Raw genomic sequence first — 144,179 nt, forward strand, 5'->3', positions numbered from 1 at the left:
GGGGGTAGCCAATTTCAAGTTAGATCTTCTCCGAGGGGGTTTGTCGAATCTGGCAGGGGTTTCAGTATTTGGTTAGCCCAATGGCACCTGTATAGCCCCACTGAGCTCGATTTTTCATTTTCGTCCCAAGGTCAAGGTCACAAGGTCACGCACTTAGAAAATTGCGAATTTTGACATAAAAATCATACGACTGCCCAAACTTTGAGAGCTTGGATGACAATATTTTTTATGCATAATCTTGAGGTCATTCCCCAGCTAATGTCTTGAAACCATTTTGCTCTATCTCGAACACCTTCCCCGTGGTGCCCCCTTCAAGTTTGTTTTTACGCTGATTTCATCAAAGTATGGATAATCCGAGGAGTGCGAAATGCCATATAGCCTATATGACATTATATTGTTCCTGGAATGTTCCAGAGGAAGTTTTGCACCAAAGGTCATAATCCTTGACCTTTGACCTTTAAAGTTCACAAAAGTCAAATTTTCAAAGTTGTGGGAATCGAACCGGGTTTTCGACCTTCTTCGACGAACTAACTCCAATAAGCTATAGCACGTATCCTGTTTCCTTATTTTAATGTCCACAACATTGTTTTGTGACCTTTAAAGGTGATGCAAAGGTCAAATTTTGAAAGTTGTTGAACGAACCGAGTTTTCGACATTTTTCAGCTAATAACCTGTCAATCGTACCACATCATGTTGATCATTTTTATAACTTGGTCAAAAATTATCACATTGTCTCATCCTTGACTTCTGAAACAATCTACATCGTCAAATACCGCTCGTCAACCATTGTCGTCTTCAGACTTGTACTCAATTAAAGTCGTTCACCGTTCTGTTTTAAAGTCGTTTTACCTCGAATTTAATACCAAACTAAATACCAGTGTTTAAACCATACCGTAAATACCGGTGTATGAACCATGTGAATGTGTCAATGACTTGCAAGGATTTAAAGATGTTGTCCCCACAATGAGGAAAGTTATTTTCAGCTTGGCCAATAAAGCGGGTTTTGATGAGGTGGAAGAAGTCGACGTCACCCAACCTCTACAATCACATGGAGAAGATCTGAACCAATGAAAATTTGAAGCAATGAGAGATGAGAAAAAAGCAACTGGAGATGATGACATTCAATTGTTTGTTTAAAATTATTTAAAACTTATACTCCATATATAAATAATGTCTTTTGTCTGAGGATAAAAAATATTTTCCTCCAACCTAATCCCCCCATTATTTACATTAATTGTTATGGGTAAATTAGATTCGCTTGAAGTCATTTCAGTTAAAGTCACACTTTTCAAGAAGTACGCCACGACAACGTTGAACGAGGACTGGCTGTACTTGGATACAATCCATATCTACCACATACAATGTACTTTATGATGCCCTGAACGCCGGCGTTTCCTCGGGTATCTGCACATGCACACTGAGCTTTCTAGGGCAGAATACATCATTTTAAAAGCCGCGTATTGGCCACCTCGTTTGTCTGACCTGTCTAAATTGCACTACTTTTTATGGGGCTATGTTCAAACTGTTGTTTACTCATCAAAACCACATTTTAATGGTTAAACATCTGGCTAGGATTACAGATGCAATTCATGAAATCACTCAGGACAACTGGAGAATGTTTTCAACGAGTTTAAAATCTGATCGAACAATGTATTGCAGAAGGTTGCAGTTATGTTGAAGCTGATAATCTGGAACTGTATTGCGTAGAATCTTTATAAATTATGCTTTAATATGCCATTTACAGTTCGCTTCTATCATATGCACATCCAAGGTTATTGAATTTTAATGTTGCACAAGTACTTTATGAACGTTGACATACTTTATGAACGTTTACATATTCTCCATGGTAATAATTAATTAGTATGTATATTGTTATGAATCTAATCTAGGGGGTAAATGGGGAATAGATTAGAAAAGTTATTTCATAGTACATGCCAGTGCAATTCCATTAAATGATTCCAGTGTGGTGTAATTCCAGTAAATGATAAAATATCTCGAGTACATGTTTAGAAAGAACGAGACCCATGCCGAAGTGTCTGTATCTGAGCCCCACCTTTCACCCCACCTACAATTCGTGAACCATCCCAATAATTTATCCGTCCCTTTATGGGTTTTCCTCCCAATAATGACCAATGAAAATGACCCACGGCATTATCGCGGTGTCAGTGCAAGGCTCCCAAATGGGCTACAAACATGCCCTTTTAAAGCAATTTGTCTGGCTGTCGTGAACAATGAGCTTCTCATGTGTGTACTATTTGTGAGCATCTTTACAGCTGTGGAGGAACTCTGGAAAGGGTCTGAAACAGCAAAGGGCTTACCTTGAGTCGCCTTTCATGGTTGCTTTATGCAGCTTCTTCAGCTGGAAGAGCATGGGAGGAGTCAATTTATTTATAAAATCCCAGCCACCTAGGTTTAATTGATTCGGTAAGAGCTAATTGGTTATTCCCTCCATTCACAGGTGAGAGATGTGGGTGAGTCTTCATTTTTTCATATATATGTATATATATATATATATATATATATATATATATATATATATATATATATATATATATATATATGCATGGTCCATGTAGGGGTAGTTAGCCCATCTTGATGTAATAAGTGGAGAGAGAGGTCAGCTTAAGGATCATCTTGTTTGAATGTGCACCATACAGGGGGTGGTGCATGGTAATAATTAATTAGGGTTTATGGTTGAGGAAATTGTGTATAAACCCCTCTGCAAACCTTACTGGGGCTGCTGGGAGACTTCGCAAGAGAGGAAGAGAGGGGCGGAGCTGTGAACACCTCCAGGGGCAGAGTGATAGATGGTGATGGGTGGGGGGGGGGAGATGTGGGCGTTGCCCGAAGAAAATAAGGAGGAGTCGATAAGGGTGTGGAGGGATGGTGCGAGTTCTGAGGAGAAAACACGGCTGAGATAAAATGGAGGAGAATGAGTGCTGAGGAAGAACAAGTTCTGAGGACGTCGTTCTGCCTCCCTGCCTCTGCCCATTTTGTCTGCCTGCTGCCTGCTCATCATCTTGCTCGTCGTCCCTTATAGCCCGCTCGTGGCTGCCCCAGGTCCGTGCTTCCACCTGCTACCACCAGAGTTGAGTCCCCTGATTTTGTCCCTTTCCCATCTGTGATTGAGTTCCGAGTGAGGTGCCTTTGATTTCTTTAGATGAATTTTTACTCACTCTATATAATTCGTTATTTATTTATTGTATCCCCTTCCTTCCCTCCCGACCCACTGTCGTCTCCTCCATCGTGATCGTCATGCCCTGGTCATCATATATGGTTTGAGGAAATGAACACGTTGATTTTAACAAAAGCTGAAAGGTTCTTGTGTTTCTCCTCAAGAACCATGCGTGCATAGTACACCATAACTCGGAACGTCTCCATTGGAGTTAAAACCATTCGGTACATTGCAGGATTTTAACCTCCTGCTGCGACAAGCTCGATGTTAGTTGACGCTACATTGGTTTATCACAAGTGGGATTTAGAACCCAAGGGCTTCTAAATTTATAGTTAATTGGTATCGGGAAGAGGCAGTGGAGCATGTTGTAAATTTAAAATATAATTTTAAAAAAAATTTCCTTTGCGCTCACGGGAAGAAGACCGCTGCACAAATGGAGGATGTGCAGGATTTTACCGCACGATGAAGCAGCAAGGAGGAAGGAAGTGAGCCGGGATTGAGGATTAGTGAGGAACGTAGAGTATGAGCTGTGGTGGACGGAATCGATTCCAAAGTACTCGATTCTAACCTTGGAATTGAAAGCTATCAAGCAGTGAACCGGAATCGATGTTAATTCTGAGTACTTCTTACTTCTGAGAAATAAGTATTTATTTTGGGGAAAAAAATTTTTCGTACCTGTTGGACATGTTCTGATTATGTGGCCTGGTAATGTATTTACTGTTAATTGAAAAGGAACACGCCCTTGAGGCGTCCCACTTGCAATATAGCAGCAAATGAAAATCACTTGCAAACTAAAGACGCCCAAAGGGCGTGTTCCCTTTTAAATTAATAGCAAGGCATTTCGAGTTGGCCTGGTAAAGTGTGCTGATTGCTTTGCTGACGGAGAGGTAGGCAATACATCGACTGATATTAGTACTTGAGTATTAAAGTTTTGACAACATGTCATTCAAAAGGTCTAGAAGTGCAGTTTGGAACTATTTCTGGAAGGTTAAAGAAGACAGTCTGAAAGTTGCATGCTCACTTTGTTCAACAGACATTGCTCATCATTCTAATATGTCCAATATGCTGAAACATTTGAAAACCAAACACCAGAGAGACTACCTAATAGTAACAGTTGAGAATGTGGATTCAAAGAAACCAAAATCTGCAACAGCAACAAGTTCGCTTTCGCAATCGATGATTGAAATCACTTTTTGTAAAAGGTCCGAATATGGCACTGATTCCACAAGGCAAAATCACATTGACAAGATGCTGATAGATATGATCATTAGAGATGTGCAGCCTGTATCTGTTGTTGAAGACTGGCTTCAAAGACTTTGTGAGGGCTTTGGACTGTAAATATGACCTCGCAAGTCGTCGCAAAATCATGTGAACCCTGCTTCCTAAAGTGTATCAAGAAACCTGGGCAAAGCTTGCCAGGATGATTGATGCTGCTACTTCCATTGCCCTCACAACGGCCATCTGGACATCTTGTCAAACTCAGGCATATATCACTATCACAGGCCATTTCCTTGACAGTGATTGGAATGTGCATGCTGCTGTTCTTGCCACATTGCATATGACCCAAGAGCACACAGCAGACAACATATCAAAATAATTATTAAAAGTAGCCGAGGATTGGAATATTTCCAGAAGAATGTGTCATCGTGACAGACAATGCTGCAAATATGGTAACTGTTGTTGCTCTCCTCAAATGGCGTCATCTCCTTTGTTATGCTCAAACTCTGGACTTATTGTCAAGGATGCAATGAAGGGAAGCAAAACTCTCAAAAATCTGCAGCTAAAAGTCAGAATTATGGGAAGCCACTTTCACTGCAGCATGAAAGCCATGGACAGATTTCATGAGATCCAAAGTCAAAACTCAATTCCTTCAACAAAGCTGATCCAGGACATTGAAACTCGATGGAATGCCACATATTACATGTTTAAACATATCATTGAACAACAAATCCCTGTTTCCACAACACCACTTGGTAAAATGCAGTTGGCCTTGAATGATGAAGATGTGGACATTTTGAAGGATGCCATTAAAGTTCTGGAGCCTTTTGAGGCTGTAACAGTGGGAATGTCAGCAGAAAAGCACACAATCCATCAGACATCATGCCCTTGACAAAGGCAATGCATAGAATGATGTCCCACAATCAGTCGAATAAGAATCCGTTCGCTGTGGACCTTCAGAAGAAAATGAGGAGACGTTTCACTTCACTGGAGGACAATCTTATAATTGCAGCAGCTACACTGCTTGACCGCAGATTCAAGAGGCATGGTGGATTCTCGGGTGCCGATGCTATTGATAAGACAAAGGACAGAAGAACCAATGAAATGGTACAGACAGAAAGAAACACATATCAATGAAGAACCTCACTTTGAAGAGATCCAACAACAACCACAGACAAGCAGTCGAGCCCCTGTGAGGATGAACCTTTCGGGCCGTTTCGATGACAACATCACACAAGCAAAAGCTTCACAATCGGCATGGGCAGATGCCATTGTTGAAATGGGGAGATACTTGGAGGAAGACAACATCCCTCGGGCTGGTGTTCCCCTGATCTGGTAGAGAGTGAATGAATCATCATTTCCCAAGTTTCACAAACTGGCCAGAAAATACCTTTGTGCTCCTGAAACTTCTGTTCCTGCTGAGTGTGTGTTTTCCAAAACAGGGCAAGTTGACATTCGCAAAAAGGAACAGGATAAAACTGAAAAATGTGGATATGATGTTGTTCTTCAAGAAGAATAATGATTTATAATGTTTTCAAACCACTTTTCTTGCAATTGAAATTCGTCATTTAGATACATTTGATTTCTTTTTCATTTTTTTATTTTTAGAATCATTGCATTCTGTAAAAATAGAGATGATGCCGAATGAGCCTTTACCCGGCTCTTTATTGATCTTTCCAATTAAAAACAAACATTGATGATTCAAAGAAAACACTGCCACACCTCCACCATCCCTTCTCAGAATCAGTCTGTATTTAATAGATCCCAACCCCCCCCCCAAACCCCCAAAAAAGAAAACGAAAAAAAAGTACTTGGAATCGTACTCGATTCCATCGATTCCAAGAAAAAAGTACTCGGAATCGAATCGATTCCAAAATTACAGGAATTGCCCTGTAATTCCTGTAATACAGGAAGTAATGAGTAAGAACCTCCCCCATTCCCGAGCCATCGAACCAGGAAGTGGGTGTGATGTCGAATTAGGACTTGTTTCATTTATTAATGGAACAAACGAGGAGTGAAATGATTAGTTGAGATGAAAAGCGATTTGGGGGTGAGGTTTGAAAATAAAATGGATGACCAAAGTGAACGAATGGAGGGTCAAATGGATAAAATGGGTGAACAAATGGATAAAAATATTGAACGAATGGAAAACAGAATGCATGATATCAAAAATGATTTGTGGATGAGGATTGAAAATAAAACGGAAGCACGGATTGGGGCACAGGAGGGGACATGTTTGATAAAAAAAATAATGGCATGGAAGAATGCATGGCAGGTCTGCACGACATTGCACTTGTGTGGATGTCGTTCTGCCCCAGAAAAAGACTGTCCACATGACGAGAAGGAAAGAGGGTTTAGAAGGGGGTAGTATAGGCTCCATGGTGTGCGAGGCGGCCTCCATCATGTGCGGTGTGGCAATTGTGGGTGCGTGGTTGGACCAGGCAGGAGTTCTTCTGACACGCCGGGACATGTCATGGTGTGACACGGTGCCAGCTCCAAGGCAGGTGCAGGTGGCCGAATCTGAGCAGATGAGCCAGGTGTCCTGTGCGGTGTGGGGTGACAGGCAAGCCTGTTTGTGACGGGAGCGAGGCCAGAGCGCTGGTGAGCAGGTCCGAGCTTGCGCCGGTGAACGAGGCCAGACTGCTGGTGTGTGGGTCCAGGCCTGCCCTGGAGAGCGATGCTACATCCATCGTGTGTGAGCATGGTGGTCGTTGTGTCGATTCCCGTGGTGTTCGTGGCAGACCTTGTCGGGGTCGACTCGGTGCCTGGGATTGTCGCTCCGCAGTGTTTGGCAACCACGGGGTAGCAGGTAAGGAATAAGTTGAACGGTAGGACATTGAGGAAGAGACAAGCCCCTGTGGGCCTGTGTCAGTTGGATCCCCATTTGGAATTTGTTGATGCACGCGCTTGTTCATGTCCTGTAGGAGATGCGAGTCATGAGCAGCTGGCGGCTCATGACAATGGAGAAAAGTTGGGAGAGCGGGAGGCTCAAGGCCAGCAGCGGAGGCAGGAGGGGGTATAAAAGCTCAATAACAGTGTTGCTGTGTGCAGCCATGTTTGGAAACATGAGGCTGGGAATTTAAACTTAAAATTTAAATGGGAAATCATTTTGGAGCAGCCTTTATGGGAGTTAGTGCCCAGGCTGCAGGATTTAGACTGGGGGAGGTTAAGAAGGTCAGCCTCGTGTGAAATCCCCCCCCCCTGGAAGATTGGGCTAAGCCAGGCAGCTTGGGAGCTGCAATGGCAGAATTTGGATGTGGGGTCCAACCATAGGTATTGTGGCATTACCCGGGCCCCACGGGGAGTCTGATGGAGTGTGGCATCCCTTGTCCATCTGGGCGCCGCCAGAGTGAGTGTTTCAAGATGGTGGGGTCGCCAAACCCAGGAGCGGGGTTTCGACCTCTGGGGGTCTGAGGTGGTTCCTTCTGGGCACCTGTCATGGTGTTCCATGAGAACCACTTGTGGGAGGTGTTGTGGGTTGCGCTTTGTTGGTGGCACCACTGAGGGCCGGTAAGGGCCCGATGAGGTGACCACCCAGGCATGCGGCCGAGCACCCTCTCCCTGAGGCTCCAGGACAGCCAGCATGTGAAGACCTGCCATGCATTGCTGGTCTATGGACGTGGGTCGATCCGCATGAACCGGCTATGAATACAGCCCACCCGACAATTACCGGATCATCTGTGGAAAGTTATGCAATGTTTGGAGAAGGCCCAGAGAGGACCACATCACCTTCCACAGATGGTCCACTATTATTTATGGCCTCTCGGTTTGGGAAGAGAGCCCTGGGTTTAATGGGAAGAATGGCTGCAGCATGCGCTGCTGGTATTGAATGGGATCCTCAATGGTGATTGGATTGTGTTTAAATTTGCCTTTCCCCATTGTCGGACTCGCTATGCTTTCCTAATGGGGGTATGCAGGTGAGTTGCAGAATTACTATGAGTGACGGGCAAGTGGCCATGAGAGCGAAGCATGTGGATCGGGTGGAAAGGGTTAAAATGTGAAGTGTATGGTGAATATATAATTGTGTTTTGTTTGAGGGTTTGTTAATGATTGGTGTGTATGCAGGCCATGACAGGTTCGGTGCACCATAGCATGTATTGCAGGCGGTGGAAAATTGTATCGCAGCGGTGGAGGGAGTGATATTTGGGGTTTTGTATGTGGGGAAGGTGTGTGTGTCCGCAGGTACGGATGAGGCTCTGGATAAGCGGTAACTGCGACCCCTCTCGAGATAACTCGCCCCTTGCAGCCAGAGGTGTCTGGAGTTTGGGGGGACCTGTTGAAGGAGGGTCTGTGTGGGTGACCATTGGGTAGGAGACTCTTGGCAACCCAGTGGGAGGCCAAGAGTGCCTGTGTATTGAGACCCTCCCTAGTGGGATGTGCTGCAAAGGAACTGTTTGGCTGCTGGGGGCCGAGAAGTTGAAAGGGAGTGGGGGGGGGGAAGAAGTCATGAGGTCGGCGACTGCTCCTGGACTGCAAGAACCAGAGCCTGAAGTGCCCCCCACCATCTTTTTTGTACAGAACCTCCCCACTGCCGAGTTCAGGGACACACACACACCTGTAGTGTTTAAAGCTGAAGCCAGGGCCTTGTGGAGAATTTTGTGGTTGTTGTTGTTGGATATGAATGTGGGAATATTCCACTTAATCCCATGCAACTTGACATCTGCTCTGGAGGGCAGGTAGCCCATGAGATTTGATAGGTAGTTTTCAAATGGGGTATTTGGGCTCAGCTGACAACTGGAGCAGGTGACATCCACTGGGGGACATGGTCAATTGGAGGAGATTGTATATTTGATAAGTTAAATTGTGATTAAGGAAGGCCTGCTTGTTTATTGTTTTTGGAGCAATTCTCTCCCCACCTCAGGACATCAGAGCAAGGAGACAAGAGGGAAGGAAGACCATTGCATATAAATATCGTACATTTTTAGAAGTTTGTTTGCAACTAAGGGGTTAGTATGGTAAGGAGGTAAGCTGGTACGGTAAGTAAGCGACAGCGTGCTTCCCACAGCCCCTCCTAATTAATTTTGTTGAGGTTAATTAGGTGTGAGTCTGTAAGTGGTAAGGACGAAGCTGTTGCTCCTGCATTGAACCTTGCAGGAGCTGTGGTTCCAGTGGGGGGGAGGGGGCTGGGTCACATTTGTGGGAAGGGGGTTAGATATTGTTACGGTTGTGGAAATTCACAGATCACCATTCAGGTTGCCCAAAGATCAGTTATGTCGATAAGTGTGTGTCCAGATTAGATTTCCCCACCAATGTCTAAAGGGAATTATTATATTAGTGTGCCGGGCTGTGCATCTTTGAGTTAGCCGTTATTCTGTTCTGTCTTTTATTTCAAACAAACAGCATCTCTTCAACGACACCACAGCGCCAACCACACTGCAACCACGCCACCTCCACCACCACAACAGCATCTCAACAACCACACCATCCCCACCACAGCGCCAACCACGACATCTCAACTACCACGCCATCTCCACAAACACCGCCATAGGAGCCACATTCTCCAGAAGGGACGACCCTCCTCTACAAACAAAGAGCCAAGCCGAACTCTCTTGGAATTTTCCCCCGCGCGCCGAGAAGGGAGGGGTGAACGCTCCGGGGCGATAAAGGGCCACGTTGGAACGCCGAGTTGGGAGTTGGCAGTTGGCGGTTGGCGAGGTGGTGAGAGAGTCTCTCTCCTTTGTCTCCTTGGCGTGCTGGAGACGTCATTGGAGTCGAGAGTGGAGTTGGCAGTTGGCGGTTGGCGAGTGGGTGAGAGTCTCTCTCCTTAGTCTCTCTCCTCAGTCTCTGTCCTTAGTCTCTCTCCTTGGTCTCTCTCCTTGGTCTCCTTGGTCATTGGAGGCGCTGTTGGAGGCGTTGTCGGAGGCGTCTTTGGAGTCGAGAGTTGAATTGGGGAGCTGGTGGAGTCCAGTGGAGTGCAGGCAGAGACATCGAGGGTCACCCAGCGAGTCACCAAGAGGGTGGCAGGTAGCCTGCTCGGTCTCTCGGGGCCCATGTGGTCATTCCGGCTCCGAGCAATCATAAAGGCTTACGAGCCCGGTGTTTCTCTTCTTTCTTTTCGGGGGTTTTTGCATGGAAGGCTGTGGCGCTTTGTCCTTTAAGTAGTGAACTGACGAAGTGCATGTGCATGGTAAAATAGATAACGGCTGTTGGTCTTTTTGCAAGTGTCTTGACCCCTACCCCCATTCATTGCATACGTGTACAAATAAATGTCCCCTTTGTTTGAATATTCACCTGCTCGTTGCGTCCCTTCCTCCATTGAACTGCCATAATTGCGTTCGGAATATTAGCTGGTTTTTAACACCGATAAGATAATCGGGTCCGACGGGGCTTGGCGATATAAAACCGCTTGGCAATCGCAAACGGAACGAGCTGCTTAAAAGCGGCTCGTTTTCGTGCAGGCTCCGTTGAGGTGTAAATCCCCGGCATTTCTGTCTGCGCGAATAATTAGGTACATCCACAATTCGGCGATCAACCCTGTCGCGCATGGACAGAAGAGTTGGCTGATTTATGGTGTGGTTAACAACACCCGTAGCTGGGTTTCGGCGTTGATCCGAAAAGCTGCGACTGGATTGCCACGTTCGGTGGGCGCGCGCGGCCGCAATTAGCTCAAGGCGGTCGTCCGCACGCCGGAGTGGCGAAAATCCACAACAATATTATCATAGAGCAGATAAGAAATTTAAAGTAGCATGGTCTGTGCACAAGTAGTTGGCCCATCTTGATGTAATAAGTAGGGACACATCAGCAAAAGGATCGTCTTGTTTGTGCATCATACTGCGTAGTAATAGAGCTGGGGGTGCTACATAGTAATAATTACTTCGGGATTATGATTAAGGAAAATGTGTGCATAGACCCCTTTGCAAACCTCTATCAAGGGTGTCGGGAGACTTGGCAAGAGAGGAATAGAGAGGAGGAGCTGTGAACGCCTCCAGAGGCAGAGTGATGGACGCCTTTGGCAGGCAGGGCGTTGCCCAGTAAGAAGAGGGAGGAGCTGACAAGATTGGGAGGGATCGTGCCAGTTCTGAGGAGAAAGACGGCTGAGGTAAAACTGAGAACGAGTTCTGAGGAGGTCGTCCTGCCTACCTGCATCTGCCTGTTTCGCCAACCTACTGCCTGCTCATCGTCTTGCCCGTCGTCCCCCTCATAGCTGCCCCATGCCCGTGCTTCCACCCGCTACCACCAGAGATGAGTCCCCCATTTTGTCCCTTTCCCATTTGTGATTGAGTCCGGAGTGAGCCGCCTTTGATTTCTTCAGATTCATTGTTACGTCACTGTATACAATTCGTGATTTACTTCTTAATTGTAATCTCTTCCATTCCTCTCGACCCGCTGTTGTCTCCTCTGTCTTGATGTATTGGTACCCGGTGTACCATGTATTGGTACACTAAAGCAGGATGTATTGGTACCCGGTCATCACTGCCAGCAGTTATAAAGTGGCAGTTCTAGTTATGTCTCTTATTAATTACGTAACACACCAGCACACAGACACCACACAAAATACACCACACAAAACTGCACAAACACCACACAAAACAAGTTTTGGTGAGGGTCTGCGATCTCTGATTGCTCTTTTTCTTGTTGTTTTTGTGTTTCTGGATCACAACCATGGCTGACTTTGTGTCTGGGTCGGACATGGCGACGTGTGGGTTGCCTGATTGGTGGGGGTTTTATTGAGTGCTGTGCAAGTTTGGGCGTGCTGTTGGGGAGCAAGCGTTGTTTTTTGCTCACCTTGTCACAGCTGTTTGCACCATCCAATTTTTTTGCCATTTGTATCAGAGGTGTGTATTGTGAGGGTATGTCCAGGGTCCTCCCGGTTAGACCACCCTCTCGACTCTTGATGTGCCATGCCTCAAAACTCATCTGCGTTGTTTGTTGACATCATGTCGAGAACACGGGTCCCATCCAAGTCAAATTTGTGGCCAGAATGCAGGCGATGGCATGCTTTGGCGACTGTGTCACCTTTTCAAGCCTAATTGCTCTATCATGTTCATCTAGCCTTAAAAAAAAAAAACATTCTTCCAGTTTCAGCAATGCAGAATTGGTCATAATCTCTGCATCCAATCCAATCTAACGGGACCATACTCTGTGCAGAGCATTGGTGCTGCCAAAGCAGTCTCCTGGGCTATTGGGCACAATCCTGGATGGACACCACTCTGACACAGGATACTCAAATGGCTCACTCATCCCAGCAAGCTGGTACTCATTTTGCCAACCTCAGAAGGATGACAGGCTGAGTCAACCCCACCTGGTATTAATTCAACAACCAAGCAGGATTTGAACTCAGGATCCTAGGATCCCAAGCCCACCACCATAAGCATTAAGCCAACACCAGGCATAATCTCTTCATGATGAATGGTCAACTACTGCTGATTTGTCACCACTTGATATCCTGTCCTTCAGCTTAGAAATGGTGCACAAATGGTGCTTGCAGCTAGATGCGTCAAGGTTTGTCTGCTTCACCAGTCTATGGACTGTGTACAATCTTGCCAATCCTTTCGGAAGATCCCAGACAAAACATGGCAGCACGCAGTATCCAGACGTGTATTGGTACTTTCATTCTGCCATTTTGAGTAATTTTCCTCCAACTAATCTTATTTCTTTAATTGCATCGACTTTGGAAGATGACACCATCCATGCCCGAGCTGCCAAGGTCCATGCCACACTGCGTTTGTGAGTGATTGAGTGGCACGAGTAAAAATCGATTAATCTGTTTGTGTGGATTAGTGTGAAGACTGATCGACGTTAAGGTCGCCATCAGATTTCTGGTAAACCTCCACATTCATAAAGGCCAATTTGATATATGATTCAATAGCATTTGTGAAGCTCGTGCAGGGAAATACTCGGCCAAGTTGGCCAGGAAGGTAGTCTACCATGTCCCTATGTACAATGGCGAAAGTGTTATTCATGTATCTGTTCCAGTACCGTGGGAGCCAATTCTCATGAGACTCAAATATATTTTGCTTAAGTTCCTCCATCATCAAGTTAGCCACAATAGCAGAGACCGGTGAACCCATAGCTGTGCCGTGTATTTGTTGATAGTATGTACAATCATCAATGAATGTCGTGCTATTTGGGGACATCCACCTCCAGCAGGCAATCACCATCCTCAGGTGTTAATTGGCTGTCCTGACAAGCCATTTTCCAGTCTTTAGAATGTTTCAACCGATCGAGCGTGACGCCTCACCATCAGATCGACTGGGACATTGGTGGAGAAGATTAATCATCTCAAAAACATCAGAAGATTAATCATCTCATCTTCATGGATACTAACCTTTCTTATCCTCTTAAAACATTCACCACTTTGATTGTTTTGTCAGTCTTGCGTACTAGTCTGCCAATGATATGTGCTAGGAAGCCAGACAGTCAGTATGATGAAGCATTAACAAAAGACACAATGGGTCTCAAGGGGACATTCTCTTTGTGGATCTTGGGACCAGGAGAGCCAATTGTAATCCTGGTTGCCCCGCCTGAATGCCCGTTTTTGCATGGCCAATTGTTTTGTTTAAGGATCATCATCCAGCAGTGATGTGATTTTATCAAGGCAGGTCTCTTTGTCCATTACTGCTATTGCCTGGCCCTTGCCTATCCGCTGGTGCAGATATCAAATCTTCACTACTTCTCAAAGCACTCAGTTCTAGCATACCGATTTATTAATTTTTTTAAATCGGCGTGCTAGAACTAGAGTCGATTATTTTATGACGTCATAAAAAAAATCACTCATTCTCCATGAGTAGTACTTGCCATGTGCCGAGTTTCAATTTTTTTCTTGGTGCGATTTCAGATACAGAGGTCCAAAGTTTTCCCGTTTTCCAACATGGCTGCCATACCACATGACCTATAATGTCAAAATTACCAATAAAACGTTCTACTTGAGTAGTCGCTCCGATGGTGAAAATTTCGTCTTGATCCGACAAGCGGTTGTGGAGAAAAACTCGAAAGTTCTATGCGGACAAAGAAACAAACAAATAAACAAACAGACGAACAAACGGACCCAAATGCAATACCCTCTCCTTCGGTGAGGATAATAATTCAGAAGTTAGTTGATACAATCTGGTCCAATCTATATGGCGCAATTCCAATCTCAAAAGTTTGAAGAGACAAGAAGACAAAGATAGAGACCGTCGATTTTAACGCCGCAGCAGCAAGGCAAGATTATGACTGCTATGTAAAACAAAACGATGTAATTCAAGCTTGTTAACATAGTGTGCACTCCATCATGCCCCCCTTCCATCCTCCCATCACCACTAAACTCATAACAGTATGTACAAGTTGTATGTTCTCGGTTTCCCATCACGCACAAATTTTAGCACGCAGCAAAGCACAACGATTTTGCCAGCCATGTGACAAGTCAGAGCCAAGAGGAAGATCCAATTTCATGTGGAACGCACGTGGTGGGTCCGCGGTGTTCGAATGTTGTGTAAACAGCTGTCCCCTCCACTGGCACTGCATCTGGAACACGCCACAAACGATGCCCAGAGCTCAAATAAAACTCGCTCACAGAGGGATCCACAGAGCGTTCACGTTTGATTCGTAATTACTGATCCATCAGGAAGGAACTCAGATGCCCAGTAAGGGCAGGAGTTGAGGGAGATTGCGTCTGGTGAAAATTGGGATGCTCATTTAGTGGAAACTTTGTGAACAGCAACAGCAACAAGAACTTTGCTGCAGAAGGAGGTCATTCTGCCCAACATGCTTGTATGACACCAACACCAGGACCAAACAAGTCCATGTCGTGCCACAGACTCAATCTCAATGGGGGGTATAGTGGGGCAGATAACAACAATTTTTGAGAGGAATCGTGCAAATGATGATACAAGCATCAAATTAGGCACATTTGTTCTCCAGGGGATTCTAATCAAATCTGCCTGATTGGACATTTGAAAATCCAAATTTTGAAAAATTTGAAAAAAAAAAAAAAAAACTTCAGAAAAGTCAAGATCACGAATCGATGTTGGATGCTGGCTGAGATTGGTGAATGTTTCAGAAACATCATCAAAGACGTTCCAAGTCTGCCATGTAGGTTTCTTCCCTTTACCGTGGAGGGCAGACACGACGTCACATCCAGTGAAAGCATGGAAGTATGGAATCCCTCGAGCTTTCTCAGGCCCTATTGCAGAATCTACCTGATGGACTGGAATCCATCATGCCTTGGCTCATTGGCCAAAGGCAATCCACATGTTCTCAAGACCAAGTTCCTGTCAGGATGGCAGTACAGATATTGCTATGACTAGTACGTCCGTGTCATTAGCCTTAATGATAATGGACTTGCTACCATCCGTCGTTGCATCCCTGGCGTGTACAAATATTCGAGTGTCAGCTTCTTCATGACAACATGGAGACACAGCATCCAGTGACTTCCTTGTGTTGCTAATGGCATCTTCTCCTTTTGTGACAATGACTGTGCTTGTCGTCTGTGCTTCACACATATTTTCCGCAAGGAAGTGAAACAGCTCAGTCTTGTTGCTGTCATCTTGAAGAAAGCTTCTCCAGTTACTTGGGGTCTTACTGGTTCCTGTCACTCTTCTTCTGATTCCTTGCCCCCTTTTCGACCTTGCCTCGGACTTCAGACTTGACTTCTTGTACACATCAAACACTACGTCCACCCTCTCGTACCTGGCACCATAGGATTCCACCTTTGGGATGATGTCTTCTTTAGCATAGTCATCAAATATCTTTGAAGTGCGTGGAGGTAGGGCATTGATAAGTGCTGAGCCATCAATGATGACAGCATCTCCCCTTGGTTCTCTGTCTGGGATGTTCACTTGCACTTCAAGAATTTCAGCCAGCTGTGAATTCAAAATTTTTTTGAAGTTTTTTTTTTTCCAAATTTTTCAAAATTTGGATTTTCAAATGGCCAATCAGGCAGATTTGATCAGAAAGCCCTGCAGAACAGAAATGCCAAATTTGATGCTTGTATCATAATTTGCACGATTTTTCTACTATCTACTACACTAGTTGGGAGAAGATGCCATACATGCAAACAAAATATAACTCAAACTAAAGTTTTTTTTAATTGTTACTACTATTACCAAATTTTTGTTTTGTGAGGGAGATTGGGTGGGGGAAGTGGAGGGGGTAAAATACAGACATCACAATCACAACACACGTATATGATCAGCCATGCGCATACAAGCTATGTATCCCTGTACATCAAGTACAAGTCCTGTCAATATCCCTGTACCGCTCTATCTCCAATGCTTTCCGGTACCTATCCAATTCAAATTTAAAACTATCTATTGTTTGACTGCCACTACCTTTCCAGGGAGACCATTCCATGCATTAACTACTCTCTGACTGAAAGACCCTTCCCTTAATGCCATCGTCACTCTCCTCTTCTTTATTTTGCAGGCAACGGCCCCTGGTCCGATCACTGTATTTTGCTGAAAAACGTTTTTGCACTTACTTTGTCTGCACCATTCACCATCCTAAACATCTCAAGTTTACCAACGTGGTTTGTTTTCACGCACATTTACAAAGGCTGTGAATTTATTTTGGAGTGTGATCGTACTCCGTATGTCGGGATGGCACGAGGAAAACAATGGCCACCAATTCAAATGTGTGCAAAACGATACGCCTAAAAACGACTACAGAGTGAGGTCATAAGCATTTAAAAGCCAGACCTTTTATTGTGGAACGTTTTCAGAACTAACAAGAATGAAAAAGACGCCAAAATACATCGTTAAAGGACCAGATCGAGAGATCGCAAAATCGCCATTTTGTTCATCCTCAAAATGTTGATAAATGTCATCGTGCCAAGCACAATAACGGCTGAAGCAATTACAACGATTCCCATGGAAGGAAACGACATTCTCTCTCGGGTATTGCACCCGTACCATTCACAAAAAAGTATTTCATGGGATTTAAAAATTAATACACCACAACACGCACCAAAGTGATGACATGATGTTGACATCACAACGCAAGGCCTGGTTTTCCACTCTCGTCAAACATGGCAGACTTAGCTTCGTGAAGATGGCACAATGTTTCATTCCAGATTGTAATCACCAATCGGAGAGTCACACCTGCAGCAGTTATCATTTTCCGAAGGAACCAAGTGTTAAGCAAAGACGGATTGAATAAATAAGGTGATTTGTCGCTTTTATTCTTCGCCCTTCCATAAACTTCCGTCTTCCTTCCCTTCCTTCCATAAACAGACGTAAACGGCGTTGACCCACATTCTTTCCAGCACCTCAGCATTTAGTCATTTAAATACTGAGGTGCTGAAAAACGATCAATCAATCCCTTTTTTTTTCCCAAAGGATCATTGATCAACTTCACAATCAAAGGCAATAACTTTTTTTATTTCTCATAATAAATGACAGACCCGGGTTTATCGCATCAAAACAGTATTGACCATGATGGAGGAATCCTTACTATAATTCACAGACTGGAGTTTGTGTGTTTGTGTCTGTTTGTTTGTTTGTTTGTCACACTACTCCCCCTACAGTTATGGGCCAATAACATCCAGAATTGCTACAGAGGATCAGCATGACACTAATTAATGTAATGGGGTGTTTTTATCTTTGCCGGTGGTCTTGGGGGGGGGGGGGTGGACGCATGCAAATTCTCCATGTAAATGAGTATTATGTAGCGCTGCCTCCAAGTTGGGGAGGGTATTAAAAGTCTATACCATTTACAGTATAATTCATATTCCTGTCCCCATGTTTTCCAGTGCAGTCAGCTGTTTTGAATTCTAAGCAATAGGTATGTTTTTGCTTCGTGCACGTAACCCGGGTTATTCTTTTTTAGCGTATACAGAGCTGTCCGTTGCCTATACACTCGCCAAATAAGGTTACGCTTTAGAAGAATGTGTTGTTGCATGCTTGGTACAAGATCGCCCTTAGGCGCAGGTACTTTGCTAGTGATATATAATGCGTTTATTGAAGTGCCCTCAGATCCATTATTGTTCCGGGCCCATTGTGGCTTAGTTTGCTCGTGCCCCGAGGGCAGTTTGTGTTTCTGTAAGAATCGGCTTTTGACATATGCTTCACGATTGCTGGGAAAAGGTCTGTGTGTTGCAGGAATATCCCATCTCATGTTGGCGATCGATATCAGAAAATTTCTTCAATGTCAAACTCAGGATTCCGATCCAATTCCCAGCTAAAAAAATCATAGCCTGCACAGCCTGCAGCTATTGACAGTGACACAAGCCGTGATTCTGGTTAGGGCCTCTTTATAGGTTAGGTATGGAAGCATGTGCTGGAGCAGCGCATCGCTTCATCCACTTTCCGTCGGTACTCCAGGGGCCTCCATTTGGCCACCCCCCAGGCAGATGCCTGGCCCATCCCAATCTCCTTGATATGCTGATCAACCTGCTGCAACCATGAGGCATGCGGTCATCCCATTGACCTTCTCCATTCTTGAGGTTCCCTCGCTGAGAGAATTTGGTGATAAGGATCAGCATCAGGAAATCGAGTCATGTCCATACAGCCACAACTGACACTCATGGACTATGCAGGTAATAAATCTCATTTGAGTTTCTCTCAGCAACCGCTTGTTGGACACAAAGTCTGACCAGTGATAGCCAAGGATTCTCTGAAGAGACCTGGTACCAAAAGAGTTCAGTCTTCGTCTCAGTTCCTTTGTCAGAGTCCAGATCCCACATCCATAGAAAAAGACTTGAAATACCTCCTGCAGAGGAAACAACAGTGTCACACCCCCATGCTCCAGTGAATCCATGACTCCACAGACCCGACCCAGACGTCCATTGACCTCTGGCTCACAAACTGCAGAGACATGAATATCACTGCCAAGACAAGTGAATCTTTCTGAGACCTCAAAATCTTCACCACAAACAGATACAGACAAGATGGCAGCATTCAAAATGTCATTGAAAGCCTGGATCTTTGTTTTTACCCAGGAAACCCGTAATCCCAGTGGCTCCAATTCCTCATTCAGCACCTCAAGGGCCCCCAAAAGGATACACAGCAACTCTGAAAAGATGACTGCATCATCTGTGAAATCAAGGTCAGAGATATTGACATTCCCAAATGATGCATCGCAGCTTCATCTCTCCAACATCTTCCCCAGAATCCAGTCCATGCAAGCATTGAAGAGTGTGTGAGCCAATGCACACCCATGACAAACTCCAGTAACAACTGGAAATAAGTCAGAAATGGAACCACCACACCTCACAGCACTCTCAATACCAGAGTAGAGTTCAGATATCAGATCGATCAACTTTGGTGGCACCCCCGAAGAGCAAGAATCCTCCAGAGGGTATCCTGATTCACTGAATCGAAAGCTTTGTGGAGATCAACAGAGGCTGCGAGCAGCCCCTGCCAAAACTTTTGTCTGTATTCGGTGACGACCTGGAGAGCAAGGATATGGTCAATCATTAACTACTTTGGTGTAAAGCCCGACTGCTCTGGGTGCTGGTGATTGAGCAGATGGTGGTGAACCCTATGAAGAATTATCTGAGCAAAGACCTTGTCCGGCACTGAGAGCAGCATCACCCCTCGATAGTTGTTGCAGTCCTGGCGATCACACTTCCCTTCCCAGAGAGGGACAAAGAGGCCCCTTTTCCAGTCAGTTGGGTGATGCCTGTGCTCCCAACGGAGCACAGAACTGCATGCAACAATACCAGTACAGCATTTCCACCAGCCTTAAGAAGTTCAGCATGGATGCCACAGATCCCAGCATGGATGCAACACACAGATAAGTTTGTTTATGGGACAGTAATGGGTTCACCCTCGTCAAAAGTAGTGGCTGATCTGGTAATGGAGGAGCTGGAAAGTAACTTGCTCAAACATGATGAGGACTGGTTACCGCGTTTTTGGTTCACGTAGATGGACGATACTTTTGCCATTACATGCCTGAATAAAGTCGATCACATCCTTGAAAAACTGGGTCAGGTGTATACAAGCATCAAATTCATGAAGGAAATGGACAATGAGGGTAAACTGGCCCTTTTGATGTTGAGGTGCACCGGCTAAGCAATGGTACTTTAGAAATTTCTGTGTACAGGAAACCAAGGCACACCAATAACCTGCTAGACTTCAACTCGTGTAATCCTTTGTGTCATAAGTGCAGTGTAGCACAGACATTAATATCCCGTGTGTGGACAATCTCGTCATTCAGTAAGGGTGCAACAAAGGAACTAATACAGGTACATTAAATTTTAAAGAACAACGGCTATGACAGGAGGTTGATACAGGTGGTTAGAAGGCATAATAGAGCCAACAACAAACCAGAGCTGATCGGTAGGTGTATGTTACCTTATTATCCAAATTTCTCGGAGAGAATTGCAAAAATAATTTGAAGTGCCGTATTGGAGAAGCCCAAAAACCACGACGTAGTATTCGGGGTGTTCCAACCAAACTGAAAGATGCAATACCGGATAGTGAGTGACAAGTCAGGTGTGGTGCACAGCGCCAGCTGCAAGAACTGCAAGGACAAATCTGAGAAATGGGGAGAAACCTCCATACACGGCCGGATGAGCACAAAAGGGCGATGTTATTGGGCAACACAGATGAGTCAGCAATTGCACGGCACCACATACAAACGGGGCATCAACTGGACCTTGGAAGAACCGGCATACTGGATGTCACGTGCAACAAACACCGACGATTAATGCTCGAAGCCTGGCATGTTAAAGAACAGAGAGGTGTGGTCTAACAAATGAAACTATAGATCTCCTTATGCAGTACAACCCATTGGTTAAAGCATCTATAAGGGGATGGTGCAAAAGTAAGGATACTGGTAGGTTCAAAAATAGCTTTGGTACGCATACACCACCGCAATAAATCACACCACCACTGCAATGCACTGTCACACACACTGCTAACACGCCATCACGCAACAACCCACACTCAACGCCTTTCACCGGTACATGCACAATACATGCAGAAAGTGCCTCAACCAAATCCACACGCAGAACCAAAAGATGATCTTTTAATAACCCAGAGGTACTGGGGCAGACACACTTAGCTGTACATACGCATAATTACAATCCATCCATCCATGGGGACCATACTCTGTGCAGAGCATTGGTGCTGCTTAAGCAGTATCCTTGGCTATTAGACACAATCCTGGACGGGTCGCCACTCCGACACAGGATACCAGCAAGCTGGCACTCATTTTGCTGACCTCGGAAGGATGACAGGCAGAGTCAACCCCACCTGGTATTAATTCAACAGCTGAGCGGGATTTGAACTCGGGACCCGAGGATTCCAAGCCCACCACCCTAACCATTAAGCCAACACCAGGCATGTAATTACAATCCCAGATATATAAATAAATTTTTTTTTAATGACCAGGACTCAGTGGGAATCCAACGATGAGTGACATTGCCACATTCTGATAACCAAAATAAATTGCGCATGCTCACACACAAGACCGGAAGTGGTTCGATATAAACGGCGGCGTGTGGTTCGCTGTGCCTCTTGGCTTGAGAAGGCTTGTGGACCACAAGCGAAACGTCGCATGAGGAGGACTCTCTTTCCTCTTTGTTAAAAAATTGGGGACTAGAGTTTACTTGGACTTTGGTCGATCTATTGGTTGGCTGTGCTGTGTTACTGAATGATCAATCATTAACTACTTTGGTGTATATATATATATATATATATATATATATATATATATATATATATATATATATATATATATATATATATATATATATATATATATATATATATACCACTGTGATTATGGAAGACCCCAAGGAGATATATCCAACACCTAAAGGAACCCTGGAGTTTAGATATATCAGTCATATTTTGTTGAGTTATATTGTTGTGGTGCGTGGTTCGGTAGCGAGGACAAATGCCAGATGGAGCAGTTGGGCCGTCTCCTACCGAACACCAGAATTGAAAGGTCGTCATGCCGGATCACTCCGGAGTCGATGGGCCACTTAAAGACTGTGATCGCCAATTCTCTGACGGCGTGGGGTAGGGTCAATAGCCAAATTTCAAGTCCAAATAGTCCAAAATGCAATTTCAAATACCTAAGTACCCACGTCGTCAAATTACCAGGGAAGTCACACCCTCAACAGACTCTGTCGAACCGGGTCACTCTTGCGACCTCGGTCCAGTGTAACCGAGCGGAATTACCAGAGTCCGTCGGACCCAATGACAACTTACAGCACCGATGGCCTCATTATTTCTCAAGCCCGCACCGTGCTGGGTCAATGGTAGAAATGACAGGCAACAAACTCGAACATTTAACAATTGGGGGTTTATTTATAAGGAAGGGGGACACGGAGCAGAGTTATCCGAATAAAAGAAATGCAGGCAATGTACAGTGAGCAAAAAGCACTTAACAATTCTACTTAACAGATTGGTACCCCACACACACACACACACATACACACACACACACACACACACACACACACACACACACACACACACACACACACACACACACACACACACACACACACACACACACACACACACACACACACACGGTGGCCGTGGCCTTTATTTGGCCCTTCAGCTCGGGAGGGAAGGCGAGCTGAGGGCAGGAGCCTATGCTTGCACCTGTCCGCCTTGTGTGGTCTGGTCGAGATGAGCTGGTTCGGGGGGGGGGACTCAAACCCACACCTCCGTCGCCGCACCAAGCAACAGGAACCAGGAACGATGCAACGGACGCCAGCCAGCACGAGAACGGACCAGACGAGACGAGCACCAGCGGGTAGACAAGAACGCCAGCAGGCAAGACGAGAATGTGAGCAGGCGATGAGGCTTCTTCTCCTTCCAGCAAAGGCAAGCCGAATGAGAGCAACACGCTTATTAATAATTCCACTGGTGGTACTCCGGGCAAGCTTCATGAAACGATAAATCTGCACCTGCTTCTTCTCTTCCTGATGACGGCTCGCCACCTTCTCTTGTCCTTCCCCTCCCTCGCGGGTCGAGGGAACCGTTCTGAGGAACCCGCCTCCGGATTGGACGAGGGGTTGACGGGCGATCGGTGGCCTCTCCTCATTGGCCGGGCCGAACACTCCATCTGGCTAAGGCGGAGTCGGCCCTGAGGTGATGAAACCTCCGCTCACGTCCGTGGTCCCGAACACGTGCGTAATGGCGTCGATGGTGCGGAGAGGTGAAAGCTGGGCGGGCGAAGCGCCCGTTCGGCCGCAGCGTGGGAGGAGGAGTGAAGCGAGGGTTTTGTTGGCGTTGTGCGGATTCAAGATGTAGAAAACCTGACTATAAAAGTAACTCGTAACGCATACATGTAATTGACCCATTAGACAGGACGGGACCCTGACTATAAACACATACTTATCGAAATAACTGAACTGGGGGGACTGCTGTCTGTTTGTGTGCAAATGGCTGCCAGATTCGAAACATTACCTCTTACTTCATATCAGTGGACAAGGAAATGCATTGTGTTTTTCTAGCAGGTCCAAATTCCCTTTGTAACTCTATAGATCCCCTCTCTTCTTTTATCCCTTTATATCCCTCTCTATATCTTTATCTCTATCTCACACACACACACACACACACACACACACACACACACACACACACACACACACACACACACACACTTTGTAACACACAACCCACTTTACAAAACCACAATTCAAATCAAAACCAAAGGAACATCACCGAGTTGCGCTGGTAACATGCAGCGCCTAACAGAGCACCCAAACCAAGAATCACATATGGGTGAGGCTGCCAGTGGACGGCATTGCTGGGCCGGGAGCTCAACCAATGAGCGCAGCCTGACAACATTATAATCTATTACAATATAACTTATTGTCAGACAGAGAAAAAGGTGAAACAGCTAGACATCTCGATGAAGAGCTACGTGATGTGACTGAAGTGTTATGCTGTTGCCTACCTGAAGCCAGGACCACAAGTCTTCCATCATGTTGTTGTTGTCGTTGTTGAAGAATAACCCCAGTCAGTACTGTACAAACTGGCCTGCAGCACGGAGACAGCCAACCGATCCTGCAGAAGCTGCTCAAAAATCCTCCACAACTGAAACGCCATGCTCCTGCCTGTGTTGGGTCAAGAACATGAAGCTTTAGACGTAGGCAGAGATGTAGAGAGAAAGAGCTACCCCTTCCCACACCCTCCCCGTGCTCTACACACCTTGGGCCTTGTGGCCTGTGGACACTCCTCAATGACTTATCCTTCAAGTTTGGCAGCCTCAACTGACATCCGTATAGTTTACCCACATCATATTTTACCACTACACCACTGGTCTCATCCCTTTATAAGGGGTGAGGTCCAAGAGTACCAATCTTCTGCCTTGCCTTGACCATGATACTCCTCAACTTCCCTCTGTCTTCAGCCAACTCTCTCCACTCTTCAACCACCCCTACCTTATTGATATCACTCCTCACACAATCCTTCCATCTTAACCACGGTACCTCCTCCCAGTACCTCCTCCTTATGTAAATATATGTGATAGTGTGACCCTTTTAGAAGGCATCTATTTATTTCGCTTACACAGGGTAGGGAGGGGTATGAAGGGAAGAAATTGGAAATGCCAACATTGAATAAAGGAACAGAATGGAAGAGGATATGAATGGAAGTCTCTTTACTGTGCGTATAGGTCGGGAGTATTAAATTGAGGAAAAGAAGAGGATATATGATGGTAGGAGAGGGAAAGGAGCTGGGTGGAGTTTGGGATAGAAGGGGAGAAGATTGAGAGGATATAGGAGTATGGGGATGGAGCCTGGTGTGTTGGCGCAGTGGTTAGGGCAGCGGCTTGGGATACAAAAGGTCCTGAGTTCAAGCCCCGTTGGGCCACTGAATTAATACACCAGGGGGTTGACTCAGCCTGTCATCCTTCCGAGGTCGGCGAAATGAGTACCAGTGTACTGGGCCGGTGTATACCCCGGTTAAATAGGTGTACCATATCCCTGTGTCGTAAGAGGCGACCAGGGTTGCGTCAGGAAGGGCATCCGGCGTAAAACATGTGCCAAATCACTATGCGGATCGGATAATCCGCTGTGGCGACCCCTAACGGGAGCAGCCGAAAGGAGAAGAAGAAGAAGAGGAGTATGGGGATGGAATAGAAGGGAAGGAGCAGAGAAAGGAGAGAGGATAAAGACATTCTTCCATGTTGGCAAACAAAATAAATAGGACTCCGAAAGTGAAGGACAACAGGTTAGCAGAATGGCTGAGTGGAGACATAAGGAACGGGAATATTGGACGGGACATTAAGGGAACTAGGAAAGAGACTCATACGAGATATATCGCTGAGGGGGTGGGGGTCGGGGAAGGATGTATCGGGATATATCGCTGAGGGGGTGGGGGTTTTGACATTTTTCCATCTCAATCCCACGCCAAATAAAATAGGCAATTACACCAATCCATACTACAAATCTACAACTTCCTCTAACATAGACATCTCATACAATTGTTACTATTGCTACCGACAACAAAAATGGCAAAAGATGACGTGATGGCAATCCATAAAAGGATTGCGGTGTTGTATTGCGGTGTCATTCCTACCTTGTCATTTCTTCCAACCTTCATTGGCTGTTTATTGGGGATGTTTTTTTTTCATTTTTATTTAAAAAAATCCTGACTTGTAATCATAAACACGTATATGACTGTTATCACTGATAAGTTCATGAATTTACCCTGAAGTATGAATGTCATTGGAATAACCCAAACTTTTGCACAGCACTGCATAAAGTCCTGTCTTCTACAGCTGCACCTCATATCTTAGTTGAGCTATCCCTGGAATCAATCGAGTTGATCGATGCTCAACCATCTCTTTCCTGATCGAAAGAACCTAGTTTGTGCTCTCCACTGGAATTCGACTTACGAGGTTTTTCCAGATCAGGGAAGATCTCTCTGGTAGGTACAGTATATTCGTCCTCAGATGTGGTGACCCAAACTAAACACAATATTTTAGATAAGGCCTCACAAAATTCCTGTATGTCAGTGAAATGTGACAAATGAAATGACAGCAAGCCTGAAAAGTAGCATCTCGTCCGGCACTGTGCGCAGGAGGCCAATTGCAGCAGGTTCCCATGGCAGAGTTGCAGAAAAGAACATGCCAGTTGAAGATTTTTCAAATCAATCAGAAGCCACAAGGTTATCCGAAATACACGATCCAAATCGTTGATGCGAATGTTTCCCCATCAGCATATGAACCCTTTTTTTCTTATCTACCTTGCTTCTAAACGACCTCTTCATTTATAACTTATCACCCCACAAATCGAACATAAACCCTATCGGCTTTACCTGTAGGTAATCGTTTACCTGACACTGTGCCTGTTTATTCCCCATATCTATTACGATCACAGATCCTTCTCTTCTCCTGTGCGTCATGCTCCAAGACTGCCCCTTGCATTATGCAATCACTATTTTCATTATTCTAACCCGTCCCGAGCACGCTACATTGATTTATGTTAAACTACAACTGCAAATCTTTTGTATAATCTGTGAAAGTACAGTGTATACTGTATAGGCTTTCCAGAATAGGATGCCACCCCCACCCCCTCCTCCCTTCCTTCCCCCATGCTGCTATCTTCCACTGAATCTTTGTGTCATCTGCAACTATAGAAAACCAACTCTTAACCCCATTATCCAAATCGTTTATGTAAATAATGAAGAGTAATGGTCCCAGTACTGATCCCTGAGGTATCCCACGATACTTACATCCTCCCACTCACAGCCAATCTTTGCTTCCTATCACTAAGCCAGTGCGTCCCATGCAGTTAGTTAACCAGCCAACCACTCCACAAGCCCTCACTTTCATTAACAGCCTCATATGTGGTACCTTATCAAATGAATTCTGATATACTGGATACACGACTTCCACTGCACTTCTTCATCCACCCAATCAGAAACTGCTTCGTAGAACTCCAATTAATTTGTTAATCATCATTGTCCCTTTAGTAAATCTATGCTTACTTCCATTAATTAGTTTGAACTTATGAAAATGTTTCCCATTCGACCCCTAATTAACATCTCCAACATCTTCCCTGCAACTGAAGTCAAACTAACAGGTCAAAAGTTCACCAATTTCTCTGTGGATCCTTTCTTAAATAACAATGTTGCATTTGCTCCTCTCCAATCCTCTGGAACCTGACTTGTGTCCAATGAAATATTAAATATATCCACTGACATCATGTTTATTTTTTCTGCCACCTCCATCTTGAATGCATATTATATGGTCATGGTTCTTTATATTCTCTTAGCTTCCTTGGCTGCTTCCTCCACTTCCAACTGGATCTCATCGAAAAGCTCTTCTTGGCCATATCCTTATCATATTCTCTTTTAGCTTGCCTAGTTATTTTCTGAACGCACCTCTCTTTACACAAGTTTGACTCCAATCCTGTTATTTTGTACCTGATAAATGCCTTCTGCTTCTCCTTAGCTCCACGCTCAAACACACGAGTCTCTTTCCCCACTGGCTTTACACCTCGTTGGAATATACCATCATATGTCTTATAATGCTCAGGATGTGGTCAAGAGGACTGAGCACTATGTGAAAATACCACGATAACAGGTCGTTATAACACTATGGCTATGGGACGACTTCATTGGGCATCACATAGCACTACGTACAGATGTTAAAGTCGAGTTTTACAAGTAAAAATAAATAAATCATACAATATAACTAGAAGGGCACTTGGTAGAGCGCATACCTCCACCACGCAATGCCTGATCCATGAGAACATATCGGGCCCAATACATTTTTGAAATATCATGCCAAACAGTACTATATCGTTTTTGGCCCTATCACTCAATGGTGAATAATCACTTTCAAGATTAAATAATTCTCGTATCCAGATCCAGATTTGGATCTTTACCAAAATTGAATCAATTCTTCCTAGTCACACACTGAGCTTGTCCACCAAATTTCATCCAAATGCGTTCAAAACTTTTTGAGATATCCTGTACGCAAACAAACAACGACAGAAAGGGGTGAAAACATAACCTCCTTCACCTTCGGTGGCGGAGGTAAGAACTGACAAAAAACATAAATTTACTGTAAACAACACTCAAAACAACACTCACAACACATCTAAGGAGATGCTCGCTGATTGGTCAAGAGTGCTTCAATCTCATTGAACCACGAGGAGGCTGTAGCAGCAGATGCGTTTCCTTGGTAGATACTATACACTACTTGTAGGCCATTTGATCGACATCTATTTTTGCACCACCTGCCTCATTGTTTTCTTTCTGCCAAGTATTGTCCTTGTGTCTTCACTTCAAAAATCGTCAAATCGTCTTCAACAAATCGTCTTCACTTCAAAAAAACCCCCAAAGAAACAACAAAAACAAACTCCAAAAAATAATAATCACAAACTCATTCTGCCTATACTTCCTTCTTTTGTTTATTCTTTATCCCTACCTTTTCTCAATATCTGCAAACTGAATCTTGATTGAATTAAATGTTTTATATATATATATATATATATATATATATATATATATATATATATATATATATATATATATATATATATATATATATATATATACATAGTCATATCAAGTCTTGTGAAAGAGCCAGAACACAGAATCCGATCAGGACACAGCATGACAAAAGGAACAGCAGAAGAAGAATAAGGGGGAAATGTGAACGGCAGAACGGTGGGAGAAAATAGGTGGAGACGGCCAAACAAAGGATGTGGGTAACAATGAACACAAGGGGTGGACAAGATGGATAGAGAAGCAAAATTTTCGGATTCGTGGTGGGTGGTTTAATGGGTGTAGAAAAGATCATGGTTTTAGATGGGGAATGACGAGATGGTGGTGAACAGCTGTCTTGAAGACCTGGAGTGAAGAATGGGATTGAAGAGAGTGTGGAAGTTGGTTCCACAGGCGGGAAAGAAGAGGAACAAATAGTGGAGGTGAGCAGTGGTTATGGATTTTGGCAGTCTCACAAGGAGGGGGCTGCAGGTGAACCGCGTGCATCCTGCAGTACCTCGGGGTGCATGGAGAGGGCAGAGGGTGCAAAACCAGAAAGGAGGGGAGGTAGAAGACAGACACCACCGACCTGTTGGTGATGGGGAAGTAATAGGCCCGTAGATTTTCCAGTGAGGATGAAAAGTGAAAAAGAGATTCCAATGATGTTAAAGGCCTTGGTTTCCACAGTGGTAAACTGAGCAAGACGTGAGGAAGGGGTGCCAGCCCAAAGGGAAGGGCAATATTCCATCAAGCTGGAAAAGCTGGAAGGGGGAGGAGTGGGGGTGGGTGGTGGGGGAACCATAGAGGGAGCAGGAAGAGGTGGAAGCTGAGAAGAGGTGGGACGAGGAGGGAGCAAATGGGAGGAGGGTACTGACATGGAGAGGTTTGACACCATGAAAGGACATGAAGGGGAAATTATTGTCGTGTGCACAGAACCTCTGCAAAATGGATGCCTCAGGATTCTCAGACTGGATAACCTGCGACAGACTTCATGGGTGGTGTGGGGATGAGAATGTTTCCGGTTGAAGGCATGGAGGAAAAATTCAGTTGCAAGTGAAAGAGGACGCTGGATGAACTAAGTGTTTTGGAGGTAGGAGGTTTTGGGAGATAAGCCTTGTGAAAGAGAAAAGGAAGAGATTTTAATGAAGAAAAATAATTAATGTGTTGTTCCTGATGGAGTAATAAGCAGGGTCAGGCATTTTAAAATACATTTTGGAAGAGTTTTTAAAAATTTTCTTTAATGTTATGAAGAACTTGTAACACGACGAAGGCCGAAATCTTTCCTACCGAGAAGTCTAGAACCATTTCAGCAGTCATTTTGACTGTTACATCTTTATTTTAAACTTACTTATATTTATGTAATAGATAATTAATACTTGAAGTCATGAAACAACAACTTCGTACTTTTCAAACACAGGAAGAAAGAGGAATTAAAAAAAAAAATCATCGAAAACAGTCAAAATGACTGTTTGGGCCATTGTTATGTGAAAGGAAGAAAAACGCTTTATTTCGTGAAGATTCAATTTGGGGATATTGAAAAGAAGGGATCGGAAAAATGAGTAACTGAGCACTGATATAAGAGCTTGGTTTTTGGTTCGCCGGCGCCAGCAGTGACCACTATTTTCGTTGTTGGTTCGCGGGCACCACCAGTGACCACTATTGGGTGGTCGCTAGACTATCGTTATTCTCAGGGTTTCCGTCTGTTTGTATGTATGTAATGGACAGCTCTGGAGGCCAGAGGAGTCAACCGATTTTGATGAAACTTGACTGGTAGGTTCATACCAGGATCTAGTTGTATGCTTTTGAGCACCGTTGCTATGGACACCAACGTTGCCTAGCAACGAGACTTTGAAATTTTTGAAAAAAATCCGGAAAATATGTTTATATGTATATTTTTCGAAAATCAAAAATCGGCTTCCGCGCTTTTATGCGCACTATAATCAACCTCTTCGTCAAAAAATTTCAGCACGATCCGTCAAAAACTGTATGACTAGTATGCAATTATATAGCGACCACCCATGTTGCCTACCGGCTTGTTTTCGTTGTTGGTTCGCAGGTGCCAGCATTGACCACTATTTTCATTGACATGTCTGTCTGTTGGATTCGCTAAATATGCTAGATATCCCTTATTGTCGGGTTTTCCGTCTGTCTGCCTGTGTGTATGTGTGTGTCTGCAACGCGAGGCTCCACATCACGAACCAGCAAACCGATTTCGATGAAACTTTGCCAACGGGTGCCATATGGTCTGGGAAGGTGCGCGTTTGAATTTCGTTGCCGAGCAACCACCCGTTGCAGTGCAGTGGCTGAAAAACCACGTACAGTATTTTCAGTACTTGTCCTTCAGTTTTGAATGTAGAGAAACGAGACTTCGGAATTAAATACTTCGAGATATTTAGAAAATTTTACTCAAGCCGATTTTTGATTGAGGTTTTATTTTTCAAATTGTAGTCCTTCAAAAATCGGGTGTCTATTCACCGTCATTTTTTATGAAGGGCTTAGGAAAGTGGGCGGAGCTTAGGGAAAGTGGACGTGGTTGATGAAAAATGGGAGTGGCGTAGGAAAGTGGGCGTGGCTTATGAAAAATAATGTGTGGCTCAGGAGGTGTGGTCAAACAAGAGCATTGATAGAAGTTTATCGGGTTTTCCGTGTGTGTGTGTGTGTGTGTGTGTGTGTGTGTGTGTGTGTCTGCAACGCGAGGCTGCACAGTACAAACGAGCAAACCAATTAATTATTTTTCAAACGGTAGTCCTTCAAAAATAGGGTGTCTATTTACCGTCATTTTTTATGAGGAGTGCCAGTTGGCAAAATACGCAATAGGAAAAATCTTGCCAGGCAGAGGAACAATTGAATGTGAACCAATACGTCTTGGCAATGAATCTTCATCGGTGGATCGATCAGAATGAAAAGCATCGTATCCAGCACTTCGATCCTAGTGAATCCCTCGTCACCTACTGGCTTGTCTGTCTGTTTGTGACTCTCTCCAGAGCATAGCTCCGTGACATTTGATGCGATCTTGATGAAACTTGGACACAAGGTAGATATCAAGGTCTGGTTGTGTCTTTTTGTATGAGGGGTGTCCCACGCCCCTTGTGGGCGGAGCCACGCCCACTTGAACTTTTTTTCTCTCGATTTTGTTTCTCGCAATTTCATTTCCTCGAAGCTGTGCGTAATGTCCATAAGTACAACATATAAAAAAAATCCGATTTGATTTGGTCAATTTTGACTTAAGAGATAGGTTTTTACGGTACGGCTTCCTCAATAATGCCCGTGAACCATCGTCGCCTCCCGGCTTGTTATTCCCATGTTAATTCCTTCAAAAAGCATTCATTTCACTCCTCCAATCATGTTTGTCTCCGTATGTCCAGCTTGGAAATCGTGAGAAGACCAGTTTGCCGAGGTAGTCTGCACATGACGATCAATTCTCCTTCACGCCCATTTGCGGTGTCAATCCCCACTATGTCAGTGCCCTTCCCCACACCCTCTCAACCACACAGCTTATCTGTGTCCCCCAATTCAGCATACCTCCACTTCATGTACCCTCTTTCTACTTCCCCCACACCTCAGCCCCCCCCCCAAAGCTTCCCCTCACCCTGCACCTCACTCCTCCCCCATCTTCCACTTGCACTGCTCCTCCTCAGCTTCCATCTGACTCCGCACCCCACCTCAGCCCCATCCTGCAACCTCCAATCTTCCACCACAGTTGTTGATAGAGCGACATTATACAGAGATTCTGGAGAGACATTACCTCACGGAGGAACAAACACACGCACTCATGCAGGTTTCAACAAAGGAAAAAGAATAAGAATAAGAAGAATAAGAATAAGAATAAGAATAAGAAGAAGAAGAAGAAGATTATTGCACACACGCAGGTATACTGGTCACATGACAATCACATCGCTTCATATTGCCGGTTTCATTAATTATTGAGAGCACACACATACATACATCGTTTCCGTCAACAATACCCCAGATCGGGAGTCGGCAACCAGCAGCTCTTCAATGACTTGAGTGTGTCTCCCAAGCCCGATCGATAAAATCCCCCTTTTTCTCATTATAAACTAATTTTCAGAAAAAAAAATCTTTGTGAGCGTCGTGAAAGGATAAAATAATACTTGAGAACGTCGGCGGAGTGATAAACAGGAGAATACATCAGATTACCGGCGAATTGTGCGAGAAAGACTGACACGTTGTTGTGCTTCACGCACAGCTTGCTCTCCATTACGCGGTTATTTTCGCCATCTTGTCGGCAATATTATTACTTCAACCTGTTTCGCAGCCTCAGTTTACCATTCGAACCCTCCTTCTTAAAAGTTAGCGACACCTTGATCCTCACTGGGCAGGTAAGCGAGAATCCCGTAATGAACGACTTGTATGTAAACAAGCCGGTAGGCGGACATGGGTAGTCGCCTACCCAATATAACCTGACGCGATGGGCCCGTTCGATGTGGAATGACCTGAAGATTAAGCACAAGATAATTCATGATTCCAGCTTCAAGGGTAAATGCTGCATATTGTTTTTTCGTTAAAATACTCCCACATTTAGAGGTTTTTCGGCCGTTGCTAGGCAACGGAGGGGTCCATAGCAACGGTTCTTTCTCACACATAACTAGGACATACCATGAACCTACCATACCAGTTTCATGTATATCTGACTCATAGTCTCTGAGATATAACGAACTTCGTTTTTTTTATTGTTTTCGACCAGGGTTCATTCAAAGTCTATCTTCTCCGACAGTTTTCAAAGGATCCGGCTGGAAATTTTTGATAATATGGCTGAATGTACTGCCCACAGTGGCTCGTGGCCCGATTTTTGATTTTCGAAAAAATAATTTATGATTTTTCAAAAATTTGAAAGTCCCCTTGCTAGGAAACGGTGGTGTCCATAGCAACAGTTCTCATTTGCACACAACTCGGTCATGGTATGAACCTACCCACCAAGTTTCATCGAAATCGCCATTGTTTTAACAGAGCACTGGACCGAACAGAGGGACAGACAGACAGACAGACAAACATATCGACGGAAAAACTGATAATAATAAGGGGAGAACAGATTTCAAAAAAAAAATTCAAAAAAAAAATCTTTTTTCGACTAGATCGACTACCCAATAACAAACGACATGTTTTGATAACTCCCTCTTTTAATGGAGGATGCACGTGCGTGTGACGTCATCACGTTTGCTGTCCGCCATCTTGGAATACCAACAAGCAAAAGGTGCACCGCATCATTGTATTTACATTTGTTAAAATAGGAGTTAAAATGGTGAATTTTTACTTATTATTTTGTTTTGGCAATTATCTTAGATTTTGACTTGTGAGTTATGGGGGATGTTCACGAGGGATTCGGAATGAGATTGTCACGTCTAAGAAACAGTGTGTGTGTGTGTGTGTGTGTGTGTGTGTGTGTGTGTGTGTGTGTGTGTGTGTGTGTGTGTGTGTGTGTGTGTGTGTGTGTGTGTGTGTGTGTGTGTGTGTGTAAACAGAGTTTTCACATCATAGTGGACATCACTTCACTTTTAAGTGACCTTAACAGAAAGCTGCAAGGAAAGGGAAACACAGCTCACTTGCTTTTAGAAGAGGGTGCTATCATTTGGGTGAAAACTGGCATTGTTTGTGAGATTCATGGAGGTAAGTTTGCCGGCTCATTTCCCATCACTGAAACAATTCAAACAGGAGACAAACTATGAACTTGACATTGAGAACCTAAAAAATGTGATCCTGGAAATTAATGCAAGAAGCCTTCGCAGGGCCATTTCAGGAATTCAGGAAGGAAAAGGAAACTTCATCATTTGTGTTGAAACCCCTTGAAGCAGACACTTCTGCACTCAACTTTTCAGCATTTACAGGCGTAGACTGAGCCGAACTAGAACTTGAACTGGCCAATTTTCAGGACAAGGACATGTGGAGTTCTAAATTCCGAGGCTTGGTGACCAAACTCGAAAATCTCGAAAGGCACAGATCTACCCTGGCACTTCAACACAGATGGACTGAAATGCATGATCTTAAAAAAACAAGACCAAATTGTGTTTGAAGTTTGGAATTCTTTACCACAAACCTACAGTAACATGAAGAGATATGAATTTGGCATTCCGTCCATCTTCGGATCGACTTACCTGAACGAGGTGAGTTTAAAGTCGAGCTTGAAAATGAAAATGACAGCACACTGTCCAAACATCGAATGACTCTCCAAAGAAACTCGACAGGAGAAATCACACGAAACTAGAAGGGAACTCTGTAGAGCACATGCATCCGCCACACAATGTCTGATCCAGGAGAATATATCGGGCCCAATTTTTTTTCGAAGTATTATGAATATATATATATATATATATATATATATATATATATATATATATATATATATATATTTGCGTGCCGGGGGTCGGGTGAGAAGACCACCAGGGGGGGAAGCTGTCTCAGGTTCCCACCAGACTCCCCGGAATTGCAGGCCCTCGTACACGGGTAATTTCGTGATGCGGCGGGTCGCTAACTGACCGTGAACGCCAATAACTGAACCGCGTGAGCCAGGGTCCTCCCGTCTATGGGTTAACCGGGTTACCCAATTAATCACGTGATTTAATTCCCAGCGAACGCGCCCTCGGTACGCCTTGTCCGAACTGGATCACTTTACCGAACTGGATCACTTTACCAAATCGGATGCAGCCGAGCGACACTGCCAAGTACGTACCGGCTAAAAGGAAAGGATCGTTGGGAACAAAGTCCTGGCTAAGTTAGGATACGGACCATGCTGGATCAATGAAATAGAAGACAAAAACAAGCTGGGAACATTTCTACAAAGGGATTTATGAGCAAGCAGGTGAGGAAAAACATGTGGCACTGTGAATATAGCTTTTATTGTTGTCTGTAGCAGGAATAGGAAGAAATGTGAGAGGTGCGGCAATGTACAAGCAACCTACAAAAGCAGACACAGCAGAGTTATCCCAATATCATCATTGGACAATCTTAACTTAAACCAGGACACACACACACACACACACACACACACACACACACACACACACACACACACACACACACACACACACACACACACACACACACACACACACACACACAAAACCCAATGAAGAGGAGTTGATGAAGAGAAAAGGAGAGGAGATGAGGCTAACAGTCTCTCAATACCTTGCATGATTACCCGATCGCACCACCAATACGTTTTGGGGGGATGCTCCGCTGGGCGATACCTCCCTGACAGCTGGTGCGTCGTCTCTTGCTTTGTGGGACTTCGTGCAGCTGGTGTCCAGAGAATGAGACGCGACCGTTGGGCGTGAAGGGAGGGACTTGGGTGGAGCCAAAAGCCAATGGGTGGAGAGAGAGGCAGACCCAACAGGCGAATTGGTAGGTTGTCGATCCCAAGCCAGACAGAACGAGCCGACAGGAATGAAGAAAGGAATGATGGGCAGGAACGACGCTTGAACGATTTAGGAAGGATGACGACACACCAGGAACAATGAGCAGGAATGACACACCAGGAACGACGACGACTCTCGAACGACGACGACTCTCCCCCCACTGCCCCACGACCCATCCTTTTATAGATCCGGTGGGGTGGGGGTGATGACCCGAAGTGATGCGTCATCACCCGAATCGGGCGCTCTGGTTGGACCCCAGCCAGCACACAGGCCAGCCGCCATGACCGGAAATGGCTCCACTTCACTTCCGGCCAAATGGTTCCAAGCTGCGGAATCGTCTCGCTCTGAGCACCATGACATGAATTGCCTTGCACCGAACTCCGTGCCGTGCCCCGGCAACCCACGGTTGGCACTGGTCAATGTGCCTGCTCCATGGTGCGCCACGCAGCCCGAGTGAACCAGCCGCACAGCATGCCTCTGCCTGGTAGCAGCTGCATTGAGGGGAAGGCGTGGGAGTATGTCTGCCGTCCGTGGGAGACATTTGTTGCTGTTGTGCTGAGTGAAGACCGATGGTAACATGTTATTGTAACCCCATGCGCAGACCCGACCAAAGATGTGTGTTATTCGTGCCTCGTTCTGCATGATGATAAAGTATCATGGCCGCGCGCAGGTCCGCCATTAAGCACGTGGCCAGCGCGGGGGTCCGCCCGCCATCGAGCATGCCCCGTACAGTGCGCGTGGGTCCACCATTAAGCACATGGCCAGCGTGCGGGTCTGCCCGCCATCGAGCATGGTGTTCGTGGTTATCAAAGGCGGTGGGAAGCACGGTGCCAGCCCTGATCTTTGTCAAGGAATTGAGGGAAAAGTTTGGACATAATCATGTCTGTAGGGTTGAGTTGAAGAAGAAGATTGATATAATTATTAAATGGGGATTTGGAAATAGGTTGGAAAGGGTGCGGCCGCATGCGCTTTGCAAGTTGTCAGCATTTCGGGTGCCTTTTCTTCCATCTCCTCGGTACGTGTTCCGTGCAGCGTAGGCGTCGTGTTGGCTGCGCCTTCTGTCCAGTGGGTGGAAATTACCGCTGCACGGGCGTTTAGAAGGCTGTGATTTCTGCAGAGGGGTGTCCCGAGGACCCATCTCACAGCGAAGGGCACACGTGGCTGGGATTTACCTCAGGAATAAGAGTAGAAAAAAGAATAGAAATGAGTGCAGAGATTTAATCAGACCTGGCTACGAAGTTTACACAACGCACTGTCCCGTTGTCTCGCGAGACAAAAGGGAAGGGACTATCTGAACATATATTAATGGAATAACTGCCTCGGGACCGCTGTATGATGGTTGCTATTGCTTTGGAGGGTTGTGGTTCCGAGAACCGCAACAATATATATATATATATATATATATATATATATATATATATATATATATATATATATATATATATATATATATATATATATATATATATATATATGTGTATATGTATATATATATATATATATATATATATATATATATATATATATATATATATATATATATATATATATATATATATATATATATATATATATATATATATATATATATATATATATATATATATATATATATATATATATATATATATATATATATATATATATATATATATATATATATATATATATATATATATATATATGTGTATATATATATATATATATATATATATATATGTGTATATATATATATATATATATATATATATATATGTGTGTATATATATATATATATGTGTATATATATATATATATATATATATATACATATATATATATATACATATATATATATATATATATATATATATATATATATATATATATATATATATATATATATATATATATATATATATATATATATATATATATATATATATAGTTTTTGGCCCCATCTCTCAATGTTGAAGAGTCACTTTCGAAATTGAAAAATTCTGTTATCTGGATGTGGATTCGGATCTTCACCAAACCTGAATCAATTCATCCTCATCACACGTCCAACTTGTCCACCAAGTTTCTGCGGAATCCATCCATAACTTTTTGAGATATCGTGCTATATATAGTGAAGAATATCGGGCCCTAACTTTTTGAGGTATCGGGTCCGAACTCTCAATGGTGAAGAATCTTTAAAATTCCAGTAGCCGGATCTCGATCCGGATCTTCACCAAAATCTAATCAGTTTGTCCTTGTCACACAGCGAACCTGTCCACAAAATTTCATCCGGATCTGTCCAAAACCTTTTGAGATATCCTGCACACAGACAGACAGACAAACTAACAGACACACAGGGGTGAAAACATAACCTCCTTCCACCTTCAGTGGTGGAGCTAAATATGGGTAAGCTGACTCGATGTACTGAAGAAAATTTAATGGTCCCTTTCATTGATACCAACTCAATAAACATGTATTGCATTAAAAATCAACGTTTGTGTCTTTGTCCTGTTATTGAGTTATTGAAATAGGGTTTACGTGCATTGCGGCTCCAGATATCGCGTTTCTGACCAATTTTGAAAAATGGCTCTTCTTGTTGTTTGGGTTGCCGACCACTGCCCTAGCCCCTCCTCGCTTCCCCACCTGCTCAGTCCTTTCTCCTTGCTCCTTTCCACATTTGTACACACAGCCAAGATAACTTCCTCCCCTGTACCATTGGTGTGGACTTCAAACATCCAAGGACTCTGTTCCAATCTGATATCTCTCAATCAAAGCCACTGCTGATATACCGGACATCATCTGTTTCAAACAGAATCCTTCCTTCCACAGGACGTTCCTGACTCCATCTCGTGTCTCTCACCGGCTATTATACCTGGTATTGGCGTGACAATTATGGTGGCTGACTTAAGATCGTAGGACCTTGAGTTTGAGCCTCTGTCATACTGTCAAAATAACTCAAGGTGGGCTGACTCAGCCTATCATCGTTCTGAGGTCAGCAAAATGAGTACCAGCTTGCTTTTAACAGTGGCAAAAATGGACCATGGTATTTCAAAAAGTTATGGATGAGTTATGACAACTAGGTGGATGAGGTGGTTCGGTGACAATAACTTGCTGATTAGATTTTGGTTCAGGTCCAGATCCAGATCTGACCTATCAGTGGGATACAAAACATAAACTGTTCAGCCTGGCAGATGTATCCACTCTACTGAGTGGCCGTTCTAGTTATTGTTGTATTTATATACGTTAAACGTACAGTAGTTATTATTCTACTTAACCTGCTTTCTGTACAAACCTCACTCCATAATTTTGTAGTAGTCTTGTCTCGTTAAATAACAGGGGAAAACTTTTGTTTCCCCCACTTCATCATGTGATTTTTTTCCCTCGAATTGGAGCGTTCCTTTTGCGCTCTGTTTAACACCACTCACAAATTGTTGTGTTTTGTCAGCAAAGTGAGACCCCTCTCGCCACCCAACCACTCCCGGGGGAGTCCCATCTCGAAAGATTGTGCACCGTGATGGGTCTTGTGGGGACCCTAGTTGCCTCGGGGCCCCCGTGCAAGTAAATGGGTTGCATGGCCCAAACGCTGCCACTGGTGTCCTCCCATAGCTCTCATTCTTCCTGACATCAATTATTTCCCCAAGAAAGGAGACTCCCTCTTGGCTCCCTCTATTTTGTCCCTCAACCCTGCAGCTGGTGTGTTTCCCTCCTCTTTTTCTACTGTTCATTTTGTTCTGTAACTCCCTGAACCATTCTATATTCTCGCTCCTCCACGAGCCTTGACAATGTAAACAAAAAAAAAATCCTCAACATTAATTCCCTGCTTCATGCCATCCCTTTCTCTCGATACAATCCTGTCTTTTACCCAGATTGCAACACCCCCTCCTATTTTATCTTTCCTATCACACCGATACATCTCCTTTGACTTATGCTGTGCTTTAACGATGCTTTGCAAAATGACAGCCTTCTTTTCAAGATGTCATCTTCGATCTGGGAGAATGCTTATTGCATTCCATACTTTCGCCTGAAGGTCCAAGAGTGGCCTCCAAAACAGACCAAGTTCACGAGTCCCATAACCACATGTGTGGACTGGGACTTGTGAGCACAGAGCATGCAAAAGGCTCCAAACAAAAATGCTAAGTCAGTCATTACACACTGCTCCAAGTGCAGCTTCGACCACCAGCTGCCATCTTGGATCCATAATACGAGTTCCCTTGCAAGCAACTCTTCAATACATGAGGAGGTCATTCAACCAATCAAAATCTATACTACATTTGCCAACTTATGGTTGTTTTTCTTGACTCGGACAATTGTGTCACCAATCTTCTTCCCTCCAGAGCCCAGCAGCCACTGACTGAGTCCAAGCTCTCTCTGTTTTTTTTTTTTTTTAATGCTGAGTGTCAAACAAGGAAGCAGTACATACCATATTTAAAGTCTTTGGTGTGACTCAGCTGGGGTTCAAACAACCACCCTCCTCGACTCAGAGTGAATGCTCTAACCATTACGCCATAGAGTCTATGTAATTATTTACCCTTCTTTAGCTCCTTTAGTATTTCGTTTTTCTTTGGGTATCTGGACTTGGTAGGGTTCAAATGTTTTCAGGCCTAGATCGTTGTCAGCGGATGCCTGTGGACCAGTTTCCCAGGCTGGCCATGGCATTATCATTAGAACTCCTTTTGTTTTGGTGAATCACCCTTCGTTGTTGGTCAATCACCCTTCTGCTCGAACAGGCCCATGACATGGAGATAGCCAATTGATATCCTGGGAGCGAACCGAAGTTCTCTCATATCTACGCTGTTTCACCTTTAGTGTGCTGGTTTAGTCTACATAAGTTAGTGAGGAAGAATTGTTTGCTCAAACTCCTTGAATAATGTATTGCTCAACTTTTATTTAGTTTCTTTAATTTACAACCAACCATGCCTTCGACTTGCAATGATAATAAAGAATCGGCTAAAGTGGCTGCTGCTAACCCTGCCTGGAGCAAGTGTGAATACCACAATGGACTCACCGGTTCAATCCTCGACAAGGAAACATGGTGTGAGATGTAACGTCGAACAAACTACACAGATAGAAGAGTTTGTGTGCAATGGCAAGTGCTGTTGGACTGTCAGCTATAGTTGCAGCCTCTAAGATGTATGGAACGGCTGTTTTCTTTCTTAAATGTGATTCCGCAATGAACAAGGGCGATTGAGCAATAATTTGCTTGTGGTGGGGTGATTTGTCCAAGTAAAACCACTTAAGAGTCTCAGCCACCTGGGTTATTTTGTACAATGTGCTTCCTTTTATTGATAATGCACTTGTGCCTTCTTTTGGTAATTTGTGCCGCACGGGGCTCTTGGGTCACCCATTTGGCCTGTACCTTTGGGATTCTGTGAGCCTGCCCTTTATTATATCTTGTCCTTTTAGAGGCGTGTCTTACTTGAACTCTCAAGTTCGGTCGATTGTGAGAGATCATTTTGTGTTCCCTTTGAAAGGAGGCACTACAAGGTTTTCTGTATGGCAGATGAGTTTTGTTGTTATGTTTGCCAGGTGAAGGTTCACTTGAGAGCAAACTGCACCCTTGTTCTTAAAAGAGGATCTTCTCCCTCTTGCCCTGACCAGACTCAACGAGAGACGGGTCTTTAACGAATCGTTTGGTTAGACCTCATGTTTGACTGTTCAGGTGATTTGAGCAGGGATATGTAATTTGTGCAGGGTGCAGGTAGCAACTTCCTTCCCCTTTGTGAAAGACACTGTAGGATCTATCAAGTCCATGAACATTTCCAGTGCCGGCAGAGGGATCCTCTGCATTAACGTCCATTCGATGCTATGCACAGCAGACACAATGATACATTACCCTCCATGGGGCACACTGGAGTGATAGTTTCTAGCTACGTCGACATTCAAACCCAGGCTGGACATCTGAGAGTCGAGTGGAAATATATCGAAGATATTCGCTAGTCTTCAGTTTTACTCTTGATAACATGTCCCTTTTATCTTTTTTATTTTTTTTAAGCAAAAGCTCGCAGCATCTTTATTTTCGTAATTGAATCAGAATTTTCTACCTGCATTTCAAGCAACCTTTCCAGTGTATAATTTAATTGACGATCAAAACCTTTTTTGATGAGTTAATCTAAAAGTGATCATAAAGTGGAATTAGTTAATCAGCATTCCAATTCCAAGGGAACTTCAAGCCATTTGATGAACTCATTAATACGCCATTCAGGTAAATACTGCACAAAAGCACGTTAACAGTGTTCTTCTGAATTCCCATTTCATAAGTGCAGCACGTTATGTTAGAAACCTGCGAGGTGACGGCATAAGAACCAATAAGAGTTTGTAAACAGCAAACAACATGTCAAACTGGCTCAACGATCGAATTCCATTAAAAATGTTTGTCGACTTAGGTTCACTGATGTGTGTCACCGGGCCCGCAGCACGTGTTATCTGATTAAGGTCGGGTTTTTCTGCCAGGACGGCTTCTCTCGACTATTTTGGGTTTATTTAAAAGCCAGTGGTTGTTTAGTTTATTTTTTTATCTATCTATATAAAACACAGCATGTATTTTGTGTATTTTACATCTCTTCCATTGGAATTGTAGATGTAAATTGCAAACCGAGCCTAAAGGGCAGTGTACAGAAGTGTTTTAGTTTTAATAACAATAAATACAATGTGTAGGGAGGTGAAGTTTGCTACACATGATGTGCAGCATGCACAGAGTGAAATATGTGTTCATTTATGTCCGTTGGATGTATAATAAATAACGAAGATATAAGCACACTTGACACTAGGCCGAGGCTTCAGACTTTGGCACGCTCACAAGGATATACCTCGTGACTCATGGCATGCTCACGAGTATAACCAGAGAGTTGGTGTCAAAGCCACCCAATGCTCGCCTGTTTATACATTTATCGTTTTTAAAAGACTTGTCTAATAATATTTTTTTATAAAGCATTGCAGTGAAGTCTGATCCAAATAATTTTAAAGCAATATATGTATTGGTATATTGTAATCAGTAAAAAATAGTGTGGTAGATAAAAACATTAGAAAGGAAATAACTTGCACCAAAAACTTTAACATTTTCACGCTCACGCTGACGCTGACGCTCACGCCAGGGGTATCGCTATAGCTCTCTGTTCTTCAAACGGGCGAGCTAAAAATCAGAGTTGGTGTCAAAGCCACCCAATGCTCACCTGTTTATACATTTATCGTTTTTAAAAGACTAGTCAAATAATATTTTTTATAAAGCATTGTAGTGAAGTCTGATAAAAATAATTTTAAAGCAATACATGTATTTGTATATTATAATCAGTAAAAAATAGTATGGTAGATAAAAACATTAGAAAGGAAATAACTTGCACCAAAAACTTTAACATTTTCACGCTCACGCTGACGCTGGGGGTATCGCTATAGCTCTCTGTTCTTCGAGCAGGCGAACTAATAAAAACCTATGAAAAATGACGGGGATATACCGCCCGTCATTTTTGATGGATTTTATACCCGTACTTTATAAAACCGGATTGTTATTGAAATAAATTCCCACTGCAAGGTAATTATACACTGACATACAATTAAATATAGGTTGTTAATAAATAAATTAAAAACTTTTTAACATGTATTTTTCTTTTAAACTACAAACATCTGCTCCGTGTATGAGTGACCAGGGAGTGGGAGGATCATGTGTACATGCATGTGCGCACCATACAGCCGGTGGTGTGTTAATATTACAAACTTAAAATGGTACGTGCCGCTTCCTTGATTGGCACTCAACATTTAAAAAGGATGGAGTATGGACAAACAACCATATGTTGGTAATAATAGCATAAGCTTTGATGGACCGAATGACATCCTCATGCATCAAAGTTCCAAAGGAACTCATTATTACTACAAGCAAGTAGCCTCCTGACTGGTGATCTTGTTCCAAACATGCAATACGTTCCTCTGACACATACCTTTATTTGGGCGGTGTATCGGCAACTGACAGTTGCCTCAATCGCTCCCGAAAATTAAACAAATAAATAACTCGGGTTACATACATGAAGCAAAAACATACCTACGGCGTATAATTCAAAACTCCTCACTACACTGGAAAAGGTGGGGACAGGAATACTGTACAGTACTGTAAATGGTGAAGACTTGAAATACCCTCCCCAACCTGCAGGTGGTACTACACGATACACATTTACATAGAGAATTTGCCTCCCCCCAAGACTACTGGCAAAGATAAAAACACCCCGATACACTAATTATGCCTGGTGTTGGCTTAATGGTTCGGGTGGTGGGCTTGGGATTCTAGGATCCTGAGTTCAAATCCTCCTCAGCTGTTGAATTAATACCAGGTGGGGTTGACTCTACCTGTCATCCTTCAGTGGTTGGCAAAATGCGTGCCAGCTTGCTGATATACTGTGTCGGAGCGGCGACCCGTCCAGGATTGTGTCCAATAGCCAAGTAGACTGCTTAGGCAGCACCAACACTCTGCATTGAGTATGGTCCCAATGGATGGATGGATGGATACATGAATTGGGGTCATGGTGATCCTATGTTGCAAGTCTGGATGTAATCAGCCCAGAACTGCAGGAGGAGTAGCACGACAAACAAACACACAAACAACATTTGCTTGCTTCTTTAACGGCCAAACTTGTTCCAATGTTCTTGTGCAGTTGGCCGGGGGAAGCATGCACAAGCCTTTCATGAACCGACTAGCCAGGCCTGACGTTCGACTATCGTTAGGGCAGGAATTTGTAATTTGGAAATGGTGTTGGCGATAGCTCACCTTCTCTTCTTGAAGGGCACCGTGGTATCTTTGCCATCTCCCAAATGATGCCAGTAGATGGGACGCCAAGTTTTACGCCAATCCGAGGAACGGCAGACACATTGATGAATCACCTTGCCTGCGAAACACTGGGATAACAGTTTTTAACTGGGTCGAGAGTCAAACCCAGGCGACACAGCTTCGAAGTGGTGTGCGTACCTCTGGCCATCCTGCCAGCCCGTGTGCTAATATTATTATTCTGCCATTATCATCAGCTGAAATTGACTGATTATTTTGTGGTTATAATAATTTTGACCAACAATATAACTTGGATGACATAGAGGCTGGAATCGGGATTTGACAAAGATCTTGAAAGAGAAAGATGTGACAAAGCAAACCAAGAAGAGGCTGGTGAATGCTCTGGTATTTCCAGTTGCAATGTATGGATTTATATCATGGACAGTAAAAAAGAAAAAGAAAGGAAGAAGATTGACAGTTTCGAAATGTGGTGTTGGAGACGAATGTCAAAAAGTCCACTACAAGGATAAAAAACAAATCCGTGCTTGAACAAATTAGACCGCAACGTACATTGGAAGCACTGACGCTAAAACAGAAACTGTCATACTTTGGTTGGACACATCATGCATGCAGAAAACGAAAGTCTGGCAAAGTCAGCCATGCTGGCTTGGGTTGACGGAAGAAGAGGAAGAGGCAGAAGTTGCTGTGTTTGAAGCATGGAGTAAAGGCTGCGATGAAGCTGCTCTGCCAGAGCTTCGGAAAGCAGTGCAGGATTGGGATGTTTGGAGAAATATGATCATGAATGTCACCAGAAATCGGCCACGACTTGACGGAACTGGATAATTGGTTATGATAATTTTTACTTCCACTAGGTGTGCAAACCTGCTGTTGAAGTTCCTGCATTTCCTGTGCGGACCACATTCTTGAGGCAAAGAATTCCTCAAGGACGACACATTTTCTCAAAATTTATTTGAGTTTAGTGTTAAACAATAGTAGTGACTGTTCAAAAATGTAATCATACTTTGGACAGAATATCTGATTATGGCAGTTTGTGTTTTTACTTCCGGTCGGTGTGTCCCAAAAAAAGCCATGATAAGGTATTTATACACCTCAACATGGAGTTTGTCCAAGGTGGAAAACCCCCGATGGGAGGGCAAATTAAGTCACTACAACCTCCGTTGTGTTGACTCCTCGTCCCCCTGGCTAGTTTGGTTGAAATTGGATAAGTAAAGAGTTAATGTATCGCAGTCAGACATACAAACAGACAGACAAACATACACCAAATTGCATAGTTTAGTATGATTCCAAGCAAATACAAAATATCCGATAACCTCATAACCCGGATCATTTTCAACATCATATGAGTTCAACAGAGCTGGCAGGATAGCTTAGAGGTGTGCACATTTGCGTTTGAGTTGTTTAGCCTGGGTTTGAATCGAGACCCACCGATTAACTCTCATCATGGTGTTTCACATGCAGGGTGAGCCATCAATTTGTGCGTCGCCCATCTGAAGGATGTGAAGATGGAGGACTCGTATCCCAACATAGGTCGTTGGTGGACATTAAAGATCCCACGGTAGGTTACCTTTCTCAAAAACTAGGCAAGTTATCGACAGCACTTTTGCCAAATTACAAAGTTCTACTCTTTCTGTACATTGCAAGGAGGGCAGTTTGTGTTTTCCCCTTCCCCAACAGATCCCCTTCCCCACCCCAACTTTTATATTTATTTTTGAATACGTACATAAGTATTGTATGTATATATTTAGTAAGGGATGGCATTATGGCTGGCCTACAAGGTATACACTGTCACTGTCTCTAAGCTGTCTTGCCTGGGTTCGAATCCTGACCTAGCAATAAACTGTCATTCTTGTGTTTCAATGTGTGTGCTGTCCCTTGGATGGACGTTAAACGGGAATCCTGTCTGATAAAATGGATATTAGAGATTCCACGGTGTCCTTCGTGAAGAGTAGGCAAGCTATCGCTGACACCCTGAACAAATTACAAATTCCTGCCCTAACTACTGCTGGGAGAGGAATGGCAAACTGCCCAGCATAAGCATTGCCAAGAAACTGCTTCAGCACAGAACCGATGCTCTGTAACAGAGCATGGGTACATCAGAATCAGAATTTTTATTAAGGAAATAAAATAGTGAAAACAAAGTTGTCATTTCTTGTATTGTTGTGCCAATCGAATTCGTATAGTCTGTGAAGCGAAGATTGAAGCAAGAGGAAAGGTAGTTCTAGTGAAGAGATCGTTACTTCGTTAGGACAGAGTTTGTGATTTGTTGGTGGAATTGAGGGGTTGTGCAAGCTGTGAGGCAGCTGGATAAACCAGTCTGGCCAGAGCTGGGATAACTTCACGCTTATTCCACACGCTCACGTCAACAGCAGGGAAACTTGCATTGTGAGCCAAATACGCTGAATCCTATGGATCCTCGTTGATATAGTCATCAATGTCCTGCTGTTCTTTATGGTTCTCCATGTTATTCATGGGACTTTTATCCTCCTATTGGTTTTCTTGTCGCTCCTCTCCCACACTCCTTTTCACTCTCCCAATTCTCGAGGTCGTTTTGCAAGCCTGATACTGTTTACATTCACTACTTGCTGTGGGCAAGGCATTTAATTTTTATAATTTTTTATAAATTAATCTTCATCTTCATCTTCCATTCATCATCATCTCCAGGAATAGACAGATAGATCCACATGTGTTAAGCTCGTCCAGACTATCATTCAAAACTGACAATCGCAGAATGACAGTTGTCACTGACAGGTAAGAAGCACTGTGCTGACATGAAAAAAGATCTCAGTATTTTAAATGACAGCTGTAATTACATCATTTTATCAAACGTATCCATTCATCAGTCACATCCTCCAGTTTTGAGCATCAAGTCAATATGAGCAGGCCAGAGCTTCTGATAAACACCACTGTTCCTGCTCACCAAGCTGCAAATGGGATTGTACCTCTCAAATATGTACTGCATCACACTTTCACTTTGTTGAAAAGTTTAGAAAACATTTTGAGAAACATTTGAATGATTTGCCCTCATCAGGATAGTATACAAATAAATATCTAACCAATGATGACCACATTCATCATTTATACATCAGATGCAACTCCTGGCTGTTATGGTGAGCATTGCCGTGTCCACTGGTGTGGCTTGTGTCCAATGGGGATCAGTGGAGTGCTTGTCACACTCCACATGTTTTGATTTTCCTGCCGATCACATCTGTGCTTTGTGGTTGAATGGTTTGCATTAGCAGGAACAATTGTCTGGGTGGCAGACAGATGGTTGTTCTGTGCGGATTATGTGGTTTTACTGTGAAACATAATCCGTGGGGATGCTCACCATAACAGTCAGGAGGTGCGTGCGTGTGTGTGTGTGTGTGTGTGTGTATACAGTCATGTGCCACTTAATGACGGGGTTACGTTCTGAGAAACGCATCGTTAAGCGACGTCGTCGTTGTGCGAACATCATTTTTTTTTCATTTTCGTTTTCGAACATCGTACTTACACAAAACTAGACACCTAGGCTACATGGTATAGCCTATTGCTCCTCGGATACAAACCTGTACAGCATGTTACTGTACTGAATACTGTCGGCAATTGTAACACGCATCCAAGAGAGACAGAAGACACGTTAGTTTTACCTTTGTGCTGTTCATGACGGCCATCGGTGTTGTTAGCAGCAGCTTACAATCTCCTCTCGCATCGATTATAGAAAGATGAAGAAATAGCGTTTGGATTTTATAAATACGTAATCATTGCATCGATGTTATAATTTATAAATGAAGAAACGAGCTCCTGTCAATTGTGATATATATTTTCGGAACAGTGCGATTGTTTTAACAACATGAAAAGCTTCACCAAAAAGAAACATGTGTTTTAATTTCGACTGTAACAACGATTTATTCACAGAATTCTTCAATTCAAAGGTAATTTACTTGCTGGAAGGTAAACGTGCAAACATTGGTTCAGTTTGAAAGCCGATTTCCTTGAATCACGATTTTGCACGACCCTGCTTTTTTCGCGATGACATTTTATGGACCTCAACGATCGCATTATAACAGGGCCACACTGTCGTTTATTATCATTATGAAGTATTATGTACTGTACAGCGTACATAATTGTACGTGCTATTTTTTTACGACTGGCAGCGCTACGTCGGCTACATCACTCGGCGATAGGAATTTTTCAGCTACATTTTTTTTTCAGAGCTGGCAGATCCGTCGTATATACGATCCATCATTGCCCGGAACGTCATTAAGCGGCGCATGACTGTATATATTTTATATATTTTTTTATACATATTTTTTTATTATTTTTACTCATTTATTCATTCATTCATTCACTTATTTCACTACTTTATCTGTCAAGCTGTTCAGACTTTCTTTAAAGGCAATGGTCATACAAAATAATTTTTATTTCTACTCATGTTTATCTCAAACTATTAGGTTGTACACTACATTGGCAGCAATATGTACAAATATACAGAGCATGTGTGTGGTTGCGAAGCTGATCCTTGGGATTAATTGGGGCAATGAAAGTACATGGTATGAGAGGGTTGTGGAAATTTTGGACAACAGGATTAAGTTTTTAGTGATCGAGGCTTGTTTTCCCAGGATTGGTCAAAACCATTGTTGAGTAAGCTTAATATTTGTAAGGCTATTCAGGATCTGCATGAGAAATATGTTACAGCTCTGGTAGATAAAGCAGCTCATAATTTTGTAGTGGTTTGTAAAAAAATTTACATCAATATTTTATTCAGGGAGTTAGGTATTGATAGAATTAACTTTACTAGTAGAGGAAATAGCACATACAGTATGTTCCACATCAAAAGCCTCTCCAAGACATTATAGCCAAGCATCAGGAAGTTTTGTGTAATAATTTTAACATTAAATGCAAAGAGGTAAATTTATGTATTCCTCTCTTTTCTGGATCCATAAGCTTCATAAACCCCATGTAAGTTTAGGTTTATAGTGGGAGCTCGGCAATGCACTTTGAAACGGTTGTTGGTTATGGTTAATTGAGGTTTACATGTGGTTAGGAAGCAATTTAGGAAATATTGTTAAGTAATTGGTAAGAATTCTGATATTAACACTTTCTGGAGTATTAGTTCCACTTTAGAGTTCTTGGATAGGATTAGATTCCTCGATATTAAATCTGTTGATGTTTTGATTTTTCCACCTTGTATACAAATTTGGATTTAGTACTGGTTAAGGATGCACTCTATAGTGTTATTGATAAAGTTTTAGCTCTTATGATAAATTTTTATGTATCAGGTTTGATGTCATTATTTTTTAAGAAAAAATACCTGGATATGAGTTTTAATTGTTTTGACCAATAAGAATTTAAAGATGCTGTTAATTTTGTTTTGTTTAACACTTTTGTATCTTTTTTGTGGGAAAATATTTCAACAAATAAAAGGCATTCCAATGGGAGGGAACTGTAGCCCCCTATTAGCAGACATTTTCCTGGTTTATTGTGAGTTTGCATTTGGAAGTTCATGAAGGAGAAGAAGTTAGGCTTAGCTAAAATGTTCGCTTCTACATGTCGTTAAATTGATTATATTTGTGTGATTAATTACATGATTTTTAATAGGCTGATTCATAGAATTTATCCAGAAAGTCAAATAGCAGATAAGAGTAGTAATGATGATATTGTTGTGACATAGCTGGATATGTTAATTCGAGTTGGAAATAATTGCTGGGCAGGTGCATCTGCTCAGGGCCCTCGGGTAATATCCAGGACCCCCAAAATATAAAATAAAAATAAATTATATGAAAATAAAACAAAATATACAATCAGATTGTTTGTCTTCCATATTATATTTCATTATATTCTATCCATGTGTGCCAATTCAGATGAATAAACAGCATAAACTGTACTGAGTATAATAAATAATATTGTGTGTTGGTCCTTATTTTTACTTTTTTTTCTCAATTTACATCTCTGCAAAAAAAATCAGTGAAATTTAGGCGAGGTACCAAAAGGGCCACTAAAAGGAACCATTGCCCTGGGCCCCTTTTGTTCTAAGTTCGGCCCTGGTTACATTGTGTTTTTGTCTTAGCTTATTAGATTTGCTAGAATTTGTTCTGTTGAGGATGATTTTGTGTTCGTGCTAAGAAGACGTATTCCATTATGGAAGAGAGGGGTCATTGTGCTAATAGTTTGATTAGGTCATGTGAGAATGTTTTTAGACGTCATTGTAATCTCTTGTTTAAGTTTGCTTGGTTTTTCTGTGAACAGGTTCCAAGCATTGGAAGTCGTGTGAAACAATTTTTTTTTAAATAATAAAGATTGAAATGTATTTGCATTATTTAATTAATTAATTATATAATCAACCGTAAGTGTGTCATTCGTGTTTACTGGAAAGGGAACTTCAATATAAATGGCCTGTGTACATTCTGTGGTGGTAAGGTAAGAAGCAGAAAGGTATTTCTGGGTAATAATAGATGGGTTGAAGTGTGTGTGCATGTGTGTGTGTGTGTGTGTGTGTGTGTGTGTGTGTGTGTGTGTGTGTGTGTGTGTGTGTGTGTGTGTGTGTGTGTGTGTGTGTGTGTGTGTGTGTGTGTGGGCTTTCTGTTGGTGTGCAGGGTTTCTTCTTGTCCATCTCGACGGAGGGGTTATTCTTACAAATAGTTTTTGTGAGGTTCACCTGGCTGCACCTTGATGGGGTTGAGGGTAGAGTAGCAGCCAAAACTAGAATCCTATCCTGGTTCCTCCTGATGACTATCTTTGTCAATGTGTTTTTTTCTGATACTCCAATGCTGTATTTGGTCAGTTATTTGATTCTTGTTCACTTCCTGCCAAGACTGGTTTTATGGCTTGCAGCTGTGAATATGGTTATTTACAACTTATGATGATTAAATGTTACAATATTTCTTGGGAAATAAATTTTGTGGCACTTTTAATATTCTTTCATAATTCTTCTTCTTCTTCTTCTTCTTCTTCTTCTTCTTCTTCTTCTTCTTCTTCTTCTTCTTCTTCTTCTTCTTCTTCTTCTTCTTCTTCTTCTTCTTCTTCTTCTTCTTCTTTTCCTCCTCGTAACATTAGGTTTCAGAAAAGGCCATTATGCACACAGGGCTGCTGAGGCAGTTTCATTGGTTAGGCCGCTGGGGGTTACAACCTGGATGGGTCGCCACTCCGACAAAGAATACTACACTGCAAGTGCAGGAATTTGTAATTTCTTCAGTGCGCTGGCGATAGCTCGCCTTCCCTTCATGAAGGACACTGTGGTGTCTTTAACATCCACCAACTCATGCTAGCAAATGGGACGGCCTGTTTGACATCCATCCGAGGGACAGAGCACACATTGATGAATTGCCTTACATGTGAAACACCATAATGCCAGTTTAAAGCTGGGTCGAGATTCAGACCCAGGTCAGACAGCTCAGAAGCGAGTCTGCATATCGCCATGTTACCCTGCCAACCCTTCCGACATAATTCTGATTCTGAAGTGCCATACATAGAAAAGAGCGTCGGTGCTGCCAAAGCTTTGTTTGTTGGCAAGGGATTACAATCCCTAGTCACACATACTAGATACGTAAAATACCAAACAAAATATCACCATGCTGGCCATATCTAAAACATGCCGTGGGCCCTATCTGGCCTCTCACTTTTTTATCGCAGACAGGTCGATGGTCTCTGTCTTCTACCGCCTCCTTTCTGGTCTTGCACCCTCTGCTCTATTCATGTTTGGCTTCCCTCCCCTGCCCCAGGCTTAACTCCAGAGTGCACACTGTCCCCCATCAACCCCTTTCTAGTGAAACTCCCAAAATCTAGCATCACTGCTCATCTCCACTCATTCATGTCTCTTTTTCCCGACCTGTGGAATCAACTTCCACATTATTTTCAATTTCATTCGTCCCTCCAGGTCTTCAGACAGCTGTTCAACACCATCTCAAATCTTCCGCCACCCCAAACTATGATCTTTTCTACCCTCAGTGAACCCTCCCCCCCCCCATTCCCAAGCCCACCTTCAAAATTTCCAGTTTTTCTCCCTTGAGAGTTTGCTTCTGCATCCATCTTGTTCACCCTGTGCATCCTCCCCTACCCCTCATTCCTCCACACACCCATTGTTTGTCCAAGTCTCCCTCCTGTTTGCACAAATCTCCTGATATTTTGTCCTTCAATCCTGCTGTTGATGTTTCTCCCCCCTCTCTTTACTGTTCTTCTTGTTCAGTGTTCTCGCTCTTCCATGATCCATGACTTTGTCCACAAAAAAGGGAAGAAGAAAACCCACTCAAATATTCTGAGAGTACAATGATTTTGAAGGTCTGGTGTTGGCATAATGGTTAAGGTGGCTGGCTTAAGGTCTCTGGGTCTTGAGTTTGAACCCCTGGTGTGTCGTTGCATTAACACGAGGTGGGTCGATTCAGCCTGTCAACCTTCTGAGGTTGGTAAAACGAGGACGGGCTTAGTGGTAACGGTGAATTGCATCAGTGGCACAGTAGTGCCTCCAGAAAATTATGCAACCAGCAACCACACATTTGAACAAATAAATGATTTCATGAGATTATAATATGAGTTCTCTTCCAAGAACGTCAAAGCAGGAGGAGCACCATTCGGCCCACCAAAGAATTGCACTCTCATTAGTTACCAAAGGTTGTTTGTCTGTGCACTATCCTTTTAAATCCATCCATCCATCCATTGGGACCACACTCTGTGCAGAGCGTTGGTGCTGCCAAAGCAGTCTCCTTGGCTATTGGGCACAATCCTAGACGGGTCGTCACTCTGACGCAGGATACCAGCAAGCTGGCATTCATTTTGCCGACCTCGGAAGGATGACACTCAGAGTCAACCCCACCTGGTATAAATTCAACATCCAAGGGGGATTTAAACTCAGTATCCAAGGATCCCAAGCCCACCACCCTAACCATTATCTCAAGCCCACCACCCCAACCATTAAACCAACACCAGGCTTATCCTTTTAAATGCTGAGCATCAAGCAAGAAAACAGCATGCACGATTCTTTAAGTCTTTGTAATGACTCAGCTAGGGTTTGAAGTACCGACCTTCCACACTCAGAGCAGCCACTTCAAACATTACACCACCGAGGCTGGTGTAATTTAATTAGTAAATGTCATTTTCTGTCTGTCTTTCTGTGTGTAACACCAATCACACCAAAACTATTGGGCCAATTGTTACCCAACTTGGCACATGGACCAAGTTTGAACTCGTTATGACATGAGATACTTGGTTCATCTGTAGTCGTGGGGGTTGGGGGGGGTTTTGATTTGACAAAAATTCTCAATGTAAATGTGTATCGTGTGGCACTACCCAGTGGTGGCAGAGGGTATTACAAGTCAGCTGTGTAGATGACTTGCATATTTGCACTGTAAATGTGCCCAGAGAGGGGGAAGCCCCAAAGTCACCCTCCACGAATCAGGGGAGGCAGGGGAAGGGGGGTGGGAGTCCAGAGGGAGGGAATCTTTGGGGTGGGAGTCCAGAGGGGGTGGCAGGAGGGAGGGTAAGGGGTGGGGGGAGGGGTGGAATGAGGGAGGAGAAGGGATGGGAGGAGAGAGGAGATGGGCGAGGAGGAGGAAGCAAGCGTTTCCTGGCAGTGCCGGTACCCCTGCTAATGCTTACTATAATTCACGGACCAGTGGAGTGTGTATGTTTATTTGTTACACTATTCCTCCTGCAGTTCTTGCCCGATTACATCCAGACTTGCTACATATGATGAGCCAGACCTCAGTTAGTGTACAGGGGTGTTTTTATTTTTGCGGATGGTCTTGGGGGGGGGGAGGGGAGAGACACACATTCTCAATGTAAATGTGTATCATGTAGCGCCGCTCCAGGTGGGAGAGGGTATTACAAATTCCCACCCTTTACAGTGCAGTATTCCTGTCCCCACATTTTCCAGTGCAGTGAGATGTTTTGAATTTTGTAGCGAGAGGTATTTTGGAGAGGTGTTTTGAATTTTGTAGCGAGAGGTATTTTGGAGAGGTGTTTTGAATTTGTAGCGAGAGGTATTTTGGAGAGGTGTTTTGAATTAAACATTTGAATGAGGATAAAAACATAACCCCCACCCTGGCTGCTGCTTCTCGTATATTCAGTTCTTAATCAAATTGTTGTTGAAAGAAGGAATAACGGTGCTCTTCCTGATCGGTGGGGAAGGGGTCGAGCATGGTTTGCACGTCAGCACTTCCGCATCTGATCAAAAGTGAATAATTTGTTAGGAATCGAACCAATTGCATTGAATTATTTGTATTACGTATGCAGAATGTAAATTAATATACAAATGTTCCACAGTCTCCACGGAACTTCACCAAGTGTAAGTCATTGTTGCACGATGCTACACAATCTCATACAAGGAAATGTGGCCATTTGTCCCTTCATTGCCATGTTACACTCTCGGGTTCATTTTTTGTTGTTGCTACAACTCCAAACATCAATCTTCTGAATGTTTTGCTGAAGTCGAAATAACCCGATTTTGATCGGGCGACCCAACTTGCACGAACACCTTCAACTTTTATGACGTTCAGCAATCGGCATATATTAATATATCTACTGTATGGTAAGAGAAAATATTTTCTAGCCGCTACATGTACAGCTTCATATACTATGGACAACATGGTGTAATTATGGGATGAGATGTATCATACAATCTCCAGAAAGTTGGTGCTGCCAAAGCAGTTTCTTGGCACAGGTCATACTGCGTGGTTTAACTTTGCCTTGCCAGCAGTCAGTCGGGGAAGAAATTTGTAATTTGTTCAGGGTGCCGTCAATAGCTCACCTACTCTTCATGAAGGACACTGTGGTTGTAGCAACTAATGCTCGCAGAAAGGACTCCCAGTTTACTATTTAACTGAGGGACGGCACACAGATTGATGCCTCACCCTGCCTGCGAAACACCAAGATGACAGTTTATAGCTGGACCGAGGTTCGGACCAAGGTTAGACAGCTCAGAAGTAACTGTGCATACCTCTCGGCTGTACTGCTAGTCCAGTATGAGTATATGCTTAGTGTAATCATAAAGAGGCATTCCGATTAAATAGATACTCCTCTCATCTCAAACAAGGTCACCTCTTTCACTTTAAACCACAGTTTCAATAATTAAAGGCAATTCAGATTGTCCATAGAAGTGAAATGGCAGGAAAAAAATGAGAATTAACATGGACTCCACAAATGTATGGAGTAAAAAAGATGACCGAGATGAGAGGGAAAAATAGTGATTTGTATTAAGTAAAGTGTGAAGGTAAAAATGTGTAAAAGTATTTGAATTTGTTATGGAAGGATGGTAGACAAACGGATTGTTTTTGAAGGGGAGAGGGAGAAATTGACTTCCTTTTGAAAGGAGTGGGGGTTGGAAGGGGTGGAAGTGGAATGCCATGCTGGGCACCTGTTCTTTTTTGTCTTCTTTCGCTTACTTATTGACCTTAGCGTTATGCTATCCGAGAGCACAGAGCATTCACTGTCAGCCAATGGTTCTTCTACACTGTTAAAAAAAATTTCAATTAAAAACACAATACCAGTGTTTTTAAGGCCTCGTTAGAGATACGTGGAAGGATAACTTTGAGTTATGTGCACTCACCTTTGAGCTATCTAGCCTCAGTGAGAATCTTGACCCAGCTTTAAACTGTTACCCTAGTGTTTCACTTGCAGGGCGATGGACCAATGTGTGCACTGTCCATCGGAAGGACGTGAAGCTGGAGGACACATCTGGCGGCACTGCCATTGGTGGACGTTATTGATCTCATGGTGCCTTTCGCGAAAAGTAGCTGAGTTATCACCGCCACACTGCACAAATTTCAAGTTCTTGCGTTGGCTGACTGCTGTGAAGGAAGACTTACCAATAGACTTAATTGGAGCACCGGCACCCCGTCAATACTCTGGTATAGAGGGGTAAAAATAGAGAAAGGGACACAGAGAGAAAGAGAGAGAAAAATATTTGAGGTGTCTTTTTTTTTTTGTCCTTCGAGACAGAACATACATATTATGCATTGTATGTGAGACTTCTAACGAGGAAGACATTTATCTGCACCCACAAGAATTTTCACTCAAAATCCTCAGGACATACGGCCAAAGCTTGAGAGACATTTCCCAAATAATTCAATCCTGGAGGCCTTTGCGTGTTATGCAGTTTATCAGGTCTGTAGTTTTCATGGTTTGTTGGCTGTTTGTCGAAAGGTCTCCATAAAAGGTGCTTAGAACAAAAGAACTGCAGAGATTGAAAGATAATTGATTGATCGAAGAATTAGTAGGACATGTAAAATGACAGGAATGCAATGAATTTGAAAGAAACTATTTGTGGTTTGCAAACCCAAGTCGTGGTTTTGCGGTTTAGTTAAGAAGAGCTATTTTTCATGCACGGTCAATCGTTAATGTCGGAGAGAAAGGAACAGCTGCAACGCTAAACATAGTTCTGGCAATAGGAAGGAACTCGGTCAGTTTTAGTGAAGTGACCTCACATAATCCAATGCATTAATATGACCAAAAAAGTTGAGTTATTACAGTATTAATGCCGATCCACCATGACTTGTTGTTTGGGACAAATATTTTCTTACAATCCACAATGATACATTACGTATATCATTTGGTTACGTTGAGTCTTGCTTTACAGCATTAGTTGAATATACTAAGTTTGGTGAATAAAAGATAATGAAATTCACAAAATGTGGGGAGAGAATTATTATTATATTTGTTAATGGAGTCACCCTTAACCTTTAATGTAGCCATTCCAATTTTCAAATTAATTAATATGTTTACAAATCAACCGATTGAGAACAACTTGACTGAACATGAAACATTTCCTCTCCTGTGTCTGTAGACAATAGATCATCCACAAATCTGCAAGGTGTCACGGAGATGTAAATTGAGATGTTGGACCAAAGTGTGCTGAGGATGGTGCAATTGTTCACCTCTGCGATATCACACTGGTGTGTATGTCCAAGGTATATTGGATTTATAGATAGATGGTGCTTTCTATATTACAAGTTGAATAATAAGTATGCGTTTATGCATAGTCGGCGTGCCTCACGTCGCTTCTCTGATAGGTTCAATCAAAAGACAGAATGTTGTACCTCACAAACGTATCGCATGGCTTCGTGTGAGTGTCATTGAGGATGTAAAATTGAAGTAAAACATGCAAAAAAGGATCTTTTACAACACGTACTCATTGTTGGCATTGTTGTGGTTGTTGTTGTTGTTTGTGTGCTCCTCTCGTGTACTTGTAAAGAGTTCCTGCTGTCATCGAATAATAAATGTTAATGTTGGAACCACAACATCAAAGCTCTAGGTCCTGCTTCTTCTTCCTCAATATGGAAACACGGGCTTTTGAAACAGGCAAGTTTGTGATTAAAGGAATTAATTTTTGTTCCAAGTTAATGGTACCATTTGTATTACTAGTGCGTGCCCGTACGTGCGTGGCCGTACGTGCAAAAAAATAAAATAAAAATAAACATGAAGAATTGTGACTTCAATCGTGACGTCATAGCACCGTGTCCTGTCATTGGTTTGGTAAATAAATGGCCATAACTTGGGAACCACTTGTCCGATTAATATCAAACCTTGAAAAGGCACATCCACAGGGCCCCAGCAAAATATACGTGGCAAGTTTCAATTAGATCGGACCAGTGGTTGTCGAGAAACAGCGGTCACAGACACGCACACACACAGAGATTGCTGGAATTATAGATAGATTGTACAACAGCAGAAACACTTTAGAAAAAGTGTTACTGAGGGAGAAATTGGGCTCCTTTTAAACACAGATTAATACAATATAGTGCTTTGCCACAATAAAATGAACACCCCTGATTTTATTTTCTTTAATATATATATTTTTTAACAATCACGATTTGAAAACAATCAGATTACAAAAACAGTAATAGGATCTCGTAGCATGTCATTTATCATCATATTGTGCCTGAACCTGTTAAGGGATCAAACCGTTAGCCTGATGTAGATTTTACCAAAATGTGTCGTAGATTTTGTTGCAGCTCTTGTGTATTATTTGGCAGAGTTGGGCTTATCCACAGCTTCCGATCCATGTTCTCAGATGTATTCATTGGCATCCATGTCAGGACTCTGTGGTGCCCATCAGGCCAGAATCTGCAGCAGCCTACTCTGAATAGTTCAGGTGGAGGTGGTTCTGCACGTGTAGCATGTGGCAGATTCTCCCTGCAGTAAATGTGTTCCAATCCTCTTTGTCTCTGTGCTGATGACTCCACCCTCTGATCGGCAGGCATCAGTCTCTTCACTCTCTGCAGACCTGGATAAAATCACAAGCTGGTCAAACGCTTGGAATATGTCTTTCAATCCTCACAAATCTCACACCCTCACCATTGTCTCTCCGAAACGACCGTCTGGAACCCCCCTCCCCCCCCATCTACTTTCTCAACAGTCCTCTTGAAGAAGTCCTTTCATTCAAGCTTCTGGGTCTCACTATCTGCCACGATCTTTCCTGGGAAAGCCACATTTCCAAGCTATCCTCCAAAACCAGTTGCCGCCTGGGCATCCTCCATCGTGCAAAGTCCTTCCTTGGCCGACCTGAGCTCCTGACCACATACAAAGCTTTTGTCTGCAGTGTGATGGAGTACTTCTCTCCCCTCTAGGCTGGTGCTCCGACCTCACACCTAGCTCGGCTTCATGCTGTGGAAACCAAGGCTTTTGGAATAATTGGTATCTCCCGCAGTGAGGCCGAGTCATTGGGTCTCTCACTTTCTCAGTACAGGCAGGTCACTGGTCTTTGTTTTCTACCATCTCCTCTTTGGCCTTGCCCACCCTGCTCTGTCTGTAATCTGCCTCCACCCCCCTCCCCATATTTCCACAGGGCTCTCAAGGTCCTCCAAAAACCCCCTTCTGGTGAAACTGCCAAAATCAAGAATCACTGCTCACCTTCACTCTTTCATTCCTCTTTTTCCCCGCCTTTGGAACAAACTGCTACGCTCTCTTCAATCCCGCTCTTCCCTCCAGGTCTTCAAAACAGCTGTTCACCTCCATCTCTTATCGTCCCCCATCCAAAACCATCATCTTTTCTACCCCGATCAATCCACCCCAAACCCACCTCCTTCAACTTCCCTGTTTTCCTTCCTGAAAGTCCCTGTAGTACCATCTTGTTTACCCCAGTACCCCACCCCATCCCTCTCCCTTCCACAGGTATCCTATTGACTTTGTGCCCCACTATTCTGTGCTTCCCTCTCCCCCTCCTCTTGTCTCCTGCCTTGTTACATGTTAGTTCTTGTTATATTTTGTTATGTCAAAGGTGGTCTGTAGTATGCAGTTTTTTCATCTTTGAGAATTACAATAAGAAATTTATTTGAAGATATATTGTTGTGGTGCCGGGTTCGGTGGCGAGGACGACCGCTGAATGGAGCAGTCGTGCCGTCTCCCACCGAACACTGGAATTGAAAGGTCGTCACCCCAGATAACTCCGGAGTCGACGGGACGCTTAAAGGACCGTGGTCGCCAATATTTTGACGGCGTGAGGTAGGTCCACTTGTCTAATTCCAATTTACCTAAGTACCCACGCCGTCTAACTACCGGGGAAGCCACACCCTCGGCCGACTTTGTCTGAACCGTGTCGCTATCACCGACTCGGATCCGGTGTAATCGAGCGGAGATTACCAAAGCCGCGCTGGACCAAATGAACAATTTCCGGCACAAACGGCCTCACTATTTCTCAAGCCCGCACCGTGCTGGGTCAATGATAGAAACGACAGGCAACGAGCTGGTACATTTAACAGGGGTTTATTTTACAATAGGGAGGGAGACACAGAGCAGACTTAATCACGAATATAATATGCAATGTACAGTGAGCGAAAAGCACTTAACAATTCTACTTTTCTACAGACTGGCACCACGCACACATACACACACCCAAAAGAAATGGACCCCGTCGGGTCTTTATTGGACCCTCCAGCCGAGGAGGATAGGTCAGCTGGGAGGTCAGAGTCCGGCTGTTCACCTGTCCGCCTCGTCCGGTTTGGTTGGTCTTGTTCAGTGAGACTCGAACCCACAGCTTTGACGCAGCACCAAGCACCAGGGGTGAGGGATATGTGACGGATGCCAGCCAGCACGAAGGTGGACGAGACGAAAGGAACCCTTGCGCTGCAAGGACGACCAGAAAACCAGACCAGACGAATGGATCACAAACTAGCCAAGCGAGAGCAGACCAGCGCCAGCACAGCCAGAATGTGCCGAACACTCTCCCTCCCCCTCGCGCGCGGGGGCCAGAGGTCACCTCATCCCTCATTGGACAGGGGGGGGCGTGTCGGTTGCCTCGGTGGCCTGCCTTCATTGGGCGGAGGGCGTGTCGATGCCTCCGCCCCCCCCCCCCGAAGAGGCCCGCCCCTCGTAGAGGCTGCGCAATAGTATATGGCGTTCTGGCTTCCCATTGGCTGGCGAGCGTCAGCCGACGATGGCTCCTCGCTGAATGGACAAGAGGGACTCCAGGCCCTTTTTTGGAGCGAAAACCAGAGCGCCAGCGACCGATGAAACCCCTCCTCCACACGTGTTCGGCACGCCAGCGCGCGAAGAATGCGAATAGTGCCGAAAGCAGAGGGGGCTGTTGCCGTCAACTCCTTTGGAGGGTTGTTGGGGAATTTAAGATGTAAAAATATCTTACTGTAAAATAACCCACAGCACACATGAAATTCCTCTTAAACACAGGGAGGAATCTAACTATACACATACTTATCGAAATAACTAAGCTTTGGGACTGCTGTCTGTGTGTTAAAGGCTTCCAAATTCATAACAATAACAATAACAACATATATATATATATATATATATATATATATATATATATATATATATATATATATATATATATATATATATATATATATATATATATATCATTATGGATTGACAAAATTTTTACTTGTCTCTCCTGCTAAGGGAATATAAACATATTTAATGGAAAAAGAAAATGTTTAACAAAAGCGGCAGCCCTAGTAATTGATTGAACTCAAAGATGATAGAATGGAGAAAACAAAGGAGGTATGATACACCTAAAAAACGAAGTGTTCAAAATGGCTCTTTCTCGGGTTACGGTATTACATTATGTCAAGTAAACACCATTAAATGCACAATTCTGTTTAAACACAGACACTGTAGAAGGAAACGGCCCATGTCATCAAGATAAATAGCACAATCATTCAGGATGTCAGGCAGGTGACCCTGAGCACAATTGCAGGAAATAATTAACGTGGACTAACAACAAATGTAAAATGTTAGTACTTGGGAAAACTAGTGTTTGCAAGACCGTATACATTTGAATCAGTGACTTGGGCAGGTGTAATTGAGTTCCCCACCTTCCTCCCTCAACCCGCCCCCCTCCCCCTCCCCACTATCCACCCAACAGGTGAGATACTTATGCATTCAATGCTCAAATAGTAGGATAGTTCATGAGTAGCTAGCTCCCCCACTTTCGTTGTGGTTGTCTCTCTTCAATACTTGACAGGGTCACCATTAATTAAGAACTGCCCTTCTGATGCGGTTCTAGTAAAGGGTGGAACATTTAGGAGCGTATAGCTTTCATACAGGGACATAAACTCGGTTGTCCTGCCCGCATTTAGGTTGTGGATGGTAAAGATCCCCGTGGTATCTTGTGAATCAGTTGGCCATTGAATGGTGGTTTGCGAGTTTGTAACCCTGCTATAAACTGTCACCTTGGTGTTTCGCATGTGGAGCGATGCACCAATGTGTACGCCGTCCATTCGATGGGCGCTAATCCAGAGGACCGTCTGCTGACACTGGTCGTTGGTGGACGTTAAAGATCCCACGGCGTCTGTCGTGAGAGTCGGTGAGTTATCGCCGGTACGTGTGAACAAATTCCATTTCATGCCCAGACTGGATGCTGGGAAGGCAACAACAAACCATCCAGAATAACCCCTGCCAAGAGACTACTTTGGCAGCACCAAAGATTCTGTCAAGAGGATGATGATAATGATGATGATGATGATGATGATGATGATGATGATTATTATTACCTTGAAGCACCAATTCAGCAATTCAATTACAAGTTTGTTTCATAATCTGTTGCAGCCATTGATGAATTTAAACTTTGTCTTAACTCATACATGTTATGCAATGGAGAAAAACAAACCCTTCCGTAAGTATAATGTCCATGAGACGAGAGACTCAATATGAGATTCAACGACTGGACACTAAATATGCCTTCAGTTTACTTGTTAACAATAATTTATTCAACAGCAACAGAAAGGACAAGCCATGCTTACTGTCATTGAAAGGCACGGCAAGCGATTAAAACATGTTTCAACCTTGAAATCTCCCAAACAAGCTGAAAATATTCATCTTCAAATGAATTGACCAACTAAACTTGCAGTATACTTTACCAATTTTAGACTGCACTCCAAGTTAACAACGAGAAAGGCACTCGGTAGAGCGCGTACCTCCGCCATGCTGAACACTTTACATTTTGTATCTCACTGATCGGTCGGATCTGAATCCGAAATCGAATGGGCTTGTTCTTGTCACCGAACCAACTCATTCACCTTGTTTTGTCATAATCCTTCCACAAGTTTTTGAGATATCGTGCTGTGCATAATTTAGCCCGATCTCTCAATGGTGAAGAATCACTGTAAAATTCTCATATCTGGATCCGGATCTTCTACAAAATCAAATAAATTCGTCGTTGTCACACACCCAACCTGTCCACCAAATTTCGTCTGAATCTGTCCATAACTTTTTTGTGATATCCTGCACAGAGACAGATAGAAATGGGTGAAAACAAAACCTCCATCTACCTTCAGTGGCAGACGTAATAATGGCCAGGAACACAGCTTGGAACTCATTATAACTTGATAATGCCAAGATTTTGCTTTTCTGCTCTGCATGGAAGATGTACAAGTATATATATATATATATATATATATATATATATATATATATATATATATATATATATATATATATATATATATATATATATATATATATATATACATAGACACAGATATCTGCCTCTCTCTCTCTCTCTGACTCTCTCTCTCTCTCTCTCTCTCTCTCTCTCTCTCTCTCTCTCTCTCTCTCTCTCTCTCTCTCTCTCTCTCTCTCTCTCTCTCTCTCTCTCTCTCTCTCTATATATATATATATATATATATATATATATATATATATATATATATATATATATATATATATATATATATATATATCTATAATTCCAGCAATGTGTGTGTGTCTGTGATCGCTGTTTCTCGACAACCACTGGTCCGATCTAATTGAAACTTGCCAGATATATTGCTGGGGACCAGAGTATGTGCCTTTTCAAGGTTTGATATTAATCGGACAAGTGCTTCCCAAGTTATGGACATTTATTTACCAAACCTATGACAAGACACGTTGTTGCGTGGGCGTGACCGATGGGGAAGGGAAGCTCAGTCACGTTCCCCATTACGGGTTACAACGTACGGGCTTCCGGATAGTGATGACTTCGTGTATTCTAATAATTTCTCGATTTCTTATGCGCATCTATAGATAAACACAATGCCCCAAAGTTATGATCGTTTTCATATTAGACAGTGTATAAATTTCGGTAACATCAGAGTGCTGGTATGCTCCGAACCAGGAAGTAAATTTTTTTTTCTCTCTCTTCTCTTCTCTTTTTGTTTTTCCTTGCCACGACATTGCGAAAAGGTAAAATATGTTGGCGCTAATTGAAGAATTGGGTATTAAAACTAAATTGCGAATAATCGTAACTGCGAATAATATGCGAACTTCCGGGCCACCCACGTACAGGCACGCGAGAGCGAAGAAACGGCCTGTGTGGTTGTTGTTTGTTGCTCGCGGTTTGAATATTTATTTATTTATTTTTATTATTATTTTCTTTTATTTTATTTTTTTTAAGGGCAGTTTACTAGTATATATAATATATATATATATATATATATATATATATATATATATATATATATATATATTTCTGTCTCTCTTTCTCTCTTTCTCTTTCTCTTTCTCTTTCTCTTTCTCTTTCTCTTTCTCTTTCTCTTTCTCTTTCTCTTTGTCTCCACCCTCCCTCCCTCCTCTCTCTCTCTCTCTCTCTCTCTCTCTCTCTCTCTCTCTCTCTCTCTCTCTCTCTCTCTCTCTCTCTCTGTCTCTGTCTCTGTCTCTGTCTCTGTCTCTGTCTCTGTCTCTGTCTCTGTCTCCCTGCTGGTTCTTGGGACATTGTGTGTACTGCCATGGCTGCTCCTTGCTTCAGGTCATGAGTTCATGTCTTCTGCCGTGCTGTTTGGTGTTTCGACATTCCCCTTTTTTCGTTTCCCATGTTTCGTGTTTCTACTTGCGAACTTTTCCCCGTGTTTTTTCCTTTCTATCTGGAGAATAAAGAGAGAGAGAGAGCCTACAGTTTCGTGTGGAGAAAATCGAAGGCCGAAGGTCTGGCATGGCCGCCGGGGGAGGTTTTTCTCGTTCACTGCCACCGTGTTCTTTGTTAATTCTCAACTTTAATCGTTGATTTCTTGGTGTTTGTGAAAGCGCCTTATTTCTCTCGGTAAAGTTTACTAACTTGTTTTCTTGAGTTAGAATGGCGGGGAACGTTTCCGTGTCGAGATGTTCGAGTCACTAACTCGTAAACACGCTGTTTTTTGCTTCCCTCCCAGTGAGGTGGAACTTAACATGTGCTTTCCGCCATTGGTAACATCGTTGGTTTACATAATATTCGTGCTGCTTCTCGCATGAATAAGAAGTTTGTCGTGTTTGTGTCGGAGGAACACGTGGTCGCCACGGTGGTTGAGCATGGCCTGTTCATCAAACCGAACATTTACCTCTCTATGTTCGCTTTACAGGCCCCAACAGTTAAAGTTAACATTAATAATAATAATATTCCACCATTTATAAGGAACCAGGACTTGTGTAACCATATAAACAAGTTCGGTAAGGTTGTGTCGAGGATCTCAATGGTGCCGATGCGTAATGTTGGCGATAAATTTAACCACGTCATGTCCTTTAAAAGAGTGGTTTATATGATACTACCTGAAAATGGAAAAACACTGAATGTTGTACTCAGTGTAAAAATCGACGGGTTTGAATCCAAAATGTTTGCCTCCTCAGAGGTTATGACGTGTTTTGGGTGTGGAGCTTATGGGCACGTGAAGCGTGTTTGTCCCAATGCGGTTATACCACAAGAAAGTGAAGGTGTGGTGAGGAACGATTCTTCCTCACCACAAACTAATGGGGAGAAGGTGAATCGGGAGCCTAGCCCCCCCCCCCCCCCACCGGCTGAGGTGTACGACAAATTGGACTCATCCACCCCGACCGGCGTTGGAGAGAGGGTGCGTAATCGTCACGTAATTAATCCACTCCCACAAAACGAGGAAGTGAAAGTGGTTGCTTCCTCTCCTTTACCATCCACTGTACAGGACAGTGTGGACGAAATGGAGGTATCTATTACGGATACCAGGAAAAAAGGCCAAAAATGGTCAAATGTTGATGCCTTTGATGCGAAGGAGCAGAATAAGGTCCAGATCGTGCCAGGCTCGGTGGAGCTCCAAGGTACGTCTCACATGGGAAACCCCTTGGTGGTACCGGAGTCGTGTGCGGGTGTGGAAACTTCACTTGCTCCACTGGCCGACTGAGTGGGACACAGAGAACAGTGAAGTATCTCAGGATGTTTTAAGTGTTTGTCCTGTTAGCCAAACTTGTTCAGACGAGTTAACAGCTATGTCTGACAGTGATGGAGAAATAGATAAAGGGGAAAATCCCTGTGAGTTAAATGTCATCCCCTCCCTCACAGATGATGATGTAAGGGTTGTAGAGGGGAAGGACATGGACAAGGCAAATTCAGAGCGGTCCATAAACAGAGCAGAACTTTCTGTTGAGCCAAAAGAAAGTGTTCCACAAGTAATAGGAGAGGCCATAGATGAAGCACTTGATTCAGATGAAACCTCTTCTACCCCACATTTCAGTGCTTTAAACTCTCAAGAGGATGAAGGGGGAAACGACACAACCTTAGTGTCTCAAGAAAATGTGATTAAATTCCTGGATGATACATTCAGGAAAAGAGAAGTAAAAATCAAAGATTACTTCCCGAATTTACACAATTTCATTAAAACTGCAAGGAGTATGATTCGTGAACCTTCTCAGGCTAACATGTCAGAGCCTCATTTCCAAAGGTTAAGGAAATGTGTTTCTCAGGCTGGTAAAGAGCTTCTAGAATAACTTACAGAATGGAGATAAAAGTAGCATCCCTGAACATCAATGGAGGCCGCAGTTGTGTGCGTCGCCTCCAGGTATTTCAGCTCTTCCAAAATAAAAAAAATTGATGTGTTGATGCTACAGGAGACGCATGCAAATCAGTCTTCTGAGGATGAGTGGTGTAAAATCTTTAATGGTTGTCTTTTTTTCTCGAGTGCGCTTGTTGAGGCCAAGGCTGGTGTGGCAATAGTGTTGCATCCTCGACTCCAGCCTTCGCAGAAAACTTTTTAGGAAATTTGCAAAGGTTACTTACTGTCTGTGCAATTTGTCAGTAGTAACCTAAAGATTTGCATGACAAATGTTTACTGTCCAAGTGCTAACTCTGAAAGAGGTGCCTTTCTGTACAAGTTGGCAGAGTTTGTAAGCACCATTGACTTGACCATGTTGTTGTGTCTGGGGGGTGACTACAACTGCACCCTCGACCCACAACTTGATCGGAACACTTGTGAGCCTCATCCACCCAGTGCAAGGCCTTTGGCACAGCTAGTCAAAAAGTTTAAACTGGTGGATGTGTGGCGGGTACAAAACCGTAATATCCGTCAGTATACATGGGTTTGTGCATCAAGAAATGTTTTGATGATGGCTCGCCGAGACAGATTTTATGTTAATCATGAAATGGTAAACATTGTTAAGAACTCTTATATAAGGTCGTCTGATTTTTCTGATCATCACATGATTGTTATGGTGTGTGACTTTCCTCATCGTGTCTGTGGAAGTGCATATTGGACTTTTAATTTGAAACTTTTTAAAAGTGCACGTTTTATAGAAGCTTTTAAAATGGTTTGGGAAAAATGCGAGTCACAAAAGGGTTCATATTTGAACTTAAGACAATGGTGGGACTGCACAAAGTCCCTAACCAAATGTTTTTGCCAACAATACTGCTCTTACAGCACATACAACGCTTTTGGTGTGATATCTGCTTTAAAAAACGATATACTTATCTGTGAGCAGAAAGCTGGATTGTCTAGCGTGAATTTCCAGCAGTTGTCGGAGAAAAGGACCCTTCTGGCTGAAATGGTGAAAGCGCAGGGCCGCTTGTGCATTCGTCCAACTGCGGAACAAAAAAATCCAACTTGACACACCAAACAAAGGGTTCTTCAATTTGGAAAAAAACGGTCAAGACCTCTCAACAAATCCATGCTTTGCGCTCTTCTGGTGGTGATTTGTTGACCTCCCAGAGTGATATCAAGCATGAGCTACAAGACTATTTTTATAAACTCTTCGCAAAAAGAACTGTGAATGAGGAGAACAGGAATGCGATGCTTGAACAGCTCCCTTCTCTGTCTGAAGACCAACAACAATTGCTTGAGCCTGGCATTTCGCTTGGAGAACTTACTGCTGCGATCAAGGATAGCAAGGATGGGAAACCCCCTGGACGAGACGGCCTTCCGGCTGAATTTTATAAGGCTTTCTGGGATATTCTCGGCCCTACTCTTCTTGAGGTCTATCAGGAGAGTGTTGAACAAGGTGAATTGCCACTGAGCTGCCGGAGGGCAGTTTTGTGTCTCCTTCCGAAGAAAGGAAACCTGCATGAGACCGCAAATTGGCGGCCTATGTCACTCCTCAACACGGACTATAAAATATTGTCAAACGCACTTGCAATCTGTCCAAAGGAAGTCATCTCTTTCTTGATTGGCACTGATCAATCACACGGTGTTCCAGAACGTTCCATATATGATAATTCTTTTTTGGTGAGAGACTTGATCAGTCTCGGTCGAACTACATCTCCCGGTTTTGGTTTATTACTTTTAGATCAAGAAAAAGCTTTTGACAGTGTTAACCATTCTTTTTTGTTTGATGTATTAAGGAGAATAGGGTTTGGGGAAAAATTTATTGCTTATGTGAAGTTATTGTACAAAAATGCATCCTGTCTGCTGAAGGTTAATAATAGTCTTTGTTACCCCTTCTCCTTTCAGCGAGGCATCCGTCAGGGCTGCGTGTTGTCGGGCATGCTCTACAATCTATCCGTTGAACCTTTATTAGTTTTACTTCAGAACTCTGTGTTAGGAGTCACTCTTTCAAAAAACTCCAAAGTAGTTGTTTCAGCTTCTGCTGATGATATTTGTGTTGCTATTGCAAATCAAAAATATGTTTCTGAGGTCTCTCGTTGCCTTACCCAGTTTGAGCTCGCTTCTACTGCAAGGGTAAATTGGAAAAAAAGTGTAGCTTTTTGGGTGGGGCCCAGATCTCCTTCCTCGTCCCTACCTGTTTTACCAGGAGGAATACAGTGGAGTAGTGATGGGTTTAAATATTTAGGCTTATTTCTAGGAATTGAAGCATATGAACAAAAAAATTGGGAGAACTTCCTGGAAAAAATTAAATTGAAACTGGCAAGGTGGAGAAGATTGTACCAACTTATCTTGCTTAAAGCCGCTGTCACACCTTGACGATTTAGCCAGCGTATGCTGATTTATGAAAAATTTGTCTAAATCGCTGGCACACGTCGAATACGTTATGGGTACGTTTTGTATACGTTAAGAGCACGCTGAAAAACACTGCCATACGTCGTAGTACGCTGGCTTTAAACGTTGTACTTTTGGGTTGTCCTCAAATTTTTGCATGCTTGAAATTTTACGACTTATGCCGGCGGATGACTCACACGTTCCACTACGCTGGCCATAAGTTGTAGGCACGTTATGCGATTGTTGACACACGTCGGACACACGTTACTTGTAAGTTACTCATAAGTCGAAACACGTCGAGGTAATGTTTAGCGTACCCGAAACTTATTTCTAACCTATGAGTAACGTTTTGTAATCATGCTACACGAACGTTGTTCACACTTCGCAACACGTTACTTGAAAGTTCCTCATACGTCGAAACACGTCAAAGTAATGTTTAGGGTACCCGTGACTTATTTATAACCAATGAGTAACCTGCTTGGGAATTATTTGTAAAGCATGTGCTACGCACAAATACGTATGTAGACGTATTTGACGTCTTCAGGACGACCACAGAACTAACTGAACACGTTTCTAACTTACAGATACCGTATAATGGCGTATTGGCAGCGATTAGGGGAATTGGTATATAAAAAGGGGCTTCGCAGGAGGAACTCGTCTTTTTTTTAGACTTCGTGGTGAGTACATGTCCATGTCATTCCGAGAGATGGAGGATACGGCAAGGCTGAGACGACAATACTTACCTGTCCTTGAACATCAACATGACCTCATCGAGTTGACACTGCACCAGTTGCGTGCCAATAGAGCCGAGAGAAGAAGACGTGAACGGAGGAGAAGGAACTGGGTCAGACCATGGATCGGGAGGCGACGCCATTATGGCATATATGACCAGCTCATGGTGGAACTCCGGAACGAGGACCATGCATCCTTCATCAACTTCCTGCGAATGCCCCCAGCGATGTTCGACGAGCTGCTAGCCAGAGTGGGTCCAAGGATAACCAAGCAGTACACCTACAGGGATCCACTTGAGCCTGGCATGAGGCTGGCACTGAGCCTGCTGCTGTTGGTGCCGTGACTGCAGTGCTGTGGAAGCGATTTAACTCGTTCAATGAAAACGATTTCAATTGCGGAGCACCAGCGTCCAAAAACAATAGGCGAGTGACAGGCATTTATTAAAAGTGAAGTTGCAGCCTATGAATCGAAAACCTCACGTAATCGTCGACGATACGCTGACACGCTATGCATACGTTAGACTCGTTGGGCATAGGTTGTGGACGCCTAAAACACGCTAATCAATCGTTGGTATAACTTATCTATAAGTTATCGAGGCGTTCTGTGTTCATTACTAGTACATTATGCATTTGTCCAAGTCGTTTTGAATACTTTAAAAACTGAAACAAAAAAATAGTTCATCGTGGGAATGAAAAAAAAATTAGCCGAAAAGAACATCGAACAATGGTGCAAAGTAGTCTCCTATTCGTGGACACGAGGATCCATCATCACCCACACCCTCCCCATCACGCTCACCTACTACTACTGACATGGACCTTCTACTACCACTACTACTACTACTACTACTACTACTACTACTGACACGCTCACCCAATACTACTACTACTGATACTACTGACATTGACATCTACTCAACATGGAGTCTGGAACACTAACCGGTTCCTCTTGTGAACCCCATTTGTATATACCGATTCCCCTAAATGCTGCCAAATCGCCATAAACGGTAGATGTAAGTTAGAAACACGTTCAGTAAGTTCTGTGGTCGTCCGGAAGACGTCAATCAAATTCGTTTACATACGACAATGTGCGTTTGAGATATGTTACACATAGGTTCAAAGCATGCTACTCATAGGTTCAAAGCACGTTACTAATAGGTTAAAAATTAAGTTTCGGGTATGCTAAACATTACCTCGACGTGTTTCGACTTATGAGTAACTTACAAGTAACGTGTGTCCGACGTGTGTCAACGATCGCGGAGCGTGCGGAGAACTTATACCAGCATATGCGGAACTTGTGAGCCATAAGTGGAGTACGTCGTAAAATTTTCAGCATGCTTGAAATTTCACGATGTACTAGACGTACCACGGAATATGACAGCGTACTTCATTGTTTTTCAGCGTGCTCCTAACGTATACACAACTTACCCATACCGTATTCGACGTGTGCCAGCGTTTTAGACACATTTTTCATAGGTCGGCATACGCTGGCTGAATCGTCAAGGTGTGACTGCGATGTTGACACTTCCAATTTTCAGGCGGTTATGATTTAAATCGGCGTGCGGCAGGTTTTTAACAGGCTACGCCACGAGTTCGTCGGCGATACGTGCAGCGTGCTATGCCTAAGTTAAACTATTGTTGGGCATAGGTTGTGAACGCCGACAACAAGCTAACCATTCGTTGGTATAAGTTATCGAAAAGACAACGAAACGTTCTGTGCCCATTACTAATATGTTATGCATACGACCAACACGTTATGAATACGACCAAAACTTAAAAAAAACTGAAAACTTCAGCGTACGCCAACGTTTTACATACATTTTTATACGTTGCCATTGCTGGCTAAAACGTCAAGGTGTGACAGCGCCTTAAGACACGGTGTCAATCATAAATAACCTGGTGGTTCCTTTTATTTGGCATAAAGTTATCCCACTCGAGCCTCCGAGATACTTGGTCACAGGCATTCAGAGGGTTCTGACTGATTTTTTTTCTGGGGTGGCCACCATTGGCTGGACCCAGACGTGGTCTGCAGACCCCAAAATGCGGGTGATCAAAATCTGATGCATATCCCAAGTCGGATAATGGCATTCCAAATTTCCACGATTAAGCGCCTACTGTACAGTGAGTGTGTTCCTTGGCGACCTCTCACAAACGCCTGTTAGCAGAAAGTGGAAGGTCTGAAATATGACTGTGAACTTTTCCTCATCGACCTGCAACACGTTGACATGTCTCAGCTCCCCAGTTTTCATCAGAGCCTTTTCAATGCTTGGCAAGTCCTCGGAGTGCAACGTTTAGAGGTATCATACGATGCCCAAAAGTTTGTACATGAGCCATTAGTTCAGAATCCTTTGTTCTCTGGAATTTCAACCTCCAGGTCGTTTATGCATTGTTACCTTCGCATTCTGCGAAAGGTTATGTTTTGGTCGGCGTGTATTTATTTATTTATTTATTTGTAATCTTGTGATTCTATTACTCAAAAAGTATTAAACCGAATTGCATGAAATTTGGTGGGATGGTTGGTTCTTAGCCAGGAAGCATTCGATTAGATTTTGGGATCGTTCGGGTCAAAGGTCAAGGTCAAGGTCACGGAAAGCTCAAAATCGTCTTTCTACGATAACACGGTCAATTTATATTCAATTTGCATGCAACTAACGCCAAAATGTTCAGAATTCAACGCCTCATCTTGTGATATGCAATATGATACAATGACGCCCATACTCTTGTTACCGGTTAGGGGTCAAAGGTCAGGGGGTCACGACCTTGAAAAATATGCGGTTTTTGTCATAACGCGGTCAATTCTTGTCCGCTTTACATGAACCCAGCACTAAAATGTTCAGAATTTAATGCCCAATCTTGTGACACAATGACGTCATAACACATGTCACCGGTTGGGGTAAAATGTCGGGGGGGGGGGGTCACGCCCTTGAAAAATATGCGGTTTTCAGCATAACTCAGTCAATTCTTATTCGATTTGCATGAAACCAGCATCAAACAAGATTACCTTCTCTTGTTGAAACGTTGTATTCACCGAGCTTGCGAGTGAAGACTCGCCAAAACGACGTGAGTTGATTGTTGTTTAGTCCGTAGCCCCCGAAAGTTGGGGGGGGGGGGTCATGACATTATAGATATGTGGTTTGTGTCATAAGACCATTGATATGAAACCAGTTCCCCACACTCATACCAAGAACAAAAAAAGTAGTGGCGGCGAAGGTATGTGCTCTATGAGTGCCCGTTCTAGTTTCACCAGTGTTGCAATAAACAGAGTGCGAGACCTGTTGCAGCCATCCTTGAAGGCCTGGCTACCTGTAAGCTCACTTTCATTAAAAATTGGTGTTCGTTCTGCTCGTATTGTGGAAAATGTCTTGAAAGCAGTAATTCAAACCTTTCATCGACTAAACATCAGGTGGACTGGGGTGGATTAAGTGGTCGACTCACGTCTCTATTTCCCTGAACTTCAAATTGCCTCAAAAAAACAAGAGGGTGTGTTCTCCTCAAACTTGGAGGAAATTGGTGTGTTTCACGTCATGGGGAAAACGGCTATCTACAAGATATGTCTGGAAGCATGTATACCTGGTTTTACAAAACTGTTGAAAAATCGGTGGAATGAGACCTCACCTGTTGGAGCTTTTTTAACTCCAGTGTGGAACAAAATGTATAGTTCTCCAACTCTTGGGCAAACTGGAAACTGAATTGGAGACTTGCACATCAAGCGCTGGTCACACAGACATTACTCCATTAGTTTTAATCTTCTGTTCCAATTTCTTGTCCTTTTTGTGATTTGATTGAAAGTGTTTCCCACGTTTTTATTGAATGTAAGAGATTGGTACCCCTCTTTCTCTTCCTTCAACAGCTTTTGTATAAATTTAATTTTGTTTTTTCCTTTCCAGTCTTTATTTATGGAATCGGTGGGAATTATAAAAGTAAACCAGTCCTCTCGTTTTTGTCTTTTCTGTTGGGCATTGCTAAACTGGCAATTTATAAAACCAGGAAAGCAAAATTGAAGGGGAAAAATGCAAACGTGCTTTTGTGCTTTCAAGGTATGGTTTCGGCACGAGTAAACATGGAGCAGGCTTATCTTTTGAGCTTGGATATTGTGGGTGATCAGTGGTACACTGATGAGGTTTTGAGATTCTTTTCGTGATGGAATATGTTTGTAAAAGTGTAACGTACTTGCACTTACTTTTTGCATATATGTATTATTTTGTGGTGTTTTTGACACGAACAGACACCCTTGTTTGTATTGCTTTTGTTGAATTTATTTTTGCTGTAAAATCGTTTGGATTTGTTTTTGTGGAGTGTGCTTTTTCTGGTGTGTTTTGATACTTTTATAATAAAAGCATACAAAGTCTCTCTCTCTCTCTCTCTCTCTCTCTCTCTCTCTCTCTCTCTCTCTCTCTCTCTCTCTCTCTCTCTCTCTCTCTCTCTCTCTCTTTCTCTGTCTCTCTGTCTCTCTCTTTCTCTTTCTCTTTCTCTTTCTCTTTCTCTTTCTCTTTCTCTTTCTCTTTCTCTTTCTCTTTCTCTTTCTCTTTCTCTTTCTCTTTCTCTTTCTCAGTTCTCTCTTTCTCTTTCTCTTTCTCAGTTCTCTTTTTCTCTCTCTCTTTCTCTATCCTTCTCCATCTTTCTTTCTCTCTCTCTCTCTCTGTCTCTGTCTCTCTCTCTCTCTCTCTGACTCTCTCTCTGACTCTCTCTCTCTTACTCTCTCTCTTACTCTCTCTCTCTCTCTCTCTCTCTCTCTCTGACTCTCTCTCTCTCTCCCTCTCTCTATCTCTCTCTTGTGGCCAGAGAGACGTCCCTTATCTCATTTCCTAGATTTAGGTCTTCCATTCATTTTTAGGATGTTCGAAGCAGCATGTCCAGTGTATAATGAATGGAGTCTGAAACCAAACTGATGATCTGAGTTCAGGCCATTGGAGAAAAGGAATGTCAGCTGCAATGATAGATTCCATGACTTTGCTGATATGTGGAAGGAAGCTAAGGGGCCTGTAGTTAAGGGGATCCATTTTTTCACCATGTTTTTGTGTTGCAGTGATGTTGGCTAACTTCCAGGTAGACAGAAACTGATCCAGAGAGATCAAGAGAACAGAGCAGAAAGAGGATGAGCAAGAGCAGCAAAGCAGGTTTTTAGGTCATATATACTGATGTCGTCTGCGTCTGTCGTAGAATCGGAGTCGAAGTTTGCAAGAAACCTCTTCACCTTCTCAAGTGGGAATGACAGTATCCAGAAGCAGTTGGGTATGAATGAGTTTGGTCGGTGTAGGGAGCGAGGGGCTGGGGTCACAATTGTTGGAAACAAACACAGAATTGAGGTATTCAGCCTTTCCAGGAGCAGAACCAACTGTTGTGCCATGTGAAGTAAGGGAAGGGATGGAGAGGGATAATGCTCTAAAGACAGACTTGACAAGATACCACTATGTCTTTGAAGAAGGAGACAGTTTTGAGAGTTCAGCCTTGATGTTGGTCATATATTGTTCTGGCTTTCCTTAGAGTGGACACACACTTATCTTGGGGTTTGAGGAATGATTTGAGGTTGCCTTCCAGGAAGTGAAGGAAAGTTCTTTGAAGACAACGGCCCCACCACAGGATTCTGTGTACCAGTGACGAGAGGATAGGTATGATAACTGCAGGCAACATGGTATACAATGCCTTCAGATAGTATTCACACCCCTTTACTTTTTTCACATTTTGTTGTGTTGCAGCCTGAATTTGAAACGGGTTAAATTTAAATTTTTTGTCAGCAATCTACACAAATACCCCATAATGACAATGTGAAAACATGTTTTCTAGAAATGTTTACAAATTTATGAAAAATGAAAAGCTGAAATGTCTTGTATCAATAAGTAAAATATGAAATGTGGAAAGCGTTATGCACAGGTGGGGCAATTCTGCTGTCGGCTTGAAAAAGGACCACAGGATAAGCAGACATGACCTGTGGGGAGGTCCTTGATAGGGGCGCCCCCTCCTGTCATGTGGAATGTCCAATGAAAACCAGCCATGGGCGGTCCCGAGGAGGAGATACAAACTGCATGCGTTTTCTCTCTCTCTCTCTCTCTCTCTCTCTCTCTCTCTCTCTCTCTCTCTCTCTCTCTCTCTCTCTCTCTCTCTCTCAAACATGACATCCCCTTAGTAAATATATGCTGATTACTTTTATTCGTTCAAATTTATTTTTATCATTCTCCATATGATCCTGAATTTCCTCCACCACCAATGGTGGACAGAGGTTGTGTTTTGCCCTTTTTTGTTTGTCTGTGAGCAGGATATCTTAAAACGCTATGGACGGATTGGACGAAACTTGGTGGACAGGTGGGGTGTGTCAAGGACAAATTGATTTGATTTTGGTGACGATTGAGATCTGACCTATGAGTGGGATACATAATGTATACTGTTCAGCCGGGCGGAGGTATGCGCTCAACCAAGTGCCATTCTAGTTTACACCTGTAACCTCCTTAACATCTATGCTCTGGAAAACCCTCTTTTCCTCTTTGCAGATGACATCACATTATACCATGCAGTTTGATATCATATTGACAGTTCAGTGGCAATGGCTTTGTATTTGTAGACCTGAAAAACTCAGCTACTGGTCAAACACTGGGAACATGTCTTTCCATCCAGACAAACCTCACCATTTCTCGAGAAGGTTGAAAAAAACAAACAAACCCAAATCACCATTTTTAAAAACAACCACTGGAGGAAGTTCAGTCTCTCAAACTTCTGGTGCTCACTATCAGGTCCAACCTCTCATGTGCAGACCATGATCAAAAGCTGGCCTGTAAAGCCATCTGCAAACTGGACGTTCTACATTTTGCTGAGTATCTCCTTGGTAGATCTGATTTTGTCACAGGTAGTTAGTTATCAAGGCCTTTTTCTTGAGTTAAGTGGTTACTGATGTTCACTTTGTGATGGAGCAACCCAACTTAACATCTTTTTCTTTTTGAAGGTGATGAATCCAAGGCTCTCAACATAATGTCATGTCCTACAAAGAATCAGAAGCATAATGACGACTGCTTTGTCATTACAGACAGGTTTGTGGCCTCTACGTGTTCTACCATCTCCCCCAACGCCTTGCTGCCTCTGATATTTTCCTTTGGAAAGTCCCAAAATCTAAGTTTCTATTGTCTGCAATTCTATATCAGACAAGAGTCGCAGGGCTTGGCTTAATGGTGATGGCAAAGCCTACGGGACCCCCATTTTTTGATGATAGGATGAAAAGTACAGGGTAACCTTCCTGGGTTGGGTGGCGGTGGTGTGTGTCGGGGTGGTGTTGAGGTGTCGTCCACCCGATGGTGGTCTCATCGGGTTAACCTGAGGCGGTCCCTTTGGGTGGGTGTCTGGAATGTCCTATCCCTAAGAGAGGATGATCACCTGTCTCTGTTATCATCTGGGCTCCAGCGTTTGAATATCAGTACTGCAGCACTCTCTGAGGTTCGGAGTGGTGAGATCATGGCAGATGGTGGTTACCATGCCCAATTAGTTGCTGTACCTGTGTCCAATAAGCTGACTCTCATGATAATTGAGGTAACACCGGTCAAATAGCGTATTATGAGACTGAGGATTCATCACTCCTTGGGTGTCGTTTCCCTGGTCTCTAGATATGCTCCGACTGAGGTGAGTGATCTCACTGTGAAGGATGCATTCTATGCTGCGCTCAAGTCTGTGGTTGATCAATGCCCCAGGTGAGATACTCTTCGAGTCTTGGGGGATTTCAATGCATCGACTAGCACTGATAGGGATGGTTGTGAGACGTGTATTCGTCTCCATGGGTCTGCAACTGTGAACCAAAGTAGCACTAAGTTCCTTTACTTTGCAAGAAGTCGTGGACTTCGGGTGGCTGATTCATGGTTTCAGTGCTGACAGGCTCATAGCTGGACTTGGTATTCCAACGCTGGTGATGCAGCAAAGGAGATTGATCATGTGCTCGTTGATGGGCACTCCAGGATGATTCAGAACTGCAGGGTCTACCAGAGTGCTCAGTTCCTCAATGCCGACCACAGGCTTGTGGTAGCAACTGTGAAGTTGGAGCTCAAATCCACGAGAATCATACCATCCCAGCCTATGCTGGATGTTGGAAAGCTCAAGGATGAAAGGGGAGCTGAGGAATTTGCGAACAGGCTGAATGAGGATTTTGGGAGTCTGGGTGTTTCAGGGAATCCTGAAAAGTTGTGGAGGGCCTTCAAGGCTACCAACCTTGATGTTTCCGGTGCATTTCTTGGAACCCACCATCAGGTGAAGAAGAACTTTGTTGTCCATGGGTCACTGCATACCATTGACAAGAATCACATGGCCAGGTTTAATGGCAGAGTTGAGCTGTTTTTGGAGCTGAGGCGTAAAACTGTACGTGTGCTAAGGGCAAACAAGGAGGCTGATATGTGAGGAATCTGTGAAGGGGAAGAGCATCACCTGTGGTCAAGTGATTCTTGTCCTGCATAAAGAGGAATTTGTGCATTGCATTCCTCCAAGCCCATCCCTCGGTGTACTGCAGAGCAGAAGGTGGTGGGCTCTTGCTAGAGGAGTCCGAAGTTAAGGCCTGCTGGTCCGGTTAATTTGAGCTGCTGTAACACGCTGACACACCAGCTGTTGAGTTGGAAGTCAGGGGTGTAACTATCCCTAATGCTGACCCCTGCAATCACCTGTGAACTGCCTTTGTTTGTGGAAGCACAAGCTGTGGTGAACATGATGAAATGGGGTCAAGCTCCAGGGATTTGTGGCAACCATGCTGAACTTCTCAAGGCTGGTGGAAATGCTGTACTCGTGTCTTTGCATGCAGGTCTGTGCTCTGCCTGGAACACAGGTGTCATCCCAACTGACTAGAAGAGGGGCCTTGTTGTCCCTCTCTGAAAAGGGAAGGGTAATCGCCAGAACTGCAACAACTACCGAGGGGTGACGCTCCTCTCAGTGCAGGGCAAGGTCTTTGCTTGGATAATTATCGATGGGGTTCACCACCATCTGCTTGAGCACCAGCACCCAGAGCAGTTGGGCTTTACACCAAAGAGGTCAACGATTGACCGTATCCTTGCTCTTTGGGTCCTCACCAAACGCAGATGAGTTTCAGCAGGGGCTGCTTGCAGCCGATGTTGATCTCTGTAAAGCGTTTGATTCAGTGAATCGGGATGCCCTCTGGAGGATTCTCGGTCTTCGTGGGGCACCACAACAACTAATCTATGTCTAAACTCTACGCTGGTATTGAGAGTGTTGTGAGGTGAGGTGGTTCCATCGCCAACTTATTTCCAGTTGTTTCTGGAGTTCATAACCCTGGAGATGGCTTCACGGTTAGTGTGACTGTTTTGGGAACTTAAGGTCCTGAATTTGAGCTCTGTTGGCTGCTGAATTAACACCAGGTGGTGTTGACTCAGCCTGTCATCCTGAGGTTGGTGAAATGAGTACCAGTGTACTCGTATCGGGGCACAGCATCAGCAGCACAGCCGCACACCAACAAAATGAAAGCTGCCATTGAAGTTGGCATGAAAACCCTTCACCATGAGAGTACAAACATTGTGGCTCATCAAGGGCCTTTCTCAGTCCCCATCCTTTCGAACGCTGGAGGTTCTGTGCTTTGAAAACTTAAGTACAGATCTTTTTGGCTTTCCTGTTAGATGGTGTTTGGCCACAAGCTAAATTGGTGACCGTCCAGGTTGAAGATTTGACCCCATGTTTTCCTGGTCCATGGCATGGGATTTGGCGCCCAATTCAGAACCCTCATCAGTGTGTATAAAGAAAGACGAGAAAGCTATATAAATATGCTATAGCAGGTGTTTGTCTAATGCATCATTGTGGTTTTAGTTGCACAGTCGCAAGGTGGCCCCAGCGGCTTGGAGGTGCCGCATTAAAGAGCAGGCAGGGATCCGGTGGAGAGGGCCACACTGTCCAGCCACAATATTGTTAAATGAAAAGGAAAAAAAATTAATTCGTGGGGCGGGGGCTTTACAGTGCTTCAAACATAAGTATGATAAAGGATGAGAAAGGTAAATGAAAAATAAGTTAAAGATTACATTGATTTAAGGATTACAGCAATCTCAGGCTGTGGGCATCAGTGATAAAGTATTGCTATCACTTGTTATCTGTACGAAACCTCTTAACTTATGTGATATTATCTGGCTCTGCAGAAATCTAAGTGAACATTCGGCAAAACGGTGTGATAATGTTTCACACTACACATAATTGATGCCATAAGGAGGACACTCGTGCTTAAAAATGTTTGTTTTTCTTCAAGATCGATGCTCATGGAAGAGCAAGATTATGGAGAGCATAAGCTAACAATAGGACAGTGGGGAAACTCTAAAGACACAATAATCAAGAGAATGAATGAATAGGAAAAGGGAAGAGAGGGAGTTAGAAAGAGAAAGAGAAACACTGCAACCTGCAATTAAGAGGGTTCATTATGGAGGGTCAATGGGGATAATAAAGACGGTGCATTAGAATGGCGGATGACTTGAGATAGCAGTGGATGGCCTGCTTGAAGCACTTGAGGGAAGAATGGAATATAATAGCACACACAGCCTTTGGAAGGCAATTTCACATCTAGAAGTGAGCGACGTGTGCAGTCAGCCTGGATTCTTGAAGTTCCTTAAAAAGGGTTTAATGGAGGAACCGTACATCCAAGGTGTGTTGCGGCTGAGGGGGGGGGGGGGCGAGGTGGTCATTCAACATGTACACCTTGTCTCATAATTTGGCAAGCAGATAGAGTTGTGTTTGTACATTTTGTGTGTCAACCTATTGAGTGATGCGTGTGCGTTCTATGTGGTGATTGTGTATATTCATATATTTGAACTGCTTCCAACTAATCTGAGGAAGTTCCTTGAATACTTAGGCTGAGTCACTTGATGAAAAGAAGTTCAAAGTGGGTTTTATTCAAAGAGTTTAAATTTATATTTGCAAACAATACATAACCCTTAATAGTGTTCTCTACCCAGCCCTTTCTCTTGAGGCTGGTGTCCCTCGAGTGAGTGTCCTGTGGTTTATCCTGTTCCTGGTTGACCTCAATGACCTCTTTGTAAAACCTTATATTTGTCACATTGCAGATGACTCCACTCTTTGTCCGAATGTGTCTCACACCAATGACAAGCAGATTATAGTTGCATTCTTGTCCACTTATTTGGAGAAAACATGAAGCTAATCATTCAACTGGAGTATGTCATTCAACGCTTCCTTAGTTCCAAACACTTTCACTCTTTCTGCCTAAGGACCATAAGGCAAACCCTCCAGCTTACTCCTGAAATCGATCTCTGTTAAAGTTGCAGGCATATCAGCTCTTTGGAGGAACAATTTGCCATGACCCTTCCTGAGCCAATCATACGTCCAAGCACCTTAAAAACCTCAACTGAGTTAAGTCATTCTTCAGCCAGATTCAGCTCCAAACTGCGCAAAGCTTTCCTCTTCAGTACCGTGGAGTGTGGATGTCCGATGTGGGCTGATGTTGCGATATCTCACCCTGCGCCCTTGGAAGTGGTGGAGGGAATCCGAAGCCCTGATGCTAATTGCTGTTACTCAACAGGAGGCTGATGGACAATTTCTGCTCCTCTTCCAGGATCGAGAGGTTAGCGTCCAAGCAGTTTTCCATCGTCTCTTTTCTGGTCTCGCTCCATCTCTCTTCTCAGCAATTTTTCTCTCTTTTGCTTGACCAAGCCACATTTGCTCACCAAGCAATCCAAAACATGTTACAGTCTCCAAGTTTCTGCTCACCTACACTCATGTTCCCCACTCTTCTCTCAAATGTGAATTGCCTTCCTGAGTCGGTATAATCATGTTCTTGTATCCAATCCTTCCTTTAAAGTTGTGCGAGATGATTATCCCCTGTTATCCCCCTATTGATAATCCCAATATTTTCTCTTGTTACTCAATTTCCTCTCCTGTCCAGGCACATTTTTTTTTACATTTTCCCAATGAGGGGGAGGGGAGAATGCAGGGGGTGGACAAGATGGATACATAAGCAAAATTTTGGGAGGGGTGGGGTGGTTTAATGGGTGTAGAAAAGATCATGGTTTTGAATGGGGGGAGGGATGACTTGAGATGATGGTAAATAGCTGTCGAGAAGAATGAGATTGAAGAAAGTGCAGGAGGTGGTTCAACAGGTGGGAAAAGAGGAATAAATGAGTGGAGGTGAGAAAATTTTAATTAATTGTGGTTGTTGTATATTCATCCCATGTTGTGCCCTTGTCCTTTTTCCATGCCACTAATTATGCCACCTATGTCTTATTAATTCTGCATTTCTTCATTCTTGCTTGTATGCTCGCTTTCAGGGTTTTGGTTGCTTCCAAGCATGCCATAAGGAGGACACTAGTGTCCTCCACACCCAGCTATGTTTATCCCTTGAAGCCAGCTTTGCGGCCTTGATAATTAACCGATGTGATGAGTGATGCCATTGTGTAGTTGTTGGATCCGTCTGACACCACACGTCACTCTGTATGTTTATCCGGCGAAGCCGAGAAACTATGTTTATCCTGCTGTATACCACAGTGGGACACATAACTCCGATAAAAACTTTTGCACCACCCATGCCAGAGAGATGGTCATTCCGGGAAAACCCCGCAAATGTTGAAACTGCGAAGGTGGGGGCATTGTTTCAATGGGAAATGGGGAGATATGTTCTGGGGATTTACCGACCCACGAAAAATCGGTGAATGTCGGGGTAAAATCCGTGACTGTTGGGGTAAAAATCCATGAGTGGGGGGGGGGGGGAATCTGTAAGTGTTGGGGGAAAATCCACGAATATCAGGGTAAAATCCACAAATGTCGGAGTAAATTCCATGAGTGTGGGGGTAAAATCCGTGAGTATTTTGTCATTGTTACAAGGGGGATAACATTATCAGTTTGTGGCAGTTCCTGGTTCATGAAGAAGGCTGCAAATGGCGACACCACCAAAGTCGGGGAATTGGTACAATGGGGACAAGGGGGATAACGTTATCGGTTCACGGCAGTTCCTGGTTCAAAGGGGAAAGTTTTTAAAGTTTAAAATATTTTCGACCACGAATGCATGATTACAGTTTCAACTATAAGTGCACTCGGTAGAGCGCATACCTCCGCCACGTAATGCCTGATCCACGAGAACATATTGGGCCCAATACATTTTTGAAATATCATGCTCTTCAGTGCTATATCGTTTTTGGCACTATCTCTTAATGGTGAAGAATCACTTTTAAAATTCTAGTAGCTGGATCCAGATCCGGATCTTCAGCAAAATCTAACCAGTTCATCCTTGTCACACACTGAACATGTCCACAAAATTTCATCCGGATCCGTCAACAACTTTTTGAGATATCCTGTACACAAACAAATAGACAGAAAGGGGTGAAAACATAACCTCCTTCACCTTCGGTGGGTCGGTAATAAAGATGCTTACAAATAAATTAATGACAACACCAGGTCGCATTGCCAATTTATTGAAGAATGCATTTTAATGTCTCCTAACATAGCATACCATACTGCGAAACGAAAAAAAAAAAAACATGTACCATTTCAATTGTTTTATTAAACAAACACAACACACGTAACTTTGCAAAATTATGATGATGATGATGATGATGAGTGCCAGGTGTAATAAGTCTTGAAAGTTGATATTGTTACGTATCTGGAAGCTTACTGCACTCAGCATTCAGGTCCTTATAGAACATTTATATCGGTAAGTATGTGTTTCTAGTTAGGGTCCCATCCCCAGTCAAATGGGAATTAAATGTTCATGCGCTGCAGAGTTATTTTGATAGTCAGGGTTTTCTTTTACATTTTTACATCACCAACAACTACAACACCTTCGCTCCATCCTGACGCCATAACGCTCGCGGTGGGCGGAGGTCAAGAGGACCTGGCGTCTCTCTCGCCCAATCCGGGGGATGCGAGCGAGGTTGCCGTTGGTCGGCCAATGAGCACAGCCCACGCAGGACAATGTTACTCTCCCTGTTTGAGGGGCGGTCCGCCGTGGCGGCCACCACACCCCCCGGTCCAATCAGCGGACTTGGCGCCCCTTTTGGCCAATCAAGGGGGCGACGAGCGCATTTGCGTGCCAAAACCATCCAATGAGCGAGAGCGGGTCCATGGCAGGCAGCTCTTCCCCTCTGGAAAAGGGGTGAATAAAAGTTTGGCACGATCCGACAGAAGGGTCGGAGTTGAGTTGGTTTTTGGTCTGTCGGATTGCCTGACCTTGTCTGCTGGTGGTCGCTGCTTCATTCGCTCTTGCGCTGGTTGGGGTCCGTCCTTCATTCTCCGTCCCGGGCACTCGGAGTGCCATCGTGGTTGTCGGGTCGAGAGAGAGGAGATTGGTCCCATGTGCTCGAGCGCGTCTTCGGTCTAGTCTGCGTCTGGCTGCACCCTGCGCATCCGAGGCGTCTCGTCCGGCACAGTACGACAAGCGATCGGCCAACTCAACACGGGAGGTTACCTCATCTCGCCTCCTCTGGATTCGGCTGGTGACTTTGGTGATCGGAGCTCCAGGAAGGGGTGGACGTCCAGCCATGCGCTCGCGGCCAGGTAGCCAGCCGTCCTGACTCCCAGCTGAACTATCCTCCTCGGCTGGAGAGCTGAATAAAGACCGTTGAGGTCCATCTTCTTTTGGGTATTTGTGTGTGCGTGTGTGTGTGTCCTTGGGCCCCGTCTGTAAGTAGGAATTGTTTAGTGGTCTTTGCTGTACATTATTTGCATTGCTTAGTCGGTTTAACTCTGCTCTTTGTGTGTTCCTTCCCCCCTATTGTAAATAAATATCCATTTTGTTGAATGTACCAGCTCGTCCTTGTCCTTTCCTTCATTCGCTTCCCACGGTGCGTGTTGGGGGATTAAAAAGGCAGTTGCTGCCGTAGTTGTACATTTGGACCGACTGGACCTCGGTAACCATCCGCTCGGGTTACGCACGGGTCAAGCACGGTAACGGCTCGTCTCGTTCGAGCTCCGTCGAGGGAGTGAATTCCACGGTAGCTCGCCACGTGGGCCTCTAGGTATTTTGAAGTTTGGCAAATAACCCTGTCCCACGAGGTTGAATTATTGACGATTCACGGTGCTGTAAGGGACCCGTACCTTCGGAGTTATCGGAAAGGTACGATTTAGATTCCGGGTGTTCGGTGGAGCCGACTCTACTGCTCCATCTATCGGTCGTGCTCGCCGCCGATACCCGGCCCACAACAATATTACCCCCTGGTCGAGCGGCTGGATGAGGGAGGTGGTGTTCAGTAGTGGGAACACGACGTTAACATTCGGGTGAGCACCGTTCAGGTCCGTGGGGTGGTGAGGAGCGTTGTCAAGCAGCAGGAATACCTTGAACGGAAGGTTCTTTCCTGCCAGGTACCTCTCGACCTGAGGAACGAAACAGTTATGGAACCAGTCCATAAAAAAGTTTGGATGTCACCCACGCCTTGCTGTTCGCCCTCCAGTACATGGGCAGTGCCTGCTTGTTTTTGTTCTTCAACGCATGCAGGTTCAAGGAACGGTAGAGCATCATTGGCTTTACCATGAAGTAACTTCGGCATTTGCGCAGAGGAGAAGGGATACCCGATCCTTTGTGGCCTTGAAGTCGGCTTCTTTGCTCTCATGCTGTGAGATGAACGTTCTGGTCTAAATCTTTTTCCAAAACAAGCCGGTCTTATCAGCGTTAAAGACCTGCCCTGGCAGGTACCCCTTCTCCTCGATGAGGCTCATGGGTTCTGCAAGGAATGCCTTGGCCACATTGTAGTCCGTGGAGGCACGCTCCCCTTTGAGCTTGATGTTGCACAAATTATATTGTGTCTTGAAGCGGTGGAACCACCCTCTGCTCACTGTAAATGAGCTGGAGGTGCCACTTGTACTCGCCGCGCTCGTGCTTGCACCATCCGTGCCAGAGAGAGGGTTGTGCAGGAGCTTTGTCTCCATCCATGTCAGTGGTCTGCTTAGAGGCATACACTTCTGAGTGTTATCCTCGATCATTGGGAGTCATTTTCAAAGAATGAACGGAGTGAGAGGCCACACACAGGTCAGAGCAATGGGATGTGAATGATTGCGATCCAGGACTCGGTGAGTTGTCTGTGCATTGTTTGCGGGGGGTTTTTATGGGTGATGCTGTATTCGGCAGCTGATAATAGATGTGGTGAGCGATGTCATTGTGTAATTAGTCCGTATGCAGATTGCTGCTAATTACACGAATAGATATGGTGTATGTTTCCATTCTTTAACTCACAGTACATGACATCTTTCCTATCTTTAGGTAGATTATGCTGAGTGTTTTTAAAATGTAACAGCACAGATAGTGCTGTTCGTAGCAAGATGGTGATTTACACGAAGATGCGCTGAATGTTTCCATTGTGTAATATCCGTATGTAGTGACCTGGTTATTGCTGGATATATCAAAAGATGCTGTTAGTGTTTTCATTCTGTAAGTAACTCATGGGGGATGACGTCACAGGAAATGATGTGTTACACTGGTGAGACATCCCGCGAAACTATGTTTATCCCGCGAAACTACAATACACGTCCAGGAAGCAGGTCATGTTCGCAGCTCGTGGAAGACGTTTTTTTCTGTACGTACAGTATTGTACTGTACGTACATCCAGCTGCTTTGTGTGTGGCTCATGGAAGATATGTTTTAGAACTGTGTTATGTTCGCGGCTCGTGGGGGAAAAAAATCACCGTGAAAACCACGAATACGTGGGGCAATTTCCCGCAAATGCAGGAGCATGTCACAAATTATCAACCGCGAATACGCGGAACCCACGAATGTTGGAACTGCGAATGTCGGGATCTGGGTGTACACTGTACATGCTAAGAAATTTGCTCGCAATGAAGAAGAGGAAATGACTGACACACTTAGAATCTTGTCACTCAATAAACTGATGTTTTCAAATATTTATTCCAATAAATGTGGTTATTGTTCACCTCAAAGAGACTTTATTCTTTTTTTTTTTTTTTTGTTTATCATGTGGCTACAACCTTGTACTCATGTTTATTGATATGCATGTACTTTTCAACAGAAAACTAGAGAAAAAAAAAACTGTTTTTTTCAACAGAAAAAAAAACATTGGCACTCCTGCACTCTGGGTGGGAGTGCTCTTTTTGTTCTGCACCTACTCCTTTCCGGTCACCTGTTGGTCAAAACAGTTACTAATTTGTGCTACTGTGGGTGGCTTTGATGAAGGTGCCATCAACAAAACAGGTATGCAAATATCAGAGATGTTAGATTTTGACCAAAGTGAATGGCTATCCACTGTTTTGCTTCAAAGCTGGATGATGCAGAATTGATAAAAAGGAGTGTACCTTCCCTGATGCCATATATATATATATATATATATATATATATATATATATATATATATATATATATATATATATATATATATGTATATATATATATATATATATATATATATATATATATATATATATATATATATATATATGCGAACATTGGCACTCCGGGTGGGAGTGCTCATCTCGGCCCACCTTCGGTGGGCAATTTAAAGTGGTGATATTTCCACAAAGTGACACTTTCTTCTGGAACACACTGTATACTTGGCCTTGCTGGACAACATTGCAGTTTTTGTGCTTTTAAAATGCAAAAATGTTAAATTTACGCATAGTGATGATAGAAAACTGTGCCAGAATGTCTTTCAAGTTTATTAGCACACATCTGTCTTTCGCCAAACCCAGCAGTCACGCCATGCCGAGCTGTCAAGCAGAAAGAACACACGTCACTCTGTTTGTACCTCAAACACAGCACCAAAGTAGGCAAATGTAAACATAAATAAACAGACAAATGATAATAATCACAATGTGAAAGACAAAAAAATTAACACATGGAGTCGTTTTTCACTTTTCAGCACTTGCTGTGATAATTTCCCTACGAAGTGTTGCAACTCATTAAAGTACTAATGAAAGCAGGAAAGGGTTGCAGGTTAGAAAACGAAATGATTCATGACAAGAGACGGAAAGATAAAATTACATTGGAAATCGGTCGCACCTTTAAACCCGTCCATCCATCTTGTCCCACAGCTGTAAGGCCATTGAGTCCAACAATGAAATTCATTGATTGTTCGATAAGGCTAAGCACTAAGACTGGGTCGCAACAACACTTATCTTTGGAACTGGGGGGGGGGGGTGGGGAAGGAATTTAGAACTTAGTCAGGGTGCCGGCGATAACTTAAGAAATCATCACAAAATATACCAAAGATATTTTCTGTCCATCAATATCCACATTATCTGGCTTATCATCCATTCGATTTAATGTTGATGCTTCATCCTGCATCAGAAACACCAGGATGACAGTTTATTGCCCAGTCAAGATTCAAACCCAGACTCATCAGCTCATGGATGAGTGCACAAACCTCTCGGCTATCCTACCATCCCTCGGCTGAATTAAATAATGGGAAATATCTCTAAATCATATGTTCGACACATTTGAGTGTCAAAGACCTAAGTTTGATGTGGAATGTGAGATAATGAAGCCCTCATGAGCAATCCGAGAAAAACCTCAAGCAGGATGGTCCTCTGGTGGAAGGCTTCATTGGTTGTACTGGTCCAAGAAAGAATGAGATCAGTTTCTAATCTCAGAAGTTGTCATGCCACTCACTTGATAATGTGCATGTTGTACGAACCCATATTCACAGTTTTGTGAAGAAAAGCCTCCTTGTTACAACTAACCCTGCATCTGGAATTACCAGGACATAAATAGGTTTGTTGAGTTATTAGAAGACTAAGTTACTGTGTTGAAGATTCAACTGCTGAGCTGGCAGAAAGATCTGCAATGTGTGCCTGAAAATGCAGGGATGCCTGAAATAAACCTGGGATGCCAAAGCCTCCATCTTCCCACACCTGGCTGCCTGTTTGTTCGGATTTCAGGCATGTTTACCATTGTGCTTTGAGTCTCCAACTTCACGCTGAATCCTATTACACACTCGTCAGTCAGAGTGGACAATGAAGCCAGCCTCCAGCACAGGCAGATCTTTGTGAGATCCAGACACTAAAACAGAGTCGGATGTTTCTATTTTCATGAAACACATCTTATTCTCTGTTGTTTATTTATTTATTACCTCCACCACCGAAGTTGAAGGAGGGTTATGTTTTCACCCCTTCCTGTGTGTTTGTCTGTTTGTTTGTGTGCATGAAATCGCAAAAAGTTTTGGACTGATCCGGATGAAAATTTGTCGACAGGTTCCGTATGACAGGACAGGTTTGTATGACAAGGAAGAGTTGATTCGATTTTGGTGAAGATCTGAATCCGGATCTGGATACGAGAATAATTTAATTTTGAAAGTGATTCTTCACCATTGAGAGTTGATATAGCGCCAAAAATGAGATAGTACTGTGTATAGTATGATGTTTCAAACATGTATCGGGCCCGATATGTTCTTGTGGATCAGGCATTACGTGGCGGAGGTATGCGCTCTCCTGAGTGCCCTTCTAGTTTGTACTGTTATATTTTGAATATGCTTCAGTGAAGACTGTTTTGCCAAGTAGAAGTAATTCTTCATTGTTAATAAAAGAAAACTCACCCTTAAATGGAACCGAAATGCAATTTTTTTTCTTCTTCTGAAAACCATTGAGAATCATTAATCAGAATCTAATTTGAAGAGAAATATTTTTTTTATTTTTTTTGCCAATCACAACGTGCCGAAAAAAGTCCGAGAGTGTTGATTTTTGATTTTTGGCAGTGACGTCACAGCCAGAATCCACCTTGATCCAAATGGCAGCTTTACATCGAGAAACAGTGTTCGTTTGAGCTGAGATTCCGATACTGATCCCATCGTCATGAGAAACTATAGGTTAGGAAGCACAAGCAGTGAATCATGCAGTGTACACAAGCAGAAACATGGCATGGACACGGGCACACTCTGACATGGATAGGGCACAGACATGATGGTGGGACACGGCAGGGACATGACTGCAGGACATGGCGTGACACGGGCATACAGGGGCACGACACAGACACAACATGAACACTGCATGGACACAGCACGGATACCTCCCAGGCACACTTGGTCACCACCAACAAAATGGGCAACGAATGCTTTGTCCCACCATCGCAGGCTGACCAGGTGTCCTGTATGCTATGGCATCGTCCAATTTCATACTTTCCCAGGATGCCATTTGTGTCTATGGTAATGTCCGTGCCTCGTCGTGGCCCACCGTCGTGTCTGTGGTCGTGCCATGCCGTGTCCTTGCTGTGTCCTACCGTCGAGGTGGGTGGGGGCGAGGTGAGATCGGTCGCCGGCAGGCCACCACAGGCGTTTGATTCACCGCTCAAATTGTCCGTGTACATGTGCTGGTATCTGGGTAGTGATGGTGTTACAGTTTCGAGCGACGGCTGTTTCTTCCACTTAATTGTGGGTATGGCATCCTCTCTCAATTGTGGCAGATAACCACAAGATCCAGCAACCTCTGTTGTTTCATCGTAGTGCTCTGTAAAATGTTCCGAGCACGAAAGCTCATGCTTTAATCCACACTTGGGTATTTTGGACAAATCTCATCCAATTTCTGGCAAACTTAGGGTCTTTGGGCCATCGGCATAGCATGAAACCACCTAAGTTTGTATTGTCCGTGTACATGTACAAGCACCAAGAACGCATCGACGAGGCATACTTGTGGAAAATTGAAAATTATTCGTCGTTTGAGTGAAATCGTACTGCAATTACGCGTTGTAACCCGCAGGCAATACGGATATGGCGATTGACTCGCAGGTGCGATGATGTCATGGCTAATTGCGAAGAAGAAGAAAAAGGTTGACTTTTAATCGCAAAATTACCTACTTTATAAATATCAAATCGGAAAAAAAGTCATCATATCTATTTTGGAGGGTATCAAGGGATAGATTAGCAGCGTCGAGATGGTCTGAACGTTTGGGTTCCCTTTTGAGGGAGAGGCTCGGTTGGTTCTTGTGAATTATAATCGTGAGGATGTGCCCGATAAAAACTAGTCATAAATTATCTCAGAGCACAAACATCACGGATCTTTTTGGAAAAACAAACAAATAAAATAATCGGTGTGAAGTGGTTGTCAGCCTCACCAAGTTAAGAAGCAGATTTTATTTTGAGTTTCGTGATAAGTGCCTACTTATTGTTTCCTATTAATCTCAGGGTCATGGAGGAGCATGCACCTCCATCACATTAGTGCACTTTTGTATGAATTGTAAGAACATTTGGAGATGATTAACATTATTGGCATCTCCCGTGATGAGGCCGAAGTATGTAAGGCATGTTTCTCTCACATCACAAACAAGTCTCCCTTCCAGTTTCGCCTCCACTGCTCTCTCAACCCTCCAACCATCCTCAGCAACTCCGGGATGAACACATTCTTCCATTAACCCCCTCCTGGCTAAATTATTCACATCTCAGCTTCTCACATGCCTCCACTTTTTTGTTCTTAGTTTCTCCCATTGGTGGATCCGTCTACCTGAGGTTGCTGTTTCTTTCCCATATATATATATATATATATATATATATATATATATATATATATATATATATATATATATATATATATATATATATATATATATATATATATATATATATCTCTCTCTCTCTCTCTCTCTCTCTCTCTCTCAACATCTCTCTCTCTCTCTCTCTCTCTCTCTCTCTCTCTCTCTCTCTCTCTCTCTCTCTCTCTCTCTCTCTCTCTCTCTCTTCACCCCTCTCTCCCTCTCCCTCTCTCAACCCCTCTCTCTCTCTCTCTCTCTCTCTCAACCCCTCTCTCTCTCTCTCTCTCTCTCAACCTCTCTCTCTCTCTCTCTCTCTCTCTCTCTCAATCTCTATCTCTCTCTCTCAATCTCTCTCAATCTCTCTCTCTCTCTCTCTCTCTCTCTCTCTCTCTTTCTCTCTCTCTCTCTCTCTCTCTCTCTCTGTCTCTCTCTCTCTCTCTGTCTCTCTCTCTCTCTCTGTCTCTGTCTCTTTCTCTCTCTCTCTCTCTCTCTCTCTCTCTCTCTCTCTCTCTCTCTCTCTCTCTCTCTCTCTCTCTCTCTCTCTCTCTCTCTCTCTCTCTCTCAACCCCTCTCTCTCTCTCTCTCTCTCTCTCAACCTCTCTCTCTCTCTCTCTCTCTCTCAACCCCTCTCTCTCTCTCTCTCTCTCAACTCTCTCTCTCTCTCTCTCTCTCTCTCTCTCTCTCTCTCTCTCTCTCTCTCTCTCTCTCTCTCTCTCTCTCTCTCTCTCTCTCTCTCTCTCTCTCTCTCTCTCTCTCTCTCTCTCTCTCTCTCGTTGTACCAAAGTTTGTTTACAATCTTGAAAAAAATTGGGGTCTCAGGGGCTGTAAGGGGGGGGTTTCCCCCCAAAATATGTATTTGCTTTTTTTTCTCCAAAACTAGACACAATTTCAATAAAGCATACAAGGAAATCATACATGGGGGAGGTCATTCAGCCCATCATGCCTGTGCGACATCAACACCACACAAATTTATCAACACAAGAGCCAAAGAAGAAAATACAAAATTATTTTTTATATTTTTTATTATTAATATTTTTGTGGGTTTTATTTATTTATTTTAAGTTTTTGTAGTTTTTGTACTTAAAAAAAAAAATTTTGACCACAACTTTCATCACCTGTGATGTATGAAAGTGTTCATACCAATAAAAAATATCTGGGTCAAAGGGGGTCTTTGGGGCATTTCTCCCCAGAATATGTAATATGTATTTGCTTTCTTCTCCGAAACTACATATGCAATTTTGATGAAACTTGACCACCACCTTCATCACCTGTGATGTAACAACAAAATTCCATGCTCTTTGAAAAATTGGGGTTGAAGAGGATTTATTGGGGGTTGCCCCCCAAAATAGGAAGTATTTGCTATAATAACATTGGTTCATTGGTACATTTTGCTGATTCCGTCCCATATTGACTTCCTTGACCATCAAAGCAGAGGTGACCGTCACCCCCAACCAGGGGTAATTTTTTGAGTCCAATATCTAAAGTCCAATTGCCCTTGTTTTTTTTGCTTTTTTTTGAAATATTGTTCAAGTTTGACAATATTCATAAATACGCCAAACTGTATTTAGAGTCAAGATTAATCTTCTGTTCCGTACACTGATAGTCTTGGAGGAAATGATATCATCTGCGATAACTTTGAGATTGACATGTACCAGGTTGCTGTTCTAACTGAGTGTGTTGCTGTGGTTATCCAGTTAAATTGTGATATCTTATCAGGTAGGGAAAAATAATCCTCGCTATTGTAATCGCCTAAGTTTCCAGGTGTACTGGTGATCAATCTTCTTTCATTCCACTTGGTGTTGTTGTCCAAGAGGTGAGCATTGGTTCTGCTTAGGTCTTGCAGTCTGGGAGTTTTAGGTGAAACCCAGTCACCCGCTGAGAATTGTGGTCTATCTGCATAAGTTCTCTTTCTGAGTACATTTTCGCTTTGTCTTGTCACATTGCAATGTATTGTCGCGTCCGAGTATCCATTAATATGGAATTCTTCAGAGCAGGGACTTTTTATTCCGAGGGATAAATAAAGCAGTCTTTTTAAATGCACTGCCTTCAAGAGTTATTCTTCTTTCCCCAAGGTCACCCAAATGAGCTGAAATGATGGCAAATCACACACGGAAAGCAAATGGCTGAAACACGCTTTCTTACCTTTTAAAGGATTTATTATGATGTTGAAAAGCACAGGGAAGAGGGTCGACAATTTACACTATCATAAACAGAGCAAACCAAGTGAGTCAAAAGACACAAAAGGGAGAATGGGATATTCAAACTTATACACAATGAGGAGAAATAAACCGCAAAACATAACCCACTAGGCACCACAGATCACACTGATACAACAACACAGTAATGCAGGCAGGACTTCCCTTTTCTCTGATGCACAGGACTAGATGGTCCTGACGATGGAGACCAGGGAGTCCTTTAGAGACCAGGGAGAGAGGAGAGCCAGTAACAAGAAGGACCAGCGATAGGTAGGCCTTCGACTTGACCATGTGGTCCCCTTTTGTCCTTTTTCCTCCAGGCCCTCCAAAAACGCAAGGTGGTCCTAGCTTGGGCCGATCCCACACAAGGCTTCTCCTCCAAGTGAGGTCTGCATCCTCCTTTCCACATGAGCCTTTCCTGGTGCTATCCTGATGGACTCTTGTGCACGAGCCTCTGGTGTCAACTCTCTTGCAGGACTCTCTTGTGGACTCTCCCGTAGCCTCGCCAGTCTCAACTGAGTTCTCCTCTTCCTCCTGGATGGAGTCTTCCTTCGGTTGCCGCCCACGGACAGGCTCCTATAAAAATAAAATGTTCATCTTTTCTTCTGGTCCGAGTCTTTTTGCTATATGGAGGGTGCTCGCCATGCAGGAAGAACATTCGACTCACTTCCTCGACCAATCACAAGACCAGGATTGAGTGACGTCACACATTCGGTTTTGTTACCCCAAACCAGAAAGTTAATCAATTTTTGCTAACAAACCTTGGAAAATACTTCCATGGTGTGTTTGATCCATGTTAAGAATGCTGAAGAGAAAATTGTACCATTTTCTGAAAAGAGTTGGGTGACAACTTGCCAATCTGCCATGCAATGAATGAATTTGGACGGAGAATGTAGGGACGTTGTCCACGGATGTGCAGTCGTCAATGATGATTTTTGGTTGAAGGCTGCCGTGGAAGCCATCCAAGATAATGGATATGGATATCACAGGAAATGTTCTTCTTCTTGCGTATGGCAACAGGGAATGCTATGTGTATTTTAACAATGGAACAAACATAAACCGTGCAGTTGGAAGGGGTGCTGAGGCTGCTGAAAGTCAGTCAAGGCCAGAGTCTTCCGCCATCAGTGACGGCAGAGATTCACCACTTATGAAGTGTCTGCAATCCAGCAAGAGTGGTGAATTGGCTAAAACTGCACAGGTCGTGCCTGACTTCTGTATAATATATCAGTAGAAAGAGCATTTTTTTCCATCACTGGGAAACGTGTACGCCACCATCTTATGAATACCAAATCCAAAGATGGAGGCAGGTGATGAGACATGACATGATCAATTCTTACCGGAGTGGATTGAGTTTGTAGCTACGTTCAGGAAACAATGTTTCATATAGAAGTTCAGTCTATATTGCATCGTAAAAAGCAGAATCTTTCAGTCACATGGTCCACTGTACCGATTATGAATAGTTCGATTTGTGGACCGCTGCATGTCTGGTGTTGTACAGTCTTTGTTATTTCATATTACAGGGAAACTTCATGAAGTGGCGTCAGCAAGGAATGACCAGGAGGATTGTGTCACAATTGAGGTGAAATACCATCGCGATTGCTATGAGGTGTACACAAGATCCGCCGACAGTAGCAAGGAGTGAGTCAGAGTCAAATGAGTGACCTAATCTCTGCCAATTTTTTTAAGTTGTTGCCTTGTCATTGACTAGTGTGCACTAATGCAGAGACCCTTCATCATGCTTGCTCTCTTTAATTAATCCATTTAGGTTGTTGTTTTATTACCTTCGCATTCTGCGAAAGGTTATGTTTTTGTCGGCGTGTATTTATTTATTTATTTATTTATTTATTTATTTATTTATTTATTTATTTATTTATTTATTTATTTGTTTGTTTATTTATTTATTTATTTATTTATTTATTTATTTTTTTATTTATTTGTAATCTTGTGATTCGTATAACTCAAAAAGTATTAAACCGAATTGCATGAAATTTGGTGGGATGACTGGTTATTAGCCAGGGAGCATTCGATTAGATTTTGGGATCGTTCGGGTCAAAGGTCAAGGTCAAGGTCACGAAAAGGTCAAAATCGTCTTTTTACGATAACACGGTCAATTTTTATTCAATTTGCATGCAACTAACGTCAAAATGTTCAGAATTCAACACCTCATCTTGTGATATGCAATATGACACAATGACGCCCATACTCTTGTTACCGGTTAGGGGTCAAAGGTCAGGGGGTCACGACCTTGAAAAATATGCGGTTTTTGTCATAACGCGGTCAATTCTTGTCCGCTTTACATGAACCCAGCACCAAAATGTTCAGAATTTAATGCCCAATCTTGTGACACAATGACGTCATAACACATGTCACCGGTTGGGGTAAAATGTCGGGGGGGGGGGTCACGCCCTTGAAAAATATGCGGTTTTCGGCATAACTCAGTCAATTCTTATTCGATTTGCATGAAACCAGCATCAAACGAGATTACCTTCTCTTGTTGAAACGTTGTATTCACCGAGCTTGCGAATGAAGACTCGCCAAAATGATGTGAGTTGATTGTTGTTTAGTCCGTAGCCCCCGAAAGTCGGGGGGGGTCATGACATTATAGATATGTGGTTAGTGTCATAAGACCATTCATATGAAACCAGTTCCCCACACTCATACCAAGAACAAAAAAAGTAGTGGCGGCGAAGGTATGCGCTCTATGAGTGCCCGTTCTAGTTGTGAATGGTTCAGCCCTCATTCCAAGAGATTAAAATCACACACAATTCATTCTTGCTGAGATCACTGTAATTACATTTCGCCGAGCTATGCTCCTCTCGAGCTGAACAGCTGAAGTTATTATTTGCCTTCACAAGAGTGATCAGATCAGCCAACATCACTATACTTTCTTTTTTCAGCGATCAACTTCTCTCTGATAAGGTGGATTTCTATGCAACTATAAAACAGAAGAAACTGGAAACATCCACCTCATCATCGAATGTGAAGAGCAAGCAGAAAGATGTGAAGGCAGTCAATCATGACAACAGATTCTTCACACGATTGCTCGTTATTGCCAAACATCGGAGCATCGATATGTGTGATGTGATAAATTTTTTTTTATTTGGGACCTGTCTCATTTTGGGACCTGGAACCTCGCAGCGAAAGATGGTGCTCTCGCCAAGACGGATAAGTCAAAACTTCTTCATCACCTGGAGGGATGGTGTCAGACTACTCATGATATGACTATTCCTGAAGGGGCTGCTTTGATTCTCGGCGGCATGGCTATATCATCCACAGAATGTCTCTGTCATCGGTACCTAAAACCTTCTATGCTCTCGCAGACATAATCTTGTTGAAAATCGTCCGATGTGCAACTAGTTACAAACTTCCCGGAGTTGACATCATCGTTGATTGTTTCTCAAGCAGAAGCGTCAAGGCAATTGAACATGAAAAGTGTGCATCCGGTCCTTCACAGTTGCATAAAACCAATGTTGGCAACCAGAAGACTCCACGTCGATGGAAGAACTTCCTCACGAGCCACGATATAAAGCACCACCGTATCAGAGGTGAAGGAGGTGAACTATTGGTGACAGAAATACCATCCCTATCCAACGATCATGAGGAAGCAGTAAGACACCAAGTTCGCCCTTCATTGCAAAGATGCTTCAACTCATTTTGGGACTGTTGTGATCTATAGTTGGGACACTGATGTTGCCATAGTTTTACTTGCCAATATATCAGACATTGAACCGGATATTATTCTTGAAATGGGTATCAATCCCAAGACAATACTGTTGGAGTTGAAAGCAGTGGTGGCAATCCTTGGTGGTCCTGTTTGTAACGCTTTATTTGGACTTCATTGGTTCACAGGCTGTGATTTCACAAGTTGTTTCCATAGAAAGGGGAAAAAAGAAAACCTTCCAAATCATAGAGAGCAACAAAAATTTGTGCAGGCATTCATTGACCTTGGCTCAGCTTTCCCAGCCACCGACATTCTGGTACTGATGCTCGAGGAGTTTGTGGCTCGTCTCAATGGTTTGCCAGTTGATTTGATCAATGAGGCTTGCTGCAGAGTATATTGCTCGTCGTCTACTTTCGATGTGTGGAGTCTGCCTCCTACGCAGATGCTCTGTATCAGAATATACTGCAGACCAATTATCAAGCAGTTATAAACAAACGTGCCTTTGATCAGTTCATTGAACCTCCAATTCCAAATGATCATGGTTAGATTGTAGAAGATGGACAGATCAGGGTTTGTTGGATGCTGAAAAAGGTCATGCAGTGTCATGAAGGTCATGCAGTGGAGATGTGCAAGGACTCAATGTGAAGGACATCACTGTTCCTGCTGATCTAATGACTTGTTGTGCACCAATCTATGCACTTGTGATGATTGCCAGAACAATGCCACAACAATCCACAAAATCGCTTTCAAGGAGGATGTTGAGGGCGATGATTCCGACGACGAACACTAAGTTGCCTCGCTTGAGAAATTATTCTAAATGGCCTTTTTATCAGATTGTTGTTCCCCATTTATACTCTGTGGTGTAAACTTCAGAGCTTTTGTGTGCATACTCTGGTGTGGGATGAGTAATCGTAGTGGTATGCGTATTTGTAGGCTTTTTGGGGAAACTTTTCCATGATCTCAATGTTTCTATTGCATGAGGGCCCTCCAGCTTTAATTTGATTGTACGCCAAGTTGACCGATCATCATATTTTCCACCATGTTCTTATAAGATACTAGATGACCCGTGAGCCCGTTGGGTTCCCGTTGTAACAGCGGTTGATGAAAAAAATCATTTCAAGAAACAAAAAAAAGATAGCTCCAGCGAACTATACCGCTGAGGTTGTACCACAAACTATACTCCCAGAGAGTACTTGACTGAATCGGGAATTGATTTTTTAATAATTTTGTTCGTTGCCCGATTTGAACGAAACTTGATATTGCGCGTCGATGTGAAAAAAAAAAACGGAGAAAAGAAAGTCAAAATTATTGTGCAAAATGCCAGCCTGGTGTTGGCTTAGTGGTTAGGGTGGTGGCTTGGGATCCTAGGGTTCTGAATTCAAGCCCCGATGGGCCGCTGAATTAATACGCCGGGAGGTTGACTCAGCCTGTCATCCTTCCAAGGTCGGCGAAATGAGTACCAGTGTACTGGTAAGGGGGACACTGCATCAGCGGCATAGCCACGTCCCAACCAATGATGCAACCAGCAGCCACAGGCTTCACTCCATAGATAGATTGTGCATAATCTTCTAAACACAATTTTATTTATTAATGAACACGGAAGTATTAGATCAAAATGGCGATGTTTATTTTATGCTTGAAAATAAATTGTACTTTGTCTATACTAAATGTTTGAGATTTTTAAATAAATCATTTCAAGAAAAAAAAAGATAGCTCCAGCGAACTATACCGCTGAGGTTGTTTGCATTGATCAAATACTCCTGAAGAATACTTGACTGAATCTGGAATTGATTTTTTAATATTTTTTTTTTCATTGCCCGATTTGAATGAAACTTGATACTGCACACCGCAGGCGAATGGTGAGTAAGGTGGCCCTAAAATTTTTGGGCTATCGTGTACCGTTTTGGCTGTATTTTGGGAACATACATACATACATACATACAAGATGAGAGTTTTTGTAATATATAGATTTGTTTATCAATAAATGATGTCTTGGACAGTTCTGTTCTTATTGTATTCATGACAAAGTCTCCTACCCCTTTAAATTTAATTCAAGCCAATCGGGCACACTTTTGAGGTGCTTTGACATCATTTTGGAAAACAATACTCAAATAATTCCTGCTTCCAGTACCGAATTAGCATTATAGATGCCGACTGGAATTATAAACATAATTTTTGGATTCAATGCATTGGGTTTCTTCAGAAAATAATGTATTCTAGTTGAGGAAGGCCATCCATACCTGCAGCATGGTTTGTTTTTGTGAAAGTGCATCTTTAAGAGCAAAATAAAGGCCTGTGTGCCACTTTGACACAGTGCCAACATTCATATTCGAATTCAGCACATTGAATTCATTTACAAAATAGTACTTTCATATATTCCAAAGAGATGTCCAGCGAAAGTCTATTTCTAGACATGGTAGATGGTCACTCCTCATGACTTATATGGACTTATCTATCTATAATTCCAGCAATCATGCAGGGCAAAGAAGAATCAGTCAGGTCAGGTTCGATCTGTGACCTGCTACAGGTACCATGTAAACCTGTACTAACCTGTTCCATGGTCGGGTTGTCGGCGACTAAACCGTCTCCCCCACCAGGTTTTCTGGTGAGGAGGGTGTTTGGATATGGACACCCAGCAGGATTAAAAACAAAACCTGTCAAAGGGCGGAGGAGCTCCTTGTGAGCCAACGGCCATCCATATCTAGTGCCCAACTGTGTCTGCGGACGTCCTCCTGCAGTTGGGTTACTCCTTATTAGGAGGTTGGTGGCAGGATTTGCACTCCGGCCACCATAAAACCCTTCATTCCGCAAAACGCAAAAACGCAAAAAAATCTGAAAACCCACTCCGTGGGAGTACCTCCTGTGCAGCTTCCCTTCGCAGGGCAGCTCACCGGATGACGAGATTGGGGCAAAGCCTTCGGGACCCCCAATCTTTGATGATAGGAGGGAAACCACGGGGTAACATACCTGGGTCAGATTGCGGGAGAGTGTGTCGGAGTGGTGCTGAGGTGTCGTCCACCAGACGGTGGTCTCCTTGGGTTAACCTGAGGCAGTCCCTTCGGGTGGGTGCCTGGAATGTCCTATCCCTAAGAGAGGATGATCACCTGTCTCTGTTATCATCTGAGCTCAAGCGTTTGGACATCGGGATTGCAGCTCTCTCTCTGAGGTTCAGAGACCGGATTGTGGCGAGATAATGGTGGGTGGTTACACCTACTATTGGTCTGGTCGCTCTGATGGTTACCATACCCAAGGAGTTGCTGTAGCTGTGTCCAATAAGCTGACCCCAATGATAATTGAGGTAACACCGGTCAACGAGCGTATTGTTACGGATTCGCGCCCGCCGGCGTGCTGACGGCCACGTAACTCGAATCGCGGCACGTCGCCCACCGGACGGACAATCCAGTCGTGACCCTCTCGGACTAACGCCGGGAACCAGTCACGGGTGGACCTTTCGGTCTCACCGCGATCGAGCCAATCGGCCCCCGCGTGGGATAGGGTTGCTCGCCAAATTCGACCTACCTAAGTACCCACACGGAGGGTAGACCGGGCGATCGCACCTCGCCGCAGGTCGACTTCGGACACGGGCCACTTAAGCGACCCGTTCCGTACTATCGGGATAACCGAGCGTTGTTATCGTCGGCCTCGACGGTTCGATTAATTATCGGGCGTATTCAGCCCACTACCAACCCTTTACGTGAAGCAAGATGAGGATTCAATGAGAGAAATGACGAAGCGAAGCGGGAAAGCAGTTCAACATAAAGCACATTTATTCGCGATGAACGGAAAGCACACATATTCAATTCCACCAAAAGCACATAGAAAAAGAAGAAGAAACACAATGCAATTTTACACAAAAAGCAAATGTGAAAGCGAAGACACAATGCAGAGCTATCCGACTACCGAGCACACGGCAACACTTATACAATTCTACTTCACAGACGGCGCCGACAACACATATTCCCAAAGCAAAAGAAAAGAGAACCACCCTCCAGGATGAGGCGGGCCTGGGGCCGAGACCGGGTCGGGCCTACCCGTCTGGTGATGAGACGCGGAGCGGCGGTGGTGCCTCAACTCCGCGGGCCTCGCGGACAGTGTCTGGTAGGGGGTGGGAAGGGGGCCCCCTTGGTCGCACTATCTCAGCGCGGGGGGAAACAGGAGGGGGTTGCTGATGCTCGGGGAAAGGAGGATTTTTACTCTGTCTCGGGTCCCGCGACGAGCGTCTCCACCTCGACCAGGTCGCGCCGTCGGCCTCCCTGGTGTGCAGCTCCCGGCACCGACGCGAGCACCCCCTCGTCTGCCTTCGCCGCCGCCGCCTCTCCCCAGCTCCGTCCTCTTCGCTCCGACTCCAACTCCGAACTCTTCCTCCTGCGAACTTCCCAACTGCACTCAACTCCAACGCACACGACGACCCTTTTCTGACGAATGCAGCCGCTTATATAAGCCCCGTGGCTTCGCCTTTGACCCCCTGCCTTCGACCTTTCACCTCGCTCCCCATTGGCCCGAGAAAAAGTGGGCGTGAATGCATTTTGATCCATGAATTTGCATATAGCGACCGCCCTCCAACGCCCTGGAGGCGGGGCCAAATCGCCCCTTGCTCACCGATTGGACGGAACAAAAGTGGGCGTGAGTCGTTTTTGATCCGTTTTTGGAGCGGAAAGTCCGTGGTTTTGTACACGCTGTTCGGCGCGCGCCCTGCACGAGTCCAATACCGGTACCCACAAGCGGCGCAAGAACGGTGGCGATGCGACGGTTGCGAGGTGTGACGGTAAAGGTCGTGGCTGTTGTGGTGAAGCGGCGTTGTGGTGGGTGGTTGATGTTGTGACGACTGTTGAGACGTGGTTGGTGGTGGTAATCATGGCGGTTGGTCCAAAATAAAGATAGTAAAAGAAAAACGGCCATCCTGAAGAGTCGCAGCACGCATAAATGACATTTATTCCCTCTAGACAACGGGTTTGGGCCTAACTACACATATACTTACCGAGATATCTCACCTAAGGGACCTGAATGGTGGTTTGCGAATTTGGTCAACCACAACAGTATTATGAGATTAAGGATTCGCCACTCCTTCGGTGTCATTTCCCTGGTCTCTGTTTATGCTCCGACTGAGGCGAGTGATCTCACCGTGAAGGACACATTCAACGCCACACTCGAGTCTGTGGTTGATCAGTGCCCCAGACGAGATACACTTCTCGTCTTGGGGGATTTCAATGCATCGACTGGAACTGATAGGGATGGTTATGAGGTGTGTGTTGGTCCCCATGGGTCAGGAACTATGAACCAGAATAGCACTAAGTTCCTTGACTTTGCAAGAAGTCATGGACTTAGGGTGGCTGGTTCATGGTTTCAGCACCCACAAGCTCATCGCTGGACTTGGTATTCCAACGCTGGCGGTGTGGCAAAGGAGATTGACCATGTCCTCATTGACGGTCGTTGGAGGATGATCCAGAACTGCAGGGTCTACCGGAGTGCTCAGTTCCTCAATACTGACCACAGGCTTGTTGTAGCAACTCTAAAGCTGCACCTTAAATCCTGGAGAATGGTACCATCCCAGCCTAGGCTGGATGTTGCCAAGCTCAGGGATGAGAGAGTAGCTGAGGAGTTTGCGAACAGGCTGATTGGACACTTGGGGGGTCTGGGTACTTTGGGGGGTCCTGAAGAGTTGTGGAGCGCCTTCAAGACCACTGTCCTTGATGTTGCCGGTGGATGCCTTGGAGCTCACCGCAGGGCAAAGAAGAATTTTGTCTCTCAAGGGACACTGGATACCATTGACCAGAGTCGCAGGGCCAGGCTGAATGGCAGAGCTGAGCTGTTCAGGGAGCTGAGGCATAAAACTGTACGTGCACTGAGGGTGGACAAGGAGGCCTATGTGCGAGGAATCTGTGAGGGGGTAGAGCATCACCTGTGGACAGGTGATTCTCGTCCCGCTTACAGGGGAATTTGCGCATTACGTTCATCCAAGCCCATCCCTCGGAGCACTGCAGTTCGAGCAGAGAGTGGTAGGCTCTTGACAGAGGAGTCTGAAGTGAAGGCCCGCTGGGCCGGTTACTTTGAGCGGTTGTACCAGGCTGATCCCCCAGCTGTCGAGTTGGACGTCAAGGGTGTTACAATCCCTGTTGCTGACCCTCGAATCAACTGTGGTCCACCTTCGCTTGTGGAAACACGGGCTGCGGTGAACCAGTTGAAATGGGGCAAAGCTCCAGAGATCTGTGGCATCCATGCCGAACTTCTCAAGGCTGGTGGAAATGCTGCACTCGTGTCGTTGTATGCAGTTTTGTGCTCTGCCTGGAACACAGGCATCATCCCAACTGACTGGAAGAGGGGCCTTGTTGTCCCTCTCTGGAAAGGGAAGGGTGAACGCAAAGACTGCAACAACTACCGAGGGGTGACGCTGCTCTCAGTGCCGGGCAAGGTCTTTGTTCGGATAATTTTTGATAGGGTTCGCCACCATCTGCTTGAGCGCCAGCGTCCAGAGCAGTCAGACTTTACACCAAAGAGGTCAACGATTGACCGTATCCTTGCACTTCGTGTCCTCACCGAACGCAGACGAGAGTTTCGGCAGGGGCTGCTTGCAGCCGATGTTGATCTCTGTAAAGCGTTCGATTCAGTGAATCGGGATGTCCTCTGGAGGATTCTTGGTCTTCGTGGGGTGCCACCAAAACTGATCGATCTGATGTCTGAACTCTACTCTGGTACTGAGAGTGCTGTGAAGTGTGGTGGTACCATCTCTGACTTATTTCCAGTTGCTACTGGAGTTCATCAGGGATGTGTACTTGCCCCACACTTTTCAGCACTTGTATGGACTGGATTCTCGGGAGGATGTCGGAGAGATCAAGTTGCGGTGCATTGTTTGGGAATGTCAAGATCTTGGACCTTGATTTTGCAGATGATGCAGTCATCTTTGCGGAGACTTTAGACATCCTCTTGGGGGCCCTCGAGGTGCTGAATGAGGAGTCGGAGCCGTTGGGATTACGGGTTTCTTGGGTCAAAACTAAGATCCAGGCTTTCGGTGACATCTTGGATGCTGCTGTCCTGTCTGTGTCTGTTTGTGGTGAGGATGTTGAGGTCGTGGAGAGATTCACTTACCTTGGCAGTGATATTCATGTCTCTGCTGGCTGCGAGTCAGAGGTCAAGAGACGTCTGGGTCAGGCCTGGGGAGTCATGGATTCACTGGATCATGGGGTGTGGCGCTGCCGGTACCTGTGCGGGAGGACGAAAGTTCGAGTCTTCAGGTCCTTGGTACTTCCAGTCTTGCTCTCTGGGTGCGAGACTTGGATTCTGACCAAGGATCTGAGACGGAGACTTAATTCCTTTGGTACCAGGTCTCTTCGGAGGATCCTTGGCTATCGCTGGTCGGATTTTGTGTCCAACGAGCGGTTGCTGAGAGAGACTCGGATGAGATTTGTGACCTGCATAGTCCGTGAGCATCAGTTGCGGCTGTATGGACATGTGGCTCATTTTCCTGACTCTGATCCTGCTCACCAGATTCTCTCAGCAAGGGAGTCTCATGAGTGGAGGAGGCCAGTGGCCCGACCACGTGCCTCATGGTTGCAGCAGGTTGACCATCATCTCAAGGAGATGGGGATGGGCCTGGCATCTGCCTGGGGGATGGCCAGACGGAGGCCCCTGGAGTACCGGCGGAAAGTGGACGCAGCGACGCGCTGTTCTGGCACATGCTCCCATACCTGACCTGACCTGTGTGTGTCTGTGACCGCTGTTTCTCAACAACCACTGGTCCGGTCTAATTGAAACTTGCCAGGTATATTGCTGTGGACCTGAGTATGTGCCTTTTCAAGGTTTGATATTAATCGGGCAAGTGGTTCCCAAGTTATGGCCATTTATTTACCAAACCAATGACAGGACACGTTGCTGCGTAGGCGTGGCCGTTGGGGAAGAGATCCTCAGTTACCAATGACAGGACACGTTGCTTGGCATTTTGCACCCACAGTATCTATCTTCTATCTATAATTCCAGCAATCTCTGTTTGTTTGCCTTTCAAAAAGTTTGAAATTAATCAGACAAGTGGTTCCCAAGTTATGGCCAAGTTAGAGCGTGTTCCCCATTATGGGTTACAATGTACGTACTTCCGGATAGTGATGACTTACTGTATTCTCATAATTTCTCGATTTCTTATGCGCATTTATAGATAAACACAATGCCCCAATCCAGTTGTCGTTTATGAGAGCGAAGGAACGGCCTGTGTGGTTGTTTGAAAGTTTTTTTTGTTTTTTTTTTGCATGTACGGCCACACACGTAGGGGCACGCGAGAGCGAAGGAACGGCCTGTGTGGTTGTTGTTTCTGGCACGCGGTTTGAAATTTGTATTTTTTAATTTTTTTGCACGTACGGCATGCACGTACTGGCGCGCACTAGTATGTGAAATGACAGATAGCGGGCAGACTTATGGTGGGGACCCTCTGTATCCAGGTCTAATGCTAAGTCCTTCATGTTGGATGGAGGAGGAAGAGCTCTTATTGTTGTGACATTGCTCTGTTTAGGCTTTATTCCTGTGGTTGTCATGTACCTGAGGAAGCCAATCGTTTATATTGTGAATTTACACTTCTCCTCATTAAGTCAGACTATGCTTCGCTACTTGTGATGGTGCAGTATTCAACCACTGATCATGTTCCATTTATCCTTTCTGTGGATGATGATGCCGTCGTTTTGGTTAAGCATCCCCTCCATGCCCGGGAGAACACAAAACGATCTTCTGGAATGCACTTGAGATGGATCTTGGTCCATATGGCATTCTGCAATCTTGGAACACACCGTCATGAGTCAGAAATGTGGTCAAATGTCGACTGTGCTTCACGAAGGGTACATGAAGGTAGGTTCTCCTTATATCTAGCCTCGTGAACACTCGCAAACCATGACATGAAGCCTATGTTGACCCCTTCCACATTGGTTGAAAGAGGGATTCTTTTTATTCACTGATAATGACTTTATTCACTGATTTTACATCAAAACATATCCTCACCTCTCCGTTCTTGCATCGTGCATTGACGAGCTTGGACACCTAAGGAGATAATTTGATGCGCTTGATGATGCCCTCAGATTCAAGGTCGTTCAATTCTCTAGAAACTTCATCATGACCAGCAAAAGGCAGATACCTCAAGCCTTGAGACACAAACGAAGCTGAAGGATCCGAGTGAGGAGCACGACAGTACCTCTTACACTCCCCAAAACAACTGAAAACGGAAGGGTACTGCTGCTTCATTTCATTGTTGGCGATCATGCGGATAGGTGCACCAGTTGGGTCTTAAAGTTTGAACCCAAGTTAATCGAGCATGTTGACACTGTCCCATTAGTCGTCTACCTTTTGTTACGTGAAAAGTAAAGGTGTTGAGCATAATACTCCTGTAGCTCATGGCATAGTTATCGTTCCTTTAACAGAAATTATAGTGTCATCATATGCTCAAAGGCGAGAGTGTGCAGATGCGAGTTGGACTTGTGAAAAGCATTCACAGTGGAGGTATTCGCTAAGGATTGACACTTCATCACCGACATCAATGAAGCGTGGGCCCGGTTTTCCCTCAATCCACACTTCACAATCCTCGAAGTTGTCTGTCTACTGAGTAGAAGCGATAGTGTAGGCATGTAGCTTTTCACTCTCTGCAACATGAAGTTCATCAACATGGTGAACTGATGAACCTCACTTCTTGGCTGATCTGCATACTCGTGGAAAGTGGTTCAACTTCAAACAGTTGTTTGCCATGTGCAGGGCACTGGGCTTTTGCTCCATGAATCCCTCCACAGTTTCAGCATAGTTTGATAAGCTGTTGAGCGAGAGGATGCTGATGGAGTTGGCACTGAGATCTGACATTAACCCTTTGCACCTGGGCAGCCTGAGCCTGTGCGACCTGTTGCTCCCCTAAAACTGAGCTTGAGGAACCAGGAGACGCCTCGTTAATCAGCTTTGAGTCAGTCATAGCTGATTCTATCTAGATGGCAAGTATGTTAGCCTTCTATAATGTGAGCTTGTCATCTTTCATAAGCAGTCATTCCCTAATGCAGAAAATCATTTAGTCTTCTCAATCAATTGGTCTCCCATCAGTTAATCTCATGTGAAGGACCTGACATTACAAGTACCTGCAAGTTCACTCAGAGTTTCAACAACCTGTTTCACTGGCTCATCATTCCCTTGACCACATTCCCGAAATTTGCAAAGTTCGATCAATGCACTCTTTTTACGTCCAAAATATGTTTCAAGTGCACTCACCATATCGTCATATGTGGAGGTATCTGCAGTCAACTGTGTGAAAGTCTTCTGCTCTTCTGCACTGAGATAGTGGAGTAAAATTTCCTGCTTGTGTTTGGTCGTGATGCATCGCCATCTAGTTCGATGGCAGCAAGGTAAGTTTTGGAACTGTAGGTCCAGCAATTCCACAGCAAAAGCCGTATTTACTCCACATGTCGGTTGAATCTGCAGCTGCTCCTTTCACCCTAATAAAAAAATAACATTTCTGAACCGGATCTATCATGTCGTTCAGTTAAATATTCATACCCATGTTACTGTTTGTGTTTTCGCCCAATTTTCTGTGTTAACTCGTACCTTGTTTTGCTGCACAGTATTGTCAAATTTGTGTCCCTGTTAAAGTCCGGTATACTCATCCAGGGTTCGGCTGGTTGGCTTATTTCCTCCTCCATTTGTGTGATGAATGGAGCTAATGGTTTCATTCAACACTGTCTGTATGTCTGTCTGTTTGTTACTTGTGAAATCGAAGAATCACAAGTACATTGGTTGGTTTGGTCTGGGATTCTGTCTGTCTGTCAGTGTGTCTGTTTGTTTGTCAATCGCCTACAGGTCACAATTTGAAACCAATCTTCACAAAACTTCACAAAACGGTAGAGTTGGTCATAAGCAAGAAGCCCAGTGATTTTGAGGTCAAAGGGTCAACAAAAGCCAAAGGTCAACAACTTTGTCAAATTTATGAAACTAGCAGAGTACTCGCCCGACAGACGATCTTGTTCCAAGCATTCAACACGTTCTTCTGATGCATACCTTTTTATTTGAGTGGTGGAAGACAACTGACAGCTCTGTATAGGTTAAATAAAACCCAAGTTATGTGCATGAAGCAAAAACATACCTACTGCTTATAGCCTTATAATTCAAAAAATCTCACCACACAAGAAAACATGGGGATAGGAATACGGTCTTGTAAAGGATGGTGACTTGTAATACCCTCTCCCACCTGCAGGAAGCATACAACTATGCACATTTAATAGAGAATTTGCATCCCCCCTAACCCCGCCCCCCCCCAAGACCACCGGCAAAGATAAAACACCCCTCTGCACTTATTGGGGTCATACTGATCCTATGTAGCAAGACTTGGATGTAATCGGCCCAGAAGTGTAGGAAGAGTAGCGCGACAAACAAACAAACACCGGTCTGTGAATTATAGTAAGGATCATCAATTTTCATCCGATTGACTTAAAATTGGAAGAGGATTTGCATATCAGGTAACTGAATTCAATTACCAATTACTTTTGAGGTCAATCTCGGCCAAAAGGTCAACATAGGCCAAATTTCTTAAATTCTCAAATTTCATCTGATTGACTTGAAATTTGAAGAGGAGTTGCATATTTGGTGACTGAATTCAACCAATTTTTTTTTTTAGGTCAACCTTGGCCAAACGGTCAACATAGGCCAAAGGTCAACAACTTCAATCCGATTTCTAAAATCCTAAATTTTCATCCATTTAACTTGAAATTTGAAGAGGATTCATATTTCAGGTCACTGAATTCAACCAGCCAATTATTTTTTAGGTCAACTTAGGCCAAAAGGTCAATATAGGCCAAAAAGTCGACATAGGCAGGATTTCTAAAATTGTCAGTTTTCTTCCGATTGACTTGAAATTTGAAGATTTGCATATTTGGTAATTGAATTCAACAACCAATTATTTTTAAGGTCAAATTTGTTTTATGGGTTTCGCAAGTAACGTGCTATGCACATCATTTGGGTCGCCGGAATAGGTGACCCTTATTGTCAGTAATTCTGTCTGTTTATTGTCAGTAATTCTGTCTGGTTGTCAGGATGTTTGTTTGGATGCTTGTTCGTTTGTCATCAGCATAATTGGTAGTAAACGTGGGTGGATTTTGACCAAACTCAGGTGGTAGGTACATCTTATGACCTAGTGCTTTGGAAATTGTGATGGTTGCTAGGGACGCTTTGGTTCCCAAGCAACAACCGAAAAACCTTCAAACTCGGTACCGTTCACGCGAAATCAATTCCGAAAGCCATTGTCCCACATAGGGTTATGAAATTTGGCATGAATGATCGACAGGTGATGCTCTATCAAATGTATTCCGGTTTTTGTGATATATGGAATACTTTACCCGCAGCAGCCCCGACAATTTGGGTATGCGCGAAAATTGGTGAAAATTGAAGGCCCCCTAGCGACCAGGTGAGTGCATCGATACGAATGAAACTTTGCAGGTTCATGGTACTCAATTGAGTACTGCAACTTTGCCTCAGGACATATTGACCGATTTTGCTTAGGTCAGGGGTCAAAGGTCAATTAGTGCAAAAATCGATAATATGCGAGAGCTGGAGGTGCCTTCGCGCCAAATGCTACTCCTCCTAGGGTTATGGTCAGATGGTCATGAAAATTCACACTAATCGTCTGGAATACATTGTGCACAAACCATCGAGCCGGATTTTCGATTTAGATCTTTGTTCACCCACAGCACCCCCTCGAACTTTGGGGATTCCCGGTTTCAAAACGCATTTTCGGTACTTTTTATTCAAATGGATACCGAGTAGTTATCAGAAGATGGAATTGGATGAGATTTGATATGCATAATCTTAAGGTGATTCCCTATCCGCTATATGACATCCATTTTGCTCTACATCTTATAGTTTCCTAGCTCGGCGACCCATCGCTGCCTACCGGCTTGTCTTGTTTGTTTGTCTGTTTGTGAACAAAAATCTCAAAAAATTGGGGACGGATTCGGACAAAATTTGGTGGACAGCTTGGGTATTTGAAGTGGACGAAATGATTAGATTTTTATGAAGATCCGAATCCAGATCTGAATCCGAGATTTTTTAAAGTGATTTTTCACCATTTAGAGATTGGGCCAAAAATGACATTAGCACGATTTCTCAAAAGGTTGGGGACGGATTCGGACAAAACATGGTGGGAAGGTTGGGTATGTAACAAGGAAGCATTTATTCGACTTTGGTGAGGATCTGAGAAAGAAGAATCCAGATCCGAGAAGTTTTCAAGTGATTCTTCACCATTGAGTAATACACTACATGGCTAAAAGTATGCAGACACCGCTTCTCATTAGTGGATTCGGCTATTTCAGCCACACCCATTGCTGACAGGTGTATAACATCAAGCATACAGACATGCAATCTCCAAGACAATCATTGACAGTGGAATGGGCTGTACTGAAGAGCTCAGTGACTTTCAACGTGGCATGGTCATAGGATGCCACCTTTCCAACAAGTCAGTTCGTCAAATTTCTGCCCTGCTAGAGTGGCCCGATCAACTGTAAGTGTGGTTATTGTGAAGTGGAAACGTCGAGGAGCAACAACATCTCAGCCACGAAGTGGTAGGCCACACAAGCTCACAGAATGGGACTGCCGAGTGCTGAAGTGCGTAGTGCGGAAAAATTGTCTGTCGTCGGTTGCAACACTCACTACCAAGTTCCAAACTGACTCTGGAAACAAGGTCAGCACAAGCACTGTTCGTCGAGAGCTTCAAGAAATGGGTTTCCATGGCTGAGCAGCTGCACAAAAGCCTAAGATCACTGTGCGCAATGTCGAGCGTTGGCTGGAGTGGTGAAAAGCTCACTGCCATTGGACTCTGGAGCAGTGGAAACGCGTTCTCTGGAGTGATGAATCATGCTTCACGATCTGGCAGTCCGACGGACAAATCTGGGTTTGGCGGATGCCAGGAGAACGCTACCTGCCCGAATGCATAGTCCCATCTGTAAAGTTTGGTGGAGGAGGAATAATTATGGTCTGGGGCTGTTTTTAATATTTCAGGCTAGTCCCCTTAGTTCCAGTAAAGGGAAATCTTAACGCCACAGCACACAATGACATTTGAGACGATTCTGTGCTTCCAACTTTTTTGGCAACAGTTTGGGGAAGGCCCTTTCCTGTTTCAGCATGACAATGCCCCCTTGCACAAAGTTAGGTCCATACAGAAATGGTTTGTAGAGATCAGTGGGGAAGAACTTGACGGGCCTGCACAGAGTCCTGACCTCAACCCCATCGAACAGCTTTGGGATGAATTGGAAGGCCGACTGTGAGCCAGACCTAATCACCCAACATCAGTGCCTGACCTCACTAATGGTCTTGTGGCTGAATGGAAGTAAATCCTTGCAGCAATGTTCCAACATCCAGTGGAAATCCTTCTCAGAAGAATGGAGGCTGTTGCGGCAGCAAAGGGGGGGGGGGTGTGACCAACTCCATGTTAATGGCTATGATATTGGAATGAGATGTTGCATGAGCAGGTATTGGATTAGCTATATATGCTAGATATCCCTTATTGTAGGGTTTTCCGTGTGTGTGTGTGTATGTGTGTGTGTGTGTGTGTGTGTGTGTGTGTGTGTGTGTGTGTATGTGTGTGTGTGTTTGCAACGCGAGGCTCCACAGCATGAACCAGCAAACTGATTTTGATGAAACTTTGCCAACATGTGCAATATGTGCTGGGAATGTGCGCGTTTGAATTTCGTTGCCGAGCAACCAGCCGTTGCTGTGCAGCGGTCGAAAAACCACGTACAGTATTTTCAATACTTGTCCTTCAGTTTTGAATGTAGAGAAACGAGATTTTGGAATTAAACACTTCGAGATATTTAGAAAATTTTACTTGAGCCGATTTTTGATTGAGGTTTTATTTTTCAAATGGTAGTCCTTCAAAAATCGGGTGTCTATTTAACGTCATTTTTTATGAGGGGCTTAGGAAAGTGGGCGGAGCTTAGGGAAAGTGGATGTGGTTGATGAAAAGTGGGAGTGGTGTATGAAACTGGGCGTGGCTTATGGAAAGTGGGCGTGGCTTATGAAAATATTGTGTGGCTCAGGAGGTGTGGTCAAACAAGAGCATTGAGAGAAGTTTATCGGGCTTTCCGTGTGTGTGTGTGTGTGTGTGTGTGTGTGTGTGTGTGTGTGTGTGTGTGTGTGTGTGTGTGTGTGTGTGTGTGTGTGTGTGTGTGTGTGCAATGCGAGGCTCCACAGCACAAACCAGCAAACCGATTATTTTTCAAATGGTAGTCCTTCAAAAATAGGGTGTCTATTTACCGTCATTGTTATGAGGAGTGCCAGTTGGCAAAATACGCAGTAGGAAAAATCTTGCCAGGTAGAGGAACAATTGTATGTCTTGGCAATGAATCTTCGTCGGTGGATCGGTCAGAATGAAAAGCATCGTATCCAGCGCTTTGATCCTCGCAAATCCCTCGTCGCCTACCGGCTTGCCCACATACTTTTGGCCATGTTGTCTCAGTATAAAATGATATATAGCAAGATATTTTAAAAAAGTTGTGGACAGATTCGGATGAAACTTGGTGGATGAGTTTGTTAGGTGACAAGAACAAGCTAATTAAATTTTAGTTCAAGTCCGAATTCAGATCCAGCCAATCATTGGGATAAAAAAGTAAACTAATCAGCCTGGCGGAGGTATGCACTCTCCCGACTGCTCTTCTAGTTTTGTCCTTGTCACACACCCAATGTCTCCACCAAATTTCTTCCGAATCCGTCCACAACTTTTTGAGATATCCTGTTCATAGATAAACAAACAGACAGACAAGGGTGGAAACATAACCTCTGTCCACCTTTGGTGGCGGAGGAATTAATTAAACACCTATGTCTATCTTTCATCCGATAATTTTTCCAACCTGTTTTGTTACTCTCTGCAGTTTTACCAAACCACATTTTTGACACCACTAAACCAGACACAGCAACCATAAAATATTACACTCAATGAGTGAATCTCCATAATTGTTTTATCAACCCTAAATGATAATTCAGTTGCCTAAGAAAGTACAGGTGGTTCTATCCTTTGGAAACCAGTGATTTACAGTGTTCTGACCATGATAGATTATCATGAATTATGAGGCCTAAATGCTTAGAAGAGTGAACAGCCTCAATATCAGCAATGTTGATTGTGACTGGGAGTAACTGAGGTTTGGATTTCCTAAAGTCAAAAATAATATCTTTGGTCTTTTGAGTGTTCAACTGAAGAAAATTATCACGACACCATGCAACACAATTCCGAATAATATTTCTATAATCTGGCTCGTTCTCTTTAAGAAAACCGACAATCACAGTCATCTGCATATTTTAAAATGCGACCATTGTTTGAATTAAATATAATCATTTGTCTCAATAACAAGGCGTAAACACTTTTTAACCTCCGCCATCGAAGATCGGAGGTTACTGTTTTCATCCCTTTCTGTTTGTTTGTTTGTTACTTACGAAATCTTTAGATTTCGTTAGTATATTGATGACTTCCGTCCTCTGTTTGTGTGTTTGTTTGTTTGTTTGTGTGTTTGTTTGTGTGTTTGTGTGTTTGTTTGTAGGCACGGTAACTCGAGAACGGAAGAGGCTACCAATGTCAAATTACACCACGTGATTCAGGAGGGTGATAGCTAGCGCTGATTAGATTTTGGTCAAAATCGGTCAAAGGTCAAGGTCACAGTGAGGTCAAATATTCGATTTTTGATGGTTTGGTGAAGATAACTCGAGAACGGAAGAAGCTACCAATGTCAAATTACACCACGTCATTCAGGAGGGTGATGGCTCGTGCTGATTAGATTTTGATCAAAATCGGTCAAAGGTCAAGGTCACAGTGAGGTCAAACATCCAAATAAATGATAACTCGAGAACGGAAGAAGCTACCAATGTCAAATTACACCACGTGATTCAGGAGGGTGGTGGCTAGCGCTGATTAGATTTTGGTCAAAATCGGTCAAAGGTCAAGGTCACAGTGAGGTCAAACATCCAAAACATTCGATTTTTGATGGTTTGGTACAGAATCATCGTAGAAACTTCTGGTTTGCGTCTCTACCTTCTCTCGAGACAGCTTTTATTAGACAAGGTCAGAGGTCAAGTTGACGATTTCGTAAGTACCAGTCTATGACTGCTTGTTTGTTTGTTTGTTTGTGAACAGTATTACGGAAAAACTCCTCGACGGATTTTGACGAAACTTGGTGGGGTGATTAGGTTTGGTCCAAGGATCATGCCATTAGATTTTGGACTTGGACCAAAGTCCAATATGGCCGCTATGGCGGCCATTTTGAAAAAATATTTGAATTTTTGTTTTTGCATTTCTACATGTTTTAAGTGATTTCCAACCAAAAAAAAAATTTGTTAGAGAAAAAAAAAAACAAAATTTTGCAACTTTTTTTCAAAAAATTTTCGATTTTATTTGAAAAATATTTGAATTTTTTTTTTTGCATTTCTCCATGTTATAAGTGATTTCCAACAAAAAACATGCCAAAATTATAATTGCGGCTGATTTTGGAACTTCAGGTGGATATACCCACGTAAAATCAATTTCTGTCTCAAGGAATCTAGTTATGACGAATGAATTGAGTATGTAAGAGTTAAAAGTAAAGGCCCGGTCACACCTTGATGTTTTAGCCAGCGATGGCAACGTATTAAAATGTATGTAAAACGCTGGCATACGTTGAACTTTTGATGTTTTTTTTTAAAGATTCGGACGTATTCATAGCGACTTGGTCTTATGTATAACGCATTGGTAACGGACACAGAACGTTTCGTTGTGTTATAGATAACTTATACCAACGAATGCTGAACCTGTTGTCGGCCTACACTACCAATGCCCAACGATAGTCTAACTTAGGCATAGCGCATTGCACGCATCGCCGACGATGTCGTGACGTAGCCTATTAAAAGGCTGACGCACAACGATTCGAATCATAACTGCCGTAGAAATAGAAGTGTCAACATCGCGGTCACACCTTGGCGATCTTGCCAGCGTATGCCGACCTTAGAAAAATGTGTCTAAAACGTTGGGGCACGTCAAATACGGTATGAGTAAGTTTGGTATACGTGAGTAGAACGCTAAAGTACGCTATCATACGTCGTAGTAAGTAGAGTACGTCAAGAAATTTTAAACATGTTCAAAATTTTACGACGTACTTGGCGTATGACACACGTTCCGCATGCGATGGGGATAAGTTTTACACACGATATGTGGACGCTTACACACATCCACAAAGGCTACTTATAAGCTACTCATAAGTCGAAACACGTCGCGGTAATGTCTTTTTTACGCGAAACTTATTTCTAACTTATGTTTGACGTGCTTTGAACCAATTCTTTACGTAGTCCCAACACACATCGACGTATGTAGATGTATTCCAATGACGTCTTCCGGTTGACAAAAAAAATTAACGTGTTTCTAGCTTACAACTGCCATATAAAGACGTGTTCCCAGCGGTTTTGGGAATTGGTATATAAAAATGGTGTTCATAAAAGGGGAACCCAACAGTGTTTTCGAGTCCTTTTTGAGTCGATGTCCATGTCAGCAGTAACAGTATCAGTATCAGTATTACTATTAGTATTAGTATTAGTAGTAGTTTGTTCATGTTGGCAGTAGTAGGTGAGTGTGAGGGGGAGGGCGTGGGTTATGATGGATCCTCCTTGCGTCCCCGTGTCCATGGGTAGGAGACATCTTTTCACCATTGTTTGAAGTTCTTCGCGGCTAATTTTTTATGGGGCTTTTTCAACAATGAGCTATAGCTTGTTTTTACGATTTATGTCTATTCATAACGGGTTGGACAAATGCACAATGAACTAATAATGTGCATAGAGCACTTTGATTACTTATAGATATGATATACCAACGAATAATTATCGTGAAGCCGGCGTTCACAAACTATGCCCAACGATAGCCTAACTTATCCATATCGTGCGGCAGTTTATCTTTGCCGGTGACGTAGGGTTTGCTATTCATAGGCTGCCACTCAACGATTTAAATGGCTGCATCTCCACTATTGAAAGTAGACGCTTGCGCTCAACAATTGGATTTTTTTTACACTCAACGACTTTTAAACGGTACCACTCAACTATTTTCATTGTTTACAATGAACGATTTAAATTGCTGTCACTCGCCTTTGTTTTTTGACGCTGGGGTTTGGAAATTTGAAGCGTTTCTTCTGAACGTGTTAAAACGCTCAAACTCGACTATTTTAAATAGACGCTGCGGATGGACAATTGGAATCATAGCCAAGCTAGACATCGAAGTGTGAACATCCTCGTCATGCCGAGGAAAAGTTTGAAGAATGCTGCAAATAAGTGTCCTGGCCGTGGCCGTGGACGCTGACGCAAGGACGATCCATTATACCGACGTCTTTCAGCCTATGAGTAACTTAAAAGTAACGTCTGTCGACGTGTGGCAACGATCGCGTAACGTGCCAACAACACGTTAATCATAGGTTAGAAATAAGTTTCGGGTACGCGAAAGATTACCTCGGCGTGTCTCAACTTATGATTAACTTACAAGTAGCATGTGTTGACGTCTGTCAACGATCGCAGACCGTGCATACAACTTGTGGCCAGCGTAGCGGAACGTGTGAGTCATACGCCGGCATACGTCGTGAAATTTCAAGCATGAAAAAATTTGAGGACAACCAAAAAGTACAACGTTTAAAGCCAACATACAACGACGTATGGCAGTGTTTTTCAGCGTGCTCTCAATGTTATCAAAACTTACCCATAACGTATTCAACGTGTGCCAGCGTTTTAGAAAAAAAATTCAAAAATCGGCATACGTTGGCTAAAACGTCAAGGTGTGACCGGGCCTTTAAAGGGAAAGTTGTAAACTATATCTCTGTGAGCACTGTTGACGTCAAATTGAATGAAGAGGATATCAGGTTCACTTGAGTGACCGAGCAGTATTGGCGGTGGAGGTTTTGCACTCTACCGAGTGCTCCCCCTCTAGTTTTTTTTAATGCAATAGAATGTCGAGATGTTACTTCAAAAAGAATGTAAAAATGGTTTTACTTGTTTCTTTACCTTTTTTGGAAACATATATAAATGTTCTACTTCTGATTTACAAATGTTGTCATACAAACTTGAAATATGTGTTCACATTGTAATGGTACTGTACATACTTTTATAGACGATCTAACATTCTAAATAGTGTGTACTTTATTGAAATATGTCTGGTTGTTGCTGTCACCAACTTCCTGATAAGATTCCACCATTAACCACACCCATATACATCTGATTGGCCCGCGGACAAATGTGTCTCGCGGCCATGCCCCCATCAGGCTGATTATCAATCGTAGTCCCACCCACCCCTCTGATCGCTTCCCATTCCTTCACAAAGGAACGCAGTTTTTCGTACTTTTTGTGGAATTCTTTCAAGCTATTAAAATTATGATAGCAAAGGATGCTGCACCATGTAAAACTCTGTTTAAAAAAACAACAAAACAAAACAAACAAATATACAAATGTATTTCATTAATTAAAAACTTTTTTTGCATTTTCTTCCTTGGATCTTGTATGGATGGATTAGTCTAGTGTTCGCGCAGGCATCATGGGCTGAATGGCCTCCACCTGTGTTGGATTTCCTTGTTTCTTGTTGCTTGGTACCAGAGTCATTGTCATTGAGAGAGGCAGCTTGGAAATCCACCATCTGAAGATTATTATTATTATTAATATTATTATTAGTATTATGAATGAGAAGATTAATTCTCAGGTTTGACCGATCTCGTGTTTTTGCTTTTTTTGCTTATGCCATGGTCTGGAAAACTGAAAAGTGATCCTTGCCTGGACAATCAGCTGAACAGATCAGGTAGGCTCTCATATGTAGCCGAAGTGACTTTTTGGAGAAGATACTCCAACTTTAGTTTTGTATATTTAGTTTTTGTGACGTCCCTCTCTGATAAAATAAAATCAATGGTGAAAGAACACATCTTTGTCACGCTCCAGTGTTCATTGTTATCTGTTCTGATAAAGTATTGGTCACAAAATGTCTTGATGATGTAATTTTGTGACCATCAAGAATTTCCATTTTCAGTGTCATTATTTACTAACATATCTGGTCAATATCGTTTCTCACACTTTGTTTTATTTTACGAATCAAAATAATGGAATGTAGTACCAAGGATGTGGCTGTGGCGGAAAGAGCATTCGGTAAAAAAGACATCCCAATGCTTAGTAGATTAATGGTGATGCAGAAGAAAAATATAATATATATATAATGACCGTTTTTACAGCCATTTTTCCCTGCTGTGCAGGGGTTTGGCTTTTTCTTGAGGCAATGTTTTATGGCCGGATGCCCTTCATGACGCCAACCCTGGTCGCCTCTTATGACACACAGGGATATGGTACACCTATTCTAACCGGGGCATACACCGGGACCAGTACACTGGCACTCATTTCGCCGACCTCGGAAGGATGACAGGCTGAGTCAACCCCCTGGTGTTAATTCAGCAGCCAACGGGGCTTGAACTCAGGACACTGGGATCCCAAGCCGCCACCCTAACCACGAAGCCAACACCAGGCTTATGCAGAAGAAAAATGCACGAAAAAAAACCCCCCAATAAATTTTACAAAGTAAAATAAAACAAATCCACAAAGGTTTAGGGAAGACATTTTGCATCCTCTGGGGAGGTTAACACAGCTGTGTCCATGCCTTAAGGACAATTCAGTGCTGAGAGCAAAAAGTTCCATGACTGCTCACCGAAGTGCATTGAAGAGGATGGACATTATATTGAATAATGTGATGTGCATACAGTTTGTCAATCCCACTTTGTCTCTCAGGTAGACGAGGTGACAGACTTTTCGGGATAACTGTCATATAAGGAAGATTTTTCCCTTGTAATGTACAAAATAATCTGGTCGGAAACAAGCCGAAACTGCACATCCTGTAGTGACACTCTAAAAATTTGTTTAAAACAAACTCTTACCTAATTTCGTCGAAAACTCGAACCAAAATAAATTCGTTTTCAAAGTAGGCTCTGTTGTTATAGTGAAAGAGTGGGAACAAAATGGTTCACATTCACTTGCGAGCGATTTACTGGATCAAATATACGGCAGAGGTAAAATAGGACATTTTACATGGTGAGTTGAGTTATACTCACGTTAAAAGACATTGGAGATCGAAAACAATAAAGGTCAAGGATCACATATCAACATTGTAAAAAGCAGTCTTATTTTTAAAAATGCAAACAAACATGTCAGATTAAAAGCAAGTTTCAATGAAATCATCAATTGTCAGTTTCCTTCCCTGCAAATGCAATGAAAGATGTCGCATAAAATGGATCAAAGGTGAAAAACCCCTTTTTAAAATAAATTCTTCTCTTTCTCTGATGTTCCATGCGTTTCACAGAGCATCAGTGCCACCAAAGCAAAGCAGCTTCCTGGCCAAGGGTTATACAAGGTGGTTTGTCATTGCCTTCCCAGCAGTAGTAAGGGCAGGAATTTGTTGTTTGTTCAAGGTGCCAGCAATAGCTCACCTCTTCACAAAGGACACTGTGAGATCTTCAATGTCCACCAACTAATGCCAGAAGACAGGACATCCAGTTCAACATCCATCCAAGGGACTGCACACACATTGATGAATCACCCTGCCTGTGAAACCCTGCGATGACAGTTTATAACTGGGTCAGGATTTGAACCAAGGCTAGACAGCTCAGAGGTGAGTGTGCATACCTCCAAAAAATCCTGCCAGTCCCTTAAAAAGATTGCGACTTTGTTTATGAAACTTTTTATAGCTTTCAAAATCACAAAGCATATCTATTGCTGCCTCCAGATAGTGAAATTACATGGAAAAGCAGGACAGCAGTCTCAGAAACTTTCAATGTCCAGACAAGTTTGATGTGTCACCTCAGATCCACTTCTTTCTGAATTGACATGTATTCTGTAAACATTTGAGGGTATAGCAGGATAGCCTAGAGTTATGCACACTCCCCTCTGAGCTGTCTCGTCTGGGTTCAAATGTCGGCCCAGCTCTAAACTGCTACCCTGGTGTTTCCCAGGCAGGGCGGGGCATCATTGTGTGTGCCATCCATCAGACGTTAAACTAGGCATCCCATCTGCTCTTATTAGTTGATGGACAGTAAAGATACCATCGTGTATTTCAAAAAGAGGAAGTTAGTTCTTACTGCCACCTTGTATCAAATTCCTGCCAGAACATACAGGGGTCACTGCATCAGTGGCACAACCATGCCTTGGCAATGATGCAAGCAGTGGTCTGAAATCAGAATTGGATCCCAGTCTAATATGCATTGGCCAGCAACAACATTTGATACCCCACATTTTCTTTCCCTAAAGGTAAACCAGTCCAACCTCATGAAGGAACATGATAGTAAGTAATAGTAAAGGCATTACATGCAGTGGCCTGCAAAAGTATTCACCCCTTTTCAATCATACCACATTTAGATGAATTACGAATTCTGCAGAAACAATTTTTCCAAATGAACTTTTTTTTTCTTAATAAATGAAGAGCTCAAACTAAACACTTATAGTTGAAGAATGTTACGTGTCAGGAATACCTGAAAAAAACATGTACAGATCAAAAATCACTGGTTGTAAAAGTATTCAGCCCTTCAGGTCAGTACTTGGTGGAAGAACCTTTTGCAGCAATGACTGCACCGAGTTTTTTTGGGTACGGTCAGTCTCTACTAGCTTTGCACAGTTACCCATTCTTCACGTGAAAATTGCTCTAGTTCTGTCAAGTTTGAGGGGATCGTCGATGGACTGCAATCTTCAAGTCTCCCCATAAATGTTCAATTGGGTTCAAGTCAGGACTTTGACTGAGCCACTAAAGAACATTGATTTTCTTTTTATCGAGCCACTCCAGTGTGGCTTTAGCTTTGTGCTTCGGATCATTGTCCTGCTGAAATGTGAATCACCTACCCAGTTTCAGATTCATGGCTGACTCAAGCTGGTTTTCATCAAGGATTCACCTGTACTTTGCACCGTCCATCGTCCCTTCTATCTTGACAAGCTTGCCAGTCCCTGCTGATGAAAAGCAGCCACAGAACATGAGGCTGCCACCACCATGCTCGACAGTAGAGATGGTGTTGACTGCGTGATGTGCTGTTCGGCTTGCACCACACATAAGGCTTTGAATTTAGACCAAAACGTTCAATTTTTGTCTCGTCTGACCACAAATGCGTGAAGTATCATCAAGATGTTTTTTGGCAAACTCCATCTTTATCAGTCATGGATTATTTCTTGCCACCTGTCCATGGAGGCCAGCTTTATAAAGGGAATGGGATATTGTTGATTGATGAATACTGACCCCCATCTCGGACATAAAGCCTTGTAGATCTTTCAAAGTCATTCTTGGATGTGCAGTGACATCCCAAACCAGTTTCCTGCTTGCCAAGCTGCTCGGTTTGGATGGGTGACCTGATCTGGGTAGAGTCTGGGCGGTATGATACGTCTTCCACTTCTTGATGATGGATTTCAACGTACTCAACGGGATAACGGGTGACTTTGAAATCTTCTTATAACCCTCCCCTGAACGGTGCTTCTCCATCACTTTATGCCTGACCTCTTTGGAAAACTCCTTGGTCTTCATGTTACCTTGTTGTTTGACCAAGTGAGTTGCACCATAAAACTCCTAAGATAAGTGGGAGAGCTTAATTTTTAAGTTAAACCACTGATTACATCCAGGTGAAGCCTATTACCCTTATTTTATAACCTTTCAAACAAATAATTTACTCCTGAAGTGATTTAGGGTTAATTATGCAAAGGGTTTGAATACTTATGCAACTGAGCATCATCTGATTTTTTTCTGTTGATTTCACATTTCATCTGCATTTTTTTTAGCTTTATCACTTTGGAGTAGTTTGTGAAGACTCTAAATATTAAGTTTGATTTGAGAGCATTATGAAAATAAGCTCAGGTGGCATCAAATGTGAAAACTTTGAAGGGTGGGGGTCAATACTTTTGCAGGCCACTGGAACAGGCAGTTTGGCTAGGGTACTGAAATTCAGTGGGTTACTCTATTTGAAGGTTCCATCAACAACCTAATTTCAGAGGAGAAGGATAGCTTTGACCCACCACCCCTCACCTTCTTTCTGAATGATGGCAAGCTCCAATATCCAACACACCCCTGTTGCCGCAACACCAGAAATTCTCAACTCCACAGGGGCTCAAATCCAAAGCGAGACAATCCAGAAGTCACATGCTAATGATTGTATTGGGCACATTCAATCTGATATGAAGTTTGTGTATGTAAAGTATTGTATAAAGGTTTATTTGTTTTTTTATTTATGCAGCTATTAATGAATGAGGCTGGTTCTAACAGAGTTACTGAAGTCATTTATCATCACTTTATAGGTATCATAGGCAGTGTAGTAATAATAATAATAATAATAATCGTACTATAATGGAGCAAATGTGGATGTCACCGAAATTCCAAATTTGACACATGGTGGAAATAGCACCACCTTTGGCAGTAGCTTGTATTACAAATCATCTTCCTTTATCTTATGATATGGAGTATGATATGTTGTGATCAATAAAATTTCTTTCAAAAATGACAAAAATTATGAAGTGCATTCCTAAGAATGTGCCGCAGCACATTGCCGACCGTACGTGGCCCGAGAAGGGTGCTCCCACTTGCAAGGCGGGAGTGCTCGTTCGTATTACCAATTATAGCAACAACATTAATAATTGCAACAACAAAAGTAGACAGACATAACTAAAAAATATGTTTATCATTCTCGATTTCTGATATTTTATCTATGATGAATGAAAAAGTTCTCAGTGAGTGTATAATTGATCTTTGGTTGTGAGGAAACCTGGGGAATGATGGTGTGGAAGGAAAATTGAGAGGATGGACAAGGACGGGTGGAGAGGAGGAGGAGGAGGAGGAGGAAAAGCATATTGAATTTACTTTTTCTCTTTTAATCATCAAAAACAAATCATCAAAACAATGATCGCTTTTCAATTCTCCAAAGCCTTCAAATGTCGAGCATCATTTGTAATTTTGGATTGAGGAGGATGTGTGTTGAAGTTTTCTGCGACAATAAAGACGTGGTCGAAAAGTTTATTGCTGGTCAATCAACATCTTCCAAAGTAGTTTAGCTTCACCAGGAATAGAATAGTCCTGCTGAGAGTTCATTCCTTGGTCTCTTTAACCTCTTGGATTGCCTAGTGGCTTTATATTGTATCGTCCTTTCCTGCTTATGAAAGTGGCTTTATAAATTTACTCTTATTTGCCTTATTTGCTTTGCTTCTTCGATAGACTACTCAAAATATGTGCTGTCATCAACAACAATTCAACATGGGATTTATACGACAACAGGAGAAATTCTCATAAGGCTGGCAGGACAGCTTAGAGGTGTGTGCACTCACATTTGAGCTGCCTAGCTTGGGTTTGAATCTTGACTCAGAAAAATCTTTCACCTTGGTGTTTTGTGTTCAGGGTGATACATCAAAGAGTGCACCGTCCATCAAAGGGGTGTTAAGCCGAAACACCCATCTACCTGCACTGGTCATTAATGGCGGTTAAAAATGAGACGTTTTTCATAAAGTGTTGCCAAATTATCGCCGGCATCCTGGACAGATTACACAATCCTGCACCTCTAGTCGAATGTCAGGTCTGGTGAGCCAGTTCGTGAAAGACTTGCTTGAAAAACGTTCTCCATCCGACCTCGTGTGAGTATGGGAATAATTGCGGCTGTTAAATAATAGTAGTACAGCAGTAGATTGGACAATTCTCATGTCACTACATGTGATGAGATAATTTTACAGGAGCAATGCCGTTTCTACGTTAGGATGCAAATAATGGAGCGAAGAGCTAAAATAAATATGTTGTCGAAAGTCTAATATTGTTTTGTCAAAGGAAATAATTTATTCCTGAAAATAATTCTGAGCTCTCATACGAACCTCGACAACGTATACAAATAAAAATTTAAAAAAATTGATAGAATCTGTTTTGAGGAATCACATCATTGCACACTAAGCATGCTGTGCAATCAACTTTGAGAGAAATATTTTTATAATGATAATTTTTTATTATTATTATTATTTGTAATCCACAAACTTTGTTTGAAGTGCGTCCAAACGTTGTTTGTTACCTTGATTTGTTGAATCATTCATTGATGCATTTTCGCAGAATAACGACCAATTCAAAAGTGAATTTTGGATGATAAGCTCTTGGCCATGATTATTACATCTTTGTTATAAAAACTGCCCGTTGAAAAGTTCTAGAAAGAGCCGCATTAGGAGTCGACGACCCTCAAGGGAGCCTGAAAGCACTGTGTCTTTGCATGGTCTCCTCGCCCAGCAACACTGTTTGCATTCCACTCCACACTCCATTGCGCGGTCCACTAAGCACCCAGCTTAAGCCCCAGGAATAACACACAAAATTGGTTCTAATTGCCTGGCCAGGGGGGCTGGGTCGGGGACCCTGATCACAGTGATAACGGTACTCATCGGGTGCGATTGAGAGGCTTTCCGGTGCGGACAGATGGAAAAGCTCCGGTGAAATCTGCAGGCAGAAAGGCCTTTCACTAAATGAGCATATACTGCCCACAACACTGAAACTCGCCTTCAAACGCATGCCATTCAATTCATTCGGTAAGAAAGGTACCATCGTACCTCTGTGGCTTCTTTACTTCGGCAACACCTGTAAAATTATTTTGTAGGCTTATAAAGTTTTATTTGGGAAAAGAGTAAGGGTTATGGTAAAGGTGATGATGCTAGTATGAGGTGAATGTGAAAGATAGAGTGAGAGTGTAGATGAGAGTTAGTGCAGGGAAGAGGAAGAGGGTTAAGAGTTGATTTTAGATAAAATAAAATAATAAAACTTTCTATATCAGCATCTTTCACCATAAGCATCCCAAAGCACTTCAAACAAAAGCACAATTGTAGGTCACAAATATAATAATAACTAAAACATTGAGATAAAAGACTAAGAACATGAAAACATCGACTCCGTAGAATGATTTAGTTAAGGTAGAGCTGGTGTTGAAGTTTCTGAAAACAGTTACGATGGAAGGAAGAGCATATAAGGGTGAGGGTAAGAGTAAATTTGGAGATCACGATATAGGTAAGGGTGAGGGTGGGCCAAAAAAAAGGTTAAGGAATGGGCAACTGCCTTAGGGCAAAAGACCAAAGGGAAATGACCAGTTGTGGCCTGACAATGTTGAACTGATGGGGTGAATATTGGTCCCCTGAGACTCCTGAAGTCTCTTGAAACACACTGGGCTGAGATAATTTCTGAGTTAACAATCTCCGACTATTTGTGTGCTCTTTTACCTTGCATTGTTAATTGTACCTGCCATTTTGAGAGAATAGCTGTGGCCAGCTTTTATCCGATTTATCCAGTAAGAGACACTGGGCATCAATGGGAATAAAGTATTTTCATTTACTTGGGATATTTTAAACATGTATATTATGAACTTTTCCAACATGTGCACTGCAGCTCTGTATCTATTAACTTGTGTCATGGTTTATTGCTCACGGAACGCCTTCTTCTCTTCTCTTCTCTCGTATTGCAGCATGTGACTACTGTGTTTACATCATTGCTAAGGAGCTTGGCTGTGCTAACTGTGCAGCTGATGTAGTGCCCCCTGTAGGGGTAGGGCAGGAATTTCCCCAATTCGTTCAAGATGCCAGAAATAACTCACCTACTCTTTAGCAAAACACACTGTGGACTTTAACCTCCACCAGCCAATGCTGGCAGATGTGACACGGAGTTTAACATCCATCCCAATAATGGTGCCCTTTTGTGATGCCTGTGAAGCACCAATCCAACAGTTTGTTGTTGGGGAAGGACTCAAACGACAAACCCAGAGTAGATAGCTCAAACGTAAATGTACTGTTCTGTTCATGTGTACGGCAGCTTGGCTGCCAGGGAGCTATCATTTCTTGGAAGCACAGTTTTGCCACTGATGCTGTGCCCCTCTACTCGTACACTGGTACTCATTTCACCAATTTCAGAAGGATGACAGGCTGAATCAACCAAACCTGGTGTTAATTCAGTAACCACCGGGGATGGAACTCAGGACCCTAAGAATCCTCAACCTGCCACCCTTACCACTAAGCCAACACCAGGCTAGTAACTGCACTACCTTTGCACCATTATTTCATGACTCTTGAAACTTTTTAGGTGAGAAAACAATCAAACAAAAGTGATTTCCACAAGTGTAGCTTTTTATAACTGGATAATTAAAAAAAAAAAAGATTTACAGTTTGGTTACGATTCCGGATACAAGAGAAAGAATACAAGAGTAATCCTTTGATGTTTCTACACCCCCTGCTCCCTCCTCTCCTCACCCCCTATCCCCAATCTCAAACATATACGACATAGTCGAGAACTGTAGTTAATTATATTTTGAATGTAAACTATTTAATACAGACCTAACCTCATGACTTCTTACATAACCAAGGTAGCCAACAATGCTGGACCAGTTCTGGCGAGACGCCTTGCCAGCTGTCCCGAGAGTTCGCCAGATTACGTCCGGTGTCGTTGGACACCTGGAAACGAGTTTGACCCTCACAACAATGGGAGAAAAACAAACCAGCTGATTCCTTTAAATACAAATACAAACAGCAGGCCGAATGTGTTTCAAATGCGATAAGAAATTATACAAGGAAATCCAGACACAGCAAAGGGTAATCGAGCCCTCACATCCCCACTTCATTGCTGAAGTACAATGCTGATTAATTAGACCCCTACTCGAGCAATACCTGGCAAGGGAAAGCAATAGGTGGACCAGGCTTGAGGTGGGGGAATGGGGGTAGGGAAAAGTCATCTGCTATCCAACAGCTGTACTGGAACAGGCAGACTATTATAATGGTCATGGTTTTATGTTTCCTCCCTTTTGTTTGCTTGATTTTGTATGGAGGGGCAAAAAGAAACAAGGTAGGCTAACATTACAATTTTAACTCGAGAACACAAGGCATTGAAGACTGACATTCGATATGACAAACTGTGTTCAATAGAACGTATTTCAAAGCAATGAACTACAGTACATATGCAGTAGTACTGAAAGTTCATTGAATTTTAACGACGAGAGTAATAACACAACAGTTCCTGACATTGGTTGAAACCTTCTTAGGTGCCTATCAGAATGCAGAACAATGCCCTCTCATTACCCAAAATATTCTTCTCTCTTCATTTTATGACCAGGTTTGGATATTTTTCAAACTTAAGCATAGGAGCATTTTCAGGTGTTCTTGCTCTTGCAGCTTTGCTCCAAGGGCTCTTTGAAAGATTGTCACTGAAACTCGGAGTCTCCATTTGTACTTCTTTTTTTGGTACTCCATTCGCTCTGATTAATACTGGTATGATGGTGATGTGCTTTAAGTCAATTCCCACTTCTCCTCATATCGTTTTGGAAGTCCAGATATAATTGACCGCTTTAGTTCCTAATGATACATTTTTTTTTTTTTTTTTTTTTTTTTTTTTTTTTTTGTATACCTTGGTCGAGGCTCGAATGAGAGCTAACACACAACTCACAGCAAGGAGGCATGAGACGAGAGGGGCGGGAGTGGAAGGGACAAAACATTGGGGAACAGACACAGGTGAACTGTGGAAGGGAGAGGGATGGGGATGGGACGGGGAACATGGCGAGGAGAAGATGGACATTACAGGGACTTTCAGGAAGGAAAGCAGGAGAATTGAAGGAAGTGGGCTTGGGTGGATTATCGGGGGTAGAAAAGATCGAGGATTTGGATGGGGGAAGATAAGAGGTGGTGGTGAACAGCTGTTTTGAAAGCCTGGAGGGAAGAATGGGAAAGAATAGAGTGAGGAAGTTTATTCCAAAGGCGGGAAAAAAGAGGAATGAAAGAGTGAAGATGAGCAGTGATTCGTGATTTTGGTAGTTTTACCAGAAGGGGGTTGTTGGCGGACCTTGAGCGCCCTGTGGAAATGTGGTTGGGACAAATCGCAGAGAGAGCAGGGGGGCAAGGCTGGAGAGGAGTCGGTAGAAGACAGAAAGACCACCGACCAACCTGCGGTGATTGAGTGAGAGGCCCAAAGACTCAGCTTCATTGCGGGAGATGCCAATGATCTTAAAAGCCCTGGTTTCGACAGCGTGAAGTCGAGAAAGGTGGGAGGCAGGAGCACCAGCCCAGAGGGGAGAGCAGTACTCCATCAGGCTACGGACAAAAGCTTTGTAAGTAGTCAGGAGCTCAAGAGGGCCGAGGAAGGACTTTGCACGACGGAGGATTCCCAGTCGGCGACTGGCTTTTGAGGCGAGGTTGGAAATGTGACTTTCCCAGGAAAGGTCATGGCAGATAGTGAGACCCAGAAGCTTGAAAGAAAAGACTTCTTCCAGAGGATTGTTGAGAAAGTGGATGGGGAGGTTTTGTAAACGGTCCTTTCGAAGAGACATAGTGAGAGTGTGAGATTTGTGTGGATTGAAAGACATGTTCCACGTGTTGGACCAGTTTGTGATTTTATCCAGATCTGCAGTGAGCGAAGAAGCTGCTGCTTGCCGGTCTGAGGGATGACAGATGGTACGGCAGAGGGTGGAGTCATCGGCAAAGAGAAATAGAGGATTTTCCAGAGAGTCCGAGAGATCATTGATGAAAACCAGAAAAAGAACAGGGCCCAGAACGCTACCTTGAGGAACTCCAGCCTGCACAGGAAGAGGGGATGAAAGAACTCCATTTAGGGCCACACGTTGACTGCGACAGGAGAGGAAGTCTGCGAGCCATGAGTGGAGATGGCCTTGAATACCATGGGAAGAGAGTTTGGTGAGTAGTGCAGGATGCCAGACTGTGTCAAAAGCACGTGATATGTCCAGGGATACGGCTCGGATTTCCTGTCTGGCATTGAGGACCTCCATCCATTGATGGGAGAGCAGTAGCAGCATATCCAGGGTAGAGTGACCTGGTCTGAAACCAAATTGATGATTGGAAATCAAGCCATTGGAGAAGAGGAAGGATTTCATGTCTGAAGCAATGATGGATTCCATAACCTTGCTGATGATTGGGAGAAGGCTGATTGGTCTGTAGTTACAGGGATCTGTTTTTGCACCTTTTTTATGCAGGGCAGTGATGTTAGCAGATTTCCAAGCAGATGGCAGATGACCTTGGGAAAATGAGAGGGTGAATAGAACAGAGAGAGGGTGAGCAAGAGCAGAAGAGCAGGCTTTGAGGACACGTGGGCTGATGCCGTCTGGACCGGTTGCAGAATCTGACTCGAGGTTTGAAAGCAAGCTCTCCACCTTGTCAGGAGAAAAGGATACAGAGGCCAGGGACAGTTGGGTGCGACTGGGTAAAGTGGGTAGAGATAGTGATGGGTTTGGGACACAAGATTTAGCTGCAAACACCGAGTTTAGACATTCAGCTTTATCACGTGTGGAATCAGCAGTGCGGCCATTTGAGGTAAGGGAGGGGATGGAGGGGAAACATACACCAGAAACAGATTTGATTAAACGCCACCAGGATTTTGAGGAGGGAGAGAGGTCTGAGAGTTCAGACTTGAGATGAGAAAGATGTTGTTTTCTGGCTCTCCTGAGGGTAGATACACACTTGTTCCGAGCTTTGTGGAAAGAACTGAGATTGCCCTCAGTTGGGTTTGCTTTCCATGAGGCAAAGGCAAGTTGTTTCAGGACAACTGCCTCGCCACAAGCTTCAGTAAACCAAGGGCGGGAGGAAGGGTAAGACAACTGAACACGAGAGGGGATAAATCTGTGCATGAGGGAGAGCAAGTTTCTTTGAAAGAATTCCCAGGATGAGTTGATGTTTGAGAAAGTAGTGATAGGAGACCAGTCTGTAAGTTTGATGGCTGCTCGGAGACCCTGCCAGTCGGCTTGAGTGAAATGCCAGACTCGACGGCGGTGAGGTGGTTCTCTGATGACAGCCAGAGAGATGTCCACTTTAACAAGGACGTGGTCAGAAGAACCAATTGGAGCGAAGGAAGAGCAGCAGATATTGTCAGGGAAATTTGTCAAAATCAGATCCAGAAGAGATGGAGTACCATTGGTTGAGATCCGGGTCGGGAAGTTGACCGATTGAGTCAGTCCCAATGAGTCACAGAAAGCTTTTGCTGACGTCCCATGGCAGGTGAGAGAGGTACCCACACCTAGCCAACTGGCGTGATGACAATTGAAGTCGCCACATAAGAGGAAGAGAGAGTTTGGATGAGAAGATAGAAGATGGTCCATGTTTTCGGAGAGTGAGGTGTAGATGGAGTCATCACTGTTCGGTGGACGGTACAGTACACATATAAACATGAGGTGGGAGTGGAGGGGAAGCCGAAGCCAGAGGTATTCCTGGGGGTGTGGGGGAGTGAGAGCAGTGCAGGGAGAGTGAGGAATAGAGTCTTTGATGAAGAGAGCAACACCTCCACCAGGACGAGGCTCAGGTCTGTCATACCGTAAGAGGGAGTAACCAGGGAGAGATACTTGGGAGTCAGACACGTCTTGGGAGAGGAAAGTTTCTGTTAGGCAGATAATGTCTGGTTTGTCAGTGGCAACCTGCATGGAAAGATCTGAAAGGTTTGAGCGAAGGCCCCGGATATTTGAGGTCCACACTTTTAATGAAGAGGTAGGGGAGGAGGCTTTGGGTGCAGGAGGTGGAGGGGGCGGGGGAGGGTAGGACGAGGGACGAGGGGGGAGGTAAGGAGGGTTGCTGAAGGAGTGTGGGGTATTGCAGAATGGCGGGGGGAGGGGGAGGAATGAGGAGGAGAAAAGGCTCTGTGGTGCTGGGAGAGAGGGGGGACAAGAGACAAGGAAGATGGCAGTTGAGGATTTGAGGAGGTGGAGTGAAGAGATGGAGGTGAGAGGGCAGTGGAGGGAGGCAGGTTGGTGGATGAGAGGGGGGCAACTTAGAGAAGGAAGAGTGAGGGGGATGAAAGGTGGGAGAAAGGTGAGGGGAATTTTTGAAAGAGGTGAGAGGGAGGCTTGGAGGGAGAAGAGTGGGATGGTTGCTTTGAGAGTGAGAGTGAGGGGTGAGGGGGTGAGTTTGCACTGAAGTTGGAAAAAAGAATGGTTGATGGAAAGGGAGCATCCATGGCAAACTGTGGTTTTTAAAAGTTTTAGGTCAGAGATGCGATTTAACACAATTCTTGATGGATGCAATGAAGGCGAATTCAGAGCATGGAGAGAAGAAGCGCTGTAATAGTTGGATTTTTTAGGCAAGGAATGAAGGAGAGGTCGAAATGAGAGCAGTCTGTTAAAATAGCAGAAGAGAAGTGCATTGTGAAACAGTAAAGAGTACCACATGTGTGAGAGAGGAAGATGAAGCATTATAAGATCGTTTTTGTTGTTAATATTAATGTATGAGAGAGTTCAACAGATTAGGTCATGGAAGTGTAAAAAAAAAGAAATCGAGGAAGACGAGGAGGAAGTTAAGAGGAAGAAGAAGTAGCAGAATCGGGAGAAGGTGAGCGTGTTGTTGTTATTGTTGTTGTTGGGTTTTTTTTTTATTTTTTTATTTATTTTTTTTTTTTGAGATAAGAAAGAGATTAGTTGGGAGAATGGGGGATGTTTGGAAAGTGGGGAGGATGAAAATTGAAGGTAATGGGGAGGATAGAAATTGAAGGTAATGGGGAGAAAAAACAAACAAACAAACAAAAAAAAACGATCGAACACCGAGTGGAACCGGTAGGCCTCAAACCTAGGACTAGGCCTCAAACACCAAGTAAGAACGTCGACAAAAATACTCACAAAATAGCACGATTTTTGAAACAAAACCGAACTAGGAACACACATTAACATGTCGGTGAGAAAATTAAACAGTTAAAACGGGACAAATAACAACCGGAACTTAACTTTGAGAATGTCAGCAGGGAGCCCCGAAGGAGACCTCTTGCCGCTCAAAACCGGAACCGGAGATTTAGACCAAATTAATTGGCTATCCATACTTCAATTAGCATTAATATCCATACTTTTTATGTTTTTGTTGTCAAACTACTTTATATCTGGTCAACCTCCCTTGTTATTTGAATGTACATCAAAAAATATTTGACCCATAACACGTTTTCTGGAAAGGACACACCATACACCGATTTTTAGTCTCGCCCCAAACCGCTTGGCCAATTGATGCAAAACTTTAAACATAGGAGGGACTCCCCATGGAGAACATTGTATTGATAACTCTGATGTCATTGGTCGCATGGTATGGCAGCCATATTGGATTAAAGTAAAAGATTTGGCATCATTTTTTTCCTAAACCAATCTCTTATCCTGAACCGAATTTCAAAATTTAAACTTCGGAATTTAACTTAGCGACAGTTCCGACTGCTACAAAAAAATAAGTGTTCATTTCTCTAATCCGCACATTTTTTTGATATTCCGGTCATCTCCGGAAGTCTCTGGATGGTGTTAGGGTGCTAGATGACCCAGCCAACCATTCTTTATCAACTATTTCATTGGCGTGCTCGCTCGAGTGCTTAATAGTGTTGGGCTGATTGATTCCAAAGTACTCCATTTCAATCATGGAATTGAAAGGAATCGAGTGGTGAACCAGAATCGATGTCGATTCCGAGTAATTTCTACTTCATAGAAAGAATCGTTTTTTTGGGGGGAATTTTTTTTCGGCCCTATTGGACATGTTCAAGTTATGCATGGCCTCGTAATGTATTAATTGAAAAGGAAAATGCCCTGGGGCATCCCATTTGCAATAAAGCAGTAAAAGCAAGTTACTTGCAAACTAAACATGCTCCAAGCAAGGCATTGAGAGTTGGTGAGTAAAGTATGCTGATTGCTTTGCTGATGGACACATAGGCAATACGTCGAAATAATTAACAGCGGGATCACCATGAAAGCTCCCGCAGCCACGGCTGGGTTCTCCGTGGGGAAATCTCCAGGAGTTAGGAGGAAAAAATAAATTAAATTAAAGATCAAATGAAATGAACGAATAACATAACAGGAGGATTAGAATGAACTATGAGTTCAAGAGAGAACTGGAAAATATTGTAATCATATTTTAAATTGATTTTACTCTTTGAAAAATTTCAACTCAACTTTTGGGGTGTTGCTCTCTCCCCCTCTCCCTCACATCCTATCTCGCTCTCACTCACCCCCCCCCATTCCCTCTACCCCACCCCCTTCCTTGCTCCCTTCTTCTCTCTTTCTCTCGCTCCCACCTCCCTCCTCACACCGTCTCCCTCTCAGAGTGTATAGCAACATGTGGTGAATCGTTCTCCTTCCCCCTTCCTCACCGTCCCCCCTTTCCTTGCTCCCCTACTCTCTCCTCTCTCTCTCTCTCTCTCTCTCTCTCTCTCTCTCTCTCTCTCTCTCTCTCTCTCTCTCTCTCTCTCTCTCTCTCTCTCTCTCTCTCTTTATCTCACTCCCAGCCCCTCGCATCCCCTCCCCTTTCTCGCTCCTCCCTCCTACCTCGCCACTCCTCCTCACTCCCCCACCTAATAAAGTGCAACCTTTTCCTCCAACACCTCTCTCTCTTTCTTCCCCCTCCCCCTTTACCTCCTCTCTCTCCCCCTCCCTCTCTCTTTCTCTCACTCCCACCCCCACCCCCACCTCGCACACCCTCCCTTCTGGAGGGTATACTGATGTGTGGTGAGGCGTCACTTTCCCGCCCTTCCTCGCTCTCCCACCCCCGCATTCCTTGCTTCCTCCCCCATTGCTAGCTCTCCCACCTCGCTCCCTTATTTTGCAGGAAGATGGCTCCTACCAAAAGAAAGAAATGTACAAGAAGCTATCTGAACAAAAAACGACTTGCAAAAGCTGCATCCAGAGCAGTCTTCACTCCTCAACATTAAGAAGCAAGACCAGAAGGAAACACAGCAGCAATGACTGAATTCTGCTCTCCCATACTTGCGATCTCCCAGTCATTGTGTTGCACTCCAGTCAGTTGTCCGTACAATCTGGTTCAGGAGGACACAGTTCAAACCTATGAAACCTTTGTCGCCCCTGTGTGAAGTGGGCCCATTGCCATAGAATATCAAACACACAGGAAACGGTGCTGTGTTGAGGCTCTCTTTCTCTCCTCTACCTCAAGCAAGCAGGTTTGTAATGTTTAACCCTCGATGAGTCAAAAATCTCTGCGGGATTAAATATCACAGCAAGGTAATCGTTGGTGTTATTTGCTTTCTCCCCCCACCATCCTCACTGTCCACCACCCCCCCCCCCATCAGTATTCCTGTCAGCGAAGTGATGGGTGGTATTTGCTAGTATCTTATATGTTAAAAAAAAAAATGTTATGAAGCCTTCCAACCTATTTGTGGTATAAAATTTATCAATCGTGGTAAAGTTCAGAATTTTATACAATCTTTAAAATCATATGTTTAATTTCAACTGTAGAACACAAATAACCTTATTCGCACTTTCATAAACCTTTCGTTTACAAGTACTTGAACAAAATATTGTGCCATTTTCAATAATCTCGACCAATCAAATTTGCTGCTTGCAGACCCCTCCCATGTCCTTTTTTTTTTCAAAACTGCATGGGGTAAGGTGTTCTATGAACTCTCTGGTATTAATATATGGTACGGGTTTAGGTTTAAGAAAGCAATTGTTAAATCTAAGCTGCAATTACATGTTTTATTATCTGCTTACATATGACAGAAGTGAAATAGCCAGTCTGTGGTTTAGTGCATCAGTTCAGCCAACTTTTTATTTAGCAAAAACTGCCACCTTTCAAACATATAGAGAATGTCACCAAGAGCAAGAGACATGAGAACACCAGATTTTGGAGAAGCCAGTTTGGCACATTTTAATTTCATGACATTGGTACTGGTGCCCTTTAGATATATCGCAGAGGCAGTTTCGAGGTCAGTCAGAAACTTTATGACATTTCTTTATGATGGAAATACAACACTGCCTAATGAGCAGGGTGCATGAAGGAAAGGGAGAGTCAGGATGAAAACAAAACGCAGTGTGCTGGAAACCTGGATATGCTTGTTATAATGCTTTGCAGAAAAACCTTTTGTTTCCATCAGTCAGATTGTTCTTCCAGGTTTGTTATCCAATATGTTTTTGCATGTTGAAGCCTATAATTAATCTGGGCAGAGACTGTGAATCGGATGTCAATAAACTTCACCAGTAATATTGTGCCATTTTGAAGCATGCTCCAAAATGCACAGTCGATCAGGTTGACAGGAGTACTCAGAGGTAGTGCACTCACCTTTGAGAAATCCTGCCAATTTGGATTTGATTCAAGACCTCCCTTAAAAAAATGTCGCGCTGGTGTTTGGCAGGAAGAGCTTTGCATTGAGTGCACCATCCATTGGACAGGATGTTAAGCTGGCTTGCCAACAATGGTTACCGAGAGATGTTCAACATCCCATGGTGTCTTATGCAAAGAATAGGGTAGTCACTGGCACCCTGGACCAATTGTGAATCCCTGTCCTAATCTGCAGGGGCACTGCGGCAGTGGCACAGCTGTGCTTCACAAATGATGCAACCAATGGGCCAAATTGATGATTGAATCCTCGTCCGATATTTTTTTCGTTAAATATTGTTTTCCAGATCGATATAAAAGCTGGTTTGGTTTTGTACTATGGATGTTTGGATGTATGTATGTATGTATGTATGTATGTATGTATGGACGGACCATCAATGGACTGTCTTTGCCCCATTGGTTGGACAGCTGGCCTGATTCCACCTACTATTGTAACCTGAAGAAAAAAACAAGCAGTCATAGACTGGTACTTTCGAAATTGTCAACTTGACCTCTGACCTTGTCTTATAAAAGCTGTCTCTGGAGAAGGTAGCGACGCAAACCAGAAGTTTCTCCCATGATTCTGTACCAAACCATCAAAAATCGAATGTTTTGGACCTTTGACCTCACTGTGACCTTGACCTTTGACCGATTTTGACCAGAATCTAATCAGCGCAAGCCATCACCTTCCTGAATCACGTGGTGTAATTTGACATTGGTAGCTTCTTCCGTTCTCGAGTTATCGTGCCTACAAACAAACAAACAAACAAACACAAACAGATGACGGAAGTCATCAATATACTTACGAAATCTTTATATTTCGTAAGTAACAAACAGTGTCCGGAAGTGATCAATATACTTACAGAATCTTTAGATTTCGTAAGTAAAAACACATACATCCGCCATTTTGTAATGGTGAGAGTACACATTCTCCTCAGCCTTCAGGCCTCTGGTGTCAGCCAATGAGCTAGTGCAATTGGAATTATCCAGGCTATACAACCATGATGTATTGTATACTAGTACGTGCCCGTATGTGCGTGGCCGTACGTGCAAAGAAAAAACTTTCAAACCGCGTGCCAGAAACAACAACCACACAGGCCGTTCCTTCGCTCTCGCGTGCCCATACGTGTGTGGCTGTACGTGCAAAAAACCCCCTTTCAAACAATCACACAAGCAGTTCCTTCGTTCTCGTAAACGACGACTGGATAGGGCATTGTGTTTATCTATAAATGTGCATAAGAAATCGAGAAATTATTGGAATACAGTAAGTCATCACTATCCGGAAGTCCGTACGTTATAACCCATAATGGTGAACACAGCTGAGGATCTCTTCCCCATTGGCCACGCCTACGCAGCAACGTGTCCTGTCATTGGTTTGGTAAATAAATGGCCATAACTTGGGAACCACTTGTCGGATTAATATCAAACCTTGAAAAGGCACATCCTCAGGTCCCCAGCAATATACCTGGCAAGTTTCAATTCGATCGGACCAGTGGTTGTCGGGAAACAGCGGTCACAGATACACACACACACACACACACACACACACACACACACACACACACACACACACACACACACACATTGCTGGAATTATAGATAGATGCTAATAAGCAGTGTAGCAGGCATATTTTTGCTTTATGCATGTAAGCCAGGTTATTTTTTTATTATTTTCCGGAGCGATCGAAGCAGCACTCTGTTGCCTATACACCACCCAAATAAAGGGATGAGCAATTTGTGCAATAAAAAGGTTTTTGTATGTAATTTCGGTTTTAGCCCAAGTTTTCAAGGCTGATTAGTGTGAAAATACAGAAAGGTATCCCATAAATTGGGCTTTTCTACTGTTATGGTAATAATATGAGGCCATGAGCATGACAGCGGCGGTTCAATGCTGCCACATCGGGCTGTCCCTGCTGGCAGCATGCTACGATGACAGCATGTTGCTGTTTTTCTGCCAATGTGAAGCTTTTGTATAATCAGCCGATGCTAGTGTTTTTTTTGTTTTTTTTTATGCTGGACGGTGCCAGCATGTGTTTTCGTGGGTTTGATAAATCTGGCATCATGCGTCACATCATGATTGGAATGCATCTGGGTGAGGTCAATGCAATTCTGTGGCCTTCCTTGAACAGGTTTTCCCATCTTTTAAGATAGTCCAGTGTCATTGGCAATAAGCAGCAAAACGAAATAGATAACGAGGTCACAAAAACAATCAAATACAATATTTTGATGGGAATGGTAATAAAACAAGTAGAAGGGGATGTTTATCTGAAGTTGATAAAAGCCCTCGCAGTGTGGTCGTGGCTCTTGCTGCCGAAGCTTTTAGGTTATTTTCAAGAGTGGGCAGTGCTCTGTCCTGGTATTGAAAAGCTCTCCTGCAAACAAGCCGTGGAACCTTTTGGCTAATTCAGACCACAGCCAATCAGAGAACTCAAAGCAACTATCTCCCAGCATCCTGTTGCTGAAGATGCCCATGCATCAAGTTGACTATCCTGCTCCTTGCCCATACACAGTAACACGATTAGATTCTGGAACATTGGAAAGAAGGATGGCTAATTTTAAATGTTGAAGAAATTTTGGTGGAACATAACTGATTCATTGGAACTTGTAATTTCTTGGTGGTGCACGATTGACTTGCATGGAACAGAAATGGCTGTTATGCTTCAACCGTCAAAGTCGCAGTTAATAACAATGTCGTTTAACTTTATGAGATTTAAGAAGTTTCTCTTCAGTTAACTTTAACTTCACAACTATTGAGTCTTCAATCCTTCATAAAAATAAGTATATAAACTCCTCTTTATTTATGAACAGACAAGCTCAGTTTCCATGACAAAGAAGAGGATGAAATATCTTCAACTCTTCCATTCACCCACGATGAAGCTGAGTCGATTGACCTATCACTTTCCCATTGCAGACAAGTCGGTGTCCTCTCTGTCTTCTACTGCCTACTTTGTGGTCTTACACCCTCTCTCTCTCTCTCTCTCTCTCTGCTCTTTCCATGGTTTCCCCCCTCCCCCAGGCTGCTGCAGGGCGCACGCAGTCCACCATCCTTTTGGTGAAACTCCCAAAATCCAGAATTGGTGCTCGCCTATACTTTTTTCCCCACCTGTGGAACGAACTTCTACATCCTTTCCAATCTCATTTTTCCCTCCAGGTCTTCAAGACAACTGTTCACCATCATCTTAGATCATCTCCCATCCAAAACCATGATCTTTTCCACCCCCAGTAATGGCCTCTGCCCCCTCTCCAGCCCCAAGCCCACCTACTTCAAAATTTCCAGTTTTTCCTTCCGAAGAGTTTGTGTTTGTATACATCTTGTGCACACCATGCATCCTCCCCTACTCCTCAATCCTCCCCACTGTGCTTATTTGAACAAGTCTCCTTCCTGTTTCTCATAACAGTACTGATATTGGTGTCCCAACCCCATTTCCTCAACTGTTCATTTTGTTTTGTTGCATTGTGATCCGTTCAGTGTTCTAACTGTTCCATGAGCCTTGACTCTGTATACAAAAAAGAGAAGATATTTCATTCCTCCTTGAGCTTCGATCTTGTATTTTTTTTCAACAAACTTTCAATGTGATTTTTCGATCTTGTCAGTTGATCTGTGAGGAGTAAAAAGAATCCTTGCCAAGTCATAAATAAAGGATAGACAACGGAATCTGATCACTATCCGCCCAGGTTGTCGGGCTTTATCCGTGACCATCACAACAGAAGCAGCTGCGCTGTGTGCCACTGAGTTCTCATGTTCCATGACAGCAGGTGCTGTGCATCCCACCGCATCCCTTAAAGTGTTCATCATTAGGTGAAGCAGACAGAGTTGAGACAAAAGTATCAAATACATACATGAGGGATTTTCTAAACGCTCACGGAAAGAGAAATCCACAATGCTCAAAAAAATGCCAACGTTTTATTTCATTTTTCAATCTATAGGTCAGCAAGAATTTTTGTATCCCTACTGCTAATATTGGCAGCTAATAAAACCAACAAGTAGTGCTTTATGACGTCATAATATGGAGTAAATCACAGAAAGAAAACTCGACCGCATCATCTCTGCAGGACAGTGTGTTAATGGAAACCGACCCTTAACCCCTTGAACCTTGGTGGCCAGTTTACTGGCCGCTATTCAAGCTTACATATACCCGAGTGGCCGGATTTTCTCCAGGGAGCCCAGGGTGGGGGAGCCGAAAGTCCAAGGAGCTCAAGGTTCTAAGGGTTAATTGGTTAATTAGTTGATTAGTTATATCGTATGATGCATGTCGAGAAGAGATGTATTGTAAACTCCAACTTATTCTTGCCAAGACAGTTTTTAGCAGAACCTTTGTCTCCCCTGCACCCTTTGTATTTTTCCCTGTTAAATGTGCTTATTTCTAGTTTATTTATTTATTTGATGAACACCGTTTTCCCCTTTCCATTCACCGGCCTCGCGGTAACGGCCTCGAGCCGCAGAGCACACATTTTCTTTTGAATCGGGCCAATCAACTGTGTGTTTGACTCGGTCAACCAATGAATTCACCTGATGACATCATGCAATGGTCTGTTTTGAACCGGGTTTTGGGGGAGAAACAGAAGTTAGAGCCAGAAGCCTCTGGAGTGAGGTCCACGTCACAAGTTTGAGCCGAGATCTGGAGGGTGAGGATCGTGTACGGTTTCTTCCAGCCTCTCCAGAGAAGCAGTCACCAGGACTCCCTATCGGAGCATCTACGGGTTCTTTCGACCCCGCCCCCTCCTCCCCCATTGGAATAAGGAACCGGTCTCATCATCTTGGGAATGTCAGCGGTGAGTTTGCCCAGACCGACTGGAGACCCACCTCACAGCACGTCATGTGTGGGGAAACTGTTGCCTGTTCGTCACATCAAATCTCGGCGAGGGTGCCTCGCTCGGCTCGAGCAGGCGTGAACCGCCATGTTATTTATTTTATTCTCTCCGCATCTTCAAGCCATTTTTCTCCTTCTACGTGTCTGACTACCTCTTCAGAGAGTCTGTGTCGATAAGGATAGGGTAAGTTAGATTAGACCGAGGTCTTGATAGTTTATAAACTTGCTTTATTTTCCAAACAGATATCTTCTTCTTCATCTTCACCTTTATTTCTGTAAATATTCTTGTTACTTTGTGTGCTTCTGTTGCACATTTTTATTAAACTTTATTATTTTACTATTCCTGTGGTTGGTGAGATTGATTACTTATCCATGTGCGAATATATTACCTCCAGGCACGCGTGAGTTCCGTTCTCGGTGTGAACATCCAAACTGATAATCATAATGTTTCTCGAGCCACTATTTTAAAATAAGCCTCCACATTTCGGCCATCTTGCGGAGAGTGAACTCTGGTGTCACCAGGTTCAAGTCTGGGAGGTCCCGTCCGGGTGTTTGTCACAGTATATATAATTAGTAAGGATTTTCTTTCCTTACTCATGTCGGCAACAGATAAAACCAACAGGCACTGATCTTTATGATGTCATAATATGATCTAAGACTAAGTAAATCACAGGAATCAAAGAGTCCACCGCATCATTTCTGCAGGACATTGTGTTCAATTGGAATTAAATAGGGATTGGGACAATGTCAGTTGGCACATAAGCACTGTCGGTGGAGCTTTGTCACATATGATTGGGTCAAAGAAAAATACATTGTTGACAATATCCATGGTGACAGTGAAACAAGAAGAAAATTTGCCTAATCATTGATATCAGCAAGTGAGAAATGACCACACTGTGGTCAAAACCTGCGACGTACAAAACAAACCTGGGCAGTGTTTCGTCTGCAGAGGCCTACAGGCCTAATGTGTTTGGCCCACCAGAAAACCAAAATGGCGGCCGTATCATTTTCTCTGGGTGGCATGGTGGGAGGAGGCAAGTGCCAGATGTGGGTGTGGTCTGGCAGCTGTCTGACCAATGGGTGCGCATTTCAAAAATCGACCCCCAAACAAGAATCCCAACAACAGCAGCAACGCAGAGCTCTTGTAGACCTGCGACATGCCTCAAAGTCAGTCATTAAGTAGTTTTTTTTTTAAATACCATCATAATGATTGATTAAATTTGCGAAATTGAAGTTTCACAGGTACTGTATATATTCATTTCCTGAGTATGTTTGTTTGTCTGTCAGTCGTCGACACGTCACAATGCGAGACTGATCATGAAACTCAACCAACTGATGAGGTTAATCAAAAGCTACAAGCCAAACGGTCATGGTCCATAAAATTGTTGACGTTCATCTGATCGACTTAACCTTTGAGCACGTTTGCATATTTTGTCACTGAAGCGTATTGTTTTTAGATAAAAAGGTCAAGGACACATAAAATTATCAATTTTCATCCGATTGACTTGAAATTTGAACAGGGTTTGCATATTGGGTCACCGGAGAATATTGTTTGAGGTCAAAAGGCCAAGATTCACTTTGGTAAATCTGAAAATGATGGGGTTGGACACCGAATACTGTTTTGGGAAAGTGTTAACCCCAACACTAATGTATGTCTCTGCAAAGTCTCATTCACAACACAAGCATTGAAATATACAGAAAGAAAAAAAACAAAATAGGAAAACTAACAGCAGCAGCCAAAAGTAGAAGTATTTAAACCGCTGGTACTTTCATTTCCACAAAATAAGTCCTGTACTACAATTATCTATGTTGATGTTCCATTGAAAGATTGTTGTTAATTCATATCGTATGATTATTGTGCCTGGAGCCAATTACAACTTCTGTGTGTAGCATCATTTCTGGCATGGGGGCATAACAAACCTACTGATGTAGTGCCACCAACATGTTAAGGTAGGAATTTGGAACCTGCATCATCAGAATATTAGTTTGTTTGTTTTTTATGTGACAATGCCAGTTAAGTGTTTTGCCAACAAATAAATACAATATACTAATGTAACTGGGTATACTGGTGGGGTGCTACATCTGTAGCCAGCAACAAGGTGCAGGTAAGTTCACAAATCCCTGTGGAGGATGAAGTACTTGCAGCCATAATGTCATTTGAGGATACAAGAGAATACGAAACCTCGTTTGCATCGCAAAGTATTCCATTCTTAAGGTGTGCAATGACACGCTGCTCTATTCCGAACTGAGCACAGCTGATCATTGGCAATTCCTCATGAGTTGCAAGGGTTGTGATTACATAGAAGTCTGTCCACATGACACGTGTACAACGTCGTTTGATAAGCTCACAGATTGTGTATGATATTCTTCCTGTGATCTGTTTTTGTGCTGCTCACTATGTGGTGGATACCTCAATTTAATGGAGACTCTTAAAGAGATGCTGAAAGTGTGGGAAATGCCTCTGAAACAGGAACGGCTCCAACTGAAGCAGCACCATGTACATCATCCGCAGAAATGGATGGGAGAGTGATGACAAAAGGATGGGTATGTCATGATGTTTGGATAAACAGCAATCCAATCACTATAGACGGGAGTAATTGCACAAGACTTTGTGAAAGAGTTCTTCTGTAACAATTTTCTTGCCTGGTGGAACTTCAGTGGTGTGTGGCATTTAGATGGAGAAGGTGGTGCTTAAGCTGTTCCAGGAATGGAATACTTTTGCGGTGTGAATGGGGGTAATAGTCTTAATAAAGGATAACTTCTGGCATCAGCAGACGAGTTATACAATGGATTTTTTTATCAAATGAAAATTGATCAGAGTGTATTTACCTTCATGGGAATCGAAGTGTGGCTCACATTTCAAGTGGCAGCTTTTCATCAGCTGGAGCAAAAAGTTGTTTTGACAAAGCTGGCACTTGAAATGTTAGCTGCACCTCACTTCCTATGGTGGTGCACAAACAGTAGTCTTCTTGGAGAATTCTTCATCTCAGTTTTAGGAAACTTATGACAATAAAAAGGTTGTTGTGCAAGAGGATTATGAGAAAGACTCCACTTTGCTCTTTCCCACTTTTGTGATGTTAATTTGCAAATCAGATGATAAACGTTGTGTAGTGACCTGCTTTGCAAGACAGAACATGTGCAAAACTTTCCTGGCCTTAAATCATGTGACTCTCATGGCCAGTTATTATTGGTTACATGATGTCGACTTGAGGATGAATGAGAAGAGGTTTAGTAGAAAGAAAGATTTGGGGAAGTTTTGGTCAAGAGTCAGTCAGTGGGTTTTTTCTGATAACTACTCAACGGGATTCTCTTTGCAAGTCCACGTATCGTGGCGTTGTTTTCATAAAGCAAATAATGAGGGAACTTCACACTCTTGCTTTTAATAACATTCTGTTTTGATGTTTTGATTCTGCTTCTTGTTAACTTGGCCTTATTCACGTTGAGAATATTCGACAAGAACCATGATTTGATTGATTGATTTTTTTTATTCGACGACTTTCGATCACCTGACATCACATTTGTGTCACGAGTTCGTCATTGGGCACCAGCTCGATGCAGAGACTCGAAACATTGAGGACCCATTTGGATATCCAACAGATCTATCTGCTCCCTTGCACCATCTTTATGGTGATCAGATATTTGCACTTCCTAGCTGTGGTGAGTTGGAAGTTTTGTTTCTGAGTTGTTTTGTCACAGCATACGGAGTACAGAGTGGCCACAAAGTCCCAATGCACGCAGTTAGAATCCACGTATGCTTGCCTCCATTCTCCGCACAAATTTGAATTTTTCTCCATGTTCTTCTCGACATCTTCTTCCATGTTGAGGGTTGGAGGTCATAAAAGCAGCCCCTGACAGTTGTTTTGAAGTCTTCAACTGTCAATAATCAGCTACTGTATCTTCAGCTATCCTGCAACAAGATGGTGCACCAGCACATTATGCTCTAACAGTTACAGAATATCTCGACGACGAACTCAGTGGACGATGGATTGGACGTGGATCCAAGATAGTGAGGCCTCCTCAAAGTCCGGACTTAACA

General features: G+C 43.4%; 1 long non-coding RNA gene across 3 annotated transcripts; it reads left to right on the forward strand.

The window, feature by feature from the left end:
* Positions 1-32,664: 32,664 nt before the first annotated feature.
* On the forward strand, positions 32,665-95,467 carry LOC147031466 (uncharacterized). Of its 3 annotated transcripts, none has more exons than XR_015053180.1 (5): positions 32,665-33,062; positions 46,294-46,390; positions 57,587-57,695; positions 87,055-87,200; positions 95,176-95,467. It is a non-coding gene; the product is annotated as an uncharacterized LOC147031466 (long non-coding RNA). The 3 variants fall into 3 exon arrangements; XR_015053174.1 differs by lacking the exon at positions 95,176-95,467 and adding an exon at positions 87,695-89,596; XR_015053175.1 differs by lacking the exon at positions 95,176-95,467 and adding an exon at positions 88,808-89,596.
* The last annotated feature ends 48,712 nt before the right edge of the window (positions 95,468-144,179 follow it).

This window comes from Eptatretus burgeri, chromosome 2 (genome assembly GCF_056783735.1).
Source record: "Eptatretus burgeri isolate ZD-2024b chromosome 2, Ebu_testis_v1, whole genome shotgun sequence".
Taxonomy (NCBI): domain Eukaryota; kingdom Metazoa; phylum Chordata; class Myxini; order Myxiniformes; family Myxinidae; genus Eptatretus; species Eptatretus burgeri.